The following is a 114,220-nucleotide window of genomic DNA, read 5'->3' as shown; positions in this document are numbered from 1 at the left end:
CTCTCGCTCTGCTTTTGCTGACGTTCGTGAGTGCTGCAAAAAAACAAAAACAACGTGCTGCCAAAGAGGCCCCCCGCAACCCGCGAAAACAAAAAGGATCATATAAAATCAACCGTGGGTCCAAAAAACGAAAAAAAAATACCTTACTAATTGTATGGCATAGCTCCGCACTTTAAAACAAAAACGGATGCGATCGCATAATCGGTGCGGAAAAATTAATTAAGTGCCCCAACCGGAAGTCGGTGGGGGCTCATCTTCTGGGCTTTCAAAGATTTCCACAAAGAAAGCTTAAAAAAAAAATATCAACTTGTTTGGTTAAAAACTGTGGGAATGGTTGATGTTTTAATCAACCAATTTTGCATTTTTCGAGAGTCCTGGGAGTCCTTAGGAGCCGAATTTTAAAAAATCCTTTCTTAGTGCACACCTCCTCTAACACACGATTCAGACCCAATTTTTTCCAGAATTTTAGGTCTTATGGTTTGGGCTGGGGGAACATGCCGCAAATCGACATCTACTCTTTTATAGTAATACTCGATTTAAGTATATAAAACGAAACATTTAATTTGCAGATATTCATTTTTATTTATCCACCGTTTTCTTGTATACCTTTTAAATATTTAAAGCTAATATTATTATTTAATAACTAGTTATACTATTTATAACAACACGAATTGAATGCTTAATTATAAAACTAATCTACAGAATATCCTATTTATAACTTTTTTCAAAGTTGTCGAAAGCGTTTTAATATATTTTTTACATTGTTTTTTCGCTGTCATTTTTTTTAAATTTTTCAGTAAAATGTTACTTATTTATTGGTGTCGCCTACAATTCATTTTTAAGAAGTTTTCCTAATACAAATTAGGTAAAATCGCCGCTCGAATTCGCTACCGCTTACATTTATGTACATATATTTTTACTAATGTTTATATTTAATAATATATAATTTAATTTATATATGCATATATATAACAGGTACCCAGGAAACACCACGGGGAGGCCATTACAATTGTAACGGGGTCATAAATTTATATGACCTTCGAGTCGACTTGAAATGCTTTAATCTTACACATTATAACATTTCCATGTTCCCCAAAAAAGCTAGTTTTCTAACTATTGCTTTTTGTTATATATTTTCTTAATTGCTTACTTTTTCGGTTTTTTTTACTTATTTACTTAATTTGTATTAAATATTATTTAAGGGTATTTATTACATTAATAAATTTTTAACAAAAAGGTATAATTTGTATCTTTTACTAATTGCTGCAGTCGTCGTTTTACTTATGAGATAGAATACTGAGTTTAGCTTGCTTTTTTTTCTGTCAGCTATCACAGTCCATTTGCAATGCTTAAATAGTAAAACTTTAATAAGTTTGTTTAGGAGATCTATCTTATGCACATAACATTCATTATTCGTATCAAACCATAATGAGTAATCACTACTTTCATTTGTGCACTTAATGCATTTCTCCACAATAAATTGTTTTATACACAGTTGATTTTTATTACTTTAAAATATATTTTCAAAGACTTTTATATGTATTTTGCAAACATTAAAGAAAAGATCTGATGGAGCTTTTAATTTTCCAAAGTCAGAGTCGCTCGAGTAGTTTTTCTCATGTATAAAAAGCTCTGATGGTGCTGTTAAATCCTCTGTCTCTTCTAGAAGGAACTTTATACATTTATCGCAACTTGATCCTTTTGCAATGTATCCAACAAAATATCTACTTCATGTTAATTCAATAGGTACATCTTTGGCCAAAAAAGTATCAATATTTTTGTCAAAGTACCTTTCATTTCCTTGTACAATTTCTGAGGACGACACAGAAATTCTTGTTGCTGTATTTCTTTGTTTTCAATGCAAGGCTGATATATAATTGAATCAAACTCTACTGGTAACATAACATCATCATCTGCTTCGCAATTCGACTTTTGGGAAATTTTAAAAATGTGCAAAGATATTTGTTTGGCAATGATTAAATTAAGTTCATTAACTGAAGGGTTTCTACAGTTACCACCTTTTGCACGAACACACGCAAATATATTTTTAAGAGGATCCTGGTTTACTCGACTAGTTAAAAAGAAAAAGTGGTCCTTGTGGTCTTTAAATATATCTTCGACGTGTCCAAATGGACAAATGCAGCAGTAGAGGCTGCCACTTCGGGACTATTTCAGTGGAATTGTTTGTTTTGGTTACAAGTTTTAATTGCCGCTGCAACAGTGTGACTAAATTCCAAACATACCCGCATTTGTTCAAATCTAGTTGGGTTAACGTGACTTCTTGTTAATTTAGTCATTCTCGTTACCGAGCCCTGTTCTAATTCGTATACCTCTCGTATGACATCAAAGTCAACCAGTCCGTCAGGGGTTTCAAGATGAGCTTTCAGAAAATTATTTCTTATAGATTTGAAAAGATGCGGAATGTCAAAAAACATATAATATTTTTTATTATTGAAGCTAAAGTAGGGTTTCTCATTTGTGACTTCAAGTAATGAGGTACATTTTCTATTGTTACCTCCTTGATTATATACTACGCCCCTTACTTTAAACCCAATATTTTCAGCAATATTAATGTATTTACAAATAAGGCTTTTTAAACATTCCCCTTTATGTTTGTTTCGGGTACGAAATAATTTAATATAAATTTCCATTTTCTTAAAATACCCCGTATAACAAATACGCAAATGTGGCTTCCCATTTTATTCGAGCGTTCATGTAAATGCTCTAAGCCATCAATTATATCAACAGACATGTTATATGTTAAGTTTTTCTTGATTGCAACTTCATCACAAGTCTGTATGCATTCTTTATCAGATTCAGTCATCTCCTTAATAGTATCTTTAAGGGCTGAGTACAGACATTCGTTGTCTCCCGGCTGTAATTTTTTTATGCTGTTCCACTTTTGTAAAGACGATGGACTGGGAAGATTTAATTGTAATGAGTCTCTTAGAAACATATATGTCGATGTAGACCTGTAATAAATGCTCTGAGCGAACAATTTTTCGAAATCATTCCATCTCATATTTGTTCCCTTTTTATCCTTAAGAAGCATTTTTGATAGTATTTTTTAATTTCCCGTTAGATTTTTTTATCAATTTCCGAAAGTATGTATTTTTCAGACTTGGATTTCAACCTGATCACCTTTCGTTTAAGATTCAAATTTTCTTAATCCGTGCTTGTCTTTCATCAGACAACTTTTTATAAGTGTAATATTTTTTTTGAAACTCTTTTAATGTTTTTATGCTTTTTTGGCACTGACGACAAACTTCAGCAGGGGACTGTGAGCGAGGTCTTTTTCGTGGGGGTGATCTAAGAACATTAAAATTAATATAATCATTATCGGAACTGCAATCGTTTATTAGGTTGCGATCGGGAACTGCTCCTTTCTTTAGATATTTTAACCCAATATCATCTGGGGAGAAATGATCTTGGCATAAAAACAATACTCTTCAGAAAATTTGCACACTTCCGCCCATTTCATTAAATTTGATGGATCTTTTTCTGGAAACCTAAACAATTTAAGGAGGGGGAAATCGCGCCGTGATTTCTGGCAGTGGGACAGGCTGAATCTGTTTCCACTAATCTGTGACCTTTTTTCTCGGCCATAGCAATTAGGGCCAATTAAAACTTATGTGTATAAATAATCTTTTGCAACTCAAACCTGTGTCAATAAACAGCAGCACCACCAGCACGTAAAATTAGCGCGCAAAATTACACAATGTCGTGAACTATTGTATATTTCTTTTCTTACTTTGTTTTGCACAATTAATACACACACTTTTATTTCGTAAATGGCACTGATGCAGCGGATCAACTTTATATTATTGGGATAGCGTTTAAACGGTCAAAATCTTTGAAAATCGTAGAAATCGGGGAGCTCTATGTACTTGTAGGCTTTAAGCGAACGTAAGAAGAGAAACCCAAAGGGGAAACAGAAAAGGGGTGAACTTCCGTTTAGCTCCTACCCCCAATTTTGTTCAAACTTTCCATATCGACGTGTTTTTGGGTCCTGATTACGGGAAAAATAGTCAAAGTTGGCGCAAATAACGGGTTCATGGAAAATAACGGTAAAAACTGTTTTTCTTAAATATCTTCGAATATAATTACTTAATCAAAAAGCTAGCTAGGAGAAATGAAAGCTATTAAATAAATGAGTATTTTATGTTTTATACATTTTTTCTTTAAAACTAATAGTTTTCGTTTAAAACGCTAGATAAGAATATTTTTTCACAATGTTTGAAAATAAAAATCCGTTGGAGCACACTTGCGTCATTTTGCCCGATATATCGCACGAAAGCTTCATGTTATATCGGTGTGTCAAAATTTATATCGATGTCTCTCGATGTATTAGCGATGATACTACCTAAGCACGAGAATGGCATTACATTTTTTAAGAAGAGCATTTCTGTTCTCGTAGTTAAATATAACATTTAGAAAACAAAATAAAATACAAATTATACAACGGAAATAAAATTTATTAACAAAAAATACATATAAATCATTTATAAAGTCAAAAAATTTGAGGGAATATTTTTAATTTAAGTTCGTCTTGAAATGTTACAACCGCTTCAAAATGTGATGGGATGTTTATCCTTCGACAGTTAAAAAAAAATTAATGTCTCCAATTCTTATTTTAAAAAAATGAATGCCAGAGATAGGATAATTTTAGGCTTTTTTTTATTTCAAAGGTCCCTTAAAACAAGTCTTGTTGATATTGGCCTTGCTACCTCGTTCTACATTTTCTATTTCTATTTTTTGTTTTTTAAAGATGCAATTTTTAAACTATTTATTTAAACTATTACAAACCAAATACTTTTGGCGAATTTGCTACCGGGGGGTTTTTGGAAGGTATCCACAGTAGACAACTATTATAAGGGAAACAAATATGCGGAGCAATGTTTTGCTTTATGTATTTGACTAATTTAAGAAAAGACATCAAGAAAGGCAATTCCAAATTACTGCATTTTATCATTGATATTTTGTTTCAGTATTTTTGTTTTCACATTAATTTTTCGACTTGATTAGAATTATATTAATAATAGGGAAGGCAGGTGGGCGGGGAAGCCGTGAATCAAATTGTTTAAACATTTGAATTTGTTTAAACCAGGGCTGTGAACCATTTCGGAGCTGAACCCCTCCGAACCGGAGTGGTTCACTTATTTTTAGATAACGAACCGAACCGTAAACCGGAGCGCCGAATTTTTTTATAATTGAACCGGAACCGAACCGGAACTTTTTTTTTTGATATTCGGTTCGGTTCACGAAAAATTTATATTGTGTGTTCGTGTTTTTTATTCAACATTGTGGGGGGCTTTCTGATCATATTAAAATAGAGTTTATTTACTAAGCGAAATAAAAATGCGCAAATATTTTGTCTATGCAATGACTGCATCTAACTCAAACAATCTAATCTAATCAATCTAATCATAAGTCTTGTAACTTTACTTATAAGTCTTAACGTTATGGTACATATTTCAATGAAAATACATGGAAATAAATGTTGACTTTATTATTTCATTTAAAAAAAATTTATTTTTTTGAACCCTGGTTCGAGCCTGAACCCTGCTCCGGCTCATCATTGAACCGGTTCGCAAACCGGAACATTATCTGTCGATTAGGTTTGAACCCCGAACCGAACCCATGCAAAAATAATATGGGTTCACAGCCCTGGTTCCACCATGGTTCAGGCGTTCGATGATTTAGTCTTTGATGTTGAGATGAGTGTGTTTAATGAGACCGCATTGATGTTCGAAGTGGCGGTTGCTGGTCCGATGGATTGGCGGGTACGTTGGTTAAGTTGGCTATTAAAAGGATGGCTAAAAAAATCCTACATGTCTACAAAATTAGTCGGCAATTGTAAGGGCCGTCTTACGGTTCCTCACAACATTTAACCTTCATTTTGATATGTTTATAATAAAGTCAAGTAATATTTGCTTTTTGGTGTTTTGGTTGTTATTGTTTGGGTACTTCTGTATGGTTTCTTGCATTATGGATTAATCCATCTCTTCGGTCGGTTGAGTGGTTTTTTCTGTGGTAGAAGATGAGGTTTCCCTCTTCGTCATAGAGAATGTCTATTTCTTTAAGGTCATCTCTGTGATGTATGGTTATTAGTTCGGTAGGAAAATCAATGTAAAAAATAAAAAAAACACATTTTTAGAAATAATTTACAAATAATAATAATTTTAAAGTTTTGCACGAAATAAGCTGTGACATTAAAAAAGTCAATGATTTTAGTTTTTTTAATTTTAAGTGTTATTCTATGGAATCTTAAAATAGAAAAGTGGCTTAATAAGGGCCAGAATACTACCTAACTTAACTGCATTTAAATTTTGGTAAATTATCGTATAGTTTGTTAGCTATACAAGTTTGAATTTTAAGTTTACCTCTGCACGAAATAAGCTGTGAGCCACTGTACATATATCAAAAACTATGAGAAGAAAAAATAAAATATGACAAACGCAGGCGCAACACTTCTGGTCCCAAGAAGTCTCAGTCGGCCTGGCTGAAATAAATGAAATATTTTGATTAAGTTAAACAACTAAGTTAGTACTGAAGTACTATTTATACAACCATTTAATGAACACCTCACACCATTTATCACTGGTAAAGATTAAAAACATTTCAAGTGTCACTGAAATGCAGAATTTGTGTTGAAGATAGCATCCGGAGGCGTATATTTATTAATGGCGAAAATATCTGTGATACTAACCTTTGTAACGCTGAAATAAAGATTATAAAAAGACAAAATTTATTTTATCACTCACCTTTTTATTGTTTTTTTAGATTAAAATTAACTATTTTCACTTTTTTTCACTTTTTCCAACAAATTTAAAAATGATGTGACCCTGCAATATATTCTTGATAATACCAAAAGAAATACCAGATACATTTGGTTAAATTTCGTTGTAAAGTTCGGTCACATTTTGGCCCCGAATTAGTATTTCGTTTAAACAATACTTTTCAGGGACCCTAATCATTAAAGGTTACGTATATTATAGGTATATTAGGCATTTTTCGTGTTATTAATACTACCAACACGAATTTTTATTTTTTAACAACACTTAAAAATGGCTTAGGCCACGATCTGACGATCAAATTATTTTATTTCACAGAAAATATTTAAAAATGTATAAAACAATAATAGTTTTCTTTGTAATTTAATGGCAATCCTTGATAAATGTGATCAAATATTTTAATCGTCTTACCGTGGCTTTTCTTTATAATTTTTTTTTTGAGTCCCACATTCATTCTTATTATTATTTGTAAACATTTTGAGTAAAATAAATTAAAATCATCAATAAATATTATGATTATAGGCATTTTGATTATAATTATTTAAATTAATTTATTTGATTAAAAATTAATAACATTTTTTCTACGAATTTTAAAATTACTAAAAATTTAAGATAAATGTGAGAACACGATTTTTGGTTTTGGTGTAAATCATAGGGTTTTTTAATATTATAAGTTGGTGATTTTTTTTGTTAAAAGAATTATAATCGTAGTGCCATAGAATTCACACAGCGCTTAAGTGGCCTGATAGCGATGCTACTCAGAAACCCACCCCCATTTAACGCTCAGAAATTATCTATCCCCACACCGCCGCCTGCAAAAAGGAACAGGATTTCAAGAACACAAAAACCAACTTCTCACTTTCCCGCTGGGAAGTTGCGTGTGGATGCTGGTGAGTGGGTGGTGAGAGCGTGTTGGACCTGTTCGAAACAGAGAGCGAGAGCGAGATCGTTCGATGGTTGGGTTGCGTGTGGATCAGAGAGCTGCAACGAGTCAATCATTTTCGGGTACACCCGATCATTTACTCGTATCCGTTTTGATTAATCGCTTCGGGTGAGCGAAATGAAATGAGCGGTGAGCGAATGCGATCGTGCCATGAATGATCGTTTGTGATCGTTCAAGTGTGTGATCTGATCGTGTGTGACCGTTCGGCTTGAAGATTTTACCCGTTTGTGATCGAATATTTTGTGCAATCGATTGGTGTGATCGTGCTTCGCGCCTATCGGTATGACAATGCAGTTCGTGTTATTGCTTTATATTTGGCACAACATCTCTAAAGATTATAAAATGAAAGACCGATTTTTAGGGGGATACGACCACAGCCTAAACCATAAGAGCTAGAGCAGCCAAATTTTTTCACAGTATTCCATTGGGGGCGTAGGCGCCCACTAAGGTCCGACATGTCCCCCCAGTGGCCCCAAACAGCTCCAAAATCCACATTTAGAGCAAAAAATCATTAGATTTACTTAAGCTTAGCTTCTAAAGTGGTTGGAATTTCAAAATTTTGATTTTGCAGAATTTTAGGTCTTGAAAGGGCCTAATTAGAAATCTAAAAGAAATTTCGATATCCCCCATAATTTGGGGGCTACATTTAAAATTAACTTTTTGATTTAAAAAATCTAAACCGCTGCTCCGATCGAGATGATTTTTTGCTAAATGATTATTCTATGGCCCAAATGCTTAAGTTTAATTTTTTAAGTTTTTAACATTTTTTTAAAGTATTTTTAACGAATTTATTTTGATTTCCTAAGTTATTGCGTTGCATTTTGTGGGAGCCCGTCGAGAGAGCGAAACCCAGAGAGCGGATGCCAAGAGAGCGACGGCCGAGAGAGCAGCAGCCAAGAAAACTGATGAGGGGGAGGGGTAGTGCTGCTGGGAAGGGGGAGGGGAAAAGGGCAATTTAAGTTAAAATTTGTTCCGATCAATATGATTTTCGATCAATAGTCAGTCCTGTAGATCAAATGCCTAGGTTTTATTTTTCAAAAAACATTTTTCATTTTGTAGCAGAAGTAAGAGCCTTATTTAATTTCCACCATGGAAGAAGATAAAAAATTACTACAAAATCTGTAAACGAAGCCAAAATGTTTCCAAGTTAATTATTAATCTTAAGATTCTAACTTTTCATGAAATACGTATGTACATATGCATATTAAGAAATGTTTTGATTTGTACAATGCAATACATACACACAATGTGTGCTTATGTTTCTACTTGAAAGTACATAATGTGCTTAAATACAATTAAAATTATTCATTTCCTTTCAGCCAATGCAAAATTGAAAGAGTTTAAAATTAATAATTATTAATCAAATGTGGAATCGGAAAATAATAAGTTACTTCGCTTATTTGTATGGGATGTCAATCTTTTCGTGTGTGTGCAAATGTTTTCGTTTCATTCAAAACAATAAATTTAAAAATAATTAATTCCAATTTACAAACAAGTGTACATTTGTGCGCAAATTAAAATTGCATTGATAACAGTGTAACTGATAAAAAGTATACAAGTTCACGACTTTTACTTAGACCGCATTCATCGAGTATTACTATAAAAGAGTAGATGTCGATTTGCGGCATGTTCCCCCAGCCCAAACCATAAGACCTAAAATTCTGGAAAAAATTGGGTCTGAATCGTGTGTTAGAGGAGGTGTGCACTAAGAAAGGATTTTTTAAAATTCGGCTCCTAAGGACTCCCAGGACTCTCGAAAAATGCAAAATTGGTTGATTAAAACATCAACCATTCCCACAGTTTTTAACCAAACAAAAGTTGATATTTTTTTTTTAAGCTTTCTTTGTGGAAATCTTTGAAAGCCCAGAAGATGAGCCCCCACCGACTTCCGGTTGGGGCACTTAATTAATTTTTCCGCACCGATTATGCGATCGCATCCGTTTTTGTTTTAAAGTGCGGAGCTATGCCATACAATTAGTAAGGTATTTTTTTTTCGTTTTTTGGACCCACGGTTGATTTTATATGATCCTTTTTGTTTTCGCGGGTTGCGGGGGGCCTCTTTGGCAGCACGTTGTTTTTGTTTTTTTGCAGCACTCACGAACGTCAGCAAAAGCAGAGCGAGAGAGTAGTGAGCAGAGAGAGAGTCATTTGAAGCGAAAGAGACGCCGCCAATGTTTTGTTTCTGGCTTAGAAACACCTGATAAAATTTTTCTATTTGGATACCAGAACGGATTATCTAATGGATGCAATTCTAAGTCAAAGTGTGTAGCCAACCCATTAAATTCATAAGGAATTTTGGTTTTGATTTTAAAACCATTTTGGATTGGCTTTCAAGGGGAGAGCAGGGAAAAACTTTCAGTCGTCACATTTGCATGTGAGAAACGCAATGACACACACACACATCGACAAATTGGCATGTACATACATAAGTATGTAATGATTAAATTAGGACAAAATAACGGATCAACCAATGCAGCCATTCTAAATCAAATATTTTGCAAAAATTTAAATTATGTTAAAGACGAGAGCGCACGACGAAAATTGCTGGCAAATTTCGTCTCCAAAATTACACCTACTGTTTTCACCCAAAAGAGTTGGAGCTTTAGGTGCTTTTTTTAATTTTCCTCATTTCCCGAAATATTTAACTCCAGCTGTTGATCCCCAGCCGACATTGGGGCACTTCTTTTTTTGTTTACCTACCGATCCTGCGAGCGGATCCGTTTTTCGCTTAAAGCATTTTGGCCGTAGCCTTTCATAGGTATTTGTGTGTTATTTCTTATATATTCTTTTTTATGTTTTAAAGGTTTTTGGGGGTTAGATCTGTTCAAAATAAACGGTAAAAAAAAATAAAAGTTTTTCTCTGCATTCGCTTAGCTAACCAAATCTATAAAATTAAGTTGCGATTAAGGAGGTATTGGATAGATTAGGGTAAAAGAACTGTAAGGGAAGGGTGAAGGTGAGAAAGATAAAGTTCGTTTGGACTTTAGTGAGGATAAGGTCAAGGTGACAAACAAGTTTTACTAAGAAAAAGTTAAGTTAAAGTAAGTAAGTAGAAACACCTCATTGCTCAATTTCAAAGCAATGTAATATGACTGCGGTGTTTAAAGATTGTAAGTTTATTGTTTGGGATGAGTGCACCATGTCACATAAAGGTGAAAAGAACCCTGCAAGATATTAATGAGAATACTATGTTGATGGGTGGTATTACAGTCCTGCTAGCTGGAGACTTTCGCCAAACCCTTCCTGTTGTGCCACGAGGTGCAAGAGCTGACGAAATAAAGGCCTGTTTAAAATCTAAATTTTTATGGCCACAGATAAAAAAACTAGCGCTCACGAAAAATATGCGAGTGCACTTAAAAGGAGACAGTTCTGCAGGAATTTTTGCCGAAACTCTTTTAAAAATTGGGAATGGCGTCCATCCAACAGTTGATGGAAAAATAGTTATAACATCACGCTTAGGAAATGTAGTCAAAAACGTTCAAGATCTTACATCCAAAATATTTCCTGACATTTCTAACATATCAAGTAAAAGCTTAGATTGGCTATCTGAGCGCGCCATTTTGACAATGAAAAATGAAAGAGCAACCACTATTAATAATTTATTGCTAAACTCATTTGATGGTTTAGAATGATGGTCTTCTATAAATCGGTCGACTCTGTTCCTGATGCTGATAATGCTGTTCATTACCCTGTTGAATTTTTAAATTCTTTGAATCCTCCAGGAATTCCTCAGCATAATCTGTCTCTTAGGAATGTAGCACCCGTAATGTTATTGAGAAATTTAAGTCCCCTAAAGTTATGCAATGGGACACGATTGCAGATAAAAGGTCTTCATAAGAATATAATCGAAGCAACAGTATTTACGGGATGCGCGAAGGGGAAAACAGTGTTTATACCCAGGATCCCATTAATACCATCCAGTCTGCCGTTTCAGTTTAAAAGGCTACAATTCCCTCTAAAAGTTTGCTTTGCAATAACTATAAATAAATCGCAGGGGCAGACTTTGAAGCTGGCTGGACTAGATCTTAGAGAAGATTGCTTCTCTCATGGACAATTTTATGTCGCATGCTCTAGAGTTAGCTCTGCCAGTAGCCTTATTATTCTCGCTCCTGAAGGATCTTCTAAAAATGTTGTTTACACAGAGGTTTTAAAGTAATCTACTCAAAACTAATTTTAAGCGAACGAAGTCGCGCCGGGTACAGCTAGTATTTTTATATTTGCACAAAAGGACAACAAGTAATAGATTTTAAAAGCGTTTTAGAACTAATATCAAATGGAAGCTACACGTTGTCAGGCCACCGGAAAGGAAAAAGTTTCATATGGAATAAATATTTCTCAATAAACATATATGTACACGCAAAAAAAAAACTTGGTAAAATCAACTGTAATAATTGTCAAACAGGCCCCAACCAGCAAATTTGTCAATTCTACTAAGTAAATAGTCATTTCACAACAACAAAATACACACAATTAGCAAAGACACAAACCCAAAGCAAAAACAAAATACACGTAACCATTTTAATAGTTACGTAACTATCTTTGTTGGTCAATTTTACCAAGTTTTTTTTTTGTGTAATATACATTGAAGTGCACTCTCCATCTATTTTATTTCGTCGTCACAAGAAATCATATTAATCCGTTCACAATCTATTCATGTACAACTGACTCGAGGTCGCAATCATCGGGAACGATTGAGCGCTTCGGAACGATCATTTTGTTCACCTACACCCGAAGTTCAAAATCACATCATTGATCGTTACGAAGCGAGTCGGGTAGTTGATCGGATCGTACTTTGGCTTTCGGGTTTGTTCGTGATTATTCGTTGCCGAGTGAGTTTACCGGATTAAACGAAAATGATCGCGCGATGATCGATCATACTCGTTGCAGCTCTCTGGTGTGGATGCTGTGTTAAGGCCATGGTGGAACCATGGTACAATTATAGAAGGTAGTCTCGTCGGCTGCCTAACCGTTCGGCTTTTAGTCCGTTAACGTGCTTGAGCGATATCGCTGTCCCATTTACTCGCACGACTGTCAGTATCGTTAACGGACCACATTTTGCCGACGAGACTACCTTGTATAGTTGTACCATGGGTGGTATAGTTCCACCCAGGGCTGTGAACCACTCCGGAGCTGAACCACTCCGAACCGGAGTGGTTCACTTTTTTTAGAAAACGAACTGAACCGTAAAACGGAGCGCCGAATTTTTTTATAATTGAACCGGAACCGAACCGGAACTTTTCTTTTTGATATTTGGTTCGGTTTACGAAAAATTTATTTTGTGTGTTCGTGTTTTTTTTTCAACATTGTGGGGGATTTTCTGATTATATTAACGTAAAGTTTATTTACTAAGGGAAATAAAAATGCGCAAATATTTTGTCTATGCAATGACTGCATCTAACTCAAACAATCTAATAATATATAACTATCATCTTCCAAAACTTTTCGCAGTATGACCACATTAAAATTACTAAATTAATAAAAGTAATAAATTATAAATCTTGTAACTTTACTTATAAGTCCTAATGTTATGGTACATATTTCAATGAAAATACATGGAAGTAAATGTTAACTTTATTATTTCATTAAAAAAAAATTATTTTTGTGAACCCTGGGTTGAACCTGAACTCTTCTCCGGCTCATCATTGAACCGGTTCGCAAACCGGAACATTATCTGTCGATTAGGTTTGAACCCCGAACCGAACCCATGCAAAAATAATATGGGTTCACAGCCCTGGTTCCACCATGGTTCAGGCGTTCGATGATTTAGTCTTTGATGTTGAGATGAGTGTGTTTAATGAGACCGCATTGATGTTCGAAGTGGCGGTTGCTGGTCCGATGGATTGGCGGGTACGTTGGTTAAGTTGGCTATTAAAAGGATGGCTAAAAAAATCCTACATGTCTACAAAATTAGTCGACAATATTTAACCTTCATTTTGATATGTTTATAATAAAGTCAAGTAATATTTGCTTTTTGGTGTTTTGGTTGTCATTGTTTGGGTACTTCTGTATGGTTTCTTGCATTATTTGTGCAGTCCACAATATTTTTCCCAAAAAGTTTCATTGAATCATTATTACGGTCTTAAAACGTGAATTTTTTTGTGTTTCTTGTTTTGTTTATAGGGTTTTGCTTTATTTTTGTTGTTTCGTTATTATTGTGGTAATTTGTTTTTAGGGCGGCTTATCTTATCCTATGCCTTCTTTGATTTGATTTTGTGTTTTGTTATAGGTTGGTGGTTGTTTATTACGTCTATCTATAGCTTCTTTTATATATTTTTTGCGTGTAGGGCAAATTCTTGCGTTGGCTGTGTGTCGTCCGTTGCAGTTGACGCATTGGGTCACGTTTTCCAACTTTTCGTCTTCATTTCGGGCTTTTTGATTTTACACTGCCCAGGGGCGTGTGTTTCAATGCATTTAACGCATCTGTATGGCATGTTGCAGTTGGATGCAACGTGTCGAAAACGTTGACATTTACGGCATTGCTTTATATGTTTCGGGTGGGTCCTAAAAGCTTCCATATCTATCCTACAGTTTAGTAGAGTCTTTAAATAAAAAATATTTTTAATTTCGGTTGATTTTTTAACTACTATTAGCCAGTGTTTTATTTTATATGGTTCTATGGATATGATTTCTATTTCAGGGACGGCTTCAGTAAGAGCTATTTTAAGGTCAGATTGATCAAAAGCTGTGGGTGGTATTTTTATACCCGTTACTCGTAGAATAAAAGGGTATATTGTATTCGTGCAAAAGTATGTAACAACTAGAAGAAAGCATTTCCGACCCTATAAAGTACACTCAGAAAAAAAATCGCCATACTTTTTAAGCCAAAGGCAGCTCGCCTTGCCTTTTAGAAAAAATATTTCTAAAAATTAGAAAAAAAATTTCTTAAATTTAGGGTTAGTTTTTGCAAAATTGAATAAGAAGAAGAAAAAAAAAATCGGGGAGTCGGGAGTTATGCCGACTGGGTGGAGTCTGTCGGTGTGGGGTGTTGTTGTTGGGGTTCTCGTTTTTCAACTTATTTTTCTCTCCTCTATTTAAACACATGGATGACGTCACGATGCTTGTACACAAACACACTTTTAATCTTTAATTGTAACTGAAATAATAACTGAAATTATTATATTATTTATTAATGATAAACATAAAAATCAAATAACTTACTATCTTGAGGAAAACATTTTGGTCGCTCGCGGGATTCGAACCCCTTACCTCACAGTTTGCAGTCAAACACTCTACTAGCTGCGCCAGGGAAGCATCACGAGAGGCGCTGTACAAAGTACATTCTCATTCTGTTCTCTTGGGTTCTAGGTTTATACTCTTATTTATCCATTATGTGTGTGTTAGCTTACCTAAATCCTTATTTGTATTAAAGTATACATTTTAATGCGCAAAAAAAAAAAAAAAAAGACGCAAAAAATGTCCGCCTCGACGTGGGATCGAACACACGCATCCGAATATAAGCGTAGAAAACAAATAATCCGCTCGCATTAGACCCCTAGGCTACCGATTGGGCCAATTTTCTAAAATGTAAGGCGATTTTTTCTTAGTTTGAAAGAAAAATTTCTGAATAACAGAAAATTTTTCTAAAAGTGGATAACAAGAGGAGTTGATCTAATCAGGGTAAGTTTTTCTTATTATTTAGAAAAATATTTCTGAAAAATAGAAATATTTTCTGAATTTCAAGGCGATTTTCAAAGTATGGCGATTTTCTAAAATTTAGGGCGATTTTTTTTCTGAGTGTATATATATTCTTTATCAGGGTCACTAGCCGAGTCGATATAGCCATGTCCGTCTGTCTGTCTGTCTGTCCGTCCGTATGAACGCTGAGATCTCGGAAACTATAAAAGCTAGAAGATTGACGCAGCGCAAGTTTGTTTCAAAAGGGTGCCACGGCCCCTCTAACGCTCACAATCGCTTAAATACGATTTTAAAAATTGTGTTTATCAATACCTATCGGAATGTAGAAGAAATTTTTAAAATCCGACCATTCGTTAAAAAGTTACGGCGGATCAAAGTTTTTATTTCCATCTCCTTCGCTCTCCCTTTAGCTGAGTAACGGGTATCTGACAGTCGGGGCACCCGACTATAGCGTTCTCTCTTGTTTTGATTATATTATGGGGTTTTAGTTGTTTTGAGGTGTATGTAAAGAATAACATTTTGTTTTGCATGAGAGTATCTTTAGCGTTAAGTAGATCATTTAGTGTGTATAGTTTAATGTGCATTACGTTTTTGTTAATAATATTAAGAGTATATTTGTTGGACAGAATACCTCTAATCTTTTTAGGGTTTTCGTTAAAGAGGACGATAACTGGAAGGTTCTTCAGAGTGTCGCTGTTTCCTGGGGTTGGTCCAGATGCTGCAGCTGGCTTTAATGAAGTCGACGTTGATGTCTTCTTTGCTGGTATAGTTTTATCTTTCGATGTCTTCTTTTGTTTTGGATTGTTCAAGGACGATTTCATTGTTGTTATTTTGTTTTATCGCAGATGGATTAATATTTGAATTGACTTTTGCAATGCTTAGCTGTTGTTGTAGATCTTTAACGACTTCCTTTAGTCGGCGAAGTTCATTTAGTAGTATAGCAAGCTGATTCCTTGATATACCTCGCCTAGGTGTTTCGTCTTCATCATCGCTGGTGAATTCTTCATCGCTGGTGCATTCTTCTTCGTGATTCTTCGCTTTGCATCTTTGATGTTTTGTTCACTTTTTTTGCATTTTGGTTGTATGGCATGTTTCTAATTTTACAAGGACTTTTAAACAAATTACATGTTTGCCGCGTATGGGCGTCGCCAGTTGGGTTTGTGCTCGAAACTGCATGAGCAGTTGACTTTTGAATTACTTATCTTATACGGATCCACTTTTCTACAGAACTTTGTAGGTCACTTATTAGAAGCCTTCTTGGCTGCCTTTCCACTAGTTTTAGGCGGCATTATTCACTTCACTACTGATTTCACAAACACAATTCACTGATCATAGTGGTGCTCAATTTTGCTCAATTTATTGTTAGATTTCTTTTTTTGGTATAGATACATAGTTAATCCTATTCAATAGTAATACAGGGAGTGACAAGTTCATGCTTACTTAGTTTATTTAGTGTTACATTTTAACCCAGCGCCTAAAGCTTTTCCGGGTTTACGATTTTACATTATTATTTATTCTTATTTGTACTCTGTACGGCATTGATAGTAGTGTGTTTGTAATTGGTTTTATATATACATATATATATATATATATAGTTAATAATATATATAGTTAATTTAAATTCAGGGAAAAAATGATTACAAAACAGAAAACCCTGAGAAATTTGATGTTTGATTTGGTTGTTGTGATCTTAAAAACTACAGTAGACTAAAATAGTGGGGGTGTATTTACAGAGGAGAGTATATACAGGGTAAAATAAAATAAGGCATGGTGGCTTGTGTTTATTAAATAATATTATTGACTACACTCATAAAAAAAAATCGAAGAATTTCCTTAAAATCTAGAAAATTCTTTCTTGAATTTTTGCCAAAGGCGACCTCACCTTTGTTTCAAGAAATGGTTTTTTTGAAAGGCACCATTAAAACAAGAAAAAATATTTCTTGTTTTAAGAAATTAAATTTCTTAAAACAAGAAAGGGTTTTTTAGAAAGCCACCATAAAAACAAGAAAAAATATTTCTTAAAACAAGAAAGGCGATTCTTGTTTCAAAGGTGGTTTGTTTCTTGTTTCAAGAAATTAAATTTCTTAAAACAAGAAAGGGTTTTTTAGAAAGGCACCTTTTAAACAAGAAAAATTCTTTCTTGTTTAAATTTCCTTTCAAGAAATTTTATTTCTTGATTTAAGAAATAATATTTCTTGAAAGGAAGTTTTATATTAACACTGAAACCCTAAAAATAAAATGTAACTTGGTTTTTTCTTTTGCATATTATATTTATTTACATTTAAAACATTTAACACTAAACATTTCAACATTTTTAAATAACACATTTTTGACTCAAGAAAACATTATTATTGCCCAAGGTCTGTTGAACTTCATATGACCTAAGGTGATCCATTTTCTTCGCCTTTCCTCATCTATAAAAAAAGAGTTATTGGGATATCAATGATTTGTTTTTAGATAAACAACTTTTTTGAAATAATGTAATGTTAATAATAGCCAAAATACAAACACGTTGGACAGACGACCGAGAGAGAGGAGCAAGACAGGTAGAAAATGAAGGGTTGAAAATCGAATTTCAGAGACAGAGAGGCACGGGAGAGACACGTACATACATACATATATATTTACATACAGTCCTTTGCGCGAAGGGAGACCGAATGTAAGCAGGGCAGATCGTGTCAGTTTTAAGAAGGTGAAGAGAGAAACGTCGCGACGCGTAGGTCAAGCGAGCGAGAGAGAGGAGCAGAATATGAAAGGGTTGAAAATCGGGTTTCAGATCGGGTGAGCCGCGTACATGCATAGATATTTACATGCATACATAAGTATGTCAAACAAATACAACATATTTTTCTTACCTTAGAAGGTTTTAAAACAAAATTACAGCTTCGACAAACAAATTATTTGGCTGATGCAACTGCAGGTATTTTCACTCTGAAAAATAAATAAAATGCGAGTAATAAGATAAAGTTATTATAGAACTGTACACCCACAAATTTACGTACAAAGGTATGTATGTACGTAGCTCTTAGCTAAAAAACAATTCACCTAAATTGGTATACGCTTGGTAAAAAGATTTGAAATGTATCCTTTAATTACATACATACAATTGTACGCCCGCTATACAAAAAATTATATACATATTTACATACCTTTGAATATTCGGAAAAAGGCTTCACCTCTTATCCGCTTGAAAATCACGTCCATCACTCACGAATTTTTTTCACAACTGACGCTCGGGGGATCAGAGAATTCGGTAGCCGGGAAGTAGTCGGGCCGAGTAGGCCCTTCGTCCCACTTCGTTTTTCTTGTCGTTAACATTCGGCAGCCGAAGGAAGTCAATGGCTACTTTCCTATATTCTAGGGTCATTTCATTCATATATTCAAAGGTGATTTTGTCCTTAAATACGTACAAAAATGTTTTGGCTGCGACGGCTAAACAAACATATGAGATTTTCATTTTTCTATTTTTAAGAACAATTCTTTCTTGAATTTTTTCCATCAAGAAAGGTTTTCTGTATTCAAAGGACAATTTTCTAATAACAAGAAATTTTTTTTCTATTTTCAAAGGTAGGCCGATTCAATGGCGAGATTTCCAAAATTTAGAAATTAATTTTTATGAGTGTAGGGTTATGGATTAATCCATCTCTTCGGTCGGTTGAGTGGTTTTTTCTGTGGTAGAAGATGAGGTTTCCCTCTTCCTCATAGAGAATGCCTATTTCTTTAAGGTCATCTCTGTGATGTATGGTTATTAGTTCGGTAGGAAAATATGGTGGGATTTGCGTTTGAGTGATTTTATTTAGATCGATGAATTTGTTTAGAATTTTAAACATTTGTCTATTCTTGTGGTGTTGGCTATTGTGTATAATGTTTTGTTTGTTATGTAATGATGTGTTATTTCGTCCCTACTTAGGGGGCCGATTGAGGTGCGCAAGATCTTCCGTTCAAGGCGGCGAAGTTCTTCCATTTTGTTGCTGCTTATATTCATCCATGCAAGAAATCCACATGATCGAACTGGTTGGATAAGTTTTTTGTATGCCATTTTAGTTGTCTTTATGATGAGGTTCATATTGGATCTTGGGGCAGTCCCTATTGGTTTGGAAATATGGTTTATTAGTTTTAATTTTATTCGTTTTGCAATAATCTATATGTTTTCTAAAGTTTAATTTTTCATCACATATTCTGCCCAGGTATTTGAAGTGTGTGTCAAATTTAATTTTTTGATTTCCGTTTATATATATACTTATTTGGAATGCATTTTCGAGCATTTTTGTATATACCCGCAAGGCGTGGTCCTTTGAGAATGGAGCTTATGCATTTGTTTACATTTGGTTTAATGTGCCATTTGGTAAAGTAGAGTGTGTCAAGATAGTTGTTAATGTCATTCTGAGCACTGGATACTGACCCAGCAGATGCGAGCAGTAGAATGTCGTCTGCATAGATGAGGCTTTTTATTTTAGTATATGTTGCCGCGTGGGGTTGATAATCGGGTATGTCTGCCAAGAAGATGTTGTAGAGTATGGGAGCCAATTGGGATCCTTGGGGAACTCCAGCTGGGATTGTTCTTATCATTGAGACCTCAGAGTGACTGGGGCTGTGTACTTGAAATGACCGATTAGATAGGTAGCTTTGTATTATTTTGATCAATTTTACACCGAAGTTAAATTTTTGGCTCATTTTGTATATGAGACCGTTGATCCAGACTGTGTCGAATGCTTTTTCGAAGTCCAGTGCACAGGAAATTGTAGCGCGTCTGTGAGTTAGGTTTTCAAAGATGAAGTCATTTGCTGCTGCAAATGCGTAGCTTGTCGAGTGCTGGTCCCTGAAACCGTATTGGTGGTCCTTTAGAATTCTATTGGAGTTTAAATGATATTTAATTTGTTGTATTATTACTTTTTCTAGTAGTAGGCTTATTGCCGATAATATGGCTATTGGTCTGAAATATTGCAGTCTGTTGGGTGTGGTGTTTGGTATCGGAATTACTCTGCTGTGCATCCATTCAGTTGGAAAGTATCCTATATTTAGGCAGTGATTGAATATGGTTGCAATATGGTTAAGAAGTGGTACATTGGAGTTTTTTAAAAGAAAGTTGCCCGTACCATCTGGGCCCATGGCTTTTTTGTTGTTTTTGGTTTTTAAAATTTGTAGAAGTTCATTTGCGTTTGTGAATCCTTGGTTTATGGCTCCTGGCCAATTTCCGTCTGCTGTGTAAAGGTTATTGAAAACTATTCTACACTCAAAAAAAATAGCCCTAAATTTTAGAAAATCGCCATACTTTGAAAATCGCCTTGAAATTCAGAAAATATTTATATTTTTCAGAAATATTTTTCTAAATAAAAAGAAAAACTTACCCTGATTAGATCAACTTCTCTTGTTAATAATAGCCAAAATACAAACACGTTGGTCAGACGACCGAGAGAGAGGAGCAAGACAGGTAGGAAAAAAAAAAAAAAAAAAAAAACTTCAGAGAGAGAGACACAGGAGAGACACGTACATACATACATATATATTTACATACAGTCCTTTGCGCGAAGGGAGACCGAATGTAAGCAGGGCAGATCATGACAATTTTAAGAAGGAGTAGAGAGAAACGTCGCGACGCGTAGGTCAAGCGAGCGAGAGAGAGGAGCAGAATATGAAAGGGTTGAAAATCGGGTTTCAGATCGGGTGAGCCGCGTACATGCATAGATATGTACACAGAGAAAAAAAAACCAAGAACATTGCACTCAAATCAAGAACATTCGTTCTTAAAAACCGGGTAAGCACAAATGTTCTCATTTCGAGTTGAATGTTCTCAATATCAGAACGAAATGGTGTTAGCTAAAAATCCGACATTAAGTTCACTTCGTTCTATTTTCAAGTTGATTTTGTTCTTAATTCAAGAACATTTTTAAATCAAATGGATACAAATATAAGTTCATTTGTTCTATTCTCAGCACATTTTGCTCTCAATTCTATAGCATTTTGAGATTGATTTTAGCTAAGGATAAGAGTAATTTATAAGTAATATTAAAAAGGTAGTTGTCCATTACACCTTATAAAGGTGCGCGTTGCACTTGACTTCCAGCTAGTGTGGAAGTTCATTAAAGACTTAAGCCAGAAAAAAGTCCTAAAGTCTCAGAATCTGAATTGGGCTCGGTTCATGAAGGGCTAGAACCAGTTGGGAATTATATATAAGACGAAAAGGGCAAATCTAATGGTAAAGTCGTATTGGAGCAAAGTAAAATGGTCTAGTGCGTTCTAGGTGTCAAACGAAAACATCCTAACGCGTTCTAGGAAATCCAAAAAAATTAGAGAATAGAGTTTTGAATCATTTTAAGTTGAAATGCAACTTAATTTTTGTTCTTTCTTTAGTCTTTTTCGTTCTCAAACTAAGAACATTTTCAGATATTGTGGTTTTTGAGAACCAAATCGATTTGATTTAAGAACCATGTGCTAAAATAATAAGCACATTTAGAACATTTTAAACTTGAAAAAGGCCTTTCTATTTTTAAGAACATTTTCAACCCAGATGAGAACGTCAGAATTTTCTCTGTGTACATGCATACATAAGTACATATATCAAACAAATACAACATATTTTTCTTACCTTAGAAGGTTTTAAAACAAAATTACAGCTTTGCCAAACAAATTATTTCGCTGATGCAACTGCAGGTATTTTCACTCAGAAAAATAAATAAAATGCGAGTAATAAGATAAAGTTATTATAGAACTCTACACCCACAAATTTATATACAAATGTATGTATGTACGTACCCAGCGGGAACATTCATCTGGAAAATAACATATTTTCAAGAGGTTTCTCCATACAAGCGGAAGGGACAAAACCTCATTCACCCCTTACATTTCTTCCGTCTCTGGTTTCAAAATACACGGGGGTGACACAAAAAGTAAGGGGGAAATGAGGTTTCTATGTGGTTTTCCTAGGGAATTTACATTTTCCCTACACCGTCGCCTGCTGAAAGAAACAGGATTTCCAACACTTTCTGCTAAAAGGAACAGAATTTTCAGCACACAAAGAACCACCTTCTCACTTTCCCGGTGGGTAGCTCTTGGCTAAAAAACAATTCACCTAAATTGGTATACGCTTGGTAAAGAGATTTGAAATTTATCCTTTTATGGTACATACAATTGTACGCCCGCTATACAAAAAATTATATATTTACATACCTTTGAATATTTGGAAAAAGGCTTCACCTCTTATCCGCTTGAAAATCACGTCCATCACTCACGAATTTTTTTCACAACTGACGCTCGGGGGATCAGAGAATTCGGTAGCCGGGAAGTAGTCGGGCCGAGTAGGCCCTTCGTCCCACTTCGTTTTTCTTGTCGTTAACATTCGGCAGCCGAAGGAAGTCAATGGCTACTTTCCTATATTCTAGGGTCATTTCATTCATATATTCAAAGGTGATTTTGTCCTTAAATACGTACAAAAATGTTTTGGCTGCGACGGCTAAACAAACATATGAGATTTTCATTTTTCTATTTTTAAGAACAATTCTTTCTTGAATTTTTTCCATCAAGAAAGGTTTTCTGTATTCAAAGGACAATTTTCTAATAACAAGAAATTTTTTTTCTATTTTCAAAGGTAGGCCGATTCAATGGCGAGATTTCCAAAATTTAGAAATTAATTTTTATGAGTGTAGGGTTATGGATTAATCCATCTCTTCGGTCGGTTGAGTGGTTTTTTCTGTGGTAGAAGATGAGGTTTCCCTCTTCCTCATAGAGAATGCCTATTTCTTTAAGGTCATCTCTGTGATGTATGGTTATTAGTTCGGTAGGAAAATATGGTGGGATTTGCGTTTGAGTGATTTTATTTAGATCGATGAATTTGTTTAGAATTTTAAACATTTGTCTATTCTTGTGGTGTTGGCTATTGTGTATAATGTTTTGTTTGTTATGTAATGATGTGTTATTTCGTCCCTACTTAGGGGGCCGATTGAGGTGCGCAAGATCTTCCGTTCAAGGCGGCGAAGTTCTTCCATTTTGTTGCTGCTTATATTCATCCATGCAAGAAATCCACATGATCGAACTGGTTGGATAAGTTTTTTGTATGCCATTTTAGTTGTCTTTATGATGAGGTTCATATTGGATCTTGGGGCAGTCCCTATTGGTTTGGAAATATGGTTTATTAGTTTTAATTTTATTCGTTTTGCAATAATCTATATGTTTTCTAAAGTTTAATTTTTCATCACATATTCTGCCCAGGTATTTGAAGTGTGTGTCAAATTTAATTTTTTGATTTCCGTTTATATATATACTTATTTGGAATGCATTTTCGAGCATTTTTGTATATACCCGCAAGGCGTGGTCCTTTGAGAATGGAGCTTATGCATTTGTTTACATTTGGTTTAATGTGCCATTTGGTAAAGTAGAGTGTGTCAAGATAGTTGTTAATGTCATTCTGAGCACTGGATACTGACCCAGCAGATGCGAGCAGTAGAATGTCGTCTGCATAGATGAGGCTTTTTATTTTAGTATATGTTGCCGCGTGGGGTTGATAATCGGGTATGTCTGCCAAGAAGATGTTGTAGAGTATGGGAGCCAATTGGGATCCTTGGGGAACTCCAGCTGGGATTGTTCTTATCATTGAGACCTCAGAGTGACTGGGGCTGTGTACTTGAAATGACCGATTAGATAGGTAGCTTTGTATTATTTTGATCAATTTTACACCGAAGTTAAATTTTTGGCTCATTTTGTATATGAGACCGTTGATCCAGACTGTGTCGAATGCTTTTTCGAAGTCCAGTGCACAGGAAATTGTAGCGCGTCTGTGAGTTAGGTTTTCAAAGATGAAGTCATTTGCTGCTGCAAATGCGTAGCTTGTCGAGTGCTGGTCCCTGAAACCGTATTGGTGGTCCTTTAGAATTCTATTGGAGTTTAAATGATATTTAATTTGTTGTATTATTACTTTTTCTAGTAGTAGGCTTATTGCCGATAATATGGCTATTGGTCTGAAATATTGCAGTCTGTTGGGTGTGGTGTTTGGTATCGGAATTACTCTGCTGTGCATCCATTCAGTTGGAAAGTATCCTATATTTAGGCAGTGATTGAATATGGTTGCAATATGGTTAAGAAGTGGTACATTGGAGTTTTTTAAAAGAAAGTTGCCCGTACCATCTGGGCCCATGGCTTTTTTGTTGTTTTTGGTTTTTAAAATTTGTAGAAGTTCATTTGCGTTTGTGAATCCTTGGTTTATGGCTCCTGGCCAATTTCCGTCTGCTGTGTAAAGGTTATTGAAAACTATTCTACACTCAAAAAAAATAGCCCTAAATTTTAGAAAATCGCCATACTTTGAAAATCGCCTTGAAATTCAGAAAATATTTATATTTTTCAGAAATATTTTTCTAAATAAAAAGAAAAACTTACCCTGATTAGATCAACTTCTCTTGTTAATAATAGCCAAAATACAAACACGTTGGTCAGACGACCGAGAGAGAGGAGCAAGACAGGTAGGAAAAAAAAAAAAAAAAAAAAAAAACTTCAGAGAGAGAGACACAGGAGAGACACGTACATACATACATATATATTTACATACAGTCCTTTGCGCGAAGGGAGACCGAATGTAAGCAGGGCAGATCGTGTCAGTTTTAAGAAGGTGAAGAGAGAAACGTCGCGACGCGTAGGTCAAGCGAGCGAGAGAGAGGAGCAGAATATGAAAGGGTTGAAAATCGGGTTTCAGATCGGGTGAGCCGCGTACATGCATAGATATTTACATGCATACATAAGTATGTCAAACAAATACAACATATTTTTCTTACCTTAGAAGGTTTTAAAACAAAATTACAGCTTCGACAAACAAATTATTTGGCTGATGCAACTGCAGGTATTTTCACTCTGAAAAATAAATAAAATGCGAGTAATAAGATAAAGTTATTATAGAACTGTACACCCACAAATTTACGTACAAAGGTATGTATGTACGTAGCTCTTAGCTAAAAAACAATTCACCTAAATTGGTATACGCTTGGTAAAAAGATTTGAAATGTATCCTTTAATTACATACATACAATTGTACGCCCGCTATACAAAAAATTATATACATATTTACATACCTTTGAATATTCGGAAAAAGGCTTCACCTCTTATCCGCTTGAAAATCACGTCCATCACTCACGAATTTTTTTCACAACTGACGCTCGGGGGTTGAGAGAAGTCGGTAGCCGGGTAGTAGGCCGAGTAGGCCCTTCGTCCCACTTCGTTTTTCTTGTCGTTAACATTCGGCACCCGAACACAGAGAATTCTGACGTTCTCATCTGAGTTGAAAATGTTCTTAAAAATAGAAAGGCCTTTTTCAAGTTCAAAATGTTCTAAATGTGCTTGAATTAAGTTGAATTGGTTCTTAAAATCTAGTTGAGCTTAAAATGTTCTTGAAATAAGAACGAATCGTTATTATTTTAGCACATGTTTCTTAAATCAACTCGATTTTATTCTCAAAAACCACAATATCTCAAAATGTTCCCTTCATGAAAATATCCCTTCATGAACCAAGATTCAATTCGGATTCTGAGACTTTAAGGGCCGTTTTCTCGTCCGTACTTTAGTTTGCCTGACGGGACAACGGAGCGATAAACAAAAAATGGTTTACTCGTCCTTATGTTAGCGCAGGTAGGGACAAATTTTATCTCGGTACTTCATCCAACGTGCAAAATTTGTGCGGTTGGATTGTGCGCAAATGTTGCCAGACATTTGAGCGTTGTCAATCTGGTTCCACTCTTCATTCGAAAACAGGTGATTCTATTTACAGTTAAATACAAATCAAAATTGTTAATGTCATCCAATTGATTTTAAAATGAATTCCCGAGCGATTTATCTTCAAACTCTGTGGGAAATCGTCGAATTGTCTGAAGTGCGAACCTATCGGCGTAGATATCACGACCAAAGAAATTACTTCGAACATTACAGTGATGAAGAATTTGTTAAAAGGGTTCTCTTAAGAAAAAGCGGTAAAATTTGTTTTACAAAAAGATGCTTTGCGACTTGAATTTAAAGTAAAGCAGTAAGTGCATTCATTTGATTTAATTAATTCCATATAATCACAAACCATTATTATCGGGAAACGATAATACATGGGTTAAGCTTCTAATAGCTCTTAGATTCTACGCAAGCGGCAGTTTTCTTATAACTGTAGGCAATTTTTGTGGTGTTAGCGTGGCCACTGCCAGTCGAGTTGTTAAGGGCGTTAATTTTGCTATAGCGTCTTTTTCAAAGCAATTTATGAAGTACCGGCGTATTAAAGATCTTCAAGAAAATGTTGTTGATTTTTATAAAATAGCGAAGTTTCCGAAAGTCCAAGATAGGAGCCATAGATTGCACGCATGTAAGAATTCAATCTCCCGGAGGCGATTCCGAAGACACCAGTTCTACAAGAATTGTGTCCTGTTCATCGGTATAATTTTTACCGCGAAACTTTCTTTCTGCCGACATTGTTTTTTATTAGTTTGAAATTTTGCTTATATCATCAGCTGTTAGTATGACTGTTTTATGGTATTTTTCGATAGTTTTTCGATTAATTTTTAACAATTAGTTAACACTTCTATTGTGGGGCTGCCACCCAGTCTCAAATTAGTGCGCCTTTTATTTGGAGTTTTAAACAGTGCTGCCATCACTCAGCTTGAAAAACCGGACAGAAAAGCCAAAAAAACAGGGAAAAAGAGGACAAAAAAACTTAAAAAAGGACAAAAGTAAATGCGCCTCCATTTTTCTGTTTTTACCAAAGGGTGATATATTTACTTAATATAAATGGATTTTATGTAATGATCTATTGCGCCCGACTCACAACCTTCTTCGTTTGATCATTTTACCATGGTCAATTTTTGTGCGTATACGTAATAATCTAAAATTATTTAAATAATAAAAGCATTTCAAGTAACTATATTGGTAATACAAAAAAATGCAATATCTGCGTCAAACCCGAATAAGAGTCGTTCAAATATGAAATTTTTTTCTGACAAAAAGGCTGAGAGTAAAAATTGAGAACTTTTTAAAGTGTTTTCCTCTATTTTTGCTACAGAAAAAATCGTACTATAAAGAAAGTCCATCGACTGCATTACATCTCTTTGATAATTTGTAAAAAGAATTATTTTTAAAGTGCCGAAATATAAGAATAATGGTTAAAACGGCGTTTTAGCATATAAAAGCAGGTTTATACACTTTCGACTAGCAAAAATAACACTCAAAACCTTATCTTTGAAAAAAGGACAGATTTCCGGATAGGGGATGTTTGAATTTTTTTCCGGATAAAGTCGTTAAAAAAGGGACAGATCTGTCCGGAAAGAGGACAAAATGGCAGCACTGGTTTTAAATGACGGACGAGAAAACGAAAACTGATTTGCCACCGGGATAAATTTATCCTTCTATTAGCTAAATTTTACTTTGCAGGACGGACGAGAAAACGGCCCTTAGACTTTTTTTCTGGCTAAAGTCTTTAATAAACTTCCACACTAGCTGGAAGTCAGTGCAACCCACATCTTTATAAGGTGTAATTGGACAACTACCTTTTTAATATTACTTATAAATTACTCTTATCCTTAGCTAAAATCAAAATCAAAATGCTATAGAATTGAGAGCAAAAAGTGCTGAAAATAGAACAAATGAACTTATTATACCCGTTACTCGTAGAGTAAAAGGGTATACTAGATTCGTGCAAAAGTATGTAACAGCTAGAAGGAAGCGTTTCCGACCCCATAAAGTATATATATTCTTGATCAGGATCACTAGCCGAGTCGATCTAGCCATGTCCGTCTGTCCGTCTGTCTGTCCGTCTGTCTGTCTGTCTGTCTGTCTGTCTGTATGAACGCTGAGATCGCAGAAACTGCAAAAGCTAGAAGGTTGAGATTTCCCACACATATTCTTTGGCTTCCTACGCAGCGCAAGTTTATTTTAGCCAAGCGCCACGCCCCCTCTAACGCCCACAATCGCCCACTAACGATTTTAAAATGGGTCCTGCGCCCACATCTTTAAAGATTTCCGAGAAGTATAAATGCATGTTGTGTTGTGTATATTTATACCTATCGAAATGTAGAAGACATTTTTCAAATCGGACCATTCATTAAAAAGTTATACGATTTATAAATTGTCAACATATATCTATCTCCCTCGCACTCCCTTTAGCTGAGTTACGATTATTAGTCGGGACACCAACCAGACACAGCGTTCGCACTCCCTTTAGCGGAGTGACGGGTATTAGATAGTCGGGACACCAACCCGACTATAGCGTTCTCTCTTGTTTTTGTATCCATTTGATTTAAAAATGTTCTTGAATTAAGAACAAAATCAACTTGAAAATAGAAAGAAGTGAACTTAATGTCGGATTTTTAGCTAACCCCATTTCGTCCTGATATTGAGAACATTCAACTGGAAATGAGAACATTTGTGCTTACCCGGTTTTTAAGAACGAATGTTCTTGATTTGAGTGCAATGTTCTTGGTTTTTTTTTCTCTGTGAAGGAAGTCAATGGCTACTTTTCTATATTATTCATATATTCAAAGTTATTATAGAACTCTACACCTACATATTTATGTACAAATGTATGTATGTACGTAGCTTTTAGGTAAAAAAAACTATTCAACTACATTTGTATAAACTTGGTTAAGAGATGTCGAGTTTTTCCTTTAATTACATAGACACAATTGTACGCGCGCTATACAAAAAATTATATACATTAGACTGGGTCGATTTGTATGGGCAAAAAAAGTGATAAATCGTAGGGGGGGAACGCAATCTAGGAAGAATTCTAAGTAGGGATGTCAAAAATATATAAAAATATCAATATATCGATATTTTTTGCAAAAAAAAATATATTTATATTGTGATATTTATTTAGCCAAATATCACAATATCAATATTTTATATTTCGATATTATTTGATATTTGCATATCTTTCTCTCATCTGTGCACAAAAAAATGAAGCGTGTTAAAATTTATTTCGGTGAAATTAATAAAAACAAACTAAGTGCAAACTTTGTTTGAAAACTATTAAAACATGTGGGAATACATTAAAAATGTTATCCCACTTGAAAAACAAACACTTTTATGTGTGGAACTATTAAAATAAGAAATTTAATAAAACGTATTACAGGGGTGGTCAAAAGTATTTTCACAAATTTAAATGTTAACTCTACTCATATTTTAAACTTATAATATAAACTTTTGGCACCTATAGAAAGAGCACTTCAATTCCGTTTAAATGACACAAAAATTAACCCATTAAGACCCCTTTGAAAAGTGAGCAAATTTTGTGAAAGTCGAATTTTTAACTTTTTTCCTGGGGCTTAAAACAAAAAAGTTTTGATGTAAAGTTGTTCCCCAATCAAAACTAATAATAACTGCAAAAAAAAAAATTTCAAAATATTTTCCCTTGTATTTTTTATGATTTTTAGAATGGAGATATCTCAGTAAAATTTTGTATGAAAAGGAAGAAAAAGCGGCTAAAATAGCTATTTTCAAAAAATCATAAAAAATACAGTTATGCAGTTATTATTAGTTTTGATCAAAACTTTTGCATCAAAACTTTGCATCAAAACTTTTTTGTTTTAAGCCCCAGGAAAAAAGTTAAAAGTTTGACTTTCAAAAAGAATTGTCTAATTTGCTCTCTTTTCAAAGGGTGCTTAATGGGTTAAGAAAATTGTTGTGTCATTTAAACGGAATTGAAGTGTTCTTTCCATAGTGCCAAGATGTTTATATTATAAGTTTAAAATATGAGCACAGCTAACATTCAAATTTTGGAAATTACTTTTGACTAGGGTTGTATATTGCTTATACTTTTCTAGTGCTTTTACATTAATTTTAGGGCAAAAGTCTTTGTTGTTAGCTTATTTACGCGGCTAAAATTTTGAAATGCAACTGAAAAAAAAATATCAAAAGTATCTAATATATATCGATGTTTTTTGGCGATATATTATATATCATATTGATATTTTTCTTAAAGAAAATATATAAGCGATACGATATTTTTAAAATATTTGACATCCCTAATTCTAAGCAATATTGCAAAAGAAACTATATCTTGAAAACCACGTTTGACCCTCCGAATTTGCAAAAGAAAAAAACCCAGTATTTGATGAAAAATATCACAGTAGCCCTAAAATTTCTACACTAGAATGGACCTGAAAAACGTAAAAAATCGTTTGGGCGGAAAACAATCTCTGGGCGTTTCTAAGACTTATTGCCCGAAAAACTATATGCCATAAACCACGTTTGGCCCTCCGCATTTGCAAAAGAAAAATACTGGTATTTCGTTTTACTTTTGAGTAAAATATCATAGAATAGCCTATAGAATTTGTTCAGGTTCTTAATTTAAAAAAAATGCGAATCTTAAAATAAAATTTCTTTATATCTAAATTAATGTTTACATTTGTAGCAGCTATTAACAGTTTCTCCTTTAAATTTTTTGTTATGCTAAAATAATCTGAAACAACATGTGAAAAAACACACGCACGTGCTTTCGACAGAGGTTGCAGAGCGTCATCGTTACACAAGGGTTAATAGTCTGAAAAAAATCGTCCGCACACAACCTTTTCCTTTGACAAGCGAGAACGCACTGACAAAAAGCCGACGAGACTACCTTCTATAATTGTACCATGTCGGTACCCGGGTAGTTGTCGGGCCGAGTAGGCCCTTCGTCCTACTTTGTTATACCCTTGCAGAGGGTATTATGATTTCAGTCAGAAGTTTGCAACGCAGTGAAGGAGACGTTTCCGACCCCATAAAGTATATATATTCTTGATCAGCATCACTAGACGAGTCGATCTAGCCATGTCCGTCTGTCCGTCTGTCCGTCCGTCTGTCCGTCTGTCCGTCCGTCTGTCCGTCCGTTTCTACGCAAACTAGTCTCTCAGTTTTAAAGCTATCGGGATGAAACTTTCGTAAAAGTCGTATTTCTATTGCAGGTAGTATATATGTCGGAACCAAACGGATCGGACAACTATATCTTATAGCTCGCATAGGAAGGATCAAAAAAAAAAACGTAAAAAAATTCTAGCTCCGGTGTTTTTTTAAATTTTACCTTCTACTCTTGGGAACATTTTTTTTTATATATTTCTGAATTTCGGTTTTTTTGTTTTTTAAATCGGATCACTATATCATATAGCTGCCATAGGAACGGTCGAAAAATTAAATGGAAATTAATGGGAAAAAAATTATATCTTTGTTGGTTTTTATTACAGTTTCTTCTACTCTGGGATATGACTATTTTGAAATATTTCCGAATTTCGATTTTAATTTTTAAAAGATCGAACTACTATATCATATAGCTGTGATAGAAACGATCGAAAAATTAATGTGAAATAATAAGAAATTTAACATTTTTGCGATTTGTAAATTAATAGAATGATCTGCAAGGGTATATAAGCTTCGGCTTGCCGAAGCTAGCTTCCTTTCTTGTTTTTCTTGTCGTTAACATTCGGTAGCCGAAGGAATTCAATGGCTACTTTTCTAAATTCTATGGTCATTTCTTGCACATATTCAATAGCTTTTTTGCCATTAAATCCGTAGAAAATTTTTGGGCTGCGACGGCAAAAAAAAACATATGAGAATTAAATTTTACTAATTTCAAGAAGCATTCTTTCTTGAATTTTCTTCATCTAGAAAGGTTTTCTAAATTCAAAGGCAAATTTTCTAAAAACAAGAAATTTTTTTCTATTTTCAAAGGTAGGCCGATTTAATGGCGAGATTTCTAAAATTTAGAAATTAATTTTTATGAGTGTAGTCTAAATACACTATAAAACTATATTCGCTAAAAATAAAATGAATTTTTTCACCTATACTCCTAAAGAAATGAAACCCCATAATATAGTAATTAAAAAAATAGCACCCACCGTCTTCAGTAAAGAAGAAGTAAAGAGTGCGCTACAAGAAGCTGCACTGGATTTAGAAATCGTATCAGTACAACCTTTTAAAACCAAGCACTGGCACATAGTTATCAAAAAATCTAAAGACATCAAATATTTTTAAAATTCGATATTTGCTAAACTGCAAAGTAGACATCGAATCGTACAAGCCCCACCCAAAAGAAATAAAGCAATGCCGCAAGTGTCAACGTTTTCGTCACGTCGCATCAAACTGTAATATGCCTTACAGGTGCGTAAAATGCGTTGAAACTCCCGCCCCTGGGCAGAGTAAAATCAAAAAGCCCGAAAATTAAGACGAAAAGTTGGAAAACGTGACCCAATGCGTCAACTGCAACGGACGACACACAGCCAACGCAAGAATTTTCCCTACACGCAAAAAATATATAAAAGAATATATAGATAAACGTAACATACAATCCCAAACTCCATATAAAAAAATAAACCCACCAACCTATAACAAACAAGACCGATTTGAAAAATGTCTTCTACATTTCGATAGGTATAGGTATACACAACAAAATTGCATTTATACTTCTCGGAAATCTTTAAAGTTGTAGGCGCAGGACACATTTTAAAATCGTTAGTGGGCGATTGTGGGCGTTAGATATAATAAAATAAAATAAAATAAAATAAAATAAAATAAAATAAAATAAAATAAAATAAACTTGCACTGCGTAGGAGGCCCAAGAATGTGTGTGGAAAATCTCAACCTTTTAGCTTTTGTAGTTTCCGAGATCTCAGCGTTCATACAGACGGACAGAGGGAGAGACGGACAGACGGACATGGCTAGATCGACTCGGCTAGTGACCCTGATAGAGAATATATAAACTTTATAGGGTCGGAAACGCTTCCTTCTCCCTGTTACATACTTTTGCACGAATACAATATACCCTTTTACTCTACGAGTAACGGGTAAACACAAAACCAAATCAAAGAAGGCATACGCTACTCAGCCGCCCTAAAAACAAATTACAACAATAATAACGAAACAACAATAATAAAGCAAAACCCTATACACAAAAATAATCAGCTTCTATCATTTGAAAAACTAAATAAAGACTCAAACAAAGCAATTGGGAAGGACCTACTAACATGCTACGAAATTATGAAAAACGTCGTAAATAAATACCCAACTACGAAAGAAAATAACAATAAATCAAAGCAAGCTCTAATATTAGACTTCGCCAAACTTTGAAAATCGCCTTGAAATTCAGAAAATATTTATATTTTTCAGAAATATTTTTCTAAATAATAAGAAAAACTTACCCTGATAAGATTAACTTATCTTGTTCTCCACTTTTAAAAATTTTCTGTTATTCAGAAATTTTTCTTTCAAAGTAAAAAAAAATCGTCTTACATTTTAGGAAATTGGCCCAATCGGTAGCCTAGGGGTCTAATGCGAGCGGATTATTTGTTTTCTACGCTTATATTCGGAAGCGTGTGTTCGATCCCACGTCGAGGCGGACATTTTTTTTTTGTTTTTTTTTTTTGTGGCGCATTAATATGTATACTTGAATAAAAATAAGGATTTAGGTAAACTAACACACACATAATGGATAAATAAGAGTATAAACCTAGAACCCATGAGAACAGAATGAGAATGTACTTTGTACAGCGCCTCTCGTGATGCTTCCCTAGCGCAGCTAGTAGTGTTTGACTGCAAACTGTGAGGTAAGGGGTTCGATTCCCGCGAGCGACAAAAATGTTTTTCTCAATATATTAAGTTATTTGATTTTTATGTTTATCATTAATAAAAAATATATATATTTATGTTATTATTTCAGTTACAATTTAAGATTAAAAGAGTGTTTGTGTACAAGCAACGTGACGTCATACACTCATAAAAATTAATTTCTAAATTTTCTAAATCTCGCCATTGAATCGGCCTACCTTTGAAAAAAGAAAAACAACTTGTTATTTGAAAATTTGCCTTTGAATACAGAAAACCTTTCTTGATAAAAAAAATTCAAGAAAGAATTTTCTAGATTTTAAGGAAATTCTTCGATTTTTTTTATGAGTGTAGGCATGTAAATATGTATGCATGTATGTACGCGGCTCACCCGATCTGAAACCCGATTTTAACCCTTTCATATTCTGCTTCTGTCTCTCGCTCTCTCGACCGACGCGTCGCGACTTTTCTCTCTTCTCCTTCTCTAAATTGTACCATGATCTGACCTGCTTATATTCGGGCTCCCTTCGCTCAAAGGCCTGTTTATAAAAATGAATGTACCCAGCCGCGAACATGTGAATGGGGTCTGGAGAAAAAATGCATTACAAGTGGAGAAATTGTAATCGATTACTTTCGCTGATTTTCGACAGTGAAGTTGTAATCAAAGCTCCTATGACTTCGTATTTTTGTTCGTTAATGATTTCCTTTGTCAAAAATCACAAACACACCTAAATATTATTTTTTTTCTTTTAATTTTTATTGATATAATATCCTAGCGCTGCAAGCGTAAGCTTATTATTATTGCGCTAGTCACTTTGACAAAATTGCTTATAACATTTTTATATAATACTTAAAAGCTAACAATTTTCAAAATCATTAAATTAGCGAACTATTAACATTTAATTCTTATATACTATATACTTTTTATTTTTATTTTGATTATTTTATTTGTTTTTTTTACGTTTTTATGATTTTTTACCTAATATTACTTATTTCTACTTTTATTGTGAACTTTTAACATTTAATTCTTATATACTATATACTTTTTATTTTTATTTTGATTATTTTATTTGTTTTTGTTTTTTTTTTTACGTTTTTATGATTTTTTACCGAATATTACTTTTTTCTACTTTTATTGTGATTTTATAAATTCTTTAATTTTAATTGAAAATTGAGTTACGCTCCTAATAGTTTTGAATTGATGGGGAAGATTATTCCATAAACGGATGCTGTTAATAAAAAACTGCCTCTTCGAACAAAGCGTTAAAGTACGAGGGCATAGGTAATTATTTGTTTTTGGGGATGTAGCAGGAAATAGCTTCCGATATAGGTATATCCCCTGCAGGAAACGGAATCAGTTTTGGACCATTTATATACTAGTTGGGTCAAGAAGGTTAACTAGTTAAAGTTATGTCCATTTCCTTGTAACGAAGTGGTCCATTTTTCATATGCTTGTCGTCGGAAACAACTAGTCCATTTGCTACTAGTTTTGCACTAGTTACTGTTAACCAATTTACGGTTACAGCTGTTAAACTACACTGAAAAAAATATTTTCACGAAAAAACTAAAAATTAATCCCTAAACCATCAAGTGATTGAATTTCACTACTACTTGACGATGCCTAACTTGACGCTCTCCTAATTTAGTATCCAATCAATAGACGCGGTCCTTAGAGAATTTCTGATAATTATTATGTAATCAAATACAGTAAATGATAATTAAATGGAATTAAAACAAACTTACTTTTTTTGAGGCAAGTCGCCCTCTCCAGGACTTGAACCCGGGACCTTTGGATTTGTAGACACACTAACTGATTGAGTCATACACGCATCACATTTTGTATTGCCCCAACAAGGTTTATGAATTTTCGTGTGGCATAATTCAAAAACAGTGATTTTTCACATATATCACACCCCTCAATAAGTTCCCGGCCTAACAAGGAAAAACACTTTTTTTTTGAAAATTTTGTTTTATTCATCAATATAGTTTCCATCTACGGCTATACACTCAGTCCAGCGCTTCTCCAACCTTTCTATGCCATTTTTGTAGAAAGATGAACTTTTACCCTCAAAATAGGTCTCAGTATCGACAATCACCTCCTCATTTGATCGATATCTCTTGCCTTGGAGGTGCTTTTTGAGATCTGAAAAAAGCCAGTAGTCACTGGGGGCCATATCTGGAGAATAAGGTGGGTGCGGCAGAAGTTCGAACCTCAATTCACTTAATTTCACCATTGTTGCCATAGACTTGTGGCATGGTGCATTATCCTGGTGAAACAGTGGTTTCTTCTTGGCCATATGTGGACGTTTTTCCTTGATAACGCGATCCAATCGATCCAGCAGTTTTATATAATATTCGCTGTTTATTGTTTTACCTTTTTCCAGGTAGTCTATAAATAAAATCCCATGTGCATCCCAAAATACAGAAGCCATAACCTTACCCGCAGATATTTGTGTTTTGGGACGCTTCGGACGGCTTTCACCGGCTACCACCCACTCAGAAGACTGACGACTGGATTCTGGAGTATAGTGGTGTATCCAGGTTTCATCCATGGTTACGTAACGGCGAAAAAAGTCGGTCCTATTGCGCTTCAACATGCTTAAACACGTCTCGGAAGCATCGATGCGTTGTTGCTTTTGGTCCGATGTTAGCAATCGCGGCACCCACTTCGAGCAGAGCTTTCTCATGTCCAAATGTTCATGTAATATCGTAAACACACTGCCTTCCGATATCTTTGAGGCATCAGCTATCTCCTTTAATTTCAATTTGCGATCGGTCAATACCATTTTTCGGATTTTTGCCACATTTTCTGGCGTAACAGCTGTTTTTGGGCGACCGCTGCGTTCAGCGTCTTTGATGTCCACACGACCACGTTTAAATTCATTGTACCAATCTTTGATGGTTGATTTTCCCGGAGAAGAATCTGGGTAATGTTTATCCAACAAGCCAAGCTTTTGCTTCTACTGTATTTTTTCCTATCAAAAAACAGTGCTTAATCAGGACACGAAACTCCTTTTTTTCCATATTGTAGAAAAACCCAAAGGTTGTATTACTTAAAAATTTGTAACTTAAAAGCACGTGGTCACAGAGTTGTATAATTTTTACACAGAGCTTATGATAATCGACACTTTCGATAAAAAATATCGATATTTGCTTACTACTGCTCCTTATATGTCGGGCCGCGAACTAATTGAGCGATGTGATATATTGCCTCGGACAGATTAAACAAAGTTTAAAATAAAACTAAAGCATCACCTAGCAAACAAAAAACAAAAAAAAATGTACAGAGACTGGGGATTGAACCGAGGACCTCGAGTGTTTAATTTGTTTAGTGTTAAATTTCCCAAGACATTTACACTCTAGGCTATGTTTTTGGATCATATGTGTTTCATTTGCAACTAGTTAAATTCCAGTTGCCTTTTAATTAGACCATAACATGTATTTGTTCTACCAGTTAAATATTTTTAAGGTTTTTTTTGTCAGAAAGGTACTAGTCCGAGACAAGTTTCTTTTTTACTAGTTTTGTGCTAATGATTTTTTCGACTAGCACCAATTTTCTAGACCCTGTGTAGTCCAAATGCATTCAGACAAATTCTGGTTGCTTTATTTTAGTTGTATTACTAGTTGTTTTTCAGACTAGTTCGCATTTTTCCTGCAGGGTCGGTTCTCGAGTCGTCACAATCTTGTGAAAGTATACCAAAGTTCTAAAATCTATCCAGTCGGTCAAGTTATTGACTATGTGTTCGTTTTTCGTTTCCCCGTTTTTCCGTCACGTTTGAGCTTCGGACCTTTAATAATAACAGCATACATTCTAAGTATAGTTTGACGAACTAAAAAAAGCACAGACAATGGCCGAGCGGTTAGCCTTTCCATCCATTATACAATAATACCCATGTTCACTTCCTACATGAGGAAAGAATATTTTTTGTTTTCATAAATGAACAGCATTACAACTCAGCATAAGTTTTTCAAAATGTATGTTGAATTTTCTCTAGTCTGTCTACATTTTGCATTACATTTTTGGGAAAGTATAGTGAATTCGTAATGAAGACCCGAAGGTGACTCGGCCCTAGCATACTTTTCCCATCACTAGTAATGCAAATTGTGTCCCGACCACATTACAAGGCGGCCATGCCTATGGAAAAGTAATCCTTGTCGTAATCCATTGTTTCTATTACTGGAGGAGAAGTAATGCATTCGTAATCCATTTTGTAATGGCAATTTTCGCCGCTGGGTAAGTACGTGTCTCTCCCGGTTCTCTCTCTCTCTCTGAAATTTGATTTTCAACCCTTCCATCCTTGTGTTCTACCTGTCTTGCTCCTCTCTCTGTCTTTTGACCAACGTGATTGTATTTTGGCTAATATTAACATTACATTATTTCAAAAAATGTTGTTTATCTTAAACCAATTATTTGATATCCCAATAATTCTATATTTTCCAGATGTGGGAAGGCGAAGAAATAAATACACAATAAATACACCACCAATAATAGCTCGTATGCTTAATAATAAATGTTTTCCTAAGTCAAAAGTGTGTTATTTAAAAATGTTTAAATGTTAAATGTTAAATGTTTGAAAAGTAATAAAATATAATATAAAAAAACGAAGTTACATTTTACTTTCAGGGTTTGTAAAACATCCTATCAAGAAAAATTATTTCTTAAATCAAGAATTGCTTTTCTTGTTTTAAGAAATTTAATTTCTTGTTTTAAGAAGCATTTTTTCTTGTTTTAATGGTGCCTTTCAAAAAAACCATTTCTTGAAACAAAGGGTGGGTCTCCTTTGGCAAAAAATCAAGAAAGAATTTTCTAGATTTTAAGGAAATTCTTCGTTTTACTTTTATGAGTGTACTAGAAACATTTTCGAATATTCAAAAATGATGCAAGGCGTTTACATTATAGATGCGGCCTTAAATCATACGAATTTGAAGAAAAACAAGAGAGATCGCTATAGTCGGGTTGTTGTCCCGACTATCTAATACCCGTCACTCAGCTAAAGGGAGTGCGAGGGAGATGGATATATACCATTTTTTTGATTGCGTATAATTTTTTATTGAATGGTCCGATTTAAGAAATGTCTTCTACATTTCGATAGGTATAAATATACACAACAAAATTGCATTTATACTTCTCGGAAATCTTTAAAGGTGTGGGCGCCAGACACATTTTAAAATTGTTAGTGGGCAATTGTGGGCGTTAGAGGGGGCGTGGCGCTCGTCTGAAATAAACTTGCGCTGCGTAGAAAGCCCAAGAATATGTGTGGAAAATCTCAACCTTCTAGATTTTGTAGTTTCCGAGATCTCAGCGTTCATACGGACGGACAGACGGACATGGCTATATCGACTCGGCTAGTGACCCTGATCAAGAATATATATACTTTATAGGGTCGGAAACGCTTCCTTCTCCCTGTTACACACTTTTGCACGAATACAGTATACCCTTTTACTCTACGAGTAACGGGTATAATGACATAAAAGTTACTTTTGTAATCCCTTACATTTTCTAGTAAATTTTCGAACCTTCGTCAAACATTCGAGAAAATTTTTAACTGGTTAAATTACAAAAAGCAAGTGGCAAGAATTGCATAAGAAACGAAAAAACCGCGCGCGTTCTTGCTATGTCTCTTTTGTTCTTCTCATTTGTTTTTTTTCAAAAGTACCGTTTCAAAGATTATTATTTCATATTTTCCTTTCCAATGGATGCACTCCGGATGCATTCCGATGGATGCTATAATTGCATTGATTGAAAAAAAAAACGAACGATCGGCAAGCGTTCGGGTTTCGGCAAGGGTTCGGCTGCGACATAAGAGAAGGTACGATTGAACGGTCCGCACCCTTTTTGCCTTCCAAAAGAACCTATAGGGGAGTGATGACTTGGGTTGCATCTAGAATGCATTCTGGATGCTGTCCAACATTGTATCGCATTTTTACTGTGGACAAAGATCGTTCGTTTTTTTTTTTCAATCGGTGCAATTATAGCATCCATCGGAATGCATCCGGAGTGCATCCATTGGAAGGGAAAATATGAAATAATAATCTTTGAAACGGTACTTTAACAAAAAAAAAATGAGAAGAACAAAAGAGACATAGCAAGAACGCGCGCGGTTTTTTCGTTTCTTATGCATTTCTTGTCACTTGGTTTTTGGAATTTGACCAGTTAAGTGTAATTGATTTTTCGGTTAAACCAATTTTAATCGTTTTATTTGTTTATAGTTCTTGAAAAACAATCATTTGTGCTGTTTTTTGCCAAGTAAGTATAGTGCGGTGATAAGAGGAAATATTAAATTATTTTATTGTTTTTATTCTTTGCATGACCTCATTTTTGACAACGGAAGAACAACAACATTAACAAATTTAATTTTAGTTTTTGTGTTGATCGAAGCTCTGTACGGTAAGTGTTAAAGATTGTTGCTGTTAATTTGGCGATTTCGTCTAACAAAATTTTAAAACTCTCTATTTTGCAGAATCTCAGAAAAGGGAAGGGTATAAAGAGACTACACGAAGAAAGGCGACGACCAGTGCAGATAAAGGACCGGACCATTGAGGATGATGGGGAAGAAGTAGGCTTAATTTAATTTTAATATGTTTAAAAAGAAAATTAAAGAAAGAAATATGAAATTTGAAAAAAAAACGTATTTTTTCACTCGTGAAAGCCGAATTTTAAAGCATCCAAAAGATGCGATCCAGAACGCATCTTTTGGATTGCATCCAGAAGCACTTTAAAGATGCGATCCAGAACGCATCTTTTGGAATGCATTCAGAAGCATTCCAAAAGATGCGTTCTGGATCGCATCTTTTGGAAGGGAAAAATGGAAACCAATCCCGAACGTTTCCCGAAGTTGAAACCCAAGGCCGATGCGTGAAAAGGGAGCGCTCCAGGAGCGCTTCATCGGATAGCACCCATTTTGTCCCGCTTTGCTGTAAAAAGGAAGCGAGAAGTTCATCATTCGGGCACGCATGCATCGGTGCTTTGGATGCTATCCATCATCCTTTCTGGATGCGTTCCACTTCCGACTGGGATAATGTGTCGATAATGTGCTTAAATACAAATAAAATTATTCATTTCCTTTCAGCCAATGCAAAATTTGACGAGTTTAATTTTAATAATTATCAATCAAATGTGGAATCGGAAAATAATAAGTTACTTCGCTACTTTTGTGTATACAAATGTTTTCGTTTCATTCAAAACCACAAATTTCAAAAAAACAAATTACAATTTACAAACAAGTATACATATTTGTGCGCGAATTAAAATTGCATTGATAACATTGTAACTGATAAAAAAATATACAAGTTCACCACTTTTACTTGGATCACATTCATTTATTATATTTGTTTAAACAATCTGAATTTAATATATGTTTTAAAGGAATCTAAAAAGGTTATATATATTTTCATCGACGTTTTAACAAATTAATACCGCAAGTATTAGAAGAGGCGTATGCAAAAAATACACTTGCTCTCCCTTGCCACAATTCGATTTTTGGGAGTGAGAAGCAGGCAATTAGAAGAGGGCTATTTTTATTATTATACATATTAAACTTCCTTTCGATTTAGTTAATTTAGAAACACCTAATTGCTCTATTTCAAAGCAATGTAATAGGGCTGCGGTGTTTAAAGATTGTAAGTTAATTGTTTGGGATGAGTGCACCATGTCACATAAAGGTGGGCTTGAAGCCATAAATAGAACCCTGCAAGATATTAATGAGAATACTATGTTGATGGGTGGTATTACAGTCCTGCTAGCTGGAGACTTTCGCCAAACCCTTCCTGTTGTGCCACGAGGTGGAAGAGCTGACGAAATAAAGGCCTGTTTAAAATCTTAATTTTTATGGCCACAGATAAAAAAACTAGCGCTCACGAAACAGTTTGATGGAAAAATAGTTATAACGCTTAGGAAATGTAGTCAAAAACGTTCAAGACCTTACATCCAAAATATTTCCTGACATTTCTAACATATCAAGTAAAAGCATAGATTGGCTATCTGAGCGCGCCATTTTGACAACGAAAAATGAAAGAGCAACTACTATTAATCATTTGATGGTTTAGAAGTCTCCTATAAATCGGTCGACTCTGTTCCTGATGCTAATAATGCTGTTCATTACCCTTTTGAATTTTTAAATTCTTTGAATCTTCCAGGAATTCCTCAGCATAATCTGTCTCTTAGGATTGGAGCACACGTAATGTTATTGCGAAATTTAAGTCCCCCAAAGTTATGCAATGGGACACGATTGCAGATAAAAGGTCTCCATAAGAATGTAATTGAAGCAACAGTATTTACGGGATGCGCGAAACAGTGTTTCTACCCAGGATCCCATTAATACCATCCAGTCTGCCGTTTCAGTTTAAAAGGCTACAATACCCTCTAAAAGTTTGGTTTGCAATAACTATAAGTAAATCGCAGGGGCAGACTTTGAAGCTGGCTGGACCAGATCTTAGAGAAGATTGCTTCTCTCATGGACATGTAGTATGCACACATATGTATTAAATATATATATCGAGCACCCACTGTACCAAAAGTACAGTGTTTATACAATTCAAGGTCTCGGTCATCAACATAAATGCCCGAAATACAAACCGAAATATAAACGGCACAACGGCAACAACAGAAACAACTGCAACTTCAATACATGACAAAAGCAGCCTACAATAACAAAAACAAAAAACGCAGTGAGTAGAGTGTCATGTGTGCCAAAGTGGCGTGGTGAAAAGACTAAAAGCCAGAAAGGCTGAACTGTTAAAGCTGCTGAACAGCGGCAATGAAATAAGTTGGAACACCTCGGTAAAATTACATGCCGAAGTTGAACACATCAAAAATTTGCTAACAGTGCGAAAAAATAAAACCACAGCCACACACACATCCACCTACCCTGTAATTCAGAATATTGCCAAAAATATAAAAAAATTTCCTCCCCCAGAAAAAATTGCAATTCCAAAGCTGAAGAAAACATGCCCGGATGACTGCAAGGGCCCACTGTGCTCACCTTATTGCGACTACACCTGTGCAGCCAGCACCGGCGCCCCATCAAAGAAGTAACAACCTGTGCAGCCAGCACCGGCACCGTCGGGCGCACCAAGCCAGACCAAGGATAAGTAAACCGACAGCGCTACCAAGAGCACATAATTTTTTTTTACCATGCACTGCGATGCATATTTTTTTTTATATTATATAAAAACTTATGTACAATTGAGCGACATTAAAGTTGCCCAATTAGCGTGTGGCCTAAAAACCATACAAAAACTAGGCAGGTTTTCCATTGTTAAAACGATACCTACGGCCCAAAAGGCAAATTTTTAATTAGATGAGCCAAATTAAATGGCAAATAAACGATAAATTAAATTATACGATTAATAAAAACAGTCCTTTAGCAACTAACAGAAAAACACCCAAAATGGGTTTAGTAGATGTAAAAGAAGTGGACTCCACAGCAAATGTCATAAATAAAATCGAGTCCAAAACAATAAATACAGATCTAACGAACATTTTATTATCAATTATTGTCTTTATTCTGAGCGCATTTATTTTGTACAAGGCATATATTTTTCACAACAAATGTATTTTAAAAAGAGCCATACATAAAAGCCAGGCTAATGATCTGGACAAAATATAAAATATATAAAGCACCAACAATAATTACACTGTGCAGCATTTTTAGTGCTTTTTAAAATTACCTCGATGGATGCTATATTTTTGGATTCGTTACGAATTCCCAAGATAAACTGCGTTTTCAAAAACGTTCCCCGACGCAAAGATTCTTAGCAAAAGGACCTCAAAGTTCGAAAAACGCAGAAATTGGCCAACTTTCCGGAGCTCTCAGAGGCAAACGGATTCATGGTTTGATTCGATGCTAAAGTTTTTTAAAAGATACACTCTTTATCTTTTAAGCCCCATACTTAAAATAATTTTAAGATTTTTTTTAAGGCAGAAATAGATTCCAGAAAACATAGTCAAAAAACTTAAAAACATACAGCTGCGGTCAAAATAGTAGTAGTGTTGCCGCCCTGTGTTTTTAAAAGTTTGTTGTTGTAATTCATCTTCTTCTGGTAATATTGTATTGATTATAATTGTACTATTAGACTAATTGGATAAGAAAAGTGACAACAAAAAACTTTTAAAAACACATGACGGCAACACTACTACTATTTTGACCGCAGCTGTATGCTTTTATGTTTTTTGACTATGTTTTCTAAAACTTGTTTCTCCCTTAATAAAAATCCTAAAATTATTCTAAGTATGGGGTTTGAAAGATAAAGAGTGTATCTTTTAAAAAACTTTAGCATCTAACCAAACCATGAATCCGTTTGCCTCTGAGAGCTTTGGAAAGTTGGCCAATTTCTGAATTTTACGAACTTTGAGGTCCTTTTGCTAAGAATCCTTGCGTCGGGGAACTTTTTGGAAAACGCAGTTTAACTTTGGAATTCGTAACAAATCCAAAAATATAGTATCCATCGAGGTAAATTTTTGATGCTGCATAGTGTTATTAACAAGAAGTTCGAAATAAACAAAAAAAAAGAGAAATAATAGAAAACTATCTTATATAAATATGTATGACCATATATTAATATATTGAATAATCTTATCTAATGTACAACGAAAACAAATGAATAAATAAAAAAAAAATAATAATAAAAACATATATATACAAAAATGAATACTACAGAGTGTATTAGAATCACTCTTGATAAGGAGCCAAACTTTCAGAATAGGGTATTATCAATTATCGAAAAAGGAACTGAGGCTCTACTCATAAATGAATTAGAATATGAGTACATGAATAGGTACAACTTATACTTTTCTCCACTAATACGTTGCTCATATACGCAAAAAGCAATTATATTGACCACCATCCCAGGTGTAAAAGTAAAATCCGTCATAAAAGAACATTCCATACTTGGTAGAACACTAGTTTTTGGTGTATATAAAAAAACTTAGTATGGAATGGGATCAATTAGCAAAACAAATCAGGGAAATAAAAGAGAAATTCGAGAAATCTTACTGTGTAAGCCAGAATAGGTTAATCCAAAGAGAGACAATAAACAAACATGCGAGAATACTTGTCGAATCTTTTAACGAGGCAAGAATATTAGTGCATGAAAACAGGAGGACAATAAATGAAACAAACTGGTTAAAAATATCAAAATTATTGATCAAGTTACGTTCAAATTTAATAACAGTCAAAGAAAGGTATAAATTAGATATTTCTATACCTACAATCCTAAATACCCCTTTGACAATAGATACTAAGGAAAAACAAGAGTTACCAGACCAAATAGAACTAGAATCAGCTGAGGAAGAAGATTCAGAATCAATCGAAAATGTTGATATAAAAGAAAAAGATCTACACGATCTAACAATTCCGGCGGTTATAAATTTACCGGAACAGGAAGAAGAAATTGAGGAGGAGAAAGAAGAAGAAGAATTAAACTCCTTAACAAGTGTAATAGAGACAACAGCATACATAATGACGGACGCAGCTGCCCAACGGGCCTACATAAAAGACATCTCAAATGCCATCCCAGAATTTAATGGGCAAAAACTTCATTTTTAAAGATTTATAACGGCCTTGAAGTTAGTCAACCTGACAAAAGGCACATTTGAGGACATAGCTGTTGAAGTAATAAAGTCCAAAATAATAGGATCTACCCTATAAAAAATACAAAACCAGAAAGGAAGCTAGCTTCGGCAAGCCGAAGCTTATATACCCTTGCAGATCATTCTATTAATATACAAATCGCAAAAATGTTAAATTTCTTATTATTTCACATTAATTTTTCGATCGTTTCTATCACAGCTATATGATATAGTAGTTCGATCTTTTAAAAATTAAAATCGAAATTCGGAAATATTTCAAAATAGTCATATCCCAGAGTTGAAGGGAATGTAATAAAAACCAACAAAGATATAATAATCAATAATCAATAATTTCCATTTAATTTTTTGACCGTTCCTATGACAGCTATATGATATAGTGATCCGATTTCAAAAACAAAAAAACCGAAATTCAGAAATATATAAAAAAAAATATGCCCAAGAGTAGAAGGTAAAATTTAAAAAAACACCGGAGCTAGAATTTTTTTACGTTTTTTTTTTTGATCCTTCCTATGCGAGCTATAAGATATAGTTGTCCGATCCGGTTGGTTCCGACTTATATACTACCTGCAATAGAAAGAAGACTTTTGGGAAAGTTTTATCCCGATAGCTTGAAAACTGAGAGACTAGTTTGCGTAGAAACGGACGGACAGACGGACAGACGGGCATGGCTAGATCGTCTCGTCTATTGATGCTGATCAAGAATATATATACTTTATGGGGTCGGAAACGTCTCCTTCACTGCAATGCAAACTTCTGACTGAAATCATAATACCCTCTGCAAGGGCATAATGAAAACACTATAAGTGCCATTATAAAACAAGAGAGAACGCTATAGTCGGGTTGTTGTCCCGACTATCTAATACCCGTCACTCAGCTAAAGAGGTGCGAACGCTGTGTCGGGTTGGTGTCCCGACTAATAATCGTAACTCAGCTAAAGGGAGTGCGAGGGAGATAGATATATAATTTTTTATTGCGTATAACTTTTTAATGAATGGTCCGATTTAAAAAATGTCTTCTACATTTCGATAGGTATAAATATACACAACAAAATTGCATTTATACTTCTCGGAAATCTTTAAAGATGTGGGCGCAGGACCCATTTTAAAATCGTTAGTGGGCGATTGTGGGCGTTAGAGGAGGCGTGGCGCCCGGCTAAAATAAACTTGCGCTGCGTAGGAAGCCAAAGAATATGTGTGGGAAATCTCAACCTTCTAGCTTTTGTAGTTTCTGAGATCTCAGCGTTCATACAGACGGACAGACGGACAGACAGACAGACAGACAGACAGACAGACAGACAGACGGACAGACGGACATGGCTAGATCGACTCGGCTAGTGACCCTGATCAAGAATATATATACTTTATGGGGTCGGAAACTCTTCCTTCTAGCTGTTACATACTTTTGCACGAATCTAGTATACCCTTTTACTCTACGAGTAACGGGTATAAAAATTGCAAGATACTATAGTCGGTGAAACATCTGACGTAGTAAAGGCAAAAATGGCAAAGACAACCCAAAAAGGAAAAACCGCTGAAAAGTTTACCTCAGAAATTGATAACTTATGAAAGCTTCTTGAAGCTTCGTATATCGATGAGGGCTTACCAGTCGAACATGCTGATAAATTCAGTACCAAAGAAGCCATCACAACAATGGTCAAAAATTGTGAACATGGTAGACTCAAAACCATTCTTGAAGCAGGAAACTTCAATACAATGAATGAAGCTGTCACAAAGTATATACAATGTAGTACTGAAATGACAGGAAATGCCAATTCAATCCTATACGCTCAAAGAGGCCAAAGCCAGCGTGGTAATTACAATAATAGAGGTTATTATCGCGGCAAAGGCAATGGCCGCGGTTATTATAATAATAATAATTATAACAATAATTATACACGCAACAACGGACAGAATTACAACAACAATTATAGAGGAAACAACGGAGGAAACAATAGAGGAAATTATAGAGGGAATAACCATCAAAATGGAGGTTATAACTCTTGCAATAATAATAATAATAACAACAGCAATGTTAGGGTAGCCCAAACGGCTTCGGAAAACTCCCAACAACCTTTAGGTACACAGCAGTAGAAAATATTAAAGTTCATGCCATCAATCTCAGTCAAAGCACATTCGTCACTTTTATAAATGTAGAAACAGGAAAAGAATTAATATTTTTAGTAGACACTGGTGCGGAAAAGTCTTAACTTCTATTGAAATTCAAACTTCTAAGTACATAATTCCACATGATTTCCATATCGTAAATATGCAATTCGCTATTCCATGTGATGGAATACTAGGAATCGATTTTATCAAAAAATACAACTGTCAATTAGACTTCAAGCCGTCTGAAGACTGGCTTATAATAAGACCAAATAACCTCAAATATCCGATTTATGTTCCAATAACATACAGTTCTGGCAACAACTCCCTAATTCTGCCAGCAAGATCCCAAGTCGTCCGAAAAATCGAAATAAATTCAGAAGAAGACAGCGTATTAATTCCGAATCAAGAAATTCAGCATGGTATCTATATCGCAAATAACATAGCAACAGTCCAAAATGCATATATAAGATTACTTAATACCACAAACATAGATCAAGTACTTTATATCAAAACAAGAAAGGAAGCTACCTTCGGCCAGCCGAAGCTTATATACCCTTGTAGATAAAAGAATACTCACTCGGTGCAGTTCCAGGGATTCCAGATTCAGCGTTTCGATTTATTTCAATTTTGTTTTTAAGTAGTCAAGAATCAAAACGCCTACTTCCTACAAAGTTACAATGAATTTTCTTATATTTGATTGGGAGCCTTAAGATATAGTGGTCCGATCCGGCTGGCTCCGACATATGTACTACCTGCAATAGAAAGAAGACCTTCGGGAAAGTTTCATCGCGATAGCTTTAAAACTGAGAGACTAGTTAGAAACGGACAGACGGACAGACGGACAGACGGACAGACGGACAGACGGACATGGCTAGATAGACTCGGCTATTGGTGCTGATCAAGAATATATATACTTTATGTGGTCGGAAACGTCTCCTTCACTGCGTTGCAAACATCTGACTGAAATTATAATACCCTCTACAAGGGTATAAATATACATCTTGAACTTTCAAACTACGAAGTAGTAAAAACGGATTTAGAAACCAGACAAAAAATGGTATTATCCCAACTTGCAAAAAACTTTCCGCCTCAATTCAATGAACAGCGTACAGCATTATGTACCCAGTATAGTGATGTATTCGGACTAGAAACCGAATCGATCACTACCAATAATTTTTATAAACAAAAGCTGAGATTATCTGATAATGAACCCGTATATATAAAAAATTATAGAAATCCTCATAGTCAACAAGACGAAATTCAAAAACAAGTCCAAAAACTCATCAATGATAAAATAGTGGAACAAAAGTGGGCTATTACAAGGTGATACAGAGACCTTATAATAGCCCACTTTTGTTAGTACCAAAAAATTCACTTTCAAATTCGCAAAATAAAAAATGGCGATTAGTAATTGACTATCGTCAAATTAATAAAAAACTCTTGTCTGATAAATTTCCACTCCCTAGAATCGATGATATTTTAGATCAACTAGGTAGAGCAAAATACTTCTCATGCCTTGACTTAATGTCAGGTTTTCATCAAATTGAATTGGAAACAAGAGAGAACGCTATATTCGGGTGCCCCGACTATCAGATACCCGTTACTCAGCTAAAGGGAGTGCGAGGGAGATGGAGATATAAACTTTGATCAGCACTAACTTTTTAACGAATGGTCCGATTTAAAAAATTTCTTCTACATTTCGATAGGTATTGATAAGCACAACAAAACTGCATTTTTACTTTTCCAAAATATTCAAATTTATAAAATCGTACATAAGCGATTGTGGGCGTTAGAGGGGGCGTGGCACCCTTTTGAAACAAACTTGCGCTGCGTAGGAACTCCTAGAATCTGCATGCGAAATGCCAATCTTCTAGCTTTTATAGTTTCCGAGATCTCAGCGTTCATACGGACAGACGGACAGACAGACAGACAGACAGACAGACAGACAGACAGACAGACGGACAGACGGACAGACGGACATGGCTAGATCGACTCGGCTAGTGATCCTGATCAAGAATATATATACTTTATGGGGTCGGAAACGCTTCCTTCTCCCTGTTACATACTTTTGCACGAATACAATATACCCTTTTACTCTACGAGTAACGGGTATAAAAAGTTCACGGGATATAACATCCTTTTCAACAAACAATGGTTCGTATCGTTTCACGCGATTACCATTCGGTTTAAAAATAGCGCCAAACTCTTTCCAAAGAATGATGACTATAGCTTTCTCTGGATTAGAACCTTTGCAGGCATTTCTTTATATGGATGACTTAATAGTCATAGGTTGTTCCGAAAAACATATGCTCAAGAATTTAACTGATGTTTTCAAGAAATGTAGGCAACACAACCTAAAGCTACATCCTGAAAAATGTTCATTTTTCATGCATGAAGTCACTTTCTTAGGACATAAATGCACAGATAAAGGAATCTTACCCGACGACAAAAAATACGACGTCATTCGAAATTATCCAGTCCCACATGATGCGGACAGCTCTAGAAGATTCATTGCATTTTGCAATTATTACAGACGCCTTTTAAAAAATTTTGCTGAATACTCCCGTCACATAACAAGATTATGTAAGAAAGATGTTAAATTCGAATGGACAACAGAATGTCGAACATCTTAAATCAGCATTAATAAACCCTACTCTGTTGCAATACCCAGATTTTAGCAAAGAATTTTGCATAATCACAGATGCTAGCAAATACGCTTGTGGAGCAGTTCTAACTCAAAATAAAAAAGGACTAACGCTTCCAGTTGCATACGCATCAAGATCCTTTACGAAAGGTGAAAGCAACAAGAGCACTACGGAACAAGAATTAGCAGCTATTCATTGGGCAATAACACACTTCAGACCATATATTTATGGTAGACACTTCACTGTCAAAACAGACCATAGAGCACTTACCTACTTATTTTTAATGGTAAATCCCAGTTCTAAACTAACACGAATGAGACTTGAATTAGAGGAATATAATTTTACGGTAGAGTATCTAAAGGGCAAAGATTACTAGGTAGCCGATGCGCTCTCTAGAATAACCATAACAGACTTAAAAAATATACAAACAAACAATACAATTCTGAAAGTCACTACCAAAAACCAAAGTAGACTAAAATCCTGCGCAGGAAAGGAACAAATAGATCTGCATAAGCAATCTATAGAGAAAGCTTCAAAGCCCAACATATATGATGTCATTAATAATCATGAAGTACGTAAAGTAGTGACCTTGCATGTAAATAATAAGATGTGTTTATTTAAGCACGGAAAGAAAATTACAGCAAGATATGATGTTAGCGATTTGTATACTAATGGAACCATTGAATTAGTTCAATTCTTTCAAAGGCTTGAAAAGCAGGCCGGTATTCACAAAGTCAGCCAACTCAAAGTGGCACCGTGGGAAAATATCTTTGAACATGTTTCAATTGATAATTTTAAAAATATGGGCAATAATATATTGAAATCATTGAGAGTAGTGCTACTCAACCCGGCGACCGTAATAAAAAATAATAATGAAAAAGAAGCTATATTGTCTACATTCCATTTGCGATTTAACTAAATACCTAGTAGCTATACCTATACCAAATAAAAGTCCAAATACAGTAGCAAAAGCTATATTTGAAGATTTTATTCTAAGGTACGGTCCAATGAAGACGTTCATTACGGACCCATGTACAGAATATAAAAATTCAATTATTGAAGATCTATGTAAATATTTAAATATTAAAAACATAACTTCAACTGCACACCACCACCAAACAGTAGGTACTGTGGAGCGAAGCCACAGAACACTCAATGAGTTTATTCGTTCATACATCTCAGTTGACAAAACAGATTGGGATGTATGGCTGCGATACTTCGTATATTGTTTTAACACGACCCCATCTATGGCACATGACTATTGTCCATATGAGCTAGTTTTTGGTAAAACTTCAAATCTACCAAAACATTTTAATAGCATAGATAAAATAAAACCCCTTTGTAATATAGAATATTATGCAAAGGAATCCAAATTTAGATTAGAACAGGCATTTAAAAGCGCTAGACTAATGCTAGAATCTCATAAGCTAAAACAGAAAATTAAAAGGAAAAGGAATCCAAAGGAATCCAAATTTAGATTAGAACAGGCATTTAAAAGCGCTAGACTAATGCTAGAATCTCATAAGCTAAAACAGAAAATTAATTACGACAAAACAAGTTGCGATTTAGATCTAGAAATAGGAGATCAGGTTTTATTAAAAAATGAAACAGGGAATAAGTTAGATTTCAAATATACAGGTCCTTATAAGGTAGAACAAATAGGAGACAGAGATAACATAACCATAATAAATAACAAAAATAAAAAGCAAGTAGTACATAAAGATAGAGTAAAACTCTTTATTTCATAATCAATTTTTAAATATATCACGTATGGCCATACATAATATAAGAGCACATAAGATAACCAAATCCAAACTAAGAATACACACTAATTAAAAAAAAAATGTAAAAAAAATATATATATAAAAACAAATTAATAACACAAAAAAAATTTGTGCCTACACACAAAAAAATTTGCTTGGTAAAATTGACCAACAAAGATAGTTACGTAACTATTAAAATAGTTACGTGTATTTTGTTTTTGCTTTGGGTTTGTGTCTTTGCTAATTGTGTGTATTTTGTTGTTGTGAAATGACTATTTACTTAGTAGAATTGACAATTTTGCTGGTTGGGGCCTGTTTGACAATTATTACAGTTGATTTTACTAAGTTTTTTTTTTGTGTGTATAATTAATATCATTTTTCTTAAAGTTTGTAAAATTAATACTAGAAAATAACTCCATTATATTACGTTATTTTTCAAAAGGAGGGAGATGTAGTATGCACACATATTAAATATACACACAAAAAAATTTGCTTGGTAAAATTGACCAACAAAGATGGTTACGTAACTATTAAAATAGTTACGTGTATTTTGTTTTTGCTTTGGGTTTGTGTCTTTGCTAATTGTGTGTATTTTGTTGTTGTGAAATGACTATTTACTTAGTAGAATTGACAATTTTGCTGGTTGGGGCCTGTTTGACAATTATTACAGTTGATTTTACTAAGTTTTTTTTTTGTGTGTATATATCGAGCACCCACTGTACCAAGAGTACAGTGTTTATACAATTCAAGGTCTCGGTCATCAACATAAATGCCCGAAATACAAACCGCTCGCTGTGCCTTGGCCTGCACGCTGAAAGTGCAAGTGTCAGCATAATTGCAACACGAGCGGACCTTATGCATGTGCATATATCTCCGCGCTCCGGACTAAGAGAGCATAGCTATATACTTAAGAACATGGTGGAACTATACAAGGTGGTCTCGTCAGCTCTGCTGAGGACGTTAAATATATTTACCTCTCTGTCTCTCTTAAGCGATAGAATGAGAAAGCTAGATAGAGACTGGCACAAATAACGTCCTCAAAAGAGGGCAGCTCTCGCGACGAGATCACCTTGTATAGTTCCACCATGCTTAAGAATATAAGAATATACAGGCCGTCTCTCCGCTGCCGCTGTTGGCAGCGCCGCTACGGGACTTAGACCTTTTTACCTCCTAAGTAAATTGGGCTTGACAAGAACCTCTGACGAGTTTGGAGCGGCAATAACGGCTGCTCCTATAGCCCAACCTCAAATTAATAAAAAAAACTCTATCTTTAATGAAAAAATTACAAAAATAAATTGGAAATAAATTATTATTGATGGCGGGAACAAAAACACATTTTTACAGACAATTTTATGTCGCATGTAAGGATGTCAAAAATATATCAAAATATCAATATATCGATATTTTTTGCAAAAAAATATATTTATATCGTGATATTTATTTAGCCAAATATCACAATATCGATATTTTATTTTTCGATATTATTTGATATTTGCATATGGGCACTTCTACCAAAAGGTCCACCAAGCCAAAAACTTGAAACTTGAAAAAAACATATTTCCACATGATTTTGCCCCGATATTAGTTTCTAAATAGTTTGGTCCTGAGCTTAACTAAAAATTTTGAGTATAGTTTGATTATTTTTCTGACAAACCGCACCAATATACCCAAAAATTAGTTTTTAGCTATTTTATTATTTTTTGGAACTGTCTTCAGTTGTTAATTTATCCTTTAGGAATGGTAATATGTGACATTATTCTGTACTGAATGCTTAATTTACACGTTAAACTATTAAAACAGCCAGTAATTAAGGATTAGAGGTACAGAAATACACCTTTAAGAAATAAACGCTAAGAAAAAATGTCCCAAGCGACATGTCCCAAACGAATCTGGTTGAAACTGCATAAAAAAAACGGCAACAATTTTTAAGTAAAACCAAAACCATTTCAAAGCGACATGTTTGGACAACATTCTAAAAAAAATCGCATTCAAATATTTCATCAGAATTCACTAAATTCTGTTGTTGAATAAACTTCCCCGAAATCCACTTCTATTTTTGTCCCGCGCGAATACGGCAGTTTTTTAACGATATCTTAAAAACTAAAAATGGAACAAAATCAAGATTTTTACACAAAATAGAGCTTGGGAAGAGTAAATAGAAAAGCCCATTATTAAAATTAAAATCAATTTTTTTACAATTTTTTTTCAACTTTAAAGATGTGCAAATGTCCCGAGCGACAATATGGAAGTGCCCATATCTTTCTCTCATCTGTGCACAAAAAAATGAAGCGTGTTAAAATTTATTTCGGTGAAATTAAGAAATACAAACTAAGTGCAAACTTTGTTTGAAAACTTTTAAAACAAGTGGGAATACATCAAATATGTTATCCCACTTGAAAAACAAACACTTTTATGTGTGGAACTAATAAAATAAGAAATTATATTGTTTATACTTTTCTAGTGCTTTTACATTAATTTTAGGGCAAAAGTCTTTGTTGTTAGTTTATTTACGCGGCTAAAATTTTGAAACTCAACTGAAAAAAAAATATCAAAAGTATCTGATATATCGATGTTTTTTTGGCGATATATTATATATCATATTAATTTTTTTCTTAAAGAAAATATATCAGCGATACGATATTTTTAAAATATTTGACATCCCTACGCGCAAAGTCAAATTGTTTATCTAGGTATCTAGGTATGTCCCAACACTGCTTTTAGGTAAAGTTTTTTGAAGACAAAGTACCTGATTATATGCACTAGTCGTGCGACCAACCATCACTTTCAACATTCGTTGTTGAAGTAAAGCACAAAAAAAAGTTTATTTTGTGAAAATTACTTGTGAAAATTTTATTATTAGCTTATTTGGGCTTATTTGAAATGTAAGTATATATTTAAATTGTGTCTTAGTGCATAACTAATGAGTAAATTCTTCCCTTTTACGGACACAACCTTGAAATCCGCTCCAAATGCCGGGAAACTAAGGATCTTGCAGTTGGCTTGTTTTTTTCTGACGGTGGCCAACGCAATGTTAACTTTAATATCAGCGTCCTCGACCGAGCTCCGGTGCACTATGGTTATTTTTTTCCGTTTTTTTGGCATAAATTCTAATTTTAAACATTTTTTAAGCTCCCATGATGACCTACCAAGTTTCAAATGATTTAAAGCACTATTTCATATAGCTGTCATATAACCGATCTGGCCGACATGCAAAAAAGATCCATTAAACAATTTTATTTCTTATTTTCTTTATATTTAATGAAAAAAAAAAAATTACATTTTAGTATTCATCTCCATTATTAGTGCTTCATTCTGAAAGTAAATATACATTTTACAAAATTTTGTTGTTGTTGCTACAAGTGTTAGAAAATTTTGATTTTTTCGAAAACATGTGGATTCGGACAAAAAGAATTAGTTTCTCATTAGTCTGCACACTTTGGTTAATAGATTCTCGTTTACAACTTTTTGCAACACTTTGCCATGCAAAAATACTGATCCACGAAACCCAACTACACTTGTTAAGCTCGTTCTAAAAATACACATAAACAAAACACGGTTCAATTGGACAAAAACACAAAACAACGACACAAACATTGGTCAACTTTAGTTTTACATACCTGGACAATCGTTTTCCATATTTATTCATTTAACTTTTCGTAAACTTATGCCACAACAAACGATCAAAGTCGCACAATTTTTCTCGCCAATTTCATTCAAAACAGGTGGTACATAATTGGCTGACTTTAACAGCTCGCCAGCAGAGCAGTGTTGCTCCATATGTTAAAGTTACATATTTTTTTATCTGTCTAGGGTGTTTAAAAACAAAAAATAAAAAAAATTTTAAGATACAAAAAAAAAATTGACTTTATGCCAAAAAAAAACGCGAAAAAACCCATAGTGCGGTGGTCATCTGGACGGCGATCACTCTGGAGATGATCAGCGGTAAAACGGCTGCATTTGCCCAAATATGCATACATAGGGGAGAGGTCTGTAGGTTGAGACGGTCAGTAAGTTAAGACACACAATTTTCTCAAAACTTATCCACTAAAAAAATTGTTTTTTACAATTTTTTTTTTTAAGACCCTTTTTCGTGACAAAACTTTTGGGGAAAACATTATAAGCCAGGCTCTAGACAGATTAAAGCTGTAAGAGTCGTGTACCATTTTTCACCAAAAAAGTTGTTGTCTATTTTTTTTCAAAATTCCTTTTAAAATTAATAACGTCCTTAAATTTACTTGGTAAGAGATTTAAAACATTAGTATATTAACTGTTAACTAATTAAAAAAAGAATCAGCTTAATGTGAAACATCCGAAACATCCCATTGTGTAAGTTGGGACACTTTGAGCGTGTAAGTTGGGACACTTTGAGCGTGTAAGTTGAGACACCCGTTTTTCATACAAAAAGGCCTTAGGCCAACAGAGGTCGCTTTCTGCCTAGTACATGGGGGAAAAGTGAATGTTCAAAGAGCCTTTTGATTTTAATTGTTATTTAATCTAAGTTCTTAAAAAATGGATGGGATAAATGGATGGGACTATGACAGTTTTGGGCACTGTTTGTGAATCGTCACTGTGAAGAAAGTAAGAAAAACAATTTAAAAATTCCAAAACAATTCACAAAAACCTGATGAGTGTCCTAAACATTATAATGTTCCCTATAGGGACATAGGGTGTCTTTGGATCAAAAATGCATCGTAGAAGAAAATATTTTTATTTAATTTTTAAACGCTGTTCACAAATGAAGATTTTTAAAATTTGCTGTGACTTTAAAATTTTGAATGCGCCCACCTCCTCTTGTGGTTGAGTTGGATTGAATTTTCCAAAACGACCGAATAAATGAGACATGTAACTATTTAATTCCGAAGAGATTACCAAAATTGGTTGACCACTCTTGAAGATATATCCCAAAAGACGAAGAAAATTTGTGATTTTCTTAAATTAAAGATACCGCAAATACCAGAGCTGATGGATAACAGGGGTAGTGGCAACTTATGCTTAGAAAAGCCTAATTTATCGAAATAAAATGGTGGCAGGCCTGGACACCGACCCATGTCACATTTTGTCGGCCTGTGTAATAGTTCCTTATAGTTTGGAGTACTTTTTGTGTGAGTATTATTGACTTTTAAAAGTGTCTCAACTTACAGACCTCTTTTTCAAAATGTCGTTTTTTGGGACTTTTCAAAAAAAATAATTTTTCAGTTTTCCCTAAGGAAAAAAAATATTTTTTTTGTTTTTTATTAAGCTAATAGACTAACCTTTCGATCAGTACCAAATGCGTAAAGTTTCATAAGTGAATGTCGAAATGGCAGATTAAAAACAAAGGGTGTACCAACCTACAGACCTCTCCCCTACGTATTTATGGTGTACATGGATTGTATTTATGTATATTTGTTAGTTTAAAAATGGCCTTCAGTAATTTATAAAAATGAAAAAAATATTTTTAATAAAATATAAAAACTTAAAAAACATCATTTTAGAATTTTGTCTCTTTAATACAGGGTATAATATTTATACTGGCATTGCTAAAATAGTATGAAATGTATACTAACATTGCTAACATAGTATACTCTGTATACAAAATTGTATAAAAGTAAGACCACATAGCACAGAATTTATAGTAAATAGTATAAAAACTAAACTAGCAGTTCTTTTTAATTCTCAACCGATTTAAAATTATGGCCCTTCGAATGCGATACTGAGCACAACCTCTGTGAGAGCTGTATTAATTAACTATAAAAATATGTACATATGTAGAAAGGATGTATATTTGTATGGTTGATGTCATGGGTGCGAGTCGTGCTCGGATCTGCGGGGGAGAAATGGAGGATAAATCACTCACACCACTCGGATGAAAAATTAAAGAAAATGATCTATTCAAAAAGTATGCATCGAATAATTTGTTAATTTCATTGCTTTCAATAATTAGTTAGTTAGTTCTGATGCATAAACTTCTTTAAAATATTTAGATACTGTTTAAAACTTCAGAATTGATCAGTTTTCTCCATCCGTTAATACATTTTTAAATATAATAAAACTCACAAACGGGAACTTTAAATGGTGGCACTAGTAGAAGTTATTTATTTTATATGTTTCTTTAAATCAACTCTTCATTGACATAAATTCAAAATTTAAAATTTGAATTTCCTTTTGAAACGGATAGCACTGAATTCCCATAACTAATCGTGCCTATCGATAGCTCAGCACAGAAACAGCTGACGTCGACGTTGCTTTTTTTCACAATTTTTTTGCCGCTATGACATTACAACTATAAGGAGTTCTTTAGATTTTCTCAGAACAACACGCAGGCGACGCGAAGCAGTAAGAGCATCCAGTTGAAACCGATGACCGAGGCAGCAGGAGCAGCCATCTCGAGAGGCGCCGCCGGAGACACGGACACGTACGGCAAGGAAATGCGTCCGTTGACCGGCGGAGCAAAGGAGCCGACCAAGCTGGACGACCTGGTGCAGTATGTGAGCCTCCATGTGCGCATCCCCACGCCGTTGAGCGGTGTGGTGCTGCCCTTCGTACCGCTCTATCTAGCCGCCTTTTACCTGTGGATCCACGTGATTGGCGGCGAGGACCCTGCCACCCCCAAGACCGAACTGACTTCCGCCGAGAACCAGACAACCGCGGACAGTTCCACCACTTGGAATGACGTGGGCTTTATCGGCGTGCTGGCCATTGCTTTTCTGCACATCCTCACTCTGCTATTTTGCTACTGGAGCGTCCACGTACTGGCCTTCCTCACCTGCCGCCGCGTCAAGCTGCCCGGCGCCAATGTGCTGGCCAAAGTGGTGCCCACCGCCAACAACGGCAACTCCAAAATCGTGCCCGTTCGCTCCACCCTGCTTGAAGACGGCTCGACACAGCATTTCTTGGTTTTCCAAAAGACCAAGTACGTTTGGAATGAGGATCGAAAAACGTTCCGCGCCGTCGAATTCCCGGTAAATGGCCTGCTGAGCAGCTACTCTTCATCCAGAGGATTGGAAACAGAGGAAGCCATTAAGCGTGCCACACTGACCTACGGAAACAACGAAATGGAAATGGTGGTTCCCGAATTCCACGAACTCTTCATAGAACGCGCAACGGCGCCGTTTTTCGTGTTTCAGGTGTTCTCCGTGGGTCTGTGGTGCATGGACGACTACTGGTACTACTCCCTGTTTACGCTCTTCATGCTGGTTGCCTTCGAGTGCACCATTGTCAAGCAGCAGCTGCGGAATATGTCCGAGATCCGAAAGATGGGCAACAAGCCGTACCTGATCTACGCCTTCCGGCAGAACAAGTGGCGCCACATCGGCTCCGACGAGTTGCTGCCCGGTGATTTGGTGTCGATAACGCGGTCCCAGAACGACAACATTGTGCCCTGTGATCTGGTCATCCTCCGAGGCTCTTGCATCGTGGACGAATCCATGCTTACTGGTGAATCGGTCCCGCTGATGAAGGAGTCATTGGAATCGCTGGATAATTTGGACGTTGAAATGGACGCCGAGGGAGATGGCAAGCTGTTTGTTTTGTTTGGTGGCACTAAAGTAGTTCAGCACACTGCTCCTACGAAAGAATCGCTGCGCGCTCCCGATGGCGGCTGCATTGGCTATGTGATTCGCACAGGATTCAACACGTCGCAGGGCAAGCTCCTGCGGACGATTCTGTTTGGCGCAAATCGAGCTACCGAAAACAACGTGGAGACGTTCGCTTTCATCGCTTTCTTGATGGTCTTTGCCGTGGCCGCCGCCTCTTATGTGTGGGTAAAGGGCAGTGAGGATCTGGAGCGCAATCGTTATAAGCTTTTCCTGGAATGTACGCTGATCCTGACGTCCATTATCCCGCCGGATCTGCCCATCGAGTTGACCTTGGCCGTAAACACATCTCTGATCCAGTTAACCAAATTGTTTGTGTTTTGCACAGAACCATTCAGGATTCCGTTCGCCGGAAAAGTACAAATTTGCTGCTTTGACAAGACGGGTACTCTGACCACGGACAATCTCATGGTCGAGGGTATTGCAGGACTAGCTCCCAATGGAGCTTGTGTGCCCATCGAAGAGGCGGAAGGGAACACGGTTCAGGTGCTCGCCTGCTGCCACTCTCTCGCCCTGCTGGATGACGGATTGGTTGGAGACCCACTAGAGAAAGCAACACTAGCGGCGGTGGATTGGACGCTAACCAAGATGGATAGCGTCATTCCTAAGCGTCCGCAGTTCAAGCCCCTGAAGATCATCCAGCGCTACCACTTTTCGTCGGCGCTAAAGCGAATGTCCGTGCTAGCTGGCTATCTAATGCCCTTCTCCAATGAGGTGAAACACATAGGAGCGGTAAAGGGAGCTCCTGAGGTTATTCAAAAGATGCTACGCGAGGTGCCGTCGGACTACGAGAAGGTATAAATAGACATTCCATAAAAATATCATATCTGGTGAAGATTAACTTATTATTGCTTTCAGGTTTATTTGGAGTATTCACGTCGCGGAGCCCGCGTACTGGCGCTGGGAGTTAAGGAGCTCGGCACCCTGGGATCTCAAAAACTTCGGGAAATGAAACGTGAGGAAGTGGAGTGCGACCTGACCTTCGCGGGATTCGTGATCATTTCCTGTCCCATGAAGCCCGATTCCAAATCGGTGATCAAGGAACTCATTCAATCCTCGCACAAAGTGGTGATGATCACGGGCGACAGTCCGCTCACCGCCTGCCATGTGGCCCGAGAACTTCGCTTTACCCGCAAGAAGCTGCTCATCCTGACACCACCTGACCAGAAAAATAGAGAAAGTTGGAGTTGGGTATCCATTGGCGGGGATCAATCCTATGAGCTGGATATTAAGAATGGTAGCAAGGGCATCTCCCTTTTAATGGGCACGCATGATCTGTGTATCACTGGCGAGGGATTGCAGCATCTGCAGCAATATCAACAGCAATATATGCGCCATCTGTTGCCACAGATCACAGTTTGTGCCCGCTTTGCACCCAAGCAGAAGGAATTCGTAATCACACAGCTTAAGCAGCTAGGCTACTGTACTTTGATGTGTGGCGACGGCACCAACGATGTGGGGGCCCTCAAGCACGCCAACGTGGGAGTCTCCCTGCTGACCAGTGCTCCAGTGAAGCGCAAGCGCACCGAGGAGGAGCAGCAGCAGGCCACGGCGGCAGCCAATGCGGCTGCTACAGCAGCACAGGCAGCAGCCAATGCTAACCAACAGTTGACGCCCAGAGAGCGGGCACTGCGCCGGCGGCAGGAGCATATCAGCCAGACACAAGCTCGCCTCCAAACTGCGTTGCGGGACATGGAGGAGCAAACTATGGTAAAGTTGGGTGACGCCTCTATTGCGGCGCCATTCACCAGCAAATCCTCCTCGATCATGTGCGGTGGGTTAAATGGCTTTCACCTTTTAAGTTAAATATTTTGATGCTGTTTGTCCTTTTTAGTTAACCACATCATTAAGCAGGGCCGCTGCACGCTGGTAACCACACTACAGATGTTCAAGATCCTCGCCTTAAACGCCCTTATTCAGGCTTACTGCCAGTCTGTGCTCTACATCGATGGCATCAAGTTTAGCGATACCCAAGCAACCATGCAGGGCATCTTCATTGCCGCCTGCTTTCTGTTTATCACACGAGCTAAGGTGGGTAACAAACCTTTAAGACATTACATTTACTTCTATATTTTAGGACTATTTAATTATTAATTTTTGTATATTTTTCTTTTAAATGAACTCAATTTCGTTTTTTATTTAGCCACTGAAAACCCTGTCCAAGGTGGCTCCACTGCCAAACATTTTCAACTTCTACACAATTTCTACTATACTGAGCCAGTTTGCTGTGCACTTTGGAGCGCTCTACTACCTGACCAGCCAAGCTAACATTTTGGCACCCCCCAGGTAAGTTAAAATAAAATATACAGAGTATTGTTATAAAGTAACATTAATTATGAATGCCTTTGAAGAGTGGGCAAAGTAAAGCTGTACATTGACATGGATGCTGAGGAGAAGACTAAATACGATCCCAACATTGTAAGCAGCACGGTCTATATAATTTGCTTATCACTGCAAGTGGCCACCATTGCCGTCAACTATAAGGTGCGTCACATAAGTCATCGAATTGAATATTTTACTAAACCTTTGCTTTATCAGGGTCATCCTTTTATGGAGAGCTTACGCTCCAATCGTATGCTGATGTATGCAATCGGAGCTTCAGCGACGTTGGTGATCCTTCTGTCCACGGGCCTGGCGCCCGAACTGACGGAATTCTTTGAGATAATTGATTTCCCAGTGGAGGTATGTATTTTTGAATTTTTTTTTCGTCATGTGTATTTAATGCTTTCGTTTTTAGTTCCGGAAAACGTTGGTCGGGGTCTTGGTCCTGGATATTTTAGGGGCCTTCCTTTTGGACCGCATTTGCTCATTCCTGTTCGGGGAAACGCGCCGCAAATCCAAAGTGCTGAACTGCTAGGACCTTTTAATATTAAGCACTAAAAAAGGAGCCACTTCCGATGAATAGATAAAACTTTTATTTTTATTTGTATCCCCTAATAGTAAACAACTTAACGCGTTTAATGACGTCGGTTTCTTACATCTTTAAATTTCGCATCAAAGAATCAACTTAATGCATTTAGAGTGTATTATAGGGCAAATGTATTATCAAGCAGCCTATATCATTTTAATTTGACAAAGAAAGAACTTTCGATATCCTCGGCTCCCGTATATGCGAGTAGCAAAATTGTCGGAATATTTGTAATGCTAATAAAAATAAAAAATTGAAGGAAAGTGGTCAAACTAAAAAGGGACAAAAATTACCTTAGTAAAATGCATTGTAACTAAGAATGTAGAGGTTTAATCTTGTCATTGGAGACTTTCAAAACTAAAGGTTCAAAGTACCACTTCCAGTAAATTGTCAAAAAAATGCATAAAATCGAAAAGTTGGTACATTGACATTAGAGCCCTGCATGAATCAACAGTTTTCGAGACATTTTACGTTTCGAAACATTTTCACAGTAAGGCCTAGTACTCACTTTAATCAAAAAGCCTACGAAATGAAAATCTCCGTACAAAATTTTGAGAACGAAATTTTCCGCCTGTCATTTTTGTATAGAAATTTTCGTTTCGTTGGCTTTTTGATTGAAGTGAGTATTAGGCCTTAGGGTGGTACTCACTTCAATCAAAAAGCCTACGAAATGAAAATCTCCATACAAAATTTAGATAACGAATTTTTTTGCCTGTCATTATCATCATTCATTTTCACATCTGTGTTATGTGTGTAGAATTCTCTCTAAACTGTAAACTTAATTTTCAGTGCTTTCCATAATCTCAAATATTTGAAATAATTTCATCAAACAATTTGATTTTAATTTCAATCGGATATTGTGTTTTCCTTTTTTAACTTTGCTCTAAGCCCTAAGTCATCCCACAAAACAAATCCCATAAATATATAATCGAAGGAAGGATTTTATGTAATATCAGCGCAGGACCAGTTCACTCTAGGATGTGACATATGTAAGTGTGTTATGGGCGTATTATCCTCGAGATACATGAAAAATTATCGTTGTCACACCTTATCCGCTACCAAAGCACCCACACAAGGACAAACTCCAGTTCGCACAAACACATCTACCAATTTTTCCACCCTTAATGAGGGATTGCAATTCAATTCGGCTCGGGCTATTGCTTTTTTTTCGTTCCCAGCTTTACTTTACTTTTTTGGGGGAGAGACTAATAGCGAGAGAGTGCTAAACGGGCACGCTGTTGCTTTCGGCCCACGCCTCACTGTGGGTCAAGACTGGAAATTAACCTATGGACATACAAAAAATGTATTTTTTTTATTTTAATAATTTTATTTATGAAAAACTGGCAGTTAAGATGATGCATGGTATCTAAATTATTTGTTTCCCCTGAACAATTATTGCATTTAATAATCCTTATCAGATACTAGATACTCTCCACTTAGTTTAAGAATAGTATAAATAATTAATTATTATTATTTAAATATTATATTTTTAAAACGTTTTTATTCGACGAAGTTCAAGCGTGGCTTTGTGCTTCTAATGATAATGGACCCACTGTGTGGTAATGCCTGTGACGTCACGGCCTTAGCTTTTGGTTTAGCTCACTCCGACAGATACAGACACACCGAGAGATAGGAGGGAAGGTGAGAGAGCCACTCTTATCAGCAGCGGCATCGACAAATCGAAGACAAAACAAAACCCGTCATTAATCCCGCAGAGAAAGTCGAGCGCATCGCTTATCGCACAAAATGCTGCCGCTGCTCCTGGTTTTGGCGTCTCTTGTCAGGATCCACGCCCACTACACGAGCGGGGATGTTGTCTACCACCCAATGCCCCACTTTTGGACGGGTGTGGGCTTCTGTCCCGCCGGCCGGATCGATCACAAAGGGATTAACGCCGCCCTGGGCGATTCGGCGCTCCGGATCAATCTTCGCCAGATTTCCGCACTGCCCGTGGGCGCGGTGACCCACATTCGCATCCACTGGCTGCTAGAACTTGTCGAATTCAGGGAGTACGACCCAAGTGGAATTCCGATTTATGATTTCTCCAAGTTCGACGATTTCATTGATTTCCTGTACGAGGAACTGCGCTTGTCTCCCGTTATGGAATGGATGGGCAATCTGGGTGGGGTTTTTTCAGAAAACCCCCTGCATCAATCTTTCTACTGGGAGCACTTAGTTAAGGCCACGGTGAACCACCAGTTGGGTAAAATATATAAATAAATTTAAATTTAAAAAAAATAGTATTTAATTTCCTTTTTATCCAACAGCTCGACACGGCTCCTCCAGATTAGCAAACTGGCGCTACGAAACCTGGAATGAACCGGATCTTCGGGGGTACAACAAACTCAATTTCTCGGATCAATCATACCTGGATTACGTTCAAGCCGTGCGCCGAGGTCTAAGTAAAGCCGGAAACATGGATGCCCAAGATGGAAAGCTCCAGCTGCCCATGTATCGGTCCTTGCGAGGTCCTGCGGGACTTTTTAAGGACCCCAACAATCATCCGCTCTGCTGGAAGCTTTTGGAGCTATGTAGCCAAAGGGTTGTGTATTGTCCCATCGATGTCCTCACCTTCCATCAAAAGGGAATTGAAGGAACTGCCACGGAGATTGTTAATGGTTCGCTATCCTTAATGGCGAAAATCTACGAGGAGTATCCCAATCTCAAGCAATTGCCAGTGGCCAATGAGTAAGATATTTGACTGTATAACGACTTTTTATTAAAAAATCGTATTGTTACTAAATCAATCTGAATTTTCCTTCGTTCGGAAAAAATTACCCGTGATTTAAAAAATTTAAACCAAGTTAAATTGAATATTCTGCCTAATACCATATGCATTTACAATTAAATACAACCAACAATATTCAAAAATTCAAACAAAAAAAATGGAATCAATTAAAAATACTTTCTTTGGAGACATGGAAAAGAAAATAATTTGTAAAGAAATACCATAATTAAACAGAATTGATCTTTCCCATCTCTTAGTGAGGCTGATCCTGTTGCTGCTTGGAGTACTCCACGAGAGTTTCAGGCGGATGTTCGGTATGGAGCCACATTGATTTCCACGGTGATGCAGTTCTGGCATGCCAAGCTAGCCGACGGTCCACTAAGCAGCTTGGAGTCGATTAGTAACGACAACGCCTTCCTGAGCTACCATCCCCACGAGTTCACCCAGCGCACACTCCTTGCCCATTTTCGGATGAACGGCACTAAGCCACCGCACTCGCAGTTCATCCAGAAGCCAGTATACGCTGCTCTGGGAATGCTGGCGAAGTTGGGCAGCCGGGCTGCGGATGTTGAACTGGTCAACATGGATAGCAAGCACAGCGTGGAGGTCCTCCGTACAGTTTCCGATGGAGTGGGCGGGCCTGGACAGTACATGGCCACCATATTCCTAAGTCCCGAGGATGCGGGTCCAAAGATGACGGCCTTCCATCATAAGTACACGCTGAACATGTCGATAGCGAACGAGTCGGCCTTTATAACGGAGCTCCTGGTGCCGAAGGCCACAGACCCGTACTACCTGTGGAAGCAGGCGGGAAGTCCGGTGTATCCCAACGCCACTCTAAGGGAAGCCATGCGAAAGGCGCAGACTCCTAGGCTCTACAAGACGGGACCGATCTGGCAGTACAACAGCGAGCTTGTGATTAATTCCGCCAGTATTCCTCTGCCCTGGGCGATGCTGCTCCGGGTGTGCTCCGCATCGTGGCCCAAGCTGCGCCGGCCGCAGCAACTCTCCATCGCAGAAGTAACCCACCGCGAGGTCTTCATCAGCTGGATGGAGCACCCCAAATCCACGCAGTGCCTTCTTAGCTACGAGGTGTGGTTCAAGGAACGCGACAACATGGGCCACTCCGCTGACTGGCTGCTTATCTCCCGCGGCTGGCACCTGCCATATCCGTCGTTTCAGTACGCGCCCGAGGACAAGAGGTCCGTCAATGGTGAGTAGGGCAACATCTGGTTAAAGTACATCCTATCTATTAGATAGTATCTACATCCTTTCAAGTCAAACAAATCTTGTTTTTATAATCGTTATATATGCTAAAAGAACATTTTAATTAACATATGAATTTTATTCAATTTAATTTGTTTGACAAAACACAAAAAAGCCATTGCTTGAAATGGAAAGAAATTAAATTTAAAAGGAATTAACGTATATATTTATAAAACTCATTTCTTTACATTCGGCGACGACCCTAAGAAAAGTAAACCCCCATAATAGCTTACCAAGACTCTTTCAATTGCTAATATCTTCGACAGGTTTCTATAAGGTTCGTGGAGTGGATGTGTTTAATGAAACCAGCCCCTATTCGCAAATAGTCGAATATCTGGAGTTGTAGCTCAACAAACCGTTTATGAATCAAAACAACATATTTAGGCAAAGTGAATGCAAACATAATCAGGTTTCGGCTAGGCGCTAGTGAACCCCTCCTACTCTCTATCTGTCTCTTTTGGAATGGACTGACTTCACCGGCACAATCTTCTAGACTTGCGCCTTCGCCTTAACGCCGGCAATATCATATATACATTATATATAAATAGATATTATTATATATATAGATATACATACATATATAGTACATTATCTGTGTTGTGTTCGTAATATATAAATGCCTGTATCCTGCGAAAGAATTGGCTAAAGCGCATAAAGATATATTTAGTTCCCTGTGAGGGATATTTACAAAGGAATAAATTAGTAACTTAATCGAGAACACCTGCCAAGAGACGTACTCAAAGAAAGCAATAGATTGTTTTCTTTGCTTTAAGCAAATTACTAATGATCTATGTCGTGTTCAGCCCTAGGCGTCCAGGACCAGCCACTTTTCGTTGATGTGCTCCATTTGCTTGGTAAGAATGGGATTGCGAACGCGTACTTTAACCTCCAGTTTGCCTCCCACTTGCTTACGGCCATCCATTAGCTATTACGGAAGAAATATCAATTATTTTCGTTTTTTGTTTATTTTAAGTACTATGTACTTACATCATAGGTATCGTGTATATCACACTTGGTCTCCAGCGGCTGCAATTTAACATTTACGGTTCCAATCAACGTATCCGATCGCAGGAACCCTCTGAAACAACATAGGGGCAGTTTACGACTTAGTCCACAACAATCTATACTGCAGCTATTTAAATGCACGATATTAAACGCGTAGCATTGGATGATGTTTTTGCGATTTGTTGGGAGTTGAAGCGTAAAGATTTTGAAAAATATTTTATTAAAATTTTCCACATGGAAATCAATGAAGTTAAATGGCAATACATATATGATGAGATATATGTGCGCTGAAGCCGTGACTGGTACGATACTGTTTACGGGACCAAGGAATCATGCTAACTACGGGAGAAAATCAAATTAATTGAACATAATTTGGAGGAACTTAAACGTAATATTAGGTAGCAACTTATTTATCAAGCTAGACATAAAACAAAACTATATTAAAAATCAGGGACCGAAAATAATGATTATTTTTTTTGAGTAAAAAATAAAAATCTCCATTTAATGATTATTTTGTAAGCAAAAAAAATATCGCTCAGAAATAATGATTATTTTGTGAGCGATATATTTCGCTCAAAAATATCACTCAAAGTGGGATTGTATCCGTCCTACGCGGAATTTTACAAAGATTTAAATGTGCTCTTGTAGGTAGAACCACGGAGCACATATTCCGTTAAGAAAAAGATAAATTTTCTTTGTATAAACCGCTTAAAAAAACAAATAAAATCTTTTTGTATAAAAACACTTTCTGTGGGAATCGAACTCGTGCTTACAGCTCGGTGGACCAACACACTAACACCCAGCCCACATGTCGGGTTGGATCTAAGTGGAATAGTTCATAACATCTTGTTAAGTCGTTTTACTAATAAATAAATGACATAAAGTTCTAAGGTTGATACAACGTGTTGTATTTAAGCATACCTCATGTCAACTAAAAACCGCGTTTTAAAAAGTTTATACAAAGAAATCACCTGCTTTTATTAACTCGATGTGTGCTCCGTGGTTCTACCTACAAGCAGAAATTTAAAAGTTTGTAAAATTCCGTACAGAACGGCTGTAATCGCACTTTGAGTGATATTTTTAAGCGAAATAATATCGCTCACATAATAATCATTATTTCTGAGCGATATTTTTTTCGCTTACAAAATAATCATTAAATGGAGATTTTTATTTTTTCACTTATAATGATTACGGTCCCTGTTAAAAATATAATAATGTGGTATTGTCAATATTTTAGATCTGTCGAATATCTTAAAACACTACTTTCAATAATTGCTTTTTTTACATTTTGTTGTAATACCGAATCTGTTTTACAAAAACAAAGATCCTCAAAAAAAGATTCATAAATATTGCCTTTTAACACTTTTAAAATAGATCAGGAGATTATATATTTACTACCCCTCTCCAACAATAGCTTGTACTCCTTAGAAAGTTAAGGCGCTTGATTAAAAACATACACACCCTCTGTTAGTTGAGATTAATATGCATGGAAAGCGACTTAGTTCGGATTAAATAACTGTGCTCGTTTGGTTGTTATTTACGAGCAACTTACCCTCTGGAAAATATTTCAAATTTGACGCCATGGCGCTTAAAGATTCTCTGGAACTGGCGATTGGCTCGCTGAATGTCGACCTTAAAGCGTTCATCGTAGTCAGGGCTGCTGGTGTCTCTAATAACATTGGTTTTATTCTTAAAAGATTCATCCTAGGGAAGATAAATTAAAAATTAAAGTAATTTTCAAACAAAATAAATAATTTAAGTCATTAGCTTACATTTAATAAGGGGAACTCTACGCGGACATAGGTGTCTACATCCTTGGGATTGGCAACATTATAGTTGATTCCCCGAACCACAACAATTTCCAGCTCACAGTCCGTAAGGTCTGTATTGCAATGTACAATGTTAAAACTACGCTTCTCATAGTGGAACTTTGGCAGTGTCTCATTCTTTCGTTTGGAGTATCGCACTAAGTCCAAATCCTTCTGGACTGTTAGAGCCAAATTTTCGAAACGATTCATGCCTGCCACATCCCCCATGGCCTTGTGATGATCTCGGGTATTTTTGCACATCATCAGCTGCTTGGCCAGCTGTTCCTCCATGCGAACACCAATCTCGCAGATGTCATCACTCGGATCGCATTCTTCAGCGGACACTATTGCAAAGGATGCTTCCAGATTGTCCCTTTGGGAGGGTGGCACTGGAAGCTATAGTGGAATGGAAAACTTAATCATGTTAAATGAAAAAATACCACACGAATCTTACTGTGCTGAGATCGACTGGCAGTCCACTACTGGCAGCATTAAGGAGCGAATCGAATCCCTTGTATATCTTGAGGTACTCCTTGGCCTGGTCGATCTCTCCGGCTTTTTTAGCCTCTATGGCAGCCAGCTTAAACTCCTTTTGGCGCTCGAGGAGCAGCTTCATCTGCTGTTCGGCAAGGTTGTTCTTCTGCTGATTGCCAGACGTGCGTGTGGTCAGCTCCTTGGCTTGGGGAGGTGAGGGCGCTTTACGAGGAGCTGTGGGCGTTGATGCACTGGAACCAGATGGAGTTCCTCCGGCGAAAGTACTCGTCGTTGCAGGAGGCGATGTAGGGGAAGTGGGAAGCGATGGTGCCGGTGTAGCCGTGGTAGGATCCCCCGTGGGCAGGGGGCCAAATCCGGGTGGCACAGGCAGTTCATCGTAAGGCACAGGTTTGCCCGCCTTGTACAACTTAATGGCATCTTCGTATTGCTTCACAATCCTTCCAAAGCGTCTTGCCTTTCCTGTATTGTTTTCTGCCTTGGCTGCCGCTTCAACGGATTGGTATTTCTCTAAACGTTGCTGCAGCGCCTCCGTCATGTTTGCAGCAGTAGATGGAGCGGGTGCAGGAGCAACAGGTGCAGGCGCTGGCGCAGGAGTGGGCTCTGCGACAACTTCCGGAGCTGCTCCTCCTTGCATTTTTTTGAGAAATTCCAAGAACTCGGCTGGCGGAGGCGGCATATCGCTGAGGTCAACTTCCTGTCCGTCCTCACACATCTTCACCACGACATCGAACTGTTTTACCACCTTAAGGAACTGAAGGGCAGTAGCCGTGTCACCACTGCGCTTGGATTGCAATGCAGCAGCCTTGTATTCGATCTGGCGGCTGCGCATGTGTGCCACGAGGGGATTCGGAGGCGTGGTGGGTGCCACTGGCGAAGAGGGAGTCGGTGGAGCGGGAGCTGCACGACTTGGTACAGGGGGAGGCGAAGCAGGAGTCGAAGGAGCTGGTGATTCCTCTGCAGCCACTGGAGTACCCTGCCCGCCAGCTGTCTTTACACTAACTTCCGGAGGAATATCATCCACGTTGATAGACTTGCCGGCTGTTGCCTGCCTATGTAGATCCTGCAGGGTCTTCAGGCCCCTTCCAAACCGCCTTGCCTTGCCCGCATCGCCAGCAGTCTTGGCACTCGCCTCGGCCAGCTTGTACATCTCCAGGCGCTGCTTGATAATGCCTAATGTGTCCACAGTGGTGGTGGGCAGGAAGGTTTGAACGGGCTCCTCGTTCACGGCTGGTGGTTCGCCTGCAGGCTCCTCTTCCTCCACCTCTTCTGCGCCACCAATTCCGCTCAGCTCGCCCAGTAGTTCTGAGTCGTTTTCCAGATTGTCATCATCATCATCGTCGCTGACATCGCGCAAGCTGTCGGCAATCATTTTGTCCAAGTCGCTGGCGGGGAGCAGCTTCGCCTTGGGTTTGGGTTTCGGTCTGGCTCCACCTCCCCCGGCAATGGCCGCCAGCTCCGCTTCCAGATCGCTGTCGCCCCCATCGTCGTCCCCGTATCCAGCGCTGGGATCGAAGTCATCTGGGATTTCCGTAAGTCCAAACTGGCCGCATGAAACGAGAGTGAGGGTGCAGACGATGACTCATAATTAATAAATAGACGGATGCAGTCTGTTTGTTTTTTCTCCCACATACCTGCGACAAATCGTGCTGCCTTCGCTTTGCTGGCTCTGGCTTCTTTCTGGCGAACATCCTAGAATATTCGCAGGCTATAAAGTGACTAAATAGGTCTCTTAGGCGTTTCAAGTCCTTTAATTAATTGCGCCGCAACCGTTCAGACGCAGACAACAATAACAGAATGGTTGTGGGGATCTCCGAGTATGAGTGAGTACGTGACGTCACTGCAAATCAAAATACCGTACCGCGCTGCCAACTGATTTTTTAGAGTAACGCGCTGCCAACGGATTTTTTACACTACTACCCACTACTCCGCCAGCTGACTAATCGATATCGCCACCTATCGATATCGAGAGCCAGCGCACACACAGTGCAAAAGAGTTTGCGAAAAACCTGCACAAAAAGCCAAATTGATTGCAAATCGAGCAGCTTGAGGAAGCAGGAGTTCCCCCTTGACCAGTGCCGTGGAGTGCTGAAACCACCGTGGCCGCGGAGGCACCGAGAAGCTAGCGAAAGGCTCGCCGTGGAGTTCTCCCATCTCTTTCACCTCCTCCAACTCCGTCTTGGGGGCCGAAGGCAGAAAATTAGCAGAGAGTTCGAGACGAGCAGCGCGGGCAGCGGGGACTGGCACTGGCCTGCTGGGCTAAGCGTGGAAGTAAACAAACGGATCGGATTCCGGGTCCGAGTCGGAGGAACGGGGCGTGGCTCGCTAACCAGGCGGCTTGGCAAACAAAAAACCGGAGGTGGCAACAAGTAGGCGGCAGGCATGGACGTGTCCCTCACCGAGCCCGAGACGCGCTTCTACAGTGAGTTGTTCCAATGCTGCGACGTGGAGAAGACGGGCAAGGTGCCCATGCTGAAGGCCACCGAGCTCTTTCGCTCGGCAGACATCGCCAACGAGACAGTGATTGAGGTAGGTCCAATTCCAATTCGTTCGCGATCGTGAGTGATTAATCAACTGGCCTGGGCTTACAGATCACCGGCCTGGCGGGCATTCCCTCCACGGCGCTGCACATCTCGCGGACGCAGTTCTACTCATGCCTGAAGCTGATCGCCGCCCACCAGGCGGCCATGCCCCTGCGCCAGGAGCTGATTTTGGCTACGTTCTCGCTTCCGCTGCCTCACTTTAGCTGGAAGGAGGCGGTCACAGCTCCGGTGGCCGTTGAAAACGGATTGGCCGCTTTGCCGCCGCCGCCGCCCACAGATCGCAGGAACTCGCTGCGTCGCAACTCGCAGCAGGAGCAGCTGCAGGACACCTCCGATGTGCCCAGCACCGACTCTGAAGTGGAGCAAAACGAATCCGTGGACGAGGCGGCTGGCCACGGACGCGGCACGGATGGCAGTGGGGCCGTCAGCAGCAGCAGTCGCGAGAATGTCGGGGTTCGTACCTCTATCTTATCATGTGACACATGCTAATAGGCTTCTTACTGACCGATCCGCGTCCAATTCTTATCTCTGTTCAGCGACGCCGAGGGGGCGGTGCTGGTGGTGGATCCCCGGAAGCCTGGAGCACCAACAGTGACAGCCCCACGCCCACGAATAGCGTGGCCGAGCGGCCCTGGGCGCAGGACACCCTCTGGCAGGGTTTGCTGGGCGACGAGCACCGCCAGCTACTGGGCACGGAGGAGGAGTCCTCCGATCGCCACAGCAGCGATGACGAGGACAACGAAAGTGAACTGGTTACCATCTACCAGATAACCCCTGAGCAGCGAGAGTACTACAACAAGCAGTTTCGGACGGTGCAAAGGGATCCGCATGGACTGCTCTCGGGCCAGGCAGCAAGGTGAGTTCTGAGGACCTATATTGATATTAACCTTTGGATTAAGCACGAATATTAATCATTTTGAATTATTTGCTTTAGAAACTTCTTTGAAAAGAGCCGCATTCCCGTGGAGGAGCTGCGCCACATCTGGCAATTGTGCGACGTTACACGTGATGGAGCGCTTAGCCTGTCCGAGTTCACGGCCGCCATGCACCTGGTGGTTCTGAGACGCAACAACATTCCGTTGCCCACTAGTCTGCCCCATTGTCTGCACCCAAACGTGCTCCAAGCAGCTGCTGCTGGCGGTGGACAAAGAGTTACCTCCTCGTCCTCAGCTGCGCTGCCTCAGGAGCCGCCTGAGGCCGATCTCCTGCACCTGAATGACGACGATGAGGATGACCACACGGACAATACGATCATAGCCGGCAATCTCAGCGGCGGCAGTTCCAGCAGCAAGCCGCGTCCCAACGTGCCAAGCGACAAGAACGTCATGAATCTGAGCAGCATCTCCACGTCCTCACAGGCGAGCAATAGTTCCAGGCGTGAGGCTACACCGCAGAATTCGCTGGCCAAGAACCGCAGCATCTCAAACTCACCAAGTGTGGATAAGTCAGTGACGGGAGCGGTTTCCTCTACGGCAAATGCTGTAGACTCGAGCAACGCCTCCAGCCAGTGGACAAAGTTCAGCGAATCTCCCACAACAAGTGCTGCTCCGGTGCAGTCAACCACTGGAGTGCCACCTGTGGCAGCCGCCGGAGCAGTCGCTCCTGCTGCCTCTAGTCCCGGGCTTAAGCCAGCCCTGTTCGACATGAAGCGCTCTGCCCAGGACGTGGTTTCCAATCCACAGATCCTGCACCCAGTGCCGCTAAGAGTGACGCCCATTGGTGAGTAAGAAAGGGCTTTTTTACTCTGACTCAATCGCACAATTATCTATTTATCCCACTTCCAGGCACCGCCATCGCCTCCTCCGCTGAGTCATCTAACGACAACGAGAGCGCTGTGGTTCTGCGCGAGGACAGTCCCAAGGCCATCTCTTCGACCACCGTCAACAATCAGTCATCGGGATCCGCTGTCCTAACTGGAGTATCGGGAGTCGCCGGCTCCCATCGCGATAGCAGCGATCTGCGTGCCATCCAACGGCCTCAGGCCAAAAAGCTGCCGGCCAAGAATAGCGCATTGCCACCGCCACCGCAACGCGAGCCGAGCATCGGATCTACTGGACCAAATGAGCCGCCGGAGCCGCAGACCGCTTACGTGGCGTCTACGTTGGCGTCCAAGAAGGACCCACCGCCCCTGCCGCCGCCGAGACCACATCGCCATGCGCGCAGCAGCAGTCTGGACTTAAACAAGTTCAAAATGGGCGTAACGGGCGGTGCCCAGCAGGCCGAGGTGAGTCATGGCCCATTTACCAACAATTTACGTAACTTGTATTTGTATTTAATCTGTGTCGTGTTAATCGCCTTGGTCCTTGCAGCCTTGCAGCCTTGCTGCCTCGCAGGGGAGGACATTACGTAGATTTAGTCTTGTCTATCCTCTGCAATGCTGCAGAGAAGAAACTGTGAAAAGCCCTAGGTTTCTGTCTGTCCCATTCCTGTCTCCTTTTTCTATATTTGTATCCTTGCAAATTATATTAGAAATCATTTCTGTTGTTTTTATTTTAAATTTTTGTCAACAAAGAACTAAATATAATTTTTGCAAGGATTTTCAAAACTTTTGGCAGCCGATTTGGCCTATATATTTATTTTGTTTTTATACTTTTTAATAACCTGTAACATGTATATAAATAAGCAACCCCACTCTTTGTTAAGATCACTGCGCAGGCCAGCTTCGATATGCAAACCTCAACGGGGTTTGCCGATTTCACGCACTTTGCCGACGAAGGCGCCGCGAACGTCGTAAGTCAAATCCTAAATGTATGCAACTCGTAAAGCATTCCACTTCAATTGGCCGTAGCTCCACTAGTGTCTTGTGTCCAAATTCAGTAGCCTAACTATATAATGCCCCATCCGTATTTCAATCCGACTGATCTGTGGTTAACTTGTAGGTGGACGAACAGCAGCTTCACTCTTTGCCACCGGCAGCACCCCCTCCACAAGCAGCAGTGGTGCCGCCCACGAGGATAACTCTTCAGCAAGCTCAACAGCGGGTTTCCGCCTTCGAGGTTTACCGGAAGCCGCAAACGCCGCGTGGTTCGCAGTCGCCACCCCAGCAGCCACCACCGCCGGCTCCAGCTGCGGGGGTGGCCTCCCAATCTGGCCAGCTGCCCAGCGCTGAGAGCTTTGAGAAGCGGGTGACAGCCATTAGCGACTCGCTGCGTCACGTAACCTTTAAACAGGGTCAGGCCAACACAACGGAGGTGCTGCAAAGACTGCGCGAGCAGAACAACTCATTGCTTCACCTTTGCAACGATTTAAGCGACGAACTGTTGAGCGTCCAGACGCGCAAGGAGGAGATGCGCCTGAAGTTGGAGGCACTCAGTGGCGGTGATAGTACTGGTCGAACAAGCTCCTCGGTATCGGCCCCGGTTACAGCGAACGTAACCGGTGGGTCCTCGGGTTCGGCTGGAGCTGCTTACAGCAACGTTTGAGCGGAGAAAAATGATCATGTTGCGGTGAATCGACTTGTTTGTTGGACAACTTGTGAGATACTCATCTGCCTTGTATCTTTGTTTATTACCCCTCAGCCAACCATTAGCATTCCTTATATTGTGTTACATTTTTTCAATGATTAATTTTTTCTTTTTTTGCATAGTAGACGGCATTACATTTTAATTTTGTTTAAAAACAAAACTACAACATTACCTATATCCTTAAAGTACTATTTATATAAAAGTAAAAATTTTGAAAAAAGTATAAGTAATCCTTTTAAAAAAAATGTATTTCCAATTTTGATACAAGATCAAAGGATACAAGATCAAAGGATACAGGATCAACGGAGAAGGAAAAAAAGTTGAGAATACATATACTAAAATTCGCTGGTTTTCCTATTTAAACAAATCGATTCACCCTTAATGTCTAACACTTATTTTGTTGTTTTTGTATGTTGCAAGCACAATTTACTAATCGGAGTGTTTACACAGCGATAAAACTGGGCAAATCTTGAGTAAGCAATCAAAATTTCCGAAATGTTTACGCAGTCTGTGGACAAACAATCACAAGATCTGCTTGCTTCAACATTTCCAGTGTTCAAGTTCTTAACTTAAAAGCTTGCCCAGTTTTAAATTGGTAAAAAAACCAACGATGGAAATGGTACAGCGTCCGTTTAGGCATTGAAGTTGCTAATTTAATTTGTAGGCTAGTTAAATCTCAAGAACTCAAACAAATCATGCGAGAACAACAACAATAATGCCGCCTCTATAGATATTTATGCAGACCGATTTATATATATATGTATGTATATGTATATGTACATTTAGAGATATATGTATATGCGCTTCTCCTAATTGTTACGAGTAAATGACAAACCGTTTTTTCGCTTGACAGCCCCCGTATCTCACCCTCACCCTAGTGATTAATGAAACTGCCACAAAGTGGTCCCATCCCAGCTGTAATATTTCCTGTTGCGAAGGCATTTTACTTTCCAATTTGCTATTTATTAATGTTTTGTGTATGCCTCTAAAATGTCCCCTACTATTCATTCCGGCAATGAAAACTAACAAAGAAAAAAATCACAAAAACAAACAAAAATTATAAAGCCAGGCTTAATGTTTAAGTATTAGAAAAGTCAAAGGTAAAAAATCAAAAACAAATTCATTTCCTTGGAAGCTTAGCTTAGGTTTTCAAAAGGTATATACATATTAATGTATTTTCTATTTGTATAGTGTACACGAAAACACGAACTACTTGATATTATGTACATTTACCAAAATTTCTTTCTACGACTAACGGAAAAGGAAATACGATCGAAACAGGAGACAAATTTAATTTACCCGGACCACTGAATGTGTACGTATATGCTAACTTCGAATTTATCAGATAGACCGGCATATATCTCACTTCTTTTGCATACTTAAGCCACTAGATGTATGAGTTTTTCTTCAACTTGTTAAACATTTTCAAAGATCTACCCACACACAATCACAAGACAAACGAAACAAACAAAATGTAATGAAAAGAAAAAAGTGATATTGAAACACTATGTAAACATATTATTACGTGGCTGCGTAACCAATGTGTATTGTTTTGATGGATATACATCTCTATGAATAAAGATAAATGTATTAAGTTGATGTTAAAATGCTAAAAAAAATGCAATAAAAACGAAAGAGCAACGGAAGTTTCAATTGATGGTTTTTGAAAAGGCGTTGCAGCTAGCGAACATCCCTGGCCCAAACAGACACAGGCATCGGGCCACCGATAACAGACGCTGACCGTTATCGATTGCCCCTGCACACGCCGCTACACATCTCTAGCGCTTTGCGGCATTGAGCAAAAATTTGCGAAAATTTGTGCGTTTACGAGGAACAGCTACCTAAATGGTCTAGTTTCGCAAGGTAACCGAACAATTGCCGCAGGACAGCGATTCCGAGTACCGGCTGGGTGCATTTATCAGGAGAAATCGAGGCGATACCAACTGCTGCAGCTGCATATTGATAGGGCAGGTTTGTGCGAGTCGCCCGTTGCTGGGCATAAACTGGCGAAATTAATAATGTGTACCCATGCCATTTCGCCTCCACCTGCAGTCAGCCGATGTGTCAATGTTAATCGCGCTCTTCGCGCTTGCACACTTGCCAATCTTTCGTAAGACGCCGCCCCCAGGCCCCTTCCCCCCGCCGCCGTCGTCTGTTCCCCGGTCGCCAAGGTGTGGCCGAGCGAGATCCGCGTACCACCCACCGCCAACAGACGTCTGCATCCGCATCCGTGCTTCGGCATTCGACGCAGCATCCGAGATGAGCGGCAGCGCCGACCTGGACAAGCCGATAGCCGCCAACGGCAATGCGGCGGAGCCACAGGACGTGGAAATCATGTGCGTGCCACTCAAAACCCATTATATCACCTTTGCCTTTGACACCATCGTTTTGTCCCCGCGTACAGCCACTTCCAGCCGCAGGAGCAGCAGTGCTGCCGCGTCATCAGGACCAACAAGACCAAGGTCCTCACCTCCGGCGGCGTCCACACACGCGGCTCCTCCAAGGTCAAGCTAAAGAACATCGTCGACTACAAGTGGGAGCGCAAGTACTACTACCCGGGTCATCTGGTAGCCGTCCATCGCGATGGCAAGCACTTGGCGTACGCTATTAACGGTGAGCTTAGTTTATCCGATGGGAATTTCATGACCAATTGGCTCTGACGGGCAACAGTAAAGAGGTTTGACCTCTTCATACATCTTAGGGAGAAACACAAGAATATTCGTAACCTTCTCCAAATGAAGATCTGATCGATGATTGCGAAGACGCGATTTTCATAACAAATAGTTATATCCTCGAATCCACAGGGAACTGAATAACAGATAAATATTTTACTTGGCTCGTAATCCGTATATTGTGTAGGTCATAAAACTAACGAATAACTAACGGATTGCACTGTGTTTCTAGTCAACAACAAAGCCACCGGCATGGAGGGCATGGTGCGCGTCTGCAACATCGCCAGCAGCATGCGCGCCCTGATCAAGGGGATGAGCGGCGAGGTCTTAGATCTGCAGTTCGCTCATACGGATCGCGAGCGCATTCTCGCCGTGATCGACGTCAGCTCCCTGTTTGTCTACAAAGTCGATCAAATCGAAGGCAATCTGCTGTGCAATCTAGTGCTGAAGGTGGAGGACCCAATTGCCAACTATGTGCCGGAGTACGACATGGTCTCCTGGTGCCCATATGTCTGCAGTAGCAACTCGACTGTTCCGATCAACGACGAGGACGATGAGAACCAGCTGCTCATTTGGTCGCGGAGCTCGCAGTTTCAGTGCTTCCAAGTCAAGATGATTGTCTCTGAGCATGGGGTTTGTTTGCGTTTACGTTTCTTGTAATCAAATACTAATAGCATTTATTTCCGAGCAGCGCGGCAAGATCCAACCGGCTGCCCTAGAAACCGGGTATCTGAAGATTGAGGAGGACTCGCTTATCACCTGCGCCGCCTTGTCTCCGGATGGCACTACCGTGGCCGCAGCTTGCGCCGATGGCTTGGTCCGCTTCTACCAAATTTATTTGTTCGATGTGCGCAACCATCGTTGCCTGCATGAGTGGAAGCCACATGATGGCAAAAAGGTCTGCTCGCTCTTCTTCCTCGATAATATCAACAAGCCTGTTGAAGAGTAAGTAGACAGAATTACTATAATCATTGGCTTATGTGTTAATGAAAAATTCGATTTAGTTCCTACTGGCAGCACGTTATCACTACGAGCGATGCCAATACCGAAATCAAATTGTGGAACTGCTCGCTGTGGGAGTGCCTGCAGACTATCAATGTAGTGGCAAGCAGTCCCTCGTCAGGTCAACCCGGAAACTTCATCGCGGGCATAGACCGCAGTGCCAGCTACTTAGTGCTTTCCTGCTTGGACTCTCTGGCCGTCTACGTAATGCAAATCGGCCACATTGCCAGTGAAGAATCCGGAGATAGAGGCAGCGATAGCGAAGAAGACGGAAGCGACGCCTCCAAACGCATTCAGAACGTTGCCGAATTCAAACTTAGCTCTGGCATTCTCTCCTTCTCTATTGTGAACGCCAGCATGCGTCGAGTAAAGAGCTCCATCGAGAGCTACTATCCTATCGAGGAGCCCGATGACTTCGACGACGATAGCAATTCCACCAGTGCGCTTGTGCTGCACATGTTTGTGGTGCAGGCAAAGAGCCTCCAGGAATGCCAAATCATTTACCAGCCGTGCGTGGCCGATAAACCGGAGCGTCGCAGCCTGAGCAACAAGCGGTCCGAGACGCCGGAGGACCATCTGCTAATCAAACAGGAGCCGGAATCTCCCAACACAGCCTCTGCAGGTACTGTTCAGCTGGACGCTTTGTTTGCCAAGTCCGCAAAGAGATCTTCAACCGGCAGTTCATCTGCCATTGTGGCAGTGGCAGCAGCAGCCGCTGCTGCGCCCTCCGCCATCATGCAGGACGCCTCTAAGGAGGCCGCCAAGTCCGAGTCCCCGCAATTAAGCAACACCTATCCGCAGCAGGTGAATCTCATGACCCCAGATGCCTTTAGTGCAAGCGGACCCTCTACGGCGACAACTGTGGTGGTAGCCACAAGCACCACGACATCCACAGGAACTGATAGCTCTGTAGCCGATGGCGGAAAGGATAGAACCATTGACTCGGCAGTCTTGCAAACCCTGCGCATGCTCGCCACGGTTACGTCCAAAACATCCGAAACCCCCAATGCGGATGTTCTCCTCAACCTTATGAACAACACGCTGATCGAGGACCGAGAGCAACAGAAGCTCAAGGAGAAGCTGGATGCGCGCAAGAAGTTCATTGCCATTGACCGAAATCCGGAGCGTAATGTGGCTGAAAACTTGGCCAGCGGGGGTTCAAGTCCGAGTCGCGAGGTACAGGAGATAATGGCCACTCAGGAGGATGCCGATGCCTATGAAGCGGAGCTAGAGAATCTGGACGACGATGATGACGATGAGGAGGAAGAGCTGGCGAATTCATCGCCGCTGTTGGAAGCAGTGGATGGAAACTGGCCCATAGTTAAGCTGCAATCCCTCGCCAACTCGGCTGAGCTGCAGAATGCTGCCCAGATCATGTCCCAGGCGGTGCAGAACACCAACAACGGGAATGTGCCGCCCACTCTTGGTGGCGGTAACAACACTAACACCAGTGCGGCCAGCAACAGCAACAACAATACGGCCACAACGCTGAATACGAGCAATAGCAGCAGCAACGATAATGCGGGCGGAGCAGGCGATAGCTCAAGTGGAAATGGAGAGCTGAACGCCAAGATGGAACTACTCCTCGGTCAGTGTTTATAAAATTACTTAAAAACTAATGATTACGCCAAAATGCAAGCACATGTAAGTAATATTAAGTGGAAATAATAGCACTCCCTTGGTTTCCTTGCAGATCTGGTAAAGGCTCAATCCAAGCAACTAAATAAATTGGAGAGCGAAGTCAGTAAACTACAAAAGCAACAGGAATTGGTGATGGCCCACCATAGCAAACAAGATGCCTCCTTGGAGCCAAAAAATGTTAGTCAGCTGGCATATAAGATCGAGATGCAGCTGTCCAAGCTGATGGAGTCGTACCTCAAGCGGTACGAAAACGAACACAAGAAGAAATTGACCGAATTCCTGGCGGCGCGGTAAGCTATCCAATAATTATGGGGAGCATAATCGTAAACCCAACAAATACCTCTTTCAGTGAGAGTCAAAATCGCGAACTGCGCGACTCTGTGCTACAGGTACTGAACCAGTACGTCATGAACCACTTTACGGACATCATTGGTAACGTTCTCAACATGGAACTTCAGCGACAACTACTACCGCGAGTGAATGCCAAGATGGATCAGCTGCAAGCCCAAATGCAAGTGGAAATTGTGCAAAAACTGGGGGTGTTTGACAAGACGGTGAAGGAGAATATTGCACAGGTGTGCAAGAGCAAGGTATGCGTGTCCAGAAACCCTTCTAAAAGAGTTCGTAATTGAGCCATATCTCTTATGCTAGCAATTTCTGGACACTTTTGGCAAGTCCGTGTTGATTGGTGTGCAAGCCAGCCTCCAAACCGCATTTATTGAGTCCATGAGCAGCACCTTGATTCCAGCTTATGAGAAGTCCTCGCAGAATATGTTTAAGCAACTGCATGACGCATTCAGCGTGGGCATAAAGGATTGTGAGTATATCAAACAAAATATTTCTTTTACATTACTTACTGATACTTTCTTTTTGCTTTCAGTCATGGTCCAGTTCAACACCTACCTGCAGCACATGCCTCAGCCTCAAGGGATGGGTGCCAACTCGGAGGAGCTGAATAACAAGTTAACCATGCTAAAGCAACTGGTCGAGAGCAGCCTGCATAAGCACCGCACTGAACTTACGGACGCCATGCTCGAGACCCAAAGAGAGGTGAAGAGCTTGGAGATTTTGCTCGCTCGCCAGGTCCAGGAAACAATCCGAGCAGAGCTGCGTAAGCACATGGAGACCCAGAACATGGCAATGCGTTCGCAGGCAGCTACACCGGCACCCCCGTACGACCTGAGGGACAGCATCAAGCAGCTTTTGCTCGCTGGACAAATCAACAAAGCCTTCCATCAGGCTCTGCTCGCCAACGACTTGAGCTTGGTGGAGTTCACACTCCGCCACACGGACAGCAATCAGGCTTTCGCTTCGGAGGGATGTAGGCTGGAACAGAAGGTTCTGCTGTCCCTCATTCAGCAGATATCCGCTGACATGACCAATCACAATGAGCTTAAGCAGAGGTGAGTTGGAAAAAAACAGCCAATTCATAACAATAGTCTATTGGGTTAAAAAAATGCCATATAACAGCAGTTGTCAGATTTAACTGGTTGAATAATAAGCCATTTATTTCCTTTTCATTTGCAGATACCTCAACGAGGCGCTGCTGGCCATCAACATGGCAGATCCCATAACCCGTGAGCACGCTCCCAAGGTTCTCTCTGAGCTATATCGCAATTGCCAGCAGTTCATTAAGAACAGTCCCAAGAATTCGCAATTCAGCAACGTCCGTCTGCTGATGAAGGCAATCATAACGTACCGCGACCAGTTAAAATGATATCAAGAGAACTACAACCTGGCCAGCGGGTGGTACTGATAGATAACCCATCCGACCCTGTCCCGGCACCGATCCCCATCCAAGATAGCTAATCTAGGACCACATACACATTTATTCATACACGCTTGTAGTTAAGTCCAAATGCAGTTCATTCCTGCTAAAAAGCTCTCAGCCAAGTTGATCCCTCAAAGAGTTAAAATTTAATATATGCCTTTCATTTAATTGTTTATTTGTTTTGTGCGTGTTTTGTTTTAAGTAAGGCCTTATAACTAATGTTTATGTCGCTATATCGAAAGTGTATTATTCTTAGAAAGAGTTGCCTACTAAATTAAAATATTATTTTATTTTTATAATTTAATTTCACTGATCTGCGAGCAGTTCATCAGTGATGCATTTTTAGTTTCGTTCCTTTCAATTTTTTTGGTCTTTTTTTATAATTATGACGCTTACTGAACAAAAGAAAACACAAACACTAGAAACTGAGGTGTAGAAACCTACTTAAAAATGATTTCCAAAACAAATAAAACTTTTGATTATGACGTACAACACAAACACATAATAATGATTGCAACTGCAAAAACTACAAGTAAATCGTAGATATTAAGCTAAGAAATTAAAAAGAAAACGAAAAATTTATAATAAAAAAGAATAAATGTATGTATGAAAAAATTGATAAATAGTGTTTGTCTAATGCCCACGCCACATATAGCTCTTACTTTTATCTTAGCTAGTAAATGGTCATATATTTATGAATGGTATGTAAATCGTACAAAAATCGTTTGCTTATTGACTAAAAAACGCCTATCTATTTTGATATCCGCAAGTATTAAAGTAAAATAGCTAGTTTAGAGATGATTGAAAAGCACTTAACGTGAGATCCTGCTCAGCTGAGTAGGGCTAACAGATCCGCCGTGCGCTCCAAGCACTTGCAGCCACAGGTAGCACACACCTTGTGTTTCTGAAATAAATGAAAATAAACATGTTAGCCTATATTATCAATTTTGTTGTGCTGGCAAAGAAAGTTTAAGTTTTTTATAGTTTTTTTCTATTAATAAAGTTATAACATTGTTATTAATAAACAATCTTGACTTTTTCAGTATTATTTAAGAATAAAATTAAATGTACGTAAAATTGGGAAATCTTTTGTAGTGAGGAATTGGAAAGCTACCCACCTCAAACCAGTGCATCATGTGATCCATGTGGCCGCCGTGGCCACAGGCCAGGCACGCGTTGGCTGCTCCCTTTACTGGCAAACGGCAGAGTACACAGAAGAGTACGGGTCGTTTGCAGGGCTCGCACTTAGGCGTGCGCTTGGGCTTGGCGCACGTTCCACACTCGGTAACGAACTCGACACCCTGGAGAGGAGGAGGCGTGTTCTGAGTGTGCTTGAGGATCAGGGCCCGCTTCGAGAGCAACTGCCAACCGAAGAGAATTTCGGCATAGACACGCTTGAATTGATCAAACAGTGGCACCTTGGCGCGTCTAATCAAGGAGCAAGCATATGCATCAGACTGCACTTGCTTCACTTCCATATCCAAAGAGTCGGACCAAGAATTGCTGCGGAGTTGCTTCAGTTGTTGCCAAGTGTTGGATGATGAAGAAGACTTCACGTCGAGCGGGAGCACTGTGTGATAGGGCGAAATTTGCGAGTTGAGCTGAGGCGGAAGTCGAACGGCCATCTCCATAATAGCAGCTCCTCCCGTAGGACACTTGTCGAACAAACAAGCCAGCAGGACAGCAGTCTGTATGTCGCCAGAGCTGGCATAATGCATAATCAGTGATTCTAGCAATGATTTCTTAAAGGGATCCTTGTAGAACAGCAGCTCATTGAGCGATTCATTAGGGACTTGTGGAGTGGCTATCAATTCCGCCAATAGCCACACCGGGACCAGGTCCAAGCGGCCATGCTTGCGGCAGAGCTCACCATTTCTACGGCACGTTTCGGCTATGCTAAGTTTATCCAGAGAAAACTCGCGGGCCATGCTTCGACTTATGTGGAGCAGGCTACTTGTGTCGTATACGTGGACAACGGGACTTCCATTCATCTGCCGGATGGCTCGCTGCTTTCCTGGCTTCCCCGAAATCATTCTCTCCTGGAGATAAAAGATGGCATCCCGCTGGGCGGTTGCCATTACATTTCCCAACAATCCACTACCATTAATCGATGAGAAAGTCCTCGGAGTCAGGGCTGTGTGTTGCCGCAGGGTTAGCCTCTTGTTGTTCACCGGCTGGGCGAACGTGGTCAGCATACCAATGGCATTGAAGTGCACCCCCGATGTCCGTGGAAAAGGAATGCAGGCATCGTGCAGGGTGCTGGACAGAGCTCCCTCCAAACGAGGGGATTGCAGGAGCAACTGGCTACGATCGGCTCCACCAACAGCTGCCACCTTTTTCTTCATGGCAGCCACCAGCGCTCGTAGACATTGTTCCAGGCAGGTGCGAGATTTTTTGACCCGTTGCAATGCATTGCAGCGCAGCACCTTGAGCAGAACGCCACTCACCTCGCTGGAAAGAGTGGTGCCTTGGCAGAATTGGAAATCCGGCGGAGCACTGGGACTAGGATACGAAGTGGCGAAGGTCACCTGCAAGATTACCGTATGTCCCCCGGCGCAAATCTTGAAGCAGGCGTACCGCTTAATGGCATCCAGGGTGTCCACCTCAACGTGTGGCATGTTCGTGTTGAGTAGCGAGAACTCGTGGTGAAGTGAGCACGTGGGCTGATCTGTCAGAGATCTGGCTATGTGCGGCTCTTCCCTGCGATAGTAACCGCCTCCAAAGCTGGGAGAGCGGGCCATGGGCAGCGTGTTGCATGCTCCGTCCCCCGTAGATATGGGCAACGAGGCGGCAACCAAAATGGAACGTGGGTGCAGGAACTCTGGAGGAGTAGGCACCCTCAGCTCACTGAGGTCGGCCTCGAAGCGAGATTCTTCTTCCTCCACAGATGGCTCGCAAAGCTTTAGCATATTATCGTCGATCTTCCATACTCTCAGGGTGCGATCCCTGGACCAGGTAACCAATTCCTAAGAAAAAATCCACGCATGAACAACAATAAATGATAGTTCCGACCCAGTACTCACTATTTCCGAGGAACTCTCGTGATTCGGACGCCAGGCGAAGTCAAGAATGACATCGGTGTGACCCACAAAGGAGCAAATAGGATCCGTTTGCTTACTATTGCTCCAGAGTAGCAAGCTATTCTCACCGCGACCCAAGTGGGGAACAACAATGCTCACAAGGCCATTGCCAATGGGCTGCATTACAGAGTGTAATTTTAAGGTGATTATATACATTATTGGAGATTTTACAGATTACCGTGTATCTCGCCCGCCACACGGGCGACATGGTGGTGATGATCTTCTCGGCCCTGCGAGGATTGCACACATCGAAGTACTTGACCGTCCCATCCTGGCTGGCGGTGGCCAAGCAGGTCTCTCTTTTGTGGCTCCAGTTGATGCCGTGCACTCTATTTAAATGGGCTGTGATGTAGTGTGTGGGGCAGCTACCCTTGCGGATGTCCCAGATGCGTAGATCTCCATCATGGGCAGCGGCCAAAAGGTTTCCAGAAACGCGGTTGAAGCCCACCTGGGTGGCACCAGCTGAAGGAGAGTTGCTTGTAATACGGAATCATTGAAGTTCCTTTACCGATACTTACACATGCAGACGGCATTCAAGGACAATGCCGGCTTCCTGGGTTCCCTCAAGTCCCAGATGTGGGAAAAGGTGTCTATCGAGCAGCTGACCAGCAGGTTGGGGTCCTTGCCGTGCCAGTCGATGTCGGTTACTGTGCGAGTGTGCCCCCGCAAGGACATCTCGTAGTGGGGCTCTGCAGTGCCCCAGCGCACGATGTCTATGTACTGGCTGGTCTGGAATTGGGAGGGAGTAACTTGGATTGATTACCTAGCCCCTTAGGAAGCATTCTTGTTTTCTCACCGCTATGGCGCAGTACTCTTTGCGACTCGGACATATGGCAAACTCCGCAACGGAGACCTCGTACTTGGACTGCCTTTCGTGGCGGCGCAGGGAACCGTCGTCCTGTCCCAAGCGCTGCAAGGCCAGGTGACCGCGTCCCGCGAGGAGCACCCACTGCCCAGAATAGTCCACCGACATGGCCGTGGCCTGGGAATCGCGATGCTCATAGTATTTGTTGCTTTGCCTGATCAGCATCGTTTGTTCAGGTCCCCCTGCTCCCGATCCTCCGGCTCCCGCGCGTTCCCCCGGACGCAGTGTCTCCGTGGGCGGCATTTTATCTACTTTGGTGAGTGCGCAATAAACATAAAATCTACAAATTTAATCAATTTTTGCAACAAACAAAAACAAAACGAAAACTGAAGTGATAAGAACCAGTGTTGCCAGATGAAAATTTGACTTTCCCCCTAAAAAATCTCAAACAGTCTATATTTACCTCTAAAAAAATCAGTAGGGGGATTCCCTAAACTGTTGAATTGTTGAATTTTGGTCAGCTGTTAATCAGCTGTTCCATACAAAGTCAACTTTCAGAAATTTCAGCAATTCATCAGCCTCGGGGCTGTTGAAAATTTTGTTGAATTGCTGAAAAGCCAGAGCTATCACCTTTTTTTAAAAGTCGTGGCAACTCTGTAACATTTTAGTATCACCAGTACGCATTATTTATTTTAAAATCAACTTAGAAAGCATATTTGTGGTTCTTTTTACCTTTAAAACACTTTTAAACAGTAACTAGCAATAATAAATCAAATTTTACATGCTTAAAGTTCCGTGAAATTTTTCAACAAATAACAGCTGTTAGAAAATTCAACAGGAACCATTTTGGGTCGTTCCCTTAATTGCTGAAATTTTTTGTTGAATTTTCAACAATTCAGCAATTCAACAGTTTAGGGAATCCCCCTAGTTTTCTCCCTAAATTAAAAGTTATTTAATTTCGAACTTGTACAATGAAATAAGTAATATCTCAGTATTACGTTGTAGAAATGTAAAGATTGGAAAGATCCGTGTTCTTTTTGAAATGTTTTATGAAATCAAAAATTTTAGTGCATTCTCCAAACATTTGGGTAATCAGATTTCCGAAAAAAACTCCTAAAATTTTCCCTAGCACGTCAAAAACCACTAAATTTAGGGGGAAAGTCCCTGATCAGGGAACACTGATAAAATGAACAATAACAACGAGGGCTGGAACAAAAAATCTATGTTTATTCCTGACCATCGATTATTGATAACCACTTACCAATCGGTTTTGAAAAATATATATAATTTCCCAAACTGTTGTTGATTCGTTGAGGCTGGACTCTTTTATATCCCATTTTCACAGAACGCTGCAAATTAAAACAAGAGAGAACGCTATAGTCGAGTGCCACGCCTATCGGATACCCGTTACTCAGCTAAAGGGAATGCGAGCGAGATGGAGTTATAAATCTTTGATCGCGCATAACTTTTTAACGAATAGTCCGATTTGATACCGATAGGTATTGATAAACACAATAAAAGTGCGTTTAAAAATCTTTAAATCTTTAAAGGTGTGGCCCTCGGCTGAAACAAACTTGCGCTGCGTAGGAAGCCCAAGAATATGTGTGGGTAATGCAGACTTTCTAGCTTTTGTAGTGTCCGAGATCTGAGCGATCATACGGACAGATAGACATGGCTAGATCGACTCGGCTAGTGATCCTGTTCAAGAATATATATCCTATATAGGGTCCGAAAAGCTTCCTTCTCCCTGTTACATACTTTTGCACGAACACAATATATTCTACGAGTTACGGGTATAATTATAAATAACACTGGTCTGCGGTCAAAAAACACCAAGATTTTCAAATCGGACCATTCGTTAAAAAGTTATGCCCGATCAAAGTTTTATATCTCTATCCCCCTCGCACTTCCTTTAACAGAGTAACGGGTATCTGATAGTCGGGGCACTCGAATATAGCGTTCTCTCTTGTTTTTTATCAAAAATATTTATTTTGCTTCAAGTGTCATTATATTACTCGAAATTAAAGATAACCAATTGAAAAAAAGCAGGGACCGTAAATAATGATTATTGACCTATTTTTTGAACCAAAAAATCAGGCACTTAGGATCGACATACGCAAAAAAGGAAAACACCATAGTGATCCTCATTGCTTAATCTATTCATATTCGCCATGATTTTTATTTTTGGGATTTTTATACTATTCTTCAAAAATAATCATTATTTTTGAGTTTTAAAATAAAAATCAAAAATAATCATTATTTCTGATCAGAAAAAATAAAACTTAAAAATAATAATTATTGTTGATTTTTATTTTTTTCGCTCAGAAATAAAACTCACTTGGACGCCACGGCTTTTCTGTGCCGATTTTCGGCGTTTTTTTTGCATAGTCCTATGTAGCGAATGCAGACGTACCACCTCTGAAAAAAAAAATTGAACTTGGCTTCTGCATCCCGTTAAATGGTATCATTCTTATAGTCAGTAAAGGAGATACTTCTAGCCTTTGTTTATGTTTATGTATTTAAACAAACATTATGTTTATGTATTTAACCATGGATTGCAGTCGAAATGCACACGAAATAATTAACCAATGAAGGCCGCCAGCTCGACAATACATACTGGAGCAACATTTAACAAAGTGCCACCGCTGTTTGAAATCTCTAAAATCTAAAGAAGCATTGTCCCTTATTCTTAAGAACAGCTTATCCTCTTCTTCTCAAGAATTCGCGGCTTTTGCAAAACTAATTTAAATATCAAACCATGTATAGAAAAGGGTTTTAGGTAAGTAGAAATTGGTTAACAAAGTCTGCAGTATAAGTTGTTCTTAAGAATACGCGGTTCTTAAAAAATCGATTTCAGATACGTTTTTATTCAGGAATTAAGTAATCAGCACAACTTTCCACCCAAGAAAGACAAAATTGGTAATAATATTAAAACAATTATATCGTGTTATTTTATATTAAATAGTATTATTATTTAAATATTTTAGTTAATTTTTATTTAATTTGACAAAAAGAAGCATGGCCAAGGACGAGCTTTTTATGTTGCACCTATTGTCCGTCAGCATCATTTTCAGTGCTGAAAACGATCTCTCAACACTAACTTGCGTTGCAGGTACAGCGTGTACGACTGTGGCCAGTTGATATAGAATTGGGTAGCGCAGCTTATTTTCTTCCCAAAACTTCATTATGTCTGTATCCAAGCTTATAGGTTTGGGAAAATAGCTCTCGATTTCTGCAAATCCTTTTTGTACTACTTCATTTTGATTAAATTCCTCTTCTTCTCCAGAGGCGGCTTCGATTCCGTTTAGGAACTCATCTAAGAGCAGGGAAGAGCTAGAGTTATTAGGTGACTCGATTGTTAAGGTCGATGCTATTGTTGATGTCGTAGCCAGTGACGTTGTCGAAGTAAGTGATGTAGTTAAATCCAGTGATGATGTCGAAGCAGGGGATGATGTCAAAGCCAGGGATGAGATTGCTCCTTCAGACGTCGAATTAGTCTGCAAAATAATATAATGTAAGATATAAAGCTCTTCTAAATTTAATTACCTACTCTTTTCAAATTTAATATTTGAAGCAAAAGTTGTTGCTCAGTTGCTCTGGCCAGCATAACACTTGTCGGATTTTTTAATAAAACTCTTCGAATGCGTGGATCCAAATAGATACTAGATATAATCATTTTGTCTTCTATTATGCCATCTTCCCTCTTCTGGATGCATTGGTACAAATCTCTGCAGAATGTTAGTTGGCTTGCTGCGACTGTTAACTTAAGCTCAAGCCAGAGCTTATAAAAATCGCCAAGGAATAATTGGCTGGATTGTAATTTTTGAGTGGCTAGGTATGCCGGCTCCAATGCTTTTGTCAGATTTTTCAATTCGCTCCACTCTGTTGCACTTAGCTTAACTGAGGACTTTAAATGTCGCTCGCAAAAATGTTCAAAGGTTTGGAGCCTCTGCAGCATAAGATATTTAGAACTCCAACGAGTCGGAACATCCAGATCCGGTTTTGATAATGCTTCTTCTTCTATCAAGTAGCTTTAATTGAAAAAGAATTGAGAATAAAATAAATTGAGTATATATTAAAAAACGCACCTGAATGACGGGGTTCGCAGAAGCTTGACAATATTTCGTGCTTTGTCAATAAATGGAACTGATCCCAAGCGATCAAAGAAATCTTTAATTGCGAGCTGAAGAGTATGAGCTGCGCACTTAATCGAAACTATTGAATGGATATTTAAATGCTGGGTGAGCTCTTCTTGCAACTCGTCCGGGTTTTCGTCATCATCAATCTCCCATTTGTTTAGCAAATCTACAGCCTTCACCATGTTTCGGCCGTTATCAGTTGTTATGCTGTAAATCTGTTCCTTTTTGATGCAAAAATCATCCATTATAGACTGAACTTCGGAGCAGAGATTTTGGGACGTATGGGATTTTGTTAGCTCTATAAGACCCAAAGTCTTAATAACAATTTTTCCGTTTTCTATAAACTGCACACTCACTCCGAGGATTCCGCGATTGCACCTTGTTGCAGTGTCCATTTTAAGGCAAATAATACGAGATTTTAAGGCATTTACAATTTTGATTTTAATCGAATGGTAACTTTCCTCCACAAGTCCCATTATATTTCGGGAGGAAACCGCTGGCATGTTCAATCCACAAAATATTTGATTGGTCAATGTCTTGAAACCTGTGGAATCAAAGACAGCCAATGGAAGTTTTTCCTTAGTTACCAAATCGATGCACGCATTCTTCGCTTCGTTTCGGCCCATTGTAACTGAAAACTTTACTTTTTTTTCTTCCACCTGGTCATCTGAGCTTCCGTCATCATCTTCATAATCACTTCTATGCTTGGCTTGCAAATGTCGCTTAAGGTTGGAAACGTAGTTACCGGTTAAAGTAATTTTGCAAATTTTGCATTCTGAAATTTTTTTTCCGTATTATATTCAAACAAGAAAGGAAGCTACCTTCGGCCAGACGAAGCTTATATACCCTTGCAGATAAAGTAATGCTCACTCGGTGCAGTTCCAGGGATTCCAGATTCAGCGTTTCTATTTTTGAATTTTGTTTTTAAAGAGTCAAGAATTAAAACGCCTACTTCCTACAAAGTAACAATGAATTTTCTTATTTTCTTCCTTAAGATATAGTGGTCCGATTCGGCTCGCTCCGACATATGTACTACCTGCAATAGAAAGAAGACTTTCGGGAAAGTTTCATCGCGATATCTTTAAAACTGAGAGACTAGTTCGCATAGAAACGGACAGACGGACAGACGGACCGACGGACAGACGGACATGGCTAGATCGACTCGTCTAGTGCACTCATAGAAATTTTTACCCTAAATCGCCCTAAAAAACTGACTTTTCGCCCGTGGATTTAGAAAATCGCCCATAAATCGTATCCGCTGGCGATTCGCCCGTGTATTTAGAAAAATTTTCTAAAAAATCCCTATGGAAATTTGGTTTAATTTAGGGTGATTTTTCTTGTATTGAGAAATATTTTCCTATTTTTAGGGTGATTTGCCCTAAGTTTAAGGCGTATTTTTCTAAAAGTAAGGGCGAACTTTCTGTTTTTAAAGGCAAATGCCCTAAAAAATTATGCAAATTGTAAAAAATCGTGTTTGAGCATGCTTAACTGAATTTGGGAAGCATGAATTTTAGTCGTGTATATTCTGGGAACTGGGACTGCTTTAATTAAACAACACCGACGGAGGAGACCGTTGCATATTATTGTATTGGTGTGTAGCTTATATGGGAGCTGCGTTAGGAGGGGGGCCCGATCTATACAACACAGCCGTTAGAACTGAAAAATCATGTTTGTAAACGAATTAGGTAAATAAATATGAGGAGAAAAAACAACTTACTTTTTTTGGTCATTGCGAGAATCGAACCCACGACCTCTCGGTTTAGAGTCTAACGTCCTACCGCTGCACCACAGACCCATCGCGCAAGACAACGAACAAACTCTGCAGACATCTTATTTTCCTGAGGTCTACGTTATAATTTGACTAAAGGCAACTAAACCGAATATTTTTTTCCTGACGACTGTGACAATTAGTCCCGTTTTCTTGCCAGCAAACACAAAGTATGCTTTTAACTCAGAACTCCCATACGTTTTTAAGGTTTAAAGACTACTTTAATTTAAAATTCGGACGAAAAAATGTCCTTAGTATTAGAACATTTACAAAAAAAAAAAACATAAAAATCAAGTTGAATCACACAGGGTTCGAACCCACCACCCCACGACCTTAGTCCTCATATAGCAAAGTTGAAAGCGCAAGTGATTAGACCGCTGGGCTACCGAATTTCACACTTTTGGAGTGATTTTTAAGGCGAATCGCCCTTGTATTTAGACAAATTTTAGAAAAAAAATTAGGGCAATTCGCCGTTGGATTTAGAAAAGGTCAAAACGAAGCAAATCGAAAAAAATCGCCCTAAATATTAGAAAAATAGAAAAATTAACCCTAAAAATATTTTTTTATGGTCACCTGCCTTGAATTTATGGCAAATTTGTCGTGAAAATAGAAAATTTTTCTCAGTTCAAGGGCGAAAATTTTTTTAGGGCGATTTTCTAAAATGTAGAAAATTATTTTTATAAGTGTGATGCTGATCAAGACTATATACTCTTTGTGTGGTCGGAAACGTCTCCTTCACTGCGTTGCAAACATCTGACTGAAATTATAATACCCTCTACAAGGGTATAAAAAGTTGAGTAGGGTAGTATTACGCTTGCGACCCATATTGATACCGCACGAAAATAAATAAATTGTTTTTATTAATAACTTATAGATCCAATGTTACTTTATGAATACTGACATATATCTCCCTGTTCGCTCTGGGAAAGTTGAGCTGATTACTTAATACCTGAACGCGTTCCTAATAACATAATTAAAATCGTATCTGTATGTTCACTCATTTTAGTCACTCATTTAGACCTATGTCTTTAAGTAGGTTCTATGTTGAAATCGATTTTTTAAAAACCGCGAATTCTTAAGAAGAAGACGATACTCAATCTAAGGACCTTTTTCTATAGTTTGTTTGACATTTTGATCGATTCTTCAAAAACCGCGAATTCTTAAGAAGAAGTGGATGCTTTCTCTAAGGACCTTTTTTTATAGTTCGTTTCACATTTTAATCGATTCTTCAAAAACCGCGAATTCTTATGAAGAAGATACTTTCTCCAAGGACATTTTTCTTATAAATCGTTTGACATTTTAATCGACTCTTCAAAAACCGCGAATTCCTAAGAAGAAGAGGAGCTGATTGTGTGGATACTTTCTATACCTAGATTAGTGGACTACTGAAGATATGAAAAAGTAGTGGTATTTTGGTAAATGTGGTTCCAGGTTGTGTTGAAGAACTCGCGGCCTTAAGTAGTTCTTCTAGAATGAGAAGGAAAAGAGCATTTAGACTGAAATCCATGTCTTAATACATAAACAACATAAGACATCATAAACATAAACAAAGGCTACACAGAGAAAAAAAAAAAAAGAACATTGCACTTAAATTAAGAACATTCGTTCTTAAAAACCGGGTAAGCACAAATGTTCTCATTTCGACTCGAATGTTCTCAACATCAGAACGAAATGGTGTTAGCTAAAAATCTGACATTAAGTTCATTTCGTTCTATTTTCAAGTTGATTTTGTCCTTAATTCAAGAACATTTATAAATAAAATGGATACAAAAATAAGTTCATTTGTTCTATTTCCAGAACATTTTGCTCTCAATTCTATAGCATTTTGAGTTTGATTTTAGCTAAAGATTTAGTCTTTTAGGATTAAAAGTAATTTATAAGTAAATTCTAGAAGGTAGTTATCCAATTACCTTTTCCAAAAGTGACTTAATCCTACACTTTTTAAATGTGCGGGTTGCACTTGACTTCCAGCTAGTGTGGAAGTTTATTAAAGATTTAAGCCAGAAAAAAATCTTAAAGTCTCCATCTGACTTGGGCTTGGTTCATAAGGGCTAGACCCAGTTGGGAATTATATATAAAACGAAAAGGGCAAATCTAATGGTAAGGTCGTATTGGAGCAAAGGAAAATGGCCTAATGCGCGCTAGGTGTCAAACGAAAACATCCTAACGCGTTCTAGGAAATCCACAAAAATTTGAGAATAGTTTTGAATCATTTTAAGTTGAAATGCAACTTCAGTTTTGTTCTTTCTTTAGTCCCTTTCGTTCTCAAACTAAGAACATTTTGAGATATTATGGTTTTTGAGAACAAAATCGATTTGATTTAAGAAACATGTGCTAAAATAATAACGATTCGTTCTTATTTCAAGAACTTTTTAAGCTCAACTAGATTTTAAAAACCAATTCAACTTAATTCAAGCACATTTAGACCATTTTGAACTTGAAAAAGGCCTTTCTTTTTTTAAGAACATTTTCAACACAGATGAGAACGTCAGAATTTTCTCTGTGTAGAAGTATCTCCTTTACTGACTAAAAGAATGATACCATTTAACGGGATGCAGAAGCCAAGCTCAATTTTTTTTTTCAGAGGTGGTACGTCTGCATTCGCTACATAGGTAAATGCAAAAAAACGCCGAAAATCGGTACAGCAAAGCCGTGGCGTCCAAGTGAGTTTTATTTCTGAGCGAAAAAAATAAAAATCAACAATAATCATTATTTTTGAGTTTTATTTTTTCCGATCAGAAATAATGATTTTTGATTTTTATTTTAAAACTCAAAAGTAATGAATATTTTTTAGTTTTATTTGTTTTGCTCAAAAATAATGATTATTAAGTGAGTTTTAAAATAAAACTCATAATGATTACGGTCCCTGAAAAAAAGTATATAAATTGAAACTTAATCATTAACAATGAATTATTATTATATAACTTATTATGTCTCAAGGTCCTTGATATCAAATCCTTATATGGAATAGAATACGGCGGAAGCCAGACAAAAGAGAAATACAAGAGTATTTGAAATTGTTTATTATTTATTTTTAAATTGTCAATCACCAAAAATATAAATGTGCATTGGTCTATAAATGTAATAATGAAAATTATAAAAATACATATTTCATTTGTAATTTCATAATATTAAAAACTTTTATAATTTGTATAATAATTAAAAAATACCGAACATTTTAAAATTGTTCAAAGGCGCTTTTAACCAAATTTTACGTTTTTATAGAGGGGTTTGTAATTGACCTATTTAATATTGCCAAACTATTATCTAGTTTGGTTTTTAAATTTAATTTTTAACTTATTGCAACTTAAAATGATGAAGTGGACTTAGTATTACTACTCAATATGGTATATTTCATTTACATACCACATCTAACGTATACGATTATTCTTTTATAAGTCCTCTATTCCCCTTGCCATCAGTAATAGTTTATCAATTATTTTACATACACACAAAGTAGTTCCGCGGATAATACGATTATTAGTTTATTCAGTTTATTGTCCTCTAAGTTAATGGGAAATAAACAAGTACTTCTACACTACCGTGGCTATATAGGTGCATAAGACAGGGAACTCCTTACGGCAAAGGCTAAAATTGGATTAGTATTTTTACAAACAGTGGCTATTTCATAGAAATAAACTAGATTTTATGGCTATGGCTACGGGTTCGAAGTCTTCGACAACTAACACCCCATCCCGAAAAAAAAAACCAATTCGATTGCCGCCTTATCTGTGGCAATAGCAGAACATCTTAAGGGCCGGATCGTTGAGGCAGTAGCTCTGGCTTCCGTACAAATTCAGCCGGCTAATGGTGCCCGTGAGAACGGTCGTATATCCCGTCATTCGGACCGTGGACTCAAAGACCCCCAATCCTGGCTTAGTTTGCAGGCGCAGGGTAATGTCCACCGCGTAGTCCGTGGATATGTTCTTCACGATCTTCGAGTGCGGCGCCGCAATGAGGGCCTGCAAAATGGAGTTCAGGTAGAGGGTCCTGCACTGGGAGCTGTCCTTCAGCCGGTTGTTGATCAGACGGACCAAATACCGCGCCGCCCGCTGCACCCTGGGATCGTTCGTCTGCAGCTCCTGGCGCTGGTGACACGTGCACCAGTGGGCGGCAATTCCCGCCTGCTCGCAGGTCCTCGTCGCCGGGATGGGCAGGAACAAGCTGATGCCCCTCGGCAGCGTGCTGTCCGGCTCATCCAGCTCGGCTGATCTGCGCAGCAGCTGATCCGCCTCCAGATTCCGTGGTCTCAGCAGTTCCACCATCGTGGCGTGGACATCGAAAGGTGTGGTTAGGCGGCGGGCATTTAGTCTCAGATTGGCGATAGCCTCCGGATAGCGTTCGTTCATCCACGGTGGATACAACATAATCATCAGGGGCTGGCGCTCCTCCATCATTCCCTGGTAGGTTCGTCGAAAGGAACCCCAACGTAGTCCGTGATCGGACAGCAGCATCACCACTGTCCGATTAAGCACTCCCGAATCCTGTAGCTGCGTCAATTGCGTCAACATGGCCTGATCCAGCAGTAAGGGGAAGTTGAAGTAGTCATGCGTGAGGGTCACCGTCCAGAAGAAGGAGAAGTAGAGATCCCGGCTCATTCGCGGCACCAGCTTCCTCAGGTACTCCAGTAGCACATCCGCCGTCCGCCGGCTGCCCATGCACAGGTGCATGTTGAGGTCCTTCTTGAAGGCCAGAACCTTCTCCATTTCCATGATCATCGGGCGCAGATAGTAGTCCGTGGGCTGTTTCCTGAATCCGTTTTGGTTGTAATTAAAAGCCGACAGCAGGGCCACATCCTCGGCGAAAACGGAGCGATAGCCCAGCTGCTGGTAGCGCTTCCAAATGAACAAGCATCGATCGTAGGACTTCATCGTTTTGGGTGTGCAGGCCAGATTTAGTTCCTGGTCATCCAGACCGCTCAGCAGGGGCACTATGTTGGGGAAGGTGTTGTCGCCCACCTTATTGTAGCCCCACATTTCCACGTGCGACAAATGTTTCCGGATGTAGCTCGCTGTCTGGCGCATCTGCCGCAGAAAATTCAAGTGCGACAGACTGTCCATGCCGAGGATCATCACCGAAAGACGTTCCGGCTCATCCTTGCTTTTATTGAAGCTGACCCTATCGGTTACGGATTTGGCTGGCGGTCTGACACGCGGCTTTTCCACCGCCAAAAAGTGGCAGTCCTTGTAGAAAAGTTTGTCCGAGGAGTCGTAGCACCGCATGCAAAAGAACTCCAAGCCGGGCGGCAGTTTCACCACCTTATCCAGCTTAAAGCTCACAGCCGGACTGTAGCTGTTACTGGAATCGGTGTTCCGTCTAACCTCCGTTAAGTTGCAGTTAACGGAGGACAGGTCGCTTATGTTGTAGTAGGTGAGGAGGTCACTGGCATCCAGATTGAGGTGCAGCTCCCCGGGCACCGTGTCACTAGTCCGCACGAGAGCTCGGTTGCAGCTGTAGGGACGCGGCTTGAACATGAACTGGGCAATGGTGTCGTCGGTGACCTCGAAGTGCGGCATCCGACAGCCGGGAGTGTCCACGAAGTAGGCCGTGGTCACATTAACGCCGTAATGGTCCTCGATGCGGGCCATAAAATCGAAGCCATCGCGGAAGCGGAGCAGCTTCGTCCTGAGATTATAGTCCACGCACAGGTAGGAAAAGACGCAGAGGCAGAAGATCACAATCACTATCTTCTTGAACTGACCGCGACCCTTGTTCATGTTGTAGTAGCGGTAGTATTGCTGCAGGTCCCTCTTGGTCATAAACTTCGGATCCAGCAGGTATTTGCCTCTGTTGAAAAGCAACCGGATAGTGATTAAGTTGATTTTTATGTCTAGCAGGAAAAGCCAAGGGGAGGTGTTTGAGATATAGTCAATATATGTGATATATTGAGCTCAATTAGCTTTGTGAATTTTTGCTTTAGTTTTTCTTATCATACCAGGAATTAGGTGTCCTTTTTTCATTACCTCTAATTTTTAATCTTTATTATCTCTGAGTAACACTACTGCAATTTTGTTTGAATGATTTTGGTTCATTGCCTTCGTAACTTACTTGAGTTCCTCCCATCACCCGCTGACCCTTCCATATTTACCACAATCTTTGTGGTAGGTTCATTGTATTCTGTACAGAGCTTAGCAGCTTTTTATGCTGACAGCCATTAATTACGGCAACAAACAATATAATGAATGCCCGAGACAAGAGAAGCGTTCTGAGTGGCCACTCAGCCGAAAGTCCTTAATCCGCTGCCCTGCCCACCTAGACCATCCTCAATCCACTTGGAGGTCCAACGACCCACCTACCGCATCCCTTGAAGTTAAGTTCCTGTGGCAGGAATTGCAGGAGAACGTGATGCTGTTAATGTATTTAAATTTAAGCCTGGCCTAGCTCATGAATATGCAGTCGAAGAATGCCCAAGAAAGTAGGCAATAAAAATTGAACACTCAAAAACTTTTGCTGTGAAAAAATGGTATGATCTTAAGATGATAAGATAATTTTGAAAGCTATTGTTAATTTAATAATTTTTCCTGTTTGGAAAAAAATTTGAAAGAGAGTATAAAAAGAACAAATATTTAAAAGTATTTTTAAAATGCCTATAAATTAAATCATTAAAAGAATAAATAAGTCAGAGAGTACCTTAAGTTTTATCTCATTTCTGCACCTGCAACTCTTATTTTTTCTTTGGCCAAAAGAAATTTATTCAATAGAATTTCCTCCTCAATCTATCCGATTGTGAACAAAAAAACAAATTTTCAGTTGACACATGGAATTGCATTTTATTCGAGCAGGCACACGAAAAGAGAAGGAATCGAATGGCTTTAAAGGACGAGGAAAGAGGATAAGCGTTGAAATGGCATTCGGCTTTTGAAGCTCCAAGCAAACAAGCGATGACACACAATGACACACCTGTCCTCTGTCCTCAACACCCGAAAACCGACCTCCCTTTTTGGAATCCTTTGATGTTGAATGTGGGGCTTCCCCATTTCGGTACTTACTCATAGCTCAAATCGCCGTATTTTCGCATATCCTTCGCAGTGTAGTAGGTACGCATCTTGGCAACACTTGCGGATCCTGATGCGCCCTAAGTCCCGTTAGTCTCGCCCTTCTTGGCACCCTTATCCGCCGCCGCTCAGGCCCCCTTTCGCCCCTCGGCTCAAGTCCTTGACATCCTGTTTGCTTTCTAGTTAGTCCGACTTTTGTTTTGTTTTCCGTGCTCTGCTTATTGCGCTAATTGTTTGTGGGCCACATTTTATGCACTTTCGATACAACAATTTTCACACGACTGCACTTGCTCGGCTCCTTGCCTCCGCATCTCCTTCGTCCTTCTTTTTTCCCCAGTAAGTGATGTTGTTTTTGTTTGAGTTTTCAATTTCCACGCTTTCGTTGCGAATTACTGCAAATGTTGTTTCCGTTTCAGTTGGCTCCTCATCGCACACTGGGTTTCCATAGGAATCGGACTCGGACTCGGAGGCTGCAGGCTCCCAGTTGACTGGAGGATTACTGGCTCTCTTTCACTCTCCCGCTCTCCCAGTGTTTTGACAGTCCCGTTACTCGGGTGGTGGGTTCGGGCGCAGGCGCGTGTCCTTATCCGTGACAGATGCTCCAGGGATGCTTGGAAAATAACACTCGGAGAAATTAGCAAAAAAGAGTTGGCACTAGGAAAAAAAAACAAGAGAGAACGCTATAGCCGGGTTTGTGTCTAATACCCGTTACTCAGGTAAAGGCAGTGCGAGGGAGATAGAAATAAAACATTTTTTTGATTGCGCATAACTTTTTAATGAATGGTCTGATTTAAAAAATGTCTTCTACATTTTGATAGGTATAAATATACACAACAAAATTGCATTTATACTTCTCGGAAATCTTTAAGGGTGTGTGCGCCAGTCACATTTTAAAATTGTTAGTGGGCAATTGTGGGCGTTAGAGGGGGCGTGGCGCTCGGCTGAAATAAACTTGCGCTGCGTAGGAAGCCCAAGAATGTGTGTGGAAAGTCTCAACCTTCTAGCTTTTGTAGTTTCCGAGATCTCAGCGCTCATACGGACGGACAGACGGACAGACAGACGGATATGGCTAGATCGACTCAGCTAGTGACCCTGTTCAAGAATATATATACTTTATAGGGTCGGAAACGCTTCCTTCTCCCTGTTACATACTTTTGCACGAATACAATATACCGAGTAACGGGTATAAAAATTAAAAAATATATATTTATGGGGTAACTTTAAGACCCGCTTTCTGGTCTCTATGTTAACTTGAAAAGTAGGGGAAATCATAGTCAAATGTAAGTCTTAATCCTTAAAAAGAAATCCTTAATAGAAAAATTTGAATATTTGTTTAGGAATTAGAAGTTCTACTTTAGAACTTTAGCACAAGCATATGACCTTTTTCAAAAATTAGTATATCTATTTTATCGCTAAATATTTTTAATGCTAAATATTTATGTTGTTACATAAACTAAGTTAGCCGGTCTCGGTAAAAGTAGAAAAACTACAATACGACATTCCTAAAAATATTTCATTTGAACTTTTTTTTATTTAACTTTTGTTCTATTTTACCAACTTAAGTTAAACTCACTTAAACCACAGAATGCCTTGAACTATAATTTATGCCTTTTTTACGGACTTTTATTGCGATTTGCATGTTTAAGTGACCCACACTGGGTAATTAATCGATGGAATCCTATTGCTTAGAAATGTTTTGTGACCAATGAACTTTGATGCTTATAACCCCTGCTGTTTCTTCATAGCAGGAATTCAACTTATTGTGGCGGAAAATTCACCTCATTATATTAATGAAAATACAAAAATGTAATATTGGCGATATGTACAGGTATAAACGGAAATCAGAATTTCAATAATTATTTAGATTAAAAACAATAAGGACATATTTTAAATAAATATCAGGCAACTAAAAGTGGTTTACTTCTAGGTCTTAATAGTCCGGCATTTTTGTAAGGGACTGCTCAAGATTCTCGTACAAAAAGGTATTGATTACGCACTTTCGAAACTGAACACGTTAGTTTGCATTTTAATGAGCAGTAATCCAAAATAATCTTCCTTTGAATATGGATGCACCATATTTAAAGGGTTCTTTAACATGCAAAATACTTAAGTCGCTCCACACAGGACAGGCATACAGGGACGCAAATGGGAGGACACATGCAGCGAGGAGTCAACTGAGTTCGTGGCTTTCCCACCCCAATTTCAACCCATCCCTTTGGCCAGCCTCTCATTTTTTGGGCTTAACAAGCAACAAGTAGAGGCGAATCGGGCCAAAGGACATTCACATTCCGCTCATTAGACGGACCTACCGAAAAAGCGCAACAGGCTGCAACCAACAGCCCCCAGCCTCCCACATATTTGTGGTAGATGTGTGTGCGTTAATAACTTGGCTGCAGGCAGAACATGGATTTCGGTGTTCAATAATTACAGCAACAGCCACGCCACATCCCCGGCCAAGGAGCAACAACAAGGACGCCGAGTGGGAGCACCAGTCGTAAATCAAAGTATGAAAAAAGCATTTCACTGTTGGACCAGCTCCATCCAGATTAACAAGCGTCTATAATGCTTCATTACTGTAAAAAATAAAACGAGCAGAAGGGAAATAGCCAGCAAAGCCAAGAAATTGGCTGCTATAAAAGCGTCGAACGCATAAAGCCAACGCTTCAGTTGATTTTTCAAAATTGTCGAACGCAGGACCGGCATTGACATTAATTAGTTTCCCCGCCCAGGAGCCGAACCAGAATGCATCACCCACCTGGGCCGAGACCAGTGCATGCTGATGCAGCCAGGCGCCAATCGGCCAGGAAGAGGAGTCTCAGGAGTCTGGCCCGAAGCCGGAACGAGGGCTACGGTTGCCCCGCCAGCAGAACCTACCACCTGCCAGCCTTGTTGATTGTCCTGCTCGTCCTCATCCAGAACTTCGAGCTGCACATGTGCCGGCAATTGATGAGGTACCCGGGCGAAAAACGATCCCCGGACAAGCTGCTCTCCATTGGCGGCAGTGCAGCGGGCGAGGTGACATTGCCGGGGGCCAATGCTACTCCGGCGGATGGCAAGCGGGCGGGCGGAAGGTCGGCTCCCAGCCAGCCGGAGGAGATTTTTAGCGCCCCAGCCGACGAGGGCTACGACGAGTATCCGGTAAGCGAAATCCCCTAAAAACGCACAAAGTGTGAGTTGTCCGCGTGGGTTGGTGGACACTCTCTGTTTTGAAGCCCTATCACCTTACACACAATTTGAAATTGTATATTTTTCATTTGATTGCTTTTCGGCTTGACCCTAAGCTACATTTTCCCCACCTGAAAGACGAGCTGATGTCACATCACTTTGATTATGCCAGGTGCATACTACTGGTGGGTCTAATGAGGGCTCGCTCGGACAAAAACACTTCTAGCCTCAAATTTAAAATTCTGAGGGGCCAGGTTGGATGCGTGGGAAGTCGGTTTCAGGTCCCTGGAAAAACATTAAACTAATTGAAAACGAAGTTAAGGAATTGTTTCTAACGTGGCACATAAAAGTCTTTACTTTAAATGTATGCAATATATGGTTTTTGTGGTTTAGAAAATGTTTAAGGTTTATACAAAAATTGTAAATGGGGGAAAAAAATCGTAGTACGACTTAAAAATAAAAATAAAAATCAAAATTTAATAATATTTTTGGTCCATGCAAAAGCTTAGTAAAAGTAAGAGGTTTTTTAATACCCTTCGAGATAAGTTTTTGATGTTTTAAGGAAGTATCAATAGTACGATATATTTTGTCTTGATAATATTACACGGTTTAAATCCACCCATTTTCTGAACTGAGATGCTTCCCAAAATATTTCATAACTTTACTGTATATTTTTTCCCCCTTTAGATGGTGGTCCCTAAACGGGCAGCTTTACTTTTGGATCGATTGATGGTCGCCTTGCATCATGCCCTCGAACAGGAGCGCAGTGAACAGCGGATTGGCGAGTTCTTCGGGGACAAAAACATTCTTAACGGTAAATTTGGCGAGTACCACAACGGACTGGAACCTCATCAAGTGAGGGAGGATGGTAAGTGTCTTATGATATGGTGCCGTGTTAGAGAAAATAAATTGAACGTATCGTAAAATTCAGGAATGTACAGCGATGATGATTCGGGAACAATGTTGGATTATGATTTCAAAGATTTGAACCAGATCAATCGCGCCACTGGCGAAACAGTAAGTTGGAACATAACACCTAAATTGCAATATAAGACATAAAATTAGCAGCGCGATGTGTAAGAAAATTTCAGTTAATGCCAAAGAGCTTTCAGAGAAGAGCGGGCGCAGATCGATCTGGAACCTCTACCATTTCCGGTTCCCCAGCTGGTCCCCGGCGTATCCAACCATCCGGATCCGGCGGTGGCCGAGCGTACTGGCGTTGCTATTTCAATGCCGTCAGCTGTTTCTAAAATAACATCAATCTAAAATCCAGCAGAAAATCCGCCACTGGAGTGGGCTTAAAGCCGAAACTATATTGAAAATACTCACTGATTTTCAAAGAGGTGACTACAAAAAAAAAACAGTTTCGCATTCCTTTCGTTGCTGATGTGAGAGTTGTTCGCGCAATTAACTGAAATCCCCGAGTTCTGTAATTTAATCTAGAGGTATCTATATCTAGTATCTGTATCTGTAACTGTATCTGTGCATTTGTAGCTCACTGTGAATCTGCGTTATAAATAAACACCCAACGATAAGTCCAACGGCATTCATAAATAAATTAATTCAAACACCCATACTTGTATGGGAATATAAATTCTGGATATTTGAGGGTAATTTCGGGTAGACAGGTAATCCTACCTATCCTGCCTAATGCTGATTGACATAGCCATAAATCGCAACTCTGGCAAATCCATCGCACGCCCTTAGTTCGTGTCCCATTGCGATCTATTTTCGGTAGGGCGTGCTCCGAGCGGAAGTACTACCTATCAATGCCGTTGTCAATATCAGGATCCATATCTATTTTATTGCGGAATTATAGGCAAGTTCAAACTTCATTGATGTATCTAAAGTACTGTTTTTATACCCTTGCAGAGGGTATTATGATTTCAGTCAGAAGTTTGCAACGCAGCGAAGGACACGTTTCCGACCCCAAAAAGTATATATATTCTTGATCAGCATCATTAGACGAGTCGATCTAGCCATGTCCGTCTGTCCGTTGGTCTGTACGTCCGTCTGTCCGTCTGTCCGTCCGTCGGATTGCATTATTACAAATAATGTTTAGTAATTTAATTGGTTTAAGAAAAATGAAGAAATATATATTTGAAAAATATCTATAGGTATTGATAAACACAATACAACTTCATTTGAATTTTAAGTCAAACATGTTTTTAAACATATAAATTTTTATATAAGAATAAAATCATAAATATATTATTACCAGGGACCGTAAATAACAGTTATTTGTGATTTCTATTTTAAAAAGACTACTGTGATATTTGGTTTTAAACGTCAAAAATAACTTTCTTTTTACTCTTGTCCACAAAGTATATGCATTTGAACAAATCTGGAAAGCAAATTAACTGTTATTTGTTCATGTCTATAAAGTGCATAAAAACCAGTTAAATTGTTGATTAAAACTTGTACAAATCTCAGTAGGCCTTTTAAAATAAAAATCACAAATAACTGTTATTTACGGTCCCTGATTATTACCATTTATTTGTTTGCGATCTCTAAGTTTAAGTATTGTCACTATAAACAAATTGGATAATAATAAATAAATTGAAATGCTTTGCCCATCAGCTTTTTTAACCCTTTTCCAATTCCTCCTTTCAACTAGCTACCCCTTCATCAGGTAAGATTTTCCGCTTCCTTTCTTTGTCCTCTTTCTATGCAAATCAACCACTCTAACTTTTTTCAAACTATCCACCGCCGATTGCCAACTCAAAGTCAATGCATAATATTATCTGTGGGTCGACTGCCTTCTAATAATCAACTGTTAAACTGAACTGGCGATCGGTTTAAGTGTACAACGCACGTTTATTGCCTGGCCACCTCGGCTTGGTCGAATGGCAAAGTTTTATTGGCCAATAGCGGCCATTAATGCGTTTGTTGAAGCACACATTAATAGACTTTTATGTACATACAATTGCCGCCGTTAATTGATGGCCCGGCCGCGCTTGACTTCAACTGTTAGCGAGAACAAAAGTCGCTTCCCAAAACCACACACAAGTGGTAAATCCATGACTTATTTGTTGAGACTATTAGATCCCGGCCACCGACAAACCTTAGTTAGTTATAAAGAATATTATACAATATATAGGTATTATATATATATTATTATTCTTATGTATGCCTAATACTTATTTTGTAATTACAAATGGTCAACGATTAATATAATAACTATAATATAATATTTGTTTAATAAAATTAGAAATTTAAAACTTTTATATCTGGCTAAAGTTAAATTATTTAATTATTAATATTTAATAATTACTGCTTTTAGTGGCGGAAATACCTAGATGCAAAACCACCTTATATTGTTCAATTACCGGGCATAAATATATATTTTCGTGTGAGTTTGTGCTATAATCTCACTTCTGCACATGGCGCGATTTTCTTATCAAATGGCCATATATCAATGGCGGATGTAAAGCAACTCGTTGAGCCTGCTGTCCAAATGCATTTCGGCTCGTTTTCTGTAATTCGTACGTCATAGATAGTGTGCTGCTAAGTATGCAACAGGTTTCGTATGAGTCGAGTTAATCAGCAACAGGTGCCGTTACTCGCTGCTACTCACCACGCTGACCTGGTGGGTGGGGGTCCTTGTGGGTGGTCCACGTACTCGCCTCGCAGTGTCCATGTCCGTGTGGTGAATTAATAAGTCGCACATTGTTCATACGCCCCATTGTACGAGCAGGAAACACTTGGATGTTGACATTTTGAGTGTGTAAGCGACCTTGGGATGCTCTTTGTAGGCGACTCATTTAACTTATTTAATATTATTATAATTATCATTATTCATTTAGCAGTCCTACAAAACGTTATTGTTAATAAAAAATTCAAAAGCTTATTTTAGTTAATAAGTGATTACGAATAAAAAGTGTAAAGTAAAAATTATTCTCTAAGGCCATTTTTATTAAATGCTAAGATTTTCAACTGGGAATCGATAGTATAGTATAGCCCATAAAAGTGGGCTTTCATTCCCCTTGAATGACCTAAAAGATTTTTCCAAGATTGAATTTAAATGTGCAATCTGTTTTATTAACTAAGTTAGCGTTAACTGAACATTTTTTTATATTTGTAATATTTCAATTAGAGTTAAGAATATAATTGGGGGGCCTTAAAAGTTCTTAAAAGTTCCCTAGTCATATCTGATATCCAATGCGTGAGAGTACAATTTTTTAAGGATCTGTCCACCTCATGTATGTATGCCAGGTACCTAGAATAAACAAGTGTAAGTCCTGCTGGCTGCAGTGTCGTCTTGACATGAGGCATAAAGCTTTGCCTAAGCAGACGCCCCCTAGCGAATTACCGCCACCCAACGGACCGCCCTCTCAGCCTCCGGTTTTCCCGGCAGTTCGAGCTTCCTGCTGCTGCTGCTGTTCTGCTGCTGCCGGCGTCGCTGCCTTGGGTGCTGTTTGCTGTTTTGTATATAAAGCCCAGTAGCAGGCATCGCCAACATCGAGTTACCAATTTCCCTTCTTGGCGTTCACATCGAGAGCGACAGCAGCAACAAGTAAACCCAGCCAAAGGATCAGTTCAGAGGTTCACATTAGAACTCATAGTTGTTTGCACGTCACGGCAAAGTCAAACGCAAATAGTTCGCGAAATTATCAGATTGACAAATTTCCTGGCGCCAGATTTTTCTAATTCACCGTCGCCAATTTAATTGCCGGCGATTCCCAATCCAATCCAGTCGCAAAGTATCGGTGAGTATCGAAGATTCAGCTCAGCAAATAGTGTGTTTACCTTTGCCAATTGGGGTTTTGGCAATTAATTGAAATGAGCAGTTATGTGTCTCCCAGAATTAATTTGTGGGCGCGGAAATTGTGCCGCAGTTTAATTATTGCAGGGCAAAAGAATTATTGCCGGTGATATCACATCATGTGGGTTTTACCTATAACATCGGATAAAGAAGATGAAAGTCAATGAAATGGATCAAATGTAGCTAGCATTATTTTAATAATAAATTTCAGACCATTTTCCTTGCGATGAGAATAAAATAAAAATTTTAAGTCTATTAAAAGATAAAGTTTTTGATTATAATCAATTATCAAACTTTTTAGATAAAAAACAAGAAAGGAAGCTACCTTCGGCCAGCCGAAGCTTATATACCCTTGCAGATAAAGTAATGCTCACTCGGTGCAGTTCCAGAGATTCCAGATTCAGCGTTTCTATTTATTTAAATTTTGTTTTTAAGTAGTCAAGAATCAAAACGCCTACTTCCTACAAAGTTACAATGAATTTTCTTATATTTGTTTGAATATTCCTATGGGGGCCTTAAGATATAGTGGTCCGATCCGGCTCGCTCCGACATATGTACTACCTGCAATAGAAAGAAGACTTTCGGGAAAGTTTCATCGCGATAGCTTTAAAACTGAGAGACTAGTTCGCATAGAAACGGACAGACGGACAGATGGACAGACGGACAGGCGGACAGGCGGACAGTCGGACAGGCGGACAGACGGACAGACAGACAAACGGACAGACGGACAGACAGACATGGCTAGATAGACTCGGCTATTGGTGCTGATTAAGAATATATATACTTTATGTGGTCGGAAACGTCTCCTTCACTGCGTTGCAAACATCTGACTGAAATTATAATACTCTCTACAAGGGTATAAAAATTCATACGGGAACAGTTAAATGTTACATTTATAAAATGTATAATCAAAAATTGAATAACTGAAGGCCATTTGTATATTTCTCGTTTAAATTGACTCAACGCTGTTCCCCCTAAATTGAGTTCATAAAAGTTCCTGAAAATTGATGGGCCTTTAACAACATGGAAGGTAAAGAAAGGTTCGCTTTGCCCTTGAATATCTCCCACAAGTTGACGAATATATGCAGTTCATAGGCCATATATTACCATCCAGTTTCCTTTCCTCCTCCTTTTTTGTATTTTTTGTATTTTTGTTTTGAATATGCCAGTACAACCATTTCCTTGGGGACCTTTCCAGAGCCACCTAATAAGAGACCAAAACAGGAGCAACTGCTTCCTCTGCTCATTAAAAATTATGTGAATTATTTATGAAGCGTAGAAAAATCAGGCAAACGCACAAAACATTCACTTCATTTGATTTGGACTTCAATCTCGATTCGAGTTGCTGATAATAAATAACTTCACTCGACTTGGCTTGTCTTGGTTCGGATTGGTCGATTCCCGCCGAAACCGCAATCAAATTGCATTTAATATTTATTAGAATACGCCCACAGTTTTCATGGCGGTTTCCCTTTGGGCTTGTAGGCATCAATGAGGCAGATAATTTTCCACGAAAATGTTTATGGGGTGAAATCTAGCGGAGAAGAAGGAGCATCTTGTTTTATTAAAAAGCTACATAGTATAATTAGGTTAAATACACGACAAAGGATATCATTTAAATAATTAACTGGCTTAAACAAAGAAGAGAAAATGGTACTGTTGACCTTCTGGCAATGGCTTTTATTAATTGAACACAATGAATTGATTAGAAACCACAAATAGCTGCAAGAGTAACGTAAATTTTTTGTTCAACTTCCCACGTATCTTCAAAAATTCTAATCTAATCGGGTAAATAACTCATCCACTTTGAACCGCATTTTCCGCAAATCAGAACGTAACCGCAAAGAAAAAGTAGATCCCGAAGAAACTCGATACAACTTCAAGTGCTCCACACCCCTGCGCCCAAAAGGAAACATGAAAAACATTTTGATACGTATTTGAAGATGTCTGAAGTTTCCAGTTTTCGCTAACTGACTGACTGACGTAATTTTAATTTGCTGCCTCGAAAATATCATATGACCAGATAAATCACACGGCCAAGGACACGGCTATCGTCCTACCGGCTCCTGTCAGGCACACATTAATGAAGCCCACGCCAGGTCCTTCTGGCAAATATTTGCCCAGCGACATTTGTTCTTAGCTAATTTTAAAGTTCCTTTTGCCGCAGGCGGAAAATGTGACGAAAAAATGAACGAAACTCAAAGTGGATCCGGAAAAAAGCTGCCGGATTAGGCGGATTGCGGGGGAAAAGACTAAAATTCCCACGTGAAAATTGCATTTTCCTATTCTTTTTTCTCACCACCGCTTTTCAGCACTTGTTCAGCCCTTGCAACTCTTTCGCTGCGGCGGCGAGATTAAATTTCCAATTAACATTCGAGCATTATTTATCGGTGGCAATAAATGTGTCCTGATTATGTTTGCCTTTGGGTCCGGCTTTAGGGTATGGCGGCGGGCCCTGTCTGCTTTTGGCCTTTTATTATTCCATTTCATCTAGCTGAAGGCAAAGCTCGATGGTGGGCAGAAATTAGCCTCCCAGTCATTAGTTTTTATTTATCACCCACTAGCTGCTTAATCTAACAAATATTTTATGAGCTCAAAGTTGAACAGGCCGGGTTGTGGGCATTATAATTATCTCAGTCTGCCTATGTCCACTTGAAAAGTGTTTTAAGAGTTTCGATTGCACTTCATGCAAGCAAAGCCCGGAATTGTATCCATATGCCGTTTGGCCTTTTACCAGATGTACATATATCAACGTTTTTGTTGCAGAAATTAATGTTGGTGTAAGTGTTAATTATTTACAATTGACTGTTCTTTTGTAGATGGTAAATTTGTATTCTAGTAATTTTATACACTTTAATATTTGTTCAGATTCCATTTTAAATATCGTAATTTATTTATAGTCAAACTATTCCCAGTAAATTCAGAACTTGTTGTAGGTATTCCGTGTTCAGTTCAAGCTCCTTGAAATTTCTTTAAGAAAAACAGTTAATCTAAAATTCAGATTTTTCAAACCATAACAGCCTTCATAGTCCGATGCACTCACATGAGCAGCTGCTTGAAATTAAGGAAGGAGACACTCCCTTTACAGGACAACCTACAAGGAGCAGCAACATTTTATGAGCTGCACCAAGCAAATGAGACAAGTCATTAACGTTTACGGCCCACATCGTCGAGGTCCTCGATTGGCCACGTCTATGGCTTTTCATGCCAGCCCCGACGGTTCTGTGCCTCGTTTACCTGTTGCATGCTGATAATGATACTGAAAGTCATTTGATGACCTCATTTTTCCCGACTAAGCGAACGTATCCCGTGGATTTATGTTCCCATTCGTTTTTCAAGCTGTTTATTTATTCATGTCCTCTGGAATTTTTTTTTTTGATTTCACACCCACTTCAATTACCAATGATGTCATAATTTGTGTAATTTATGAAATTAGTTGCTGATTGTAATTGTCTATGATATTTCTGGGAGCAGAAATCGTATGTATTTCATTTGTTTTTACCTTTGAAGTCAATTGCGATTACATTAAAGGTTTGATTAATTAGGTATACTAGTGAGAAGGTAATAAAAATAATGAATTTTTTGGACTTTATATGCACTGAAATGCGGAGACTTAATCAGATAAAATATGCATTTAATTAATATGTAAATTGCTTGACTATTTTGACACCTTTATTTATGATGCTAAATTTGTTTTATTAATTAGAAAAGATAACGTTGAGATGAACAAAAAGTTAAATACGTCGCTTGCAACATTACAAAAGTTAACTACATTTCGAAAACTTTTAAGCGGCGGTAACCCATATATTGATTTAGACTTCAACTTTTGACTTTAATCTTTTAAGGAATTCATGTGGCAACTTTACCCTTTAGCCGTTACGATAGTGGCCATAAAAGTTACTCAATAAGTTCTGCAATATTTATTTATATAAAGGGAACCCATGTCAACATGTCTGATAAAGTCAATTAAAGTTTGGCCAACAAGGCTTGACCTTTATGGCCTTGTGTTTCGGCTTTTGTGTGGCTGCCACACGTTGCACCATCGACGTTGTATTACGGATGCATTAAGTGCGGCTGTTGCAACGCCTGAGTTGCAGTTCCATATCCGTTTTTAATTGCGGAAATGCACTTAAGCCGGGCTAAGGTGAAAAACCGGAGTCTGAGGCGTACTTTTCCCTCTGCAGCTCTCTTGAAAATATGCACGTCACGTTTGTGGCAACAAGTGTTCTGATTCACCCCAATCTGCTTTGTTACGAGTCCTTTCAAGCTCTGCTGACGCAGAAATGTAATAAAATTATAAGTATGAGTACAAAAAACAATTCCACTGAAATCTGACCTTTAATTAAAAATGTGGCTAGTGGAACTTTTCTTTTTTTTTGCTCATTCCCCCCTTATAATCCCCTTCGGGATTAGCCGGCGCTAAAGTCGTCGGGTTTCCCTTTGAAGTTGTGCAAACATTTGCATTAATTGGTATACACAAAAGTGCGTAACTATATTGCCATTGAATAATTTATCTTAATTGGTATAAACTTTGGAAAAAGTCTGCAAATCACTAAAAATGGGTAGTAATAAAAATGTGAAAAAAGTGATATTTTTAAATGTTTGTTCAGCTTATACTTAAAACATTAAAATTGTAAAATAATACCACACTATTAAAATAGAGTGCTTGCTAAAATATTGTAATGTATTTATTAGAAAAAAATATATTGGAGGAATATTTTCACAACATTTTAACAATTTGTAAAAATAGTATTTCTAAATATTTTGTTAATGAAAAGCGTAAAATCGATCCAGTCATAATTACAAGCCCCCATTCTTTACTTTTTGTCCAGTCCGCTTCAAAATGATGAAATTCGTGCAGATATTATTGTGCTACGGCCTGCTCCTGACTCTTCTGTTCGCCCTTAGCGAGGCACGACCCTCGGCAGGCGAAACAGGACCGGTGAGTAGAAAAAGTTGGAATGAATAAAAAACAAAGCTTAACGGATAAGCCCTTTTAGGACACCGATGGAATTGACGGACAGGACGTCGATGAGGTGCGAGGCGCCTACGGAGGAGGTTATGACATGCCAGCCCAAGCAATCTATCCCAACATTCCGATGGACCGGCTGCAGATGCTCTTCGCTCAGTACAGACCCACGTAAGTGAAGACAGCAATCCTCTATTGTAAATAGCTCCGATCATCCGGTTAATTTTATAGCAGTTACAGCGCCTATTTAAGGAGTCCCACCTATGGCAATGTGAACGAACTTTATCGGCTGCCCGAGAGCAAACGTCAAGTTAGATACCGGCAATGCTACTTCAATCCCATCTCCTGCTTTAGGAAGTAAGTATCCAGTCGGTAAGAGGACTAGCCCACAACCCACATCTCTTGGATAAATTAACAATTCAAGCATTTCAACAAACCAAAAATAAGCCAAAAACAAAGTTTAGCATAATGGATCACCAACAATTTTACGCAAATATTTAGTGCAATTAAACTAAAGCTAAGACTCAAAAATATGTATCCATTTATATATACACAAATATCCATAAAACTTATCTATTTAAATGTCTAAAAAATAAATAAAAAATGTTCCATTGTAGTTACCAAAAAAATTAATGTACCAATTTATTTAAGTATTGGCACATAAGATACAGATTACCATATTTCGTTTCTTGATTTACGCTTCGCATATGGTGTGGTAAAATAAAATATATTGCTTCCTAAAGCTATTCATGTATTAAGTACATATTCGAAATAAATATGTGCTTTTGTAAATTTAAGTGTCCCAGCTCTTGTATAATACAAAAAGTTATAAAATGACAAACTGAAAATTGTAACCTTGGAGTCATTTAATAAACATACACAAAACTATACATGTAAAATAAATCTCTAAAATAAATATATACGTATGAAATAAATGCGCCCAAATGTTTAAACAGAAAGTGTTTTAGTTATTGTACTATTATTGCACACTCTTTGTTTTATATATCGTCAAAACTAAAAATCTCCCACGATAGTCCGTTAAAAATCAGTAAATCCACGGGGACGAGGGTGATATCGGGTGAAAAATGCAAGGTATTCAAAATGAAAGCAACAAAAAAATTGTTCTGATATCACACGCTACAAGAAAACCCTAGATTCGCCACTGACAACGTTCAATATGAATTATTATTTTTATCAATGTTGATTCCTAGACATTTTAGAAATTTTTAATTTTCATACAAACAAAGATTTTTTAAAATTAAAACAAGAGAGAACGCTTTAGTCGGGTTCGTGTCCCGACTATCTAATACCCGTCACTGGGCTAAAGGGAGTGCGAGGGAGATGGATATATACCATTTTTTTGATTGCGTATAACTTTTTAATGAATGGTCCGATTTGAAAAATGTCTTCTACATTTCGATAGGTATAAATATGCACAACAAAATTGCATTTATACTTCTCGGAAATCTTTAAAGGTGTGGGCGCCAGACACATTTTAAAATCGTTAGTGGGCGATTGTGGGCGTTAAAGGGGGCGTGACACTCGGCTGAAATAAACTTGCGCTGCGTAGGAAGCCCAAGAATATGTGTGGAAAATCTTAACCTTCTAGCTTTTGTAGTTTCCGAGATCTCAGCGTTCATACAGACAAACAGACGGACAGACAGACGGA

General features: G+C 38.6%; 9 protein-coding genes and 1 long non-coding RNA gene across 15 annotated transcripts; 6 read left to right on the top strand and 4 right to left on the bottom strand.

Annotated features, from left to right (window-relative positions):
• Positions 1-17,355: 17,355 nt before the first annotated feature.
• On the bottom strand, positions 17,356-18,610 carry LOC138911829 (uncharacterized). The gene is made up of 3 exons (XR_011417466.1): positions 18,522-18,610; positions 18,228-18,303; positions 17,356-17,786 (listed from the first exon to the last, which is right to left on the bottom strand). It is a non-coding gene; the product is annotated as an uncharacterized lncRNA (long non-coding RNA).
• Positions 18,611-58,175: 39,565 nt separating this feature from the next.
• Positions 58,176-62,736, top strand: LOC108062867 (endoplasmic reticulum transmembrane helix translocase). The gene is made up of 7 exons (XM_017149713.3): positions 58,176-60,360; positions 60,424-61,339; positions 61,400-61,596; positions 61,709-61,851; positions 61,917-62,049; positions 62,104-62,247; positions 62,303-62,736. Exons 1-7 carry the CDS (start codon positions 58,330-58,332, stop codon positions 62,420-62,422), a joined length of 3,684 nt encoding a protein of 1,227 aa, XP_017005202.2. The 5' UTR covers positions 58,176-58,329; the 3' UTR covers positions 62,423-62,736.
• A 1,328-nt stretch (positions 62,737-64,064) lies between these two features.
• Idua (alpha-L-iduronidase) lies at positions 64,065-67,058 on the top strand. Its single transcript, XM_017149720.3, has 4 exons — positions 64,065-64,676; positions 64,741-65,161; positions 65,459-66,414; positions 66,734-67,058. The coding sequence occupies exons 1-4, from the start codon at positions 64,220-64,222 to the stop codon at positions 66,811-66,813; spliced, it is 1,914 nt and encodes a 637-aa protein (XP_017005209.2). The 5' UTR covers positions 64,065-64,219; the 3' UTR covers positions 66,814-67,058.
• Positions 67,059-67,092: 34 nt separating this feature from the next.
• On the bottom strand, positions 67,093-71,618 carry l(2)gd1 (lethal (2) giant discs 1). Of its 3 annotated transcripts, none has more exons than XM_017149717.3 (6): positions 71,407-71,618; positions 69,735-71,315; positions 69,245-69,676; positions 69,025-69,176; positions 67,455-67,599; positions 67,093-67,392 (listed from the first exon to the last, which is right to left on the bottom strand). In XM_017149717.3, the coding sequence occupies exons 1-6, from the start codon at positions 71,461-71,463 to the stop codon at positions 67,273-67,275; spliced, it is 2,487 nt and encodes an 828-aa protein (XP_017005206.1). In that variant the 5' UTR covers positions 71,464-71,618; the 3' UTR covers positions 67,093-67,272. The 3 variants fall into 3 exon arrangements, with proteins under 3 accessions (XP_017005206.1, XP_017005207.1, XP_017005208.1); XM_017149718.3 differs by having other exon boundaries at positions 67,455-67,545; XM_017149719.3 differs by lacking the exon at positions 67,093-67,392 and having other exon boundaries at positions 67,461-67,811.
• A 107-nt stretch (positions 71,619-71,725) lies between these two features.
• Positions 71,726-77,425, top strand: Reps (RALBP1 associated Eps domain containing). 2 transcript variants are annotated; one of them, XM_017149714.3, is made up of 7 exons: positions 71,726-72,301; positions 72,364-72,768; positions 72,852-73,171; positions 73,250-74,034; positions 74,100-74,539; positions 74,959-75,045; positions 75,195-77,425. In XM_017149714.3, the coding sequence occupies exons 1-7, from the start codon at positions 72,155-72,157 to the stop codon at positions 75,735-75,737; spliced, it is 2,727 nt and encodes a 908-aa protein (XP_017005203.2). In that variant the 5' UTR covers positions 71,726-72,154; the 3' UTR covers positions 75,738-77,425. The 2 variants fall into 2 exon arrangements, with proteins under 2 accessions (XP_017005203.2, XP_017005205.2); XM_017149716.3 differs by lacking the exon at positions 74,959-75,045.
• A 98-nt stretch (positions 77,426-77,523) lies between these two features.
• Positions 77,524-83,032, top strand: Ge-1 (Enhancer of mRNA-decapping protein 4 homolog Ge-1). The gene is made up of 11 exons (XM_017149722.3): positions 77,524-77,750; positions 77,832-78,115; positions 78,184-78,392; positions 78,684-79,084; positions 79,143-79,396; positions 79,456-81,041; positions 81,147-81,384; positions 81,444-81,684; positions 81,746-81,911; positions 81,975-82,497; positions 82,622-83,032. The coding sequence occupies exons 2-11, from the start codon at positions 77,847-77,849 to the stop codon at positions 82,809-82,811; spliced, it is 4,077 nt and encodes a 1,358-aa protein (XP_017005211.2). The 5' UTR covers positions 77,524-77,750; positions 77,832-77,846; the 3' UTR covers positions 82,812-83,032.
• A 495-nt stretch (positions 83,033-83,527) lies between these two features.
• On the bottom strand, positions 83,528-87,172 carry Wdr59 (WD repeat domain 59). The gene is made up of 6 exons (XM_017149723.3): positions 86,742-87,172; positions 86,464-86,674; positions 86,124-86,407; positions 85,889-86,062; positions 83,984-85,831; positions 83,528-83,769 (listed from the first exon to the last, which is right to left on the bottom strand). Exons 1-6 carry the CDS (start codon positions 87,051-87,053, stop codon positions 83,695-83,697), a joined length of 2,904 nt encoding a protein of 967 aa, XP_017005212.2. The 5' UTR covers positions 87,054-87,172; the 3' UTR covers positions 83,528-83,694.
• Positions 87,173-96,117: 8,945 nt separating this feature from the next.
• On the bottom strand, positions 96,118-100,075 carry LOC108061521 (uncharacterized). Its single transcript, XM_044393495.2, has 2 exons — positions 99,647-100,075; positions 96,118-98,444 (listed from the first exon to the last, which is right to left on the bottom strand). Exons 1-2 carry the CDS (start codon positions 99,700-99,702, stop codon positions 96,383-96,385), a joined length of 2,118 nt encoding a protein of 705 aa, XP_044249430.1. The 5' UTR covers positions 99,703-100,075; the 3' UTR covers positions 96,118-96,382.
• A 2,267-nt stretch (positions 100,076-102,342) lies between these two features.
• Positions 102,343-104,334, top strand: AstCC (Allatostatin double C). Its single transcript, XM_017148011.3, has 4 exons — positions 102,343-102,790; positions 103,505-103,685; positions 103,749-103,834; positions 103,909-104,334. Exons 1-4 carry the CDS (start codon positions 102,395-102,397, stop codon positions 104,065-104,067), a joined length of 822 nt encoding a protein of 273 aa, XP_017003500.2. The 5' UTR covers positions 102,343-102,394; the 3' UTR covers positions 104,068-104,334.
• Positions 104,335-107,294: 2,960 nt separating this feature from the next.
• AstC (Allatostatin C) lies at positions 107,295-113,486 on the top strand. Of its 3 annotated transcripts, none has more exons than XM_017159435.3 (4): positions 107,295-107,526; positions 112,415-112,524; positions 112,583-112,722; positions 112,792-113,486. In XM_017159435.3, exons 2-4 carry the CDS (start codon positions 112,426-112,428, stop codon positions 112,910-112,912), a joined length of 360 nt encoding a protein of 119 aa, XP_017014924.1. In that variant the 5' UTR covers positions 107,295-107,526; positions 112,415-112,425; the 3' UTR covers positions 112,913-113,486. The 3 variants fall into 3 exon arrangements, with proteins under 3 accessions (XP_017014924.1, XP_017014916.1, XP_017014908.1); XM_017159427.3 differs by having other exon boundaries at positions 112,786-113,486; XM_017159419.3 differs by having other exon boundaries at positions 112,783-113,486.
• Positions 113,487-114,220: the final 734 nt, after the last annotated feature.

This window comes from Drosophila takahashii, chromosome 2L (genome assembly GCF_030179915.1).
Source record: "Drosophila takahashii strain IR98-3 E-12201 chromosome 2L, DtakHiC1v2, whole genome shotgun sequence".
NCBI classification, from domain to species: domain Eukaryota; kingdom Metazoa; phylum Arthropoda; class Insecta; order Diptera; family Drosophilidae; genus Drosophila; species Drosophila takahashii.
This window is presented reverse-complemented; position numbering and strand designations above follow the sequence as displayed.

Excerpts from the sequence above, each read along its gene's own strand:
- LOC108062867 (XM_017149713.3), top strand. The coding sequence starts at position 58,330 with ATGACCGAGGCAGCAGGAGCAGCCATCTCGAGAGGCGCCGCCGGAGAC. Across the intron at positions 60,361-60,423 it reads TGCCGTCGGACTACGAGAAG|GTTTATTTGGAGTATTCACG; the intron begins GTATAAATAGAC and ends TATTGCTTTCAG. Across the intron at positions 61,597-61,708 it reads TGTTTATCACACGAGCTAAG|CCACTGAAAACCCTGTCCAA; the intron begins GTGGGTAACAAA and ends TTTTTTATTTAG.
- Idua (XM_017149720.3), top strand. The coding sequence starts at position 64,220 with ATGCTGCCGCTGCTCCTGGTTTTGGCGTCTCTTGTCAGGATCCACGCC. Across the intron at positions 64,677-64,740 it reads CACGGTGAACCACCAGTTGG|CTCGACACGGCTCCTCCAGA; the intron begins GTAAAATATATA and ends TTTATCCAACAG. Across the intron at positions 66,415-66,733 it reads GGACAAGAGGTCCGTCAATG|GTTTCTATAAGGTTCGTGGA; the intron begins GTGAGTAGGGCA and ends TATCTTCGACAG.
- Reps (XM_017149714.3), top strand. The coding sequence starts at position 72,155 with ATGGACGTGTCCCTCACCGAGCCCGAGACGCGCTTCTACAGTGAGTTG. Across the intron at positions 72,769-72,851 it reads GCAGTCGCGAGAATGTCGGG|CGACGCCGAGGGGGCGGTGC; the intron begins GTTCGTACCTCT and ends ATCTCTGTTCAG. Across the intron at positions 75,046-75,194 it reads ACGAAGGCGCCGCGAACGTC|GTGGACGAACAGCAGCTTCA; the intron begins GTAAGTCAAATC and ends GTTAACTTGTAG.
- Ge-1 (XM_017149722.3), top strand. The coding sequence starts at position 77,847 with ATGTTAATCGCGCTCTTCGCGCTTGCACACTTGCCAATCTTTCGTAAG. Across the intron at positions 78,116-78,183 it reads CCACAGGACGTGGAAATCAT|CCACTTCCAGCCGCAGGAGC; the intron begins GTGCGTGCCACT and ends CCCCGCGTACAG. Across the intron at positions 81,685-81,745 it reads CACAGGTGTGCAAGAGCAAG|CAATTTCTGGACACTTTTGG; the intron begins GTATGCGTGTCC and ends CTCTTATGCTAG.
- Wdr59 (XM_017149723.3), bottom strand. The coding sequence starts at position 87,053 with ATGCCGCCCACGGAGACACTGCGTCCGGGGGAACGCGCGGGAGCCGGA. Across the intron at positions 85,832-85,888 it reads ACGAGAGTTCCTCGGAAATA|GAATTGGTTACCTGGTCCAG; the intron begins GTGAGTACTGGG and ends ATTTTTTCTTAG. Across the intron at positions 83,770-83,983 it reads ACATGATGCACTGGTTTGAG|AAACACAAGGTGTGTGCTAC; the intron begins GTGGGTAGCTTT and ends CATTTATTTCAG.
- LOC108061521 (XM_044393495.2), bottom strand. The coding sequence starts at position 99,702 with ATGCGTACCTACTACACTGCGAAGGATATGCGAAAATACGGCGATTTG. Across the intron at positions 98,445-99,646 it reads TACGGCGATTTGAGCTATGA|AGGCAAATACCTGCTGGATC; the intron begins GTAAGTACCGAA and ends GCTTTTCAACAG.
- AstCC (XM_017148011.3), top strand. The coding sequence starts at position 102,395 with ATGCATCACCCACCTGGGCCGAGACCAGTGCATGCTGATGCAGCCAGG. Across the intron at positions 102,791-103,504 it reads AGGGCTACGACGAGTATCCG|ATGGTGGTCCCTAAACGGGC; the intron begins GTAAGCGAAATC and ends TTCCCCCTTTAG. Across the intron at positions 103,686-103,748 it reads TCATCAAGTGAGGGAGGATG|GAATGTACAGCGATGATGAT; the intron begins GTAAGTGTCTTA and ends CGTAAAATTCAG.
- AstC (XM_017159419.3), top strand. The coding sequence starts at position 112,426 with ATGATGAAATTCGTGCAGATATTATTGTGCTACGGCCTGCTCCTGACT. Across the intron at positions 112,525-112,582 it reads CGGCAGGCGAAACAGGACCG|GACACCGATGGAATTGACGG; the intron begins GTGAGTAGAAAA and ends AAGCCCTTTTAG. Across the intron at positions 112,723-112,782 it reads TTCGCTCAGTACAGACCCAC|CAGTTACAGCGCCTATTTAA; the intron begins GTAAGTGAAGAC and ends TTAATTTTATAG.